The 144,179-nt window shown below is 40.8% G+C and overlaps 3 long non-coding RNA genes and 1 other non-coding gene across 6 annotated transcripts; 3 read left to right on the top strand and 1 right to left on the bottom strand.

Moving 5' to 3' along the window:
• Positions 1 to 24,258: 24,258 nt before the first annotated feature.
• Gm31147 lies at positions 24,259 to 29,619 on the top strand. Of its 2 annotated transcripts, XR_877531.1 has the most exons (4): positions 24,259 to 24,359; positions 24,640 to 24,893; positions 25,755 to 25,799; positions 29,333 to 29,619. It is a non-coding gene; the product is annotated as a predicted gene, 31147 (long non-coding RNA). The 2 variants fall into 2 exon arrangements; XR_386317.2 differs by lacking the exon at positions 29,333 to 29,619 and having other exon boundaries at positions 25,755 to 26,489.
• Positions 29,620 to 36,685: 7,066 nt separating this feature from the next.
• On the top strand, positions 36,686 to 38,065 carry Gm52333. The gene is made up of 2 exons (XR_003952572.1): positions 36,686 to 37,128; positions 37,306 to 38,065. It is a non-coding gene; the product is annotated as a predicted gene, 52333 (long non-coding RNA).
• A 25,285-nt stretch (positions 38,066 to 63,350) lies between these two features.
• On the bottom strand, positions 63,351 to 134,574 carry Gm31088. 2 transcript variants are annotated; one of them, XR_386316.2, is made up of 4 exons: positions 134,180 to 134,574; positions 103,019 to 103,081; positions 88,099 to 88,245; positions 63,351 to 63,534 (listed from the first exon to the last, which is right to left on the bottom strand). It is a non-coding gene; the product is annotated as a predicted gene, 31088 (long non-coding RNA). The 2 variants fall into 2 exon arrangements; XR_877530.2 differs by lacking the exon at positions 134,180 to 134,574 and adding an exon at positions 107,979 to 108,127.
• On the top strand, positions 128,326 to 128,400 carry Mir145b (microRNA 145b). Its single transcript, NR_105780.1, has one exon. It is a non-coding gene; the product is annotated as a microRNA 145b (primary transcript).
• Positions 134,575 to 144,179: the final 9,605 nt, after the last annotated feature.

Genomic DNA, 144,179 nt, shown 5'->3' with positions numbered 1-144,179 from the left:
TTATTTCCTTACCCGATAGAAGATCCTATCTTCATGTAGAGTCACTCTCTGAAGTATTGTGGGCAACAATCAGCCCCGGTGAATCTTAGCGACAGAGTTTATCTTGGAACACTGTGGCTCCACTTATCTTAGATCCTAGAAAACGCACTCTCATGTACAGGGACAGAAATCAGAACCATAGTCAAATGGGATGGCGGGGAAGGGGGTGAGTGGTGGAGCTGTGAGAAAGCCTGGGGATGGGAGTGGATACCCTCATGTTTCCATTTAAGGTGGTGGTTTCATGGGCATTTTCACATGCACAAAGCTTTAAATACACGTGCGCAAGAGTCTGGTGTGTGCTTCTAGGGAGTTATTGACATTCCTTCACATTCTCTCAACGTCTCATGATCCTCCAGCCCCTGGTCCAGCCCCTGGTCCAGCCCCTGGACCAGCCTGTCCCTTTGAGGCGCCCCCACACACAGTACTGCCTCCTTCAGGCATTTAAATATTGTCAAGTTTCTCAAACAGCCTCAGAGCCTTTGCAAATGTCTCTCCCCCACTTTGATGGCCTCTGTCTTTTTCTGCTTCACGAATACAAATTGGACACCTATTTTCAGTCTTTAAGTCCATCTGATTGTCTACCTGACTGCTTCCATGGCGTTGTTAATTATTTTGTGTATTAAATAAATGCAAAGAACAAAATGGGGCCAGCAACATGACTCAGAAGGCACTTGCCCCCTAAAATGAGGATCAGAGTTCGACTCCGAAAGCCCCCTCTAATCTCCTTAAGTCTCCCCCTTACGTAAACAAAGAAAACACAATTGTAAAAAGAATTATTTTGTTTGTATTCAATTAAGTTAAACTTTTATTTGAATTTGATCTTTTGGGGGAGGGTTGAAAATAAACTTTTTATTTTGGAATCATTTTAGATTTACAGAAAAACAGCCAAATTGCAAACATAATACGGAGTGTTGACATTTTGTATTGTTAAAACTAGGAAGTCAGCCCGGGTGTGTTACTACTATCAAAATGTCAGACATCATTCACATTTCAGGAATCTTCCCACTCATGGCCTTTTTCTGCCCCAGGATGGAGCACAGGATACCTTGTCACATTTATTACCATGTCACTGAAGTCATCTGACTTCCCATAGTGTCTCACTTTTTGCTGCTTGGCTTTTGTTAGATAGATTTTGGTTTTGTTTTAATGTTGTTTAATCCCATGATCTATGTAAGATCTGGCCCTAGAAGTTAAGAAAGAAAATCAATGATTTTTGCAACTGTTTATGTACCTGTAAAGGATTCTCTAGAGCAAAAGAAATAGACACAAAGGGTACTTACTGGATTCTTATATGATTAAGATTAGATGCCCCAACAATGGCATCTCCCAACAATGAATGAACGACTGTCTAGGTCTACAAGCTTGGACAGAACTCGATTCACGAAGCTGGCTACCTCAGCCATCCCAACCTGGCGCTGAAGTCCTGTAGGATTCCTGGAGAGACGCTGGTCTCTAGTCTATACTGGAAGCCTGAAGATGCTGGTTCCCACGGTGGGAAGGAATGGTGGGAGTCACAGCAAGAAGAACAACAGAGCAGACCTTCTCACCAGCAAGAAGGAAGTGGGGCAGGAAAAAGTTTTCATTCAGATAAATATCCGAGGCACCCCAGAAAGGCCATGTCCATTCTGGAGGAGGGACTTCCCCTTTATGTTAATCCTTCCAGGAAATAGCCTCATTGGCTTTCCCAGAGGCAGGCTTCATAGTTGATCCCAGATGGAATCAATCCAACAACCAAGATTACCCGACATCGTCCCATACTTACCTTTGTGTGTACTTGTGTGTCCTTTAGACCCTGGACTCATCTGGAGGCAGCTGCTCTTCATTACCACTGGTTTAACAAATGATGGAGCTGCCACTCGGATAGCAGAAGCCTTCGTTTAGCTTGACTCTTAACCACTGGTCTGTGGCAACCAGTGAACACAAGTTACACAAACTGATTTGTTTGTACAAGTCTTTCCGCAGAGTAGGATGTAGAGTGGCTATGGACCTGTAAAGAGGACACATCCCTTTTCTTCTAGACATATTTGCCCACAGTTTGTCATTCTGGAAAGCATGCAGCCTAGGGTGGCAGGAGCTGCATCACTGCCTGCAGCACGATCCATCCTTAGCACAAACAACAACCAGAGTTCCCCAGAGGGACACTGCCCACTCGCCGGGAGAGGGATTATTAGAAGCGACTGTGAATGTACCAACTGATACTTGGGGTGCCCCCAACACAGACATTTGTGATGAGAAGGAAATGGTCTGTAATTTTGGGGCATCAGAGAAGGAGCCCCTCGTTGGTGCACACTGAAAACTGGGTGCGGAGCCCCTGGAGGCATACTCAGCACGCATTTCCGTCAGAGAGCCAGGCAACACAGCTTTGTTCATTTCTCGGCGGATGATCTGTGGAGTCCACAAAATAAAAAGTCCGCTCTTCTGCTGATTGTGTTAGCATGTGAGACATCTGTGGACAATTCTCAGCAGTACTTGAAGACAGTTGTTTCTTTCTTGCACCTTTAACTTACAGACAGTGGAGAGTTGTGAAGAAGTGCTGGAGAATCGAGCTTAGATGGAACTGTTTTGTTCCCATATAATGGGAAGGGGCTGAGGGTTAAAGCTATGACCCCGATGTCATATGAAAGTCGGTTCATGTTTTCCTCGAGCTGTTGCCGGTTGGTCTGTTCTTTTCATACTAACAACATTAATAATAATGATAATAATAATAATAATTAATAATAATAATCCTGCTACCCCCCTCAAATCACTGGTCCCCGTTTAAGCAGACAGCTTGAGGGATCTAGCCAGCCCACTACTTCTGAGCTAAAGCCAAATCAATGGAAGGTGACTGGAAGAGACAACGAAAGCTACAGCAAAGCCACCCTCTGGAGGGATGGGGCAGTGTCTCTGGGTGCTCAGTCAGCTCAAGTAGACCTGTCTGTATCCATCCTTCTCCTATTGCCAATTTTCTGTCATGGAAGATGTGGCATTACCATAGTCCTCTGTGACCCCTGCGCAGCGGGAGCATGACTGCCTGGGGCAGAGGAAAAGGGAAATGGCATATAAAGTCTGTTTTTCTGCATCTTTATAAAGCCAGAGAGCAAGCTGTCACATATAAGCTAGAGCTGACCCACTTTCTACCTCCTCACCTTGATTGACTTTGCTTAACAGGCTGCAGTGTCCCCGGAACACCTTCTCTTAGGTCTGGGCTTGGCAAACTTTTTCTGCCCAGGGTCAGATAGGCAATAACTTGGGCTCTGGCAGCAGCTGTGCCATAGCTGTTGCAAAGCCTGGACTTTGCCATTCAGTTTTCAGTGTAATAACAATAAAATCACGGAAACAGCCACAGACAGTCCATACATGAATGAGCATGACTGCTGTCCAATAAAACTTTATTTACAAAACCCCATGGCTGGCCTGATTAAGCCCCTGGGTCATGGTTTGCAGATGACTGTAAACGGCTCTAAAAACAACCAAGAATTTCTAGGCAGAGAAAAATGATTTTGCTCGTCATGGTGTTTTTATAGCTAGCATGTTCTCAACAAAGCTGATTGCACATCTATACCATATTCGTGGGAAGATGAAAACTTGGGAAAGGAGCAGAATCAGGACAACAAATCATGTTTGTAAAACAAAAGTCAAAGCTGTTGGAACTAGGTATGATGTTTCATTGTAAACGTCACTGAAAGCTGATACAAGATTTCTTCCTTGGACAATTTTCAGAATTATCATTTAAGATCTTGTAGGTATAATATATTTTACTTGGTCAAATTTCTCAATACTTAACCCAGATAATGAGATGGTCTTTCTATTTTGCAGATGAGGATACCATTATTTTGGAATATGATTGCTGATCTTTGAAATAATTCCTCTCATTGTCTTTATGTAGCACCCACTTGTCTCTCTGGCATACATAATTTCCAAAAGAAACAGTTCTTCCAGATAACCAAGTGTAGTCCAAATCTTTCCTGGAAATTAAAATGAAGATTTATGGTACCAAGTCCAAGTACCATTATCTATCAGGTAAACATTGGAAAATACATTTAAAGGAGTTTCCATCTAGTGAGTGCTAACAGAGGGTGGGATTTTAGATCTTTAACCCAAGCCTTTACCCTGAGCTCGTGATGCAGCTGGACACCTGACACTTTCTTACAGAGAGCTCTCAACTAGTAACATTAGTTGCACCACTGTGGAAAAAACTAGTCACTCCACCTCACTGGAAAAATGGAATTGGAACTAATCAAATGTTCAGCTCCATCATTAGAACTTTCACTGATGGATTGATTGACTGACTGTTGATGGAGAGAGTCTATTGTGTAGCCCAGGATGGCCTGAACTCACAATGTACTTGAAGTTCACCTCCAACTCTTGCTCCTCCTGTATCTAGCTTCAGAATTACAGTTCAGGAATTACAGTAGCACAAAGCCACACCCAGTTTGTGCAGTTCTGGGGTTGGAAGCCTGAGGCTCATGCATGTTAGGCAGACATTTGACTAACTGAACCACACACACCATGAACAAAATGATCTTTGTTATTCTCTTCCCTCAACACCAATAGCAAACCCTGCAATATGAAAATTCCTATTGTATTCCAATGCCAATTCTCCAATGTCCTGGGAGAGTGGGTTAGCCCAAGCCCTTCAGCTTCCAGTTTTGTTACTGTATCACTCTGGATCCCTGCTCCTTCCTGCTTGCTTGCTTGCTTTCCCCCCTCGCTCTCCTCCTCTTCTCTCTGTCTCTCTCATTCTCTCTCCCTCCCACCTACCCCATCTGTCTCTGTCTCAGTCTCTGTCTCTGTCTCTCTCTCTCTCTCTCTCTCTCATTCTCTTTCTCTCTCTCTCTCTCTCTCTCTCTCTCTCTCTCTCTCTCTCTCTGTGTGTGTGTGTGTGTGTGTGTGTGTGTGTGTGTGTGTGTGTAGCATATGTGTGAGGAGATCAGAGACAACTTATGGAGTCAGTCATCTCCTGTCTCCTTGTGGGATGTGTGTGTGGAACTCAAGACATCAGGCCTGAATGCAAGTGCCCCTACTACTGAACCATCTCTCAGTTGATTCCCTCCTGCTATCTTGTTGTCCACTCCCTAGAGTGAGTTCTGAGGAGAAGACTGGGTTGTGGCATTCGTCCTCCATCAGCCTTTTGGACTTTCTGACCATCTGCAAATTGACTCAGATTTTTTTATGGAGTTTATGGTAAAATCTGGCTACTTCTACCCAGCCAATATCCACACATAAGGGTACCCAGCCGTCTTTGATGAAACTTCAAGAGAACTCCCAATCTTCTTTCATCTAGTCCAAATGTGAACCTCAGGCAAACCACGACCCATCCCCAAGGTTCTTCCATCCAGATATTTGGGAAGCTGCCTGTTTCTCAGCATGTAGCTCTGGCCATATGTCTTCCTTTTAGTGGCCCTTCCTACCATGATAGCATAGCCATGCGTTTAACCTTTGGGACTCTCTGTCTCATCACCCTATTATCTTCCTTATTAAAAGCTCAGTTCCCAGAATCATCTGCTTATCTGCTTCTGTGTGTATAGTCTGCCTCTGCTGGGACAGACCCTTGTCTATCTTTCCACTGTTGAACGCTCAACACATCCATCAGCCCCGGATTACAGGAGAGGATGGAGAAGCATTGTCTGCAGTGGACATAGACTCCAGGTCTTCGGCTGTCAGACGTCCTGGTAAATGAGCAAGGCAGTTCCTGCCTGATGGAGCCGATACAGCACTCAGGAGGCAGCAGGTATCTGAGCACCCGGTTCTTCTTATGTAACATCCAAAAGGATAATGTGGAATAGCTCATTAGAGTAAGAACTCTGGGGCTGCAGGATTTATGAATGTGGTGTCAAAAGAAAACCAAATATTAGAGGGGGAAGATAAATCACCTCAGAAAGGAAGATAAATGAGGAAGCCAGGCTCTTTAGAAGGTTCTTGGCATACCTTAGTACCCAGGTACATTTTTATTGTTGCATATATATATATATATATGCATACACACACATATATATGTTTAAAAGTTGCAGCTTAAAAATACCTTAATATCTATCATAGGGCTTGGTAGAAATTAAGGACTTTTGGGAGGTTCAACTGTGGCATTCACAGTGGTTATGTTAAGTACCCATGTACTGCAGATGTCAGCTGGCCCTGGGGAGGCCCTGCTGCCCAGTTCCTTGGAACCACAAAGCTCAGGTGGTTCACGCTGCCAGATCTCCACCTTCTTTTGCTGTTAATCATTTCCTGGCAGTCCTCCACTAGTGGCTTTCTTTTAAACATGGGAAATGAGTTGGACTCAGAATCGCAGATGACAGCCCAGAGTGTCGTGGCTTTGCCTAGCTCACACAACATTCTATGAGTCTATGTACTTTGGGTGCAGAGAGCAGCTGTAGTTTATCCCCTCACCTGCTTTCTGAAAATCCGAGTTCATTTTGGTTCGTGGTTAAAGTCTCATTACATTTGATCACACCCATATCCTCTTCCATGAGCCACAGAGAGAACAATGACGTGAAATCCTACACCGGGGCAAATGAGTGTAAGAAATGGCCATTCACAATGCCTTCCTGCTCTGCCTCTGTGGCCATGCACAGAAGGACTTTTAGAAATACAAACCCCCAAAAAGAAAGGAATAAAAGATAGCCTCTGATCCGGACAGTGGTGGCCCACGCCTTTAGCCCCAGCACTTGGAAGGCCGAGGCAGGCAGATTTCTGAGTTCAAGGCCAGCCAGGGCTACACAGAGAAACCCTGTCTTGAACTCCCAGAACACACCAAAATAAATAAAGAAAATAAAATAAGGAAGATAGCCTCTGTCTTTCCCCAAGTGAAGTGGAGCAGAGACATTTTGATGTGATCTGTATGTAGACTCTAGTTCTGCATCTGTTGTCTAGTGCTGTCCAGGTGATAAACGATTTTCTCTCCTGACTTGTTTTATCCTGAGCACACAGCCTGTTTTCGCTATTGGGATGAAGCTCTTTGAAGAGGAATTCCTATGAAACTCACATTGCACGTTACTCAGTTCCTACTTCAATCGAGGTTGCCAGTGCTGCCAAGTGTCCACTATCTCCTTCACGCTCAATGAGGACTATTGTTGCGTTGCAATGCGTATGCCCGAAACTAACCCAAAAACATCATCACATTCTCTCATGCCTCAAACCTCCTTAAAGGTGAGAGCCTTTGGAGAGTGATTAGAAGTCAATGGACAGATTTTCTCCTCTTCCTTCCATCCTCTCTCTTCCTCCTCCTCCTCCTCCTTCTCTTCCTTCACATCTTCTATCTTCCTCCTCTCTATCTCGTCTTCCATTTTCTTCTTCTCCTCCTCCTTCTCCTCATTCCTCTTCTTCTTCTCCTTCTTCTTCCTCCTCCTCTTCCTCTTGATTTTCCCCCATCTTTCTCTTTTCCAATTCCTTATCTTCTTCCTTCTAACTTCTTGCCTGACATTGTCTATTCTGGGTGGAGCTTCAGTAGCTGTTTTGGAACTCTTGAGGCTAAGAGAATGGTGGGGTGTTGGAATGGAGGGGGGTGGGATGCTGGGAAGGGTCATGTTGTCATGTTAAAACAGTTACTAAGCTAACATCAACAATCGTCAACAATGACTTTTAGTTACAGAAGGAAAACAGCCACTTCTTTGTTTAATCCAGTGTATTACAGTTGACAGCCAGGAGCAGAACACAGATCCAAAGGGACAACAACATTATCCCACTGTGTTTCAAAAGGAGTGAAGTGGAGAACTAGTGCCATTATACACATTATTGTGTGTCTAAAGACACTGAAACCATGGGTCTCCCCAGTGGTAGGCATTCCATAAATAATTGTCATGTGAACCAGCATTTCAAACAATTCCAATCTCATCATCAGCATTATCTTCATCCGATGCCTCGATTGTACCATCAGTTTGAACCTGTGAAATTACTTTTCTATTTTATTTCTTTGTTTGGTTTTGCTTTGTTTTCGCTTTGACAGTTGCACAGTACAGACAGCATTCCTTATGGGAAACGCCGGGGGGAGGTGCTTATTTCAAGATGGCCTTCATTTTGTAGCTTCTTCTACTTTTATGTCTTATAACTTTTTATGTTCATTAAGTGGCTGTGCCATGAAACAATCCTTTACAGTTGTTGAGCCTCTTTAGCTCCCCAGAAGCTCATTAACTCCTTTCTTCTCATTTTACCCACACCCCAGCAACGGATGAACAAAATAATTAGGCCTACTTTATGTAGGAGAAGCCTGAGATGCAAACAAGCAAAGTGACTTAATTTCTAAAAATACAGTTGGGATGAGAACCAGGACATGCCGTCTTCCATTGCTGACTAGACACCCTTTAGAATGGATACCAACACTTGCCAGCTCTGATTATTTTGTTTGCCTGTCTGGCGTTAAGTAGGATTATGAAGCCATGTTTGAACTTTGTAGACAGAAAGGCAGCAATCAGTTTAACAATGCCCAGGGTAGAACTGAGGTGAAGAGAGCTGTTGGTGGCAAATGCCTCTACCTTGCGTGGCTAGTCCATATCTGTAACAAAAGGGAATCGTGTGGAAGTGCACACACAAGCGTATGTGTGTGCACGCACAGTTACTGTAAAGATGCCCCATCCTCTAGTAGACCTTGTTCAATGCCTGGTTTTAAAACTCTGTCAATTTTATCTTGATAACATAGATTTATCAGCTCTAATTTATGTACTCATGGGATGTGGTGCTGATGTTGGTGATGCAGTAATGATGAGGATGATAAGATAATGGTGATGATGGTGATAATAGTGACTATGATGGTAATTGGCCTACTTAGCTCTAACTGCCAACCTGACATGTTCTAGAATTACCTAAGATGGGAATCTCAGTTGAGGGTTGGATCATAGCAGCTTGGCTCATGGGCACGTGAGTCCTGTGGGGAGTGGGGTCATCTTGATGTAGGTAGGTTCAACTCACTACAGGAGTGGGCTGAAAGTCTGAGAGGAATGAGAATGCTAGTGGAGTATCAGGCAGCCTACAAGTGAGCCAGGAAGCAGTAAGCTGCATTTCTCCTAGACTTGCTGCTTCAAAGTTCCTGTTTAAATTCCTGCCCTGATTTCCCTCAGGGATGGACTGTAACTTGTAAGTTGAAAGAAGTTTGTTGTTGTTGTTTCCAAATTTGAGTTCAGTCAGAGTGTTTTATCAGAGCAACAGCTATAAAACTAGAATAATGATGATGATGGGGACGGGGATGATTGTGATGGTGGTGATGACGATGATGATGGTGAAGAAGATGATGATGGTGATGACGATGGTGACGAGGACGACAACAATCGTCATCATCTTGATGATAGCAATGATCATATATCAATTTCAGGTCTGTTATGAGCATTAACTGACTTGGTTATGGGTACATCTAAATGACCCTACCTTGGGCTAAGGAGTGGACACTTCTGTTAATATTTGTTCCCGAGAAGGGTTTTCTCCACATCCATCTGCAGCAGATGGGCTGAGCAGAGCATAGAAGTGAAGCAGAGCAAGTGGGGGTCGGGGTGTAGGGAGAGCCAGAGTCCCTTCTCTGGAAGGGTCAGTCTTCTCCTTACCCCAGGCTGCTCTCGGGTGGGACTGAAGTCTTCTTATTTCAGGTATAATTAATTTTGCAGAAAGTGAAAATCCACCAACTGAGTAAAAAAAATTTTTTTTAACTTGAAAAATTGGCAAAGTGTTTAAAATGTATGTGTGTTGGTGTTTTACTTGTATGTATGTCTGTGGGCGTGCATTCCTGGAGCCCTCAGAGGCCAGAATAAGGTGTTGGATCCCCGATTATTAGCATTATAGACAGTTTTAAGCCACCACATGGATGCTGGGAATCAAACACATGTCCTCTATAAGAGCAGCCTGTTGTGGGAAATATTAAAAAAGTCAACCTGCCATCTCTCCGTGTTCCTGACTGGCAGGCCACAACACTCTGCCCCAGGGGGTCCCCGCTCGGTGAGTTCTCACCGCTGAGCTACTCTTTCCCAGGTAGCGAGTTCATCTCTCTTCCATGCAACTCCCCACACACCCCACGAACAGCCATCTCAACACCTGGTTACCCAGTGGAAACAAAACTCTGAAAACTTAATTATCCAATCAGATTTATATAACAATAAGATCACAATTTACAAGATGCCAATACAATAACTTCAGAGCCAATTGATAATGATAAAACTTTAACCCAATTATTTTGACCACGTCCTCCTCCTTTCCTCCTGGGACCTCTCTATCTCTGTCTCTACAACTCCTAGCACCACTCCCTTTTCCTGTCCAATCAAATCACAGGCCTGCCACTGCCCTAATGTGATTGGACAGAGAAAATCCTGCAACAGCAGCCAGTGCTCTAACCACTGAACATCATTCCAGCCCCCTTTAAAAGAATGATAGATAGATAGATAGATAGATAGATAGATAGATAGATAGATAGATAGATAGATAGATAGATAGATACCATGAGAGTGCAAAACAACCCACTTTTACAGACTAGACATCGTGTATGTGCGCCAGGGCTCTCAGGTGAGACACTGGGAAGTAGACAGTCCATTAGGGACACATGAGTGCTCAGGCATCGACTTTGGGCCAAACCTAGTCATTTGTCTATTTAGTTTAGGTCTCATGTAGCCTAGGGAGACCTCAAATTCACAATGGGGTTGAAATGATCTTGAATTCTAGATCCCCACCCCGTCCCCATCTCCCCAAGTGCTACAACCAGGCTGTTTGTTTGTTTGCTTGTTTATTTATTTTATGCTAGCATTCCTAACTCCCAAGACTTGTGCTAATATCATTATGGTGATTAGATCTAAGTGCGCTGTACCAGGGCTTCTCAACCTGTGGGTCGTGACCCCCTTGTAGGTTGACTGACCCTTTCACAGGGGTTGTCTAAGACTTCAGGAGAGTACAGATATTTACATTATGATTCACAACACTAGCAAAATTACAGTTATACAGTAGCAACAAAATAATGGTGGTGGGGGGGTTTGTCAGTACTACATAAGAACTATATTAAAGGGTTTCAGCACTAGGAAGGTTGAGAACCACTGCTGTATACACTCTCTCGAGTTCTGCTTCATGAGCACAGCATCCAACATTAGATGGGATAGGAACGAAGCCCTTGGCCTCTGGAGCTTTGGTTTCATGCAACTGGCAGATTTGCCCTAACACCTGTGAAGGAAATGGAGTTGAGGAACGGAGGCATTTGGGGTAAAGTGGTTCTAGGAACAGAACCATCTCTTGCCAAAGGAGAAGCTTGCTGGGACTTTCAGGAGACATCATGAATTAAAGCAAGGGAGGTTTCCCTGTTTGGAGTAGCCATTGTTGGCCTGAGCTTTGGGTTACTGGCAATAAAAGGGAGCCAAGCTGAGACATTTCTATGTAAATAACTTAGGCACAGCAGGGACTCCCTGGCCCTGGGGATGTGAACTGGATGAAGCAGGTTGAGATCTGTCCTCCTGGAGAGCCTCAGGGCTACTGTGAGCATCATCCATCAAACATTATAACCTTCTAAAGGCAGGAGCAGGACTGGAGCCGGTGGCCTCAGTATTTCCTTGAAAACATTAGATTTCTTAATTTCTTACTTTGGCCTCAAAAGTCATCATGTTTTTCATAAGTTTGTGCTTAGAAATGTCTCTTCTTCCATAGATTAAGCGGCACAGATGAGTTCATGTAAGGAATGCAATTTTTAATTTTAGCACTTTCTATAAATGGGTTCTCTAAACCCTACGCTGAAGTTGTTACCACGACGGGGAACATGGAGATAATTTTTCATTCTTTCATGCTATGCTGAATGTCAGTCGTAGAAACTCCTAAAAATAATCATACCTTGTATTTATACAGCAGCTTCCCCGAGTTCTCAGACTGCTTCGTAGACATCATGTAATTAGCCCCCACAAAGCATTCTGAAGACAGCAGTGTTGATAGCCAGGTAATATTTGTCTCAGAGAGAAGGTTGCATATCCTTTGCCTATAGATCATGTTGTTTTCTGTGAGCTCTAGGGCAGGCACAGTGCCTGCTGTCAGAAACTATTTCTTATGATTGTGTTGCAAGGCGATAGGCAAGGGACATGGGGAACAGGGGCTGTGACTTCCAGGGACGTTGGAGGGGAAGCCACATCTGGACTACTGTAGGCTTGTGGATGCTTGATTTCTTTTCAGGTCTCATGAAGTACTCTTATGGAAGTGTGAGATCAGGACAGAGAAGCAGATTCTAAACCTATTGAAAACAAACCCTGAGACATACTTGAATGAGAAGGTAAATGATGGAGACCAGTACTGGAATGAGGCAGGGTATACTTCAGGGTACTGGCGTCTGTGTCAGATCTCTCCTTTCCCAGTCATTGTCTCCCTACTAGGATGCTCAAAACCTTCCTTGAGGAGTTCTGCCTTCATCTTTTCTATACATTCATAAAAAAATGTATTTTGGGACCAGATCTACAGTCAGCCATAAACTCTTCAGAATGAATTTCAGCCAGGACAATTTCTGCCAAACATCTTACCACTTTACACTTCTTTTCTAATTTTCCCATGAAAGAATGAAATGGCTTAGGACATACAGATTCTATAGTCCAGAGCCAGGCATGTAGCACACATTTATGCAAGTCAATGTTATTATTTAGGGCCATGCCAAACACTATCAAGCAAAAATGATGGTATTCTGAGCTGTACATGGTCATATATCCTCGAGAAGACATCCTTCCGGGTATCTTTCGATTCCGTCTATGCAGAATCTGTTCCTGGCAGGGAACACACTCACAATACTGCCTTCATGTCCCTGGCACTGGCTGGAGAGCTGACAAACACATGGAAGAGTCAGGGAGTCAGATCTAAAGAGATTTGGTGTGAGCCATAGGGGGTGGCAGTCATGATAGACTGTCAAAGAAAGGAAAAAACTTGACCAAACTCTGAGGAAGAGCTCCCAGGTTCCAGCTCAGAGGGGCCAGCATCAGCCGTAGCAGAGCATCCCACTCACATCTGGAAGGGCACAGCGTTTATGTAAACTCCAGCTTATGCCAGGACCAGCAGGCGGCCTCAGGTTCACAGCTGAACATTACTACCAGGGCACTGACTGATCAGCAGTGGCCAGCAGGCAAGGACAGCCAGGGACGTTCTTGCCAGCCCGAGGTTCTGGGGCTGGCCTGGAGGGTTTTGGAGTTGGCAAGAGCTCTATGATGCTTTTCACCAGCCAAGTCAATCTTCTGGGCTTGTGGGCCCCAAATTTAGCAGTTGTACGTTTTCCAGACCTCACCTCATTGGTTCCGATAATCCCTTTCAAACATGCTTAAAAGAGTTAGCACCAAATCCATTCTCAAGTGCAAACGAGACCTGGAGTTGCCTCGGATTCTAGGCCTGAAGCAGATCCTCTGCTTTTAGTTGAGTCTACTTGAGGCACCCAACTTGCACTTGGCTCACCCTGAAAAGAAGATATTCTTGAAGAAGAGCCCAAGGCTATGGAAGCCTGCCCTTGGCCCTGAGGAAGAAGCCTTCAATGAGGTATTGACAAAGGCTGCTGCAGTGTGTGGTAGCCTCTGAAGATTCAAGGCCACGAAAGAATAGAACCAACGAGGTTCTTTTGTATATTAGCTTCAAGGAAAATACTTTTTTTTCTTCCCTTTGAATTTAATCACCTCTGAAAAAAATAGTACCACCTTGAAGATTTCTTTAGTGTTTACTTAACAGACTTTTAAAAGGTATTAAGAATAGCCTATGAAGTAATCGACACCAATGTTGTTATCTGTGACACCAAAGGTAGCGCCTTTCCCCAATAACTGATGTACAGGTAAATGTACATATTTTTTTTTGAAAGAGCATAAATTCTGTCATTTTCTGTTCTAGAAAAGCATACACATGTCACTGTTATTACTTATGAACATGTAGGGCCAGAATTGTGTCGAACCGTTTAAAGTTTAATAACTTGACCTCTGCCTTCACTGGGATGAGAATTTCTTGAAGTTGCTACCAGTGAGGCATTCTCTGTATGCGATGGCAGAATACAGCTGAGTGGGGCAAGCATGGAGTCCACTGTCTCAGGAGAGATGGGGAGGAATGGACACTGGAGAAGCCGCTCTGGGGTGCAGAAGCAGGTGGTGCTTCCTCAGGCTCAGGCCTGATTACTTCTTTGACATCTTTTGGGTTTGTCCCATGTGCCTTCTTGACCACATCTTAGCCAAGATGGCCACCAAGGGTGTCACCTTCCATCCCTCACAGCTTAGAGAAGAGGCCAGGACTAGTTTTCCAGCTTAAGAAGTAGAGAGGAATGGAGACACTGGGAATTCCAGCTCTGAGTGTGGATGGATGGGAGGGGAAATAGGCAGGAAGGGAAGGGGTGGGAGTCGAACTCGAGACTTCCCAGTCCATGTGGATCCCATTACTGCTGTGGTTTAGATAGCACTTCTGCTTTCTGGTCTGCCACTATGCTAACATGTGCAGCCTCGTGCACCTCTTACCAAGGAAGGAGTCATTGTGCCATGTCTTCCTCACCATAACTAAAAGTCAAGCTAGATTTCTCCTTTTAGTTGTTATTATGGATGATTTGATCACAGTGAAGAGAGATAACAGACACGTCCATCACTGCTTCTTTTGTATGCATGTTCCTCTTCTCTCTCTCTCTCTCTCTCTCTCTCTCTCTCTCTCTCTCTCTCTCTCTCTCTCTCTCTCTCTCTTCTTCCTGTGTGTGTGTGTGTGTAATATGTGAGGGCATGCACATGTCATGATATATGTGTAGAAGACAGACTGCACCTGATTCCATCTTTACTTGGGTTTTCGCCTTCCAGCTGTGGTCATCAGACTTGTGTCCTTTTGCTTGCTGGGCCATCATGGTCAGGCTTGTGTGGTGCGTGCGTTCACCTGCCATGACATCTTACTAACCCTCTTTGTCAGTACCCTTGGCATCCCCAGAGCTGGGTTGACAAGCACACACCACTGCTCTTGCCTTTGGGGGACTGAACTCAGGTCCTCAGGCTTGAACGGTAAGCACTCTACTGACAGTGCCATCTGCTAGGCTCTTCTGATGTTTCAACACAAACTATGAGAGCAACACTGTGTGGCTAGCATAGAGCAGGATAAATAGCTTTCTGAGTCTTTCCTGGTGAGAGGCCTCATTCTCCATCCTGCCTTGCCATAATGGCTATATAGTCAATCCTCCTTATCAAGGAAACCTAGTTTATTGTTGTCTCTCTGGTAGGAGTGGAATTCCTGTGGGTACCTTCTATTCCTGAAGTAGGCCCTACACATCGTAAGATAAGAGCTGCACCGTGGGGCTGGAGAGATGGCTCAGTGGTTAAGAGCAGTCAGTGCTCTTCCAGAGGTCATGAGTTTAATTCCCAGCAACCATATGGTGGCTCACAACCATCTGTAATGGGATCCCTCTTCTGCTGTCTCTGAAGACAGTTACAGCATACTTACATATAATAAATAAATTCTTTTTTAAAAAAAGAGCTGCACCCCTCTACTCATTGGATGTTCCATCTCAGTCATTTATAGTAAAAGAAAAAAAAATGTCTCAAGTAACTGCCAAACATACTCTGGGTTGAGGTGGAGATAGGATTAGGCTCCAATAGAGAAGTACTGTGTTGGAGATCAGGAAATTGAGATCCAGTTCCTGTTGGAGAGCTAAATTCTTCTCTCTGTGTTGAACTACCCACTGTTCATTTACAACGCGGGACAGCATTAAAACACACCAGGGGAGAACCTTCTAGAATGACCTTGCTAAGTGGACATGATGTTAAACCAACTTCTAATGGCGTACCATTCTACCCATAGACCAATGCACCGAGACTCACAGTTGCCTGCAATGCAGAGGCTAAGAAACCGCAGAATGCGGCTCCCTAAAGGGAACATGTATACCAGAGCCCTGCCAAGGCTCAGGCCGTTGCAGAAGAGGGGGCAGAGAGAGTATAATTGCTGGTGGAAGACGGTGAGAAAACGGTGTCTTCTCTGGACACAGCAGGGTAGCCGCACATATGAATTCATAGTGGTTATGACAGCACACATGAGACATGTGGAAGTCCAAGCCAGACCACAGCTAACATGGAGGTTGGGAGCTGTTGGCAGTTGCGAGTAGAGAGAGAGAGTTTTCTCTAAGAGTAGAGTCCATAGTAAGTCAACCATACTCCAGCCGAAGAGAACACCTCCGAGATTATTTGGACACTACAAATTACTCCGGTTGAAAACAAACAAACAATAAAAAACCCCAAACAATAACAACAGAGTAAAACAGAACACAAACTTGGGTGGGTGGATTAGGGGAAAATTGTAGGGTGGGTGGGGGTGAATAAGATCGAAACAGCTACTAGTTCTCAAAGAACTACTAATAGTTCAAATGAATAAAACCCACGTGATTGCAGCTACGGATCGCCAGGAAGGTCAGACTTCTGAGGTGCCTTTTGACTTAACCCTGTGTAGAATTCTGTGGACGAAGACTCCCATTTTAAAGTTAAGCTCTTAGAAGTACTGTGCCTTTAACCAACAGGAGCTGTAGCAGGTACCCTTGGACCTGATCCTGATCCCACACAGGTATTCATTTAATATGAGATAAATAATAAGACAAACGTCTAACCAGGCCAAATTAAGTCGAGGAAGAGTGTTGAACAGAAATGTCTGGGGAAATTCGTAGATCTAAAAAAAAAGTCGCCTTTCCTCATTCATTCTCTTCCTGTTTGTTGGACGTTGACTGGGGATAGATTTGAGCAAATCAATCCAGTCTAAGTGTTACCACCAGGATGAGTTACAGAACGGCAAGGTTTAAATGTGTTCACAGGGTCATTTCCAAATGCCTATGGGAAGACTGAATGAGAGAGAGTGGGGGCCAGAGAGAAGCCAGGGGCTCCGAGAGAACACGGAGCTCAAGACAGTGAGAATAGAAAGAAGAAGAAAAGGAGACAGATTAAAAAACCCTGGAGAGTCTGAGTTGGATAGGAGAATAAGGAGGCCAACAGGGCTTGGAGATTTAGAGTACTGAAATAACTGATAACACAGGCAATAGAAAGAGTCAGCTATACTTATTAAACTGGAACCAATGGCTTTCCTAAAAGGTACAACATTTAGTACTAAAGTCATGAAGAGTCTTCAGAATTCTGAGATGAGTTCGTCTCCCCAAGGGGGGAAAAATTAGGTTTTCGGGGTTTTGTTGTTGTTATTGTTGCTTGTTTTTGTTTGCTTTTTGGCTTTCGTTTTTATGGGGGCTAATTAAGATTCTATCAACACTTGTAAAACCTGAGGGTCAGACAAGCATCTCAGAAGCACTGTCGCCCGTCGAGCTCTGAAATTCAGCTCTGTGCCGAAAACAGTAAAGTTGAAGATGAAAGCACCATCTTTGCAGTGGGGAAGAATCGGATCCTCAGAGGTTACAAAAGGCAGGGAGAAAGGTCTCCCCTCTGGGCACATATGATGTGCACAACCCTGAGATCAATATAGTGCTCCCCACAATGAAGTGCCTCCTTTCAGCCTTCAGCTCTGACCTTTCATTTCAGGTCGTACCTTCCCTTTAATCCGTTATATATCTTACAATTAGAAGTTTATGTTAAATTACCGGGTTTTTCCTTATTGGGGTGTAAAAAGAATAGGGGTGTTTTGACAACACTTCATTGTGGGGAGCAGTATATTGATCTCAGGGTTGTGCACATCAAATGTGCCCGGAGGGGAGACCTTTCTCCCTGTCTTTTATTTTGTCTGTTAAATGATGCAAATCCCAAGAAACTTGCTCACCGAGAAAGAAGGTAAGTTGGACGTGCTCCTGACTCCCCAAGTTCTTTCTGAATCTTATTTTAGTCAGATAGTAAGAAGTAATTTTTCAGTGCAGTGCACATGAAATTAAGCATGCAACTGCTATTATTAATGGGGCCTGCATCTCGCCCCCCCCTCTGCAGTAACACACACCCATGTGGGGAGGCTAGAGCCATGCTAGCTTGTTCTACTCAAATTATAAAATCTGTAATCTGTCCCTTGAGATAAACGCATAATTCATTTTCTCAAGGAAGGAAAACGGAGCCTTCATCCTTGACATCTCCCGGGGCTCAGGAGAACCTTGTTCTCGTGCTGACTGTTTGAGACTTAGGTTTTATTTCTCAAAATATGCCCATGACATCAGAACATGCTAGAAATGCCCACAGCACTCCCTCTGTAATTTTGTTGACCAAATTCCGCATGTCACCTCAACACATGAGGAATTAATACCGTCTGTTTATTTATAAATCGCCGTCTTTCCCTGACAAGAAAAGCTTTCCCATGTTGCTTTAGCTATGCGCCTCAGGAATGGAGGTGATACCACCACTCCTAGTATATAACAGTTTGCATCTTTGATGCCCGAAGTTTGCTCAGAATTCTTTTTTTTTTTTTTTTTTTTTTTTTACTTTCCACCTCCTTCATCTGGGACTGGAAACTATTAGTGCCAGGGAAATATTTACAGTGACTGTGTCTCTTCTCACACTATCCCAGTTGGTCCAGTTCTGGACAGTTGATGATTTAAGTAGGGGAGATCTGGATCAGTTATGGTGGACAAAAGACAATGAATTAAAAAGAAAGAAAGAAAGAAAGAAAGAAAGAAAGAAAGAGAGAGAGAGAGGGAGAAAGAGAGAAAGAAAGGAAGAAACTCAAGGAGTTGTACTCTTTAAAGGCGCTAAGAGCAAGAAGCCAATGAAAGTATCTGGCACATTAAAAATAATAATATTAATGATAGCATCAGTGGCCAGGCAAGAAGTTCCCTCCTGCGTTTTAAAGGTGGGGGGGGGATTGCTTACATCCCGTTGGGCACTTCTGCACGCTTTTCTTTGTGAGCTGGTTGTGGCTGGAAGCCTACAGGTGAAAGCCATTACTTCAGCTATGAACTTCAGGAACACTCCCAGCTTCAGCATACTGGAGGTTCGGCTGCCAGATCTTTGCACTTGAAACAGTTCCTGCCCAGAAGGGCAATACTGTTATCTCTGTTGCCTGTGGGGAGATTCCTTCATTTTGTTTTGCTTTGTTTTCAACGTGCTCCAATCTGACAATTACTAGGACAGTCGTAGGCTTAGTAAATAGACAGAAGAAGTCAGACAAAAGCAGGTATTTTTAATTTAAACAGGGTATTTATCTATGATGATTCCTCTGAATGAAAATTTTTTTCCTGTTTTCTCCATTGTCTTGAAAAGAAGGGAAATGCTGGAACGTGCTGGGCCTTGGAGAGAATCCTCCTTCCAGGCTCTTCCATCTTCCGTTCATGGTTTTACACTCTTTCAGTTTGGTCTTTGCCAGTCCCAAACTGTTCCTCTTTGGGTCTGGGTTTTGTATGCCCTCCCATCTTGTACACAAAATGGACATGTGTAACTTTCTACTTTGTATATTTTGCACTTTTAACCGGCATGATGATCCCCATGTCCATCTGCAAGTAGGTTGCTTAGCGAGACGCCCATACTCTGTCTGCCCGTAGCCCTTATCTTAGGTGGCATAAACTACACAGGCACTGCTTCCAGAGAGGAGCAGGCCAGAGCCAAGCTAAGAGCAAGCTCATCCACCTATTACAAGCCTTCTGTAATTCTTCCAGTTTGTTGCTAACACCATCACTCTATGAAAACAGAAAGCCATTAGTTTCTTGTACATCCTGTTTTGATAGAGAGGAAAAACTATCTAAAAAGAAAAATAAATTACCACACATTAGAATATCCTGTGTAGTCCCAGCCTGTACACAGTAGACAGCTGCAGAAAAACACAATATTTAAAATAAGTTAACAAAACAACACTCCCTTGGGGTCTTCCACTCCTCTTTAAGTCTGTGCAACAATATATTTCCTGGGCTCAGTTTTTCCATAACATAAAGTTACTTAGCTCCCAAGGACACCACGTGTGGTTTTCTTTTTTATTTTTGTTTTTTTCCTCCCTTGAGTGCTTTCTTTATTGAAGGTCTGTGCAACGGTTCAGCGGAAATTATGCGACATCTTTCTTCAAAGAGAGCTGTATTAATGTGCCAATGCCCTTTATTTAATGCACTTTAAAATTCTGACGCGCCTTTTAAAAAGTATGAATTGTGTTGGGAAAGTCTAATCTCTGTTCTACATAAGTGGAAATGTGCTATTTCAGTAAGGGTAGCGCTGGAGCGGGCCTTCAGCATACGGGTGTCTCTATAGTACAGATGTCCGAAGACACTGGATGCCCAAATCAACCAGCTAGAAATGTTAATTCTGCCAAAATTAGTCAAGGGAACTTCAATGACTCATTTAAGCAAATTGAGAGTGAAAAAAAAATTCCTAAAACTAAACAAAATAGTTAGAATTCATCCTAACTCAGCTTTCAGAAGGCTTGTTTCCTTGCAGTCTGTTGCTATTACGTACAATTGCTCTGTACATCTCTGATGACTTCATACAGATTTTTTCAAAAGTTGCTTGGAACACTATAGTTCTAGTTCATGGATCAAATCAATTTTCCTTTCTTCCTGACTACGCAGCCACCCGCCTGTCTTTGGAAGCTCCTCTTTGGATCTTTTCCCATTCCAATCAGTGTGTTCTTTTAAAAGTGTTTCATTAAGGCTGAAGTTCCAAGGACATGACTTCCCTCTTTGAATAAAATGTGCCTTCTTATTTGAATGCAGACTGCCTGTGCCCTCACTGTACAATCAAAACAATGGAAATTACACCCACTGCACTCAGGCAAAATTGGTGTGTGAGTCTCCTGGAAATACGTAACAACAGGTGCAGTCAGGCTGGCAAAGAGTGCCCGTTTCCCTACAATTACTAATAAGGAAATAAACGTTAGGTATGCATTATTAAAGTGTTTTATGTCATTTTTCTACTAAAACAACCATAACCCCAGCTAGTAACCATTTCCACAGCATTCAAACGATAATAATTAAAAAAAAAAACCGACTCCATCTTTCCCAATTTTGACACTCCTTTGTCTGGCGTAATGAAATTTGCATATGTATACTTGTTTTATAGGAGAAAAATATACACAATTCTCTCCCAAATCGTTGAAAAATCTGTGCTATCAATCAAGCTAGTAGAAGATTCTTCTCTCTTTGCATCTGATAAATGTAGGACCACATTTATTACATGCATGCAACATCCCCAAGGAATTTCAACTGTAATAAATGGCTAGGCAGACATACGAGCCCCTCTTTTTTAATAAAAGGAACATTTGCCAAATTTTGGAGTTATTTTTTGTTTTGTGTGTGTGTGTGTTTGTGTGTGTGTGTGTGTGTGTGTGTGTGTGTGTGTAGGGTTCTTCAGTCTTAGGAAAGGCTCACATGCCCTTTGCTGAGGAATTCTGTGTGCGGTTGTTAAAGACATTTAATTTTTAATTTGCTTTCACAGAATCGGAAAAATATCCTTAAAAACTTGATTACATAATGCCTTTGATTACTTAACACCTTTTACAAGTTTCTGTCATTTTGTGTAGAACTGGAAAAGAAAATAGGTCTCATTTGTAATTAAAAGATGGCCATATTAAACTTTACAGTATAATAACTTTTCCTTAGGTTTTTGGTTTTCAATATCAATTTAGCTTACTATTTTTGATGCTTCAAAATTTCAAATAGAAGGTTTCTATAAAAGAGAGCATGGGTGCATTATAGAAAGTAAAAAAACAAAAACAAAAAAACAAAATAAAAACGGAATCAACAGATTTTCCTTAGGGAGCCCAGAGCATAACTAAGTGCTTTAAATACAGCAGAAGAGAAAATGCAAGAGAGGAAAGAAGGAAACGGGGAATAAGAACATCTATACCTTTAAGTAAAGATGCTTAAGGGCCTTGCATTCAAATGAATGAATTGAATTAACTTCCTGGAAATGTAAAGATGTGTTTGTTGGAATAGAGTTCTAACTTGCCACCCTCTACAGGATGTCTAGAGATTAAGGTTGAGAAAACTTGAAAGCAGCATGGGCCCAGATACCACTGATGTACCCATGTAACAAAATAACCATATGAGAGATGGTGAATTCTGATCTTACTTTGATGGGAGCGAGCAAACTGCCACACAATTGTCTCATTTCTTTCTGTCCATAAAAGCCCTCATGACTCTCTACTACCAAATGTTGCTATTGGGTCGACGCTGAGTGTTGGGAGACCTCTGGGTGAGCCTGCTACCATAAGCAGAGGCTTGCAGAACAGAGGCCCTTTCGGCCAGTAGTCTGTTAGGCTTAGGGGAAAACAGAAATTAAAAGGCACTTTCCTTTCAACACACTGTAGGTTATGGCAACAAGGACTAATGTTACCGCCAAGTCCACGTGCCTGCATGTGTGAATATGTGTGTGTGTGTGTGTGTGTGTGTGTGTCTTCATATGTGTGTGTGTGCATGCGCGCGCAAGAGGGATTAATGAGACAGAAGACAGGAAGAGAGAAGAGAGGGGGGAAGAGGGTTGTCGGCATGAATGAAGCTGAAGGAAGATTTCTCTACGAAGCGTATATTTCACATATTAAAGAGCATATGTGAAGCTATATAAATGGAAGTTGAGTAGTGCCAGCCATGGAACTAAAAACACACACATATTGTGTATATATGTGTATGTACTTAGATTTTCTTTTTGTTAGTAGTTTTTTTGGAGGGGAAGGAGACAGGAATCAAGTGCCATTTTACCAGCTATTCTGTGGGATTCGCAAGCCGTCCCAGCAATCCCGACTACGCCAATTACCCTTGTTTAGTTCTTCATTACCCATGCTGGTTGACCTGCTTCTGTGCGTAATAAGGTTAATGGTAATGAAATGAAATGTTTGATGTTATTAATTTCTTATACAGTATGGCTCCAGAATTCTTACCAACCCTAGGACATCAGGTAATATGGCTCATCTGCTAAAGTTTGCTCCCTCTGCTCTGGTCTCTGTGGGAATGGCAAAATTACTGGCTCATGCATAAAGAAGAACTGTTAGTATTGTATCTCGGTAAGACAGAAGTGCGCGAGAGCACACACACACACACACACACACACACACACACACACACACACAGGCAACCACTGCCAGTGCATTTCTCTCCAGACCCCCTCTGCCATCGCTAAGGGTAGCCCGATGCCAGCATGCTTCCTATCCAGGAAGCCTTGGCTACTGGAGAAGGAAGGAAGTTATGGTTGGAAGGGTGCAGTGCGAGCGGTACAGCTAAGGTTTAGACACATTGCGCTCACCTCACGAGCCTATTTCCACTCGCTGCTGATATCAGCTGTGCTCCTCAAGGTGAAAAGGTGGGCTTTGGGCTACAAGTATTTTTTTTTAACAAAGCAATTCATTATAAACCATGGTATCACATTTGGTTCCACAGACTTGATAGGCATGCAGTGAGTTCACAGAAGTAGACAAAAAATCAGAATATTCACGTAAAGACAAGAATGAAATACATGCGGTTAAGAAGAAAAGTTAATTTTTCAAATGAAGAAATTTGGGGGGGGAAATAAAAGAGAAGTTCTGGAAATGTAGTTGGAAATTCTACATGAAACTGAATCTAAATGACATTCAGTTTAGTCACAAAACTAGTTCCATAGATAGTGTCCTACGAATATTTTATTATATACTGGGTGAATACGAATATTTTATTATATACACAAACAGATGCTGGGAGAAAGCACACGATTATGGTAGTTGAGCAAACGAATTGATTAGTTAACTGACCTAAAACGTGTCGGTTGTCTTTAAGTTTGGAAAAAAGAAAATAAAAAACAAACAACAACAACAACAACAAAAACCTGTCTTTTTTTTTCCTCTGAGATGTCCAAAATTATTTCTTGCTGTTTGTGGAAAGATGAATGGAGCTAGCTCTTAGCTTGTAATTTGGAGTCATAAAGGAAATAAAGGGAGAAAGGAGAAGAGAAAGCAGAGGCGGGGAAGGTGGTTTTCCCTTCAGTACAAACAGTTGAAGTCCTGTAACAAAGCTTACTAATATTCTTAATCATGTGGCCTCAAACTCGAGTTTCCTCCTCTGTGACTCAGAACAATCAGGCCACAATCAGAAAAGATAAGGGAATTAAATTAAACGAGTCTATAAAAATCTCAATAAATGGGAACTTAAACTTTACTTAATGGCAGTCTACTCGATTTTGATGTTTTTTGTGCCCGCCATAGATGCCTGACATCGGTGTTTAATGACTTCTTTTGGTATCAAAATATATTCTCTTTGCCTTTTCAATTCTGTATTCCTTAGCAGTGCCTTCAGAAACAACAACAACAACAACAGATATCCTGTTTTGGCTAATAGGGCTAAAAAAAGAAAGCAAAGCAAACAAAACAACAACAAAAACCAAAAAAAAAAAAAAAAAAAAAGTAAAATGTGATAGCAATTAGGCTTCTCAGTGAGCATGCTCAGTGGGTCTCTCCTGGTTGCTAGGCAACGAACTGAAGGTGTGTGGCATAGAAGGGCCCAATGAAAAAATACACGCACCTTTGACATGGATCTCACCTGATCCAGAAACCCATGCTCATTTATCGAATTAAATGTGAGATATCCTTTAGTGGGTTTCATGGGTTCCTTACCTGCCTTTGGGGGAGAGGTGGTGGGGAAGGGATGGGGGGCCGGAAGGTAGGGTCTAGTGTCTCAGGTCTAAGAGCCACTGGGCGAGCTTCCAACAACAGCCCTGCGTTCGAATTGAGTTGCAGTTTTACAGTGCGTGCGTGCGGCAATTTATTTTTCATTTTGGTGGTGGTACTTAGGTCTTAACCACCGCACGTGGGTTGCTCAATATGTCATGGCACCATTCTAATTCTACCCTGGATCAGTGTTACAGAGCACATCGGGAACTTAAGCCTTTCAAATGAATCCATTTTCACGTACTCGAGTCATATAACAGAACAAATTCCAGCTAAACCGCATTGTTAAAGGAAAGGCTGGCGCCCGGTACTCAAAAGCTCATTCGCACAGTCCGGGGTCCTGGCGGAGCGGTGCAAAAGTGATACAGAGCAACGCTGTTGTTAGGTGGCAAGGCGGAAGAAAGGAAGCAAGTTCTAGAAACAGCACAAAACCCTTGTCTTTGGTGAGTACAGAGCCATCGCCACCAGCACCTCCAAGTCACAGCCCTACCAAACACCTGGCTGGGTCCGCAGTGACAGCTCACTGTCTCTCCAGTGGTAACAATTTAGAGGCAGGGTGCTAAACAAGATATATACACGATGTCAAATATTGGCTCTGTACATCTAAGCCAATCACTTCTAAATAAATTAACCATGGCACTGCCTAATATGACCCACCTGCTTTCTTCCCCGTGTTGCTCCAGACCCTACCTGAACCCCCCTTTGATTAAATGTCAAAAGCTTGCCTTGTGCCTGCAGATTTCACTGAAGGCGGATACAGAAAGGTCCCTCCTGTGACTCTATAAAACTGAAATAAATTCCACTGGCATCTTGTAAATTTTTATTTTCTACAATGACTGCAGGCTCCATCTGCGGCCCAGCTGTTATTAGAACGGAAAGCGCTGGCCCTCCTGCATTACAAAACAGCATAGAACAGTAATTGCCACTGGAAGAGATTAAGTGTAGACACTAAAAATGTTTACTCGCAATGAATATGCATAACGATGGGTAGGAAACAGCGCTGGAAGATTAAAAAGAGAGAAGGGTTTGTTTACAAGGCTGGGGAAAAAAAAAGAGTGGAATGTCAGTTGGCCCCGAGCCTGAAATAGGAACGAAAAACCTTTGGGCAAGGCATTAGGGAGAAAAACAGATGGTTTGTGAACCTTTTATTAGATAGAAAAATCATTAATCAAGCCCAGGCTGGAAATGGCAGGGTTTTTTTGTAGTTCATATTTTAGTTTATTTTTTCTTAAAGTGACAGTATTCTTATTTTTTTTTTTTTTGTCTTTTTTTGAAATCATTATCTATGAATCATCTGTCTACAGCCAGTGCTTTGCAGAGGATCGACATAAAGCCGGCTTCACTTGAGGGTAATGTCAGCACCCGTTTGTTCGACCCTAGAACATTCCTCCAAAGGGTTTCACATTTCAGCACCTGTTCTGACTCTGCAGCCAAAAGGGGGGAAGAAAACCCACAGCATGTGATATCAATTTCTCCATGCATGAGACACTTCTTTGCTTTGGGAAATTGAGGAAGAAAATGAAGAGGATTTTTTGTTGTTGTTGTTGTTGTTTTGTGTTTGCATGTAAAGAGCTTGTAAAGTCGGATGATTCATATACATTTAAACAAAAATATGTAGCATGAATATGTACACACTGAATTATCTCCAGAGAGGGAATTCAGTTTGTTTCTTTGGGGAAAGCCATTCGGAGGGTAGACAGACCATAACATCCACACATGAATCCATGCCCACTGGACTTGAAGCTTGTGTTTTTACATATTTCGGTTTATCGTGGTTGTGAAGCTCTCAGGAACGGAGAATGCTGTAGAGAAGAACAATATCCCCGAATTAATGATGCAATGCCCGTCATTCGCTATGAGGCAGTTTGCAAGCCCTAGGATATGTCCTGTGCCACGGGCGTTATTGTTTTCAATGAAATGTGTTCCACGTACAAGCACTTTCATATACATATGCTGTGTGGAAAGAGACACATACTTACTTATGCACAGGATCTAAATAGCACCACACATACACACTTTTTTTTTGTTCAACTCTGTGTGCATGTGTGTTTGTGTGTGTGTGTGTGTGTGCGCACATGTTTGTGTGCACACATGCATGTGTGCATGTTTGTGTGTCTTTGAATGTGTATGTTTTTGTGCATGCATGTGTGTGTGTGTGTTTAGTACTCATCAGTTATTACTGGGTTCCAGTGAGCTGCCGTCAGGAATGGAAGTCAGGGTGAGGGAATATAAAAATAAATATAATCTTGATAATTCAGTCCCAAGTTCTTGCTATCATCTGCCATATACTTACTACTGGTAAGTCAAGGGAAATCTTGTGAGCCACCTTTCAGTTTACCTGTAATAGGTGGTTGTCCCTTCTGAGTGCATTTATAACTGTTACGGGGACACTGTGTCTGGTTATTTCTCCTCTGAGCCAAAGTGAAATGGAGGGGCTTGGGGGTGGGGTGTGTGTGGGAGGGTGGCAAGCAATTTCTTGTAAAGAAATTTGAAGGTACTTGGAAAATATGTCATTTGAGCCTTAATTTGTCTCCTAGAAAATGGTTTTAAAACAATTTCACTCTCTGGTATAATAATATTAGCAACCCTGCATATGTAGCAGAAGATGGCCTAGTTGGCCATCATTGGGAAGAGAGGCCCCTAGGTCTTGCAAACTTTATATGCCCCAATGCAGGGGAATGCGAGGGCCAAGGAGTGGGAGTGAGTGGGTAGGGAAGCAGGGCAGGGGGAGGGTATAGGGAACTTTCAGGATAGCATTTGAAATGTAAATAAAGAAAATATCTAATAAAATAAAATAAAAAAATAAATCAGTTCTATTGAAAAATAATAATACTAGCAACCCATTGTAAGTTATTCTTGGAAAAAAGTGTCTCTAAGTTATCCACTCATTTCCTATCTTCACATCCCAGGAGAGAGAGGAAGGTCAGATGACAACAGAAACCCAGTAAGTCATTGCCACCTGACCCTTCTCTGGTGGTTACACGTGGCCTCTGCCTCAAGTTGAAACAGCCACATTAAAACACGATGCACCTAGAGTTAACATCACAGAAAGAGGAATGGTGGCGAAGGCTGGTAGCCCGCTGCACAGATGCCCAAGCCTTAACAATCCCCCAATCATCTTGGTCAGACTTAGTTTTCATTTTAAATTATCACTATTGTAGACAGGGCCTTACTCTATAGCCCAGGCTGGACTGAAACTGTGTAAAGCCAGGGTGGCCATTGACCTCCTAGCAATGCCCCTGCCTCAGCCTCCTAAGTATTGGGATTGGATGTGTGAGTCATGAAGCCAGGCTGCGGTCTCACCTATTGAAGAAACAGAAATCCCAGAATGTGGTTGATAGTCTCCTTTAAAAAAAAAATCACTTACAGCCTGGTTAACGTTTTCTGTTTTCTGACATTCTTTCTCTAAAGAGATGCTTAAAGGGGGTGGGGGTGGGGAAAGAGTTTCCTGCCACAAAAATGACATTAATATTTCGTAAATCAAGAACTAAGATAATGTTTTGGCTGCTACCGAGACGCTTACCTTATGTCGTTTATCTAAACGCTTTTTGATTAAAACATGACACAATTCTTGGACGGGCTTTCACCGGAAAAGATAATTCCAAGAACATCCTTGTTTCGGAGCCTAAAATTCTTTAATATATTCTGCTGCAGAATTCACTGTGGAGTCTGCGGACTTCCCGCTCGTTGAAAAAAAAAAAAAAAAAAAAAAACACTTCCCAAAAGATAAATCTCCAGCGAGCACGTTCATCTATTCAATCGAATCATGTAGCAAAGTCAAGGATCAATCTTCAGATGGAAAAAAACAAAAACAAAAAAACAAAAACAAACAAACAAACAAACAAAAAAACAAAAAACATTTCGATGTGCTTGTGGATGTTCAAATCACTGGAAGGTTAATAAAGTTTCCTAAAGAAAAGAAGATGATATTTCAAAACTAACCTATTTAAAAACTTTATTTAGTCGAAGAAGTTTCTGGGGTTTGTTCGTTTGTTTGTTTGTTTCTGTATTAAAAAGGGAAGAATGGTCCTCTCATCGTTGTTTTTAAAGTAATTAAACCTTCTTGCCTGGGTATCTCCTGGGAGAACAGAAAACCACAGAAGTGGCTATGAACTTTAAAGCTGTTAACTTCCTTGAGCTATGGGAGGACTGGAGCTACGCTGGATTTGGGAAACCTGAGGCTCTGGCCTTTTCCACAAAGCCTTTCCTTTTCCCCCCCACCCCCCTCACAGAATGGTGTATAAGGTGAATACTATAACTCCAAGTGTTTTCTCCTTATGTCTGTTACTCATATTTTTTTTCATTTAAAACCTTAAATTTTTTTTCTCTCCACAAATCTGGAGGAAAGATAAACATTTGTAGAGCAGTTATTTCAAATCATTGGGAGGAATAACAGTTATAAACTAAATAATAGCATCATGGTTCAGTCATGCACCATTCAGTAAACGGAAGAGTGGAATGAAGGCCAAGCTGCCTGTCTGGGGAATAGCGAGGAGCGACTTCTCTTCCGGTGCTGTGTATCTTAGGAAACTGTCTCAAGTGTCGGCACTATTTGGGGATGTACGTCGGCCAGGGGATGAGTCTCCTGAAGCGGTGCAAGGGATGGAGGCTGGCTGGGGCTGGAGGACCAGGGCTGGTTACATAAGGAAGGACAGCTAGGCCTGGTGGCCTTGTCTGTGCTACACACTTCATTAATAATGATGATAAAAAAAAGAGGAAGTCCTAATAGCCCTAAATTAGTATGGAAACTGGTATTTCAAAATGAGTTCAGGGTGAGAACAACAACAACAAAAAGATTTGGCCAAACATGTCTCCGTGGCAAAGTCTTGATCAGTAAGAGAGCATTTTTCTTTCCTTTTTTTTTTCTTCCTTATGTTTATAGGATTGACAGAAGAGAACCTCAGCATAGCTCCTGAACAAAGACAGGGTCTTTAACAAGTCCGTGCCCCCCCCCCCAAGGAATGAGATGCTATCATATAAGAAAAGGGTGCGCTTCTACGGAGAGCTGGACAGAAGGGCGCAGGTGCAGATCTCACCTTTAGTTCAACAACAGCTCAATACTGGTATACTGTACTTGTTGAGGTCTTCTCGTTATGCAAGCAGAAGACTTGCAAGATAATCTAACTTGGATGTAACAACTTTTATTAATAAAAATTGAGGTACAAATTAAAAGCACACATTTTCTATTGTATCTTCAAAAATAATATATTAGTATATTGGCTGCATATATTTATTTATTCATATACATAAGAATATATACACATACATATGTGTGTGTGTGTATGTATATATGTGAACAAATCATAGCTAGGTCATTTCATGCAGGTTAGAAAAGTGCCTCTCCCTTGCCCCTGTTTTTTTTTTTTTGTTTGTTTGTTTGTTTTGTTTTTGTTTTTGTTTTTGTTTTTGTTTTTTTAAATAATTGCCAGAATGTTTTACGAGCAAAAGATACAAAACCTGTGAGAAAGTGAGGAAGGTATTTGTCTCTTCAGACCTTGTGTGGTTGACTGAAGGCTTTCTTAGTTATGTTAAACCTGTGCTTCCTGCTGTCGATCTTCACTGGATTTTTTTTTTTTTTTAATTTTTTAAAAAATTTCTTTCTTTTTGCTGCTAGGGAGCTGGGAAGGGTCTCCTCCTCAAAAGTTTAGCATACAAGACACATGCTTCCCGATTTCTTGTTTCTAATGGTATTGATTGAAGACACATTTCCCCATGAGCCAAGCGTTAACTTGTGAACTTGTGCGACTGTGGTCTGAGGATGGATGTGGCTCGGGATGGCTAGGAATGGTGCCTAGAACAACATCATAAACTCACTTAAAACTCGGGATATAGATCTCAAGTGAGAAGCTCTGGAGAGTGAGCCTTGATGACAGTCTCCGACATGTCACAAATGACCAGCTTGTCCAGCAGCGTAGCAGGGCCTGTCTCTCATGCAAGAGATGGATTAAGAGGATATATTAAACCTGTACTCAAGAAGTAAGATAGGTACTTAGAGGTCTCTTTTGAGTCTTGACATGGACTTGAAATCAATATAAGCTGCTGGGTTGTTTGTTTGTTTGTTTGTTTGTTTAATTTGGATGACCTTGGTTTTATAATTGGAGAGATGAAGCCAGCTTGGGTCATAGCTGGGCCATAGTTCTGTCAATTCTGCAGGTGTCCTTATTCTGTGACTTTGTTCAGGGGCATCTGCCAGTCATTGAAAGAACACTGGGACTGAGATCCACAACATAACAGGGAGACCCTCCCAGGAACATGCCTGAGCTTGGGTCACTGTCACAGCCATGATAACTGCTGATGCGCTATAGTCTTACCTTTCTTAAAGGAAGAGAATCGTTCGGTACAGAAGAATCTTAGAAGCCATCTCTACATGACCTGTCCCCGCTCTCCCCCCCAACATCTGTAACACCCAGAACTACTTAGCTACGGTACGACTAACCGTCCTATATTTTTCCTGGGTATCTAAGTCTAACGCAGCAAGAGTTCATGGGACGAGGAGGTTTTCTGTTGAACACGTCTTCATATTGTCCTCAGTTTTAATCTTGACAACACATTAAAAAATTGTGGATTTGTGTTTTTAGAAAATATGTCAATCTAGGGGTCTCGGATCAACTGGATGAAAATCTAGGAGCAGCACTTGGACACTTGCCTTGTAATAAAGTCCCATCAGGCATTCCAGTGTAACCCAGACTCACAACTGCTACCCGGCATTGTCTCATGGACCAGACACACACACACACACACACACACACACACACACACACACACACACACACACACACACAGCCTTTAAGATACATGCAGTCTGAGTTCAGTGCTGCTGGTTCCCCGTAAAGCTTGGAACACCCGTGAAGTCAACGTGATGCCATTAGTTGGAAAGAATTAATATGCTTCTAGGAGCGCTCGGTTTATACTCTGAGAATAACTTAAAGACCCAATAATTTCAAGCTTTGGAGCAAGGGCATAGTTGTCAGAATATACATGAATATTTAACAGATATTGTGGGAATATCCAAAATGACTTTGCAATATGTCTAAACAGCTTTGCCCCGCTGGTTCCATTTGCTGTTTTCTCATCATTGGTTTGTGGATTTGGCAGGTGCTGTTGGTACTACACCTCCCTCCTCATCAATGGTCATTCTGTCCCCGGGGCCTCACTGGAGTCCTGAGAATGGTTGGGGCTGCAGAGTGAACAGTCTCCTGGCCCTTTAAAAAACACTCTGCGAACCTTCAGCTTGCGACATCTTTCATTCACAATCTGTGCAAGGCTGCAGTTCATTCCAAGAACAACTTTAGATTTTTTTTTTAAGTCTGTTTTCAGAATGGAAAAGAAAAGTGTGGAATGATAAGGTCCTCTGGGGGTGTAGTTCATCGCTGGGAATGACTTGGAATGCGTTTTCCTGATGAGTTATGGGAGCATGGACACATATCCTGTTTCCCTTTTCAATTCAGAGAGATTTTCACATAGACGCCTGTTTATGCCAGTTCGCTCATTCTGTTTGCACTCCCTTTGCTAAAGCCTCTGAAAGGGAATGCTGGCTCGGAGGTCCCATCCCAGGTGTGATGTGGGTCTCTGGAAAGACAGCTCTTGTTGTCTGTGAGAATAGTCTGCATCTCATTTTTCACCCCTGCTTAAGGAGTTCCAGAATGAGCGATCGACTCTCCACATACCAGATGTTGTAAAGCAGAATTTTGGAACATTTGAATCCCCTGAAGTTCAGCTGAGCAAACCAAACATTCGCAGGAAAAAATGTACTTGTGTAATAGCTGATGTGACTTCCTCAATGAAGTGCATCCTGAGCTGTGTGACTCAGTCCCTGGTGAAATGATACACTGTACTGTAATTTTATAACAACCCAACTGCAGGATGCTAGAAAGGAGGCTCAGGTTTTGTTGAGAGGCTCAAGTTCTGGAAACATACTTAATGTTAACTTTTTTTTATTAGACCCTTAAACTTTGTTATTTTATTTAAAAACAAAACCATACAATACAAAACAAACAACAACAAAAACCAATTAGCAATTCTACCAAAGTCCTTACATGTTTAAGTCTCTTCAAAGCTCTCTATAAGGCTCTGATATTCATTTCAGGAATACCAATATTTTGAAGAATACACATCTTAGGGGGTGGAATTAGTCACTATTGTCTTGTCCAAATGTAAGCACACCAGGATGGGAGATGTAAATATCCACCGTTTAAAAGCAGCAGAGAGGCAGGCTAATATATATTTAATGGAAATGCTTCCCAGCCTTGATGTACATCTCCAACAATGGATTTTAATGCATGCAGATCTCAGCTCTCCATCCCTTCTTCTGCCCACCATTCACCTGTGTTTGTATAATGGAAGCCAGTTTCTGCAGCTCTGGTTAACATCTGTCTCATGCATGTGTGATTACAAGCCATTTTAACAACTAGTAAAACTACAGGTGTCTGGGTTTCAATGTAACCATTTAAAGAGAGGGGTTCCTGGGCCTCTGATTATTATATTTTATAGCTGGCAGTGTTCCTGACACAGGCTGCCAGCTCAAGGGTTAAATATATCTGTGTTGTACTCCCATTAATAAAGCCTCCAAAAGTCACTGGAAAGTAGAGTTTGAAACTTTGGCTCCATCCATTTTATCCAGTTATCTTTGCTGAATGCAGAGACAAGTTCTTTCCACAAGTCTGACAGGACACGGAACTGGATTGGGAATGCTGGATGGTAAAGTCATTAAGTGTGTATTGGCTTGCTTATTCTCTGTGTCTTTCCTATAGTATAACAGAACCCGAGTTTACTGTCCCATCACTAATGTTGACACAAGCTTCCTTAGCCACCGTGGGAAGCCCGCTGCTGTCCTCCAATCAGAAACCTGATCCTGTCTAACTAAGGAAAAAGACAAATTTCGTAATCTTTCATCATTGAAGTAAGGGATCCAAGACCTATTCTCAACACTGTTGAAATCCACTATTTACTAACACAATAATCTAAGACATACCCATCTATTCTCTGAAAGGAATTATAGTCATGTGAAAAAAAATACAAGTGGTGGTAATGAAGATTACTGACTCAAAGGGCTTTAAAATTTAAGAACTACTATCATGAGGTACTGAACTCAGCACACACAGTAGGAAGGGCAGGGGGAAAAGATCAATTACAAATGTGACTTGGCTGTGTGGTAATGGGAGCGGTTTGAGCTGCTGTATTTAAGGCTTTGCTGACATTTCTATTACGAATATAAGCATCATTTTTCCCCGGGATTTACTGTTTAGCCATAGCAAATTTCAGATAGGATCATTTATGATTTTCAAAGGGCTTGGCTCCCAAACCAAATATTTTTGTTTAATTCACTCTCTTTAAATTAAAAAAGAGACTTTATGTGTTCTGGATGATTGGAAACAAATTAATAGTGAGTGAGAACTGGGAAAGTTTTCTTTGTGAAATAAAAATGTGGCCACTTCATGGGCGCAATACAGACTTTAATTTCTTGGTGTCATATTCTCATTTGCCTTCTATCCATGATAGCCTGATGATGCGTCTGTGGTAAAGATGGGATTGGTGGCACTCCAAACACATCAACCCCATAAGCTAATTAGTTATTCAAATTAGAGAGAAAATTCCTTTTATTTTATATTAGCTTCAAAACACACACTAAAAAGACAAACCTTCTAAAATGTGTAAAGACATTTGATGACAGTGTTATTTGTAGGTGATATTTTAAGCATGTCAAACTCATGGTCGACACCTCAAAATTAAGGTAGATATTGACCATTCTTGGAAACCCATCCTGTGCCTGCTTTTACAATGTCCCTTGATGTACCATCCTGTTTGGAAGCACATAGACTTTTTTTTTTCCTCAGTCACACTTGACCAACCTACCTTCTTGTCCTTTCATTCAACCCAAAGTATCCACATTCTTTCCATCCAAATATATCAGTACCTCTACAGTGCTTGCCCGATCTCCCTTATGGACGTGGCTTTCCATGAATATTGAAAACATTTTCCTTGCAACTGTCTTCACCTGGTGTATCTTCTTCAGGACTCACATGAATGAGGTACACAGAAAATGTTCATTTAGGCCATGAGTGAATGAATGAACAATAACTATTAGTGAAAAAACCCATTAGGGTCTGTCAATGGACAAATGCCAGTGTGGCAGACAATATATTAAGGGAGATGCTCGGAATCCCTGGGAGATCTTAGTACACCAAAGGGTAAATAACGTTTCAAGGAAACAGAAGAAAAATTGGATTGCCTTTGTAGGTCATCCTGCTCGCATTTATCAAGGCCAGAAACACCAGGCTGGCCTTGTTGACAACCACTTCTAGGGTGATGTGTTGTTCAGGTAATACATATCTTCCCCACACCTTTCTTGCCCTACATTAGTCATGTACCAATCTTTGACAACAAACCACTCCACTAGAAGATATGTAAGTCTGACCAGATCGATCTGTATTAGTCAGGGTTCTCTAGAGGAACAACTGATGAGATGAATGAATATATGTTAAAAGAGGATTTATTAGACGGCCACACAATACAGTCTGGTTAGTACAACAATGTCTGTCTCCCACCGGAGAGCTTGAGACTCTGGTAGCTGCAGGGTCCATGAAGCTGAGGCCTTCTGGAGGCTGGAGGACCCGGGGTAGAAGGCTGAAGAAAGCTGTTTCTGAGGACAAGAGCAAAGAAAATGAAATTGTGAACAGGGGAAATGAACTTCCCAGGGAGATGGGAAGGCACCAGGAGATAAACAAAAGTATTTCCCTTGGACTTACTCATGCCCGGGACACCAACAGGAAAATGTCATCTATAGGATGATCAAAGGGCTGCCAGCGAATCTCCAAATATGCAGGTAAGAGTATGGCAGCCCACCACTTGCAAATCTTTGGTAGCTCACAAAGGAAACATTTGATGATAAAGGTCAAAACCTTGAAGTTGTTTTGCACGTCCCAGGCAGCTTGCCTGCTTCCTTTTCCCTTACGTCTACCACGTCCCTCATGCCTAGACTCATGACTAACTTCAGCTTACCCCAATGAGGCCACTGCACATTCTCTGTGTGGCTTGGAGTCTCTGTACCACCTTTGCTTTCCAAAGAACCCTTAACTGGTCCAGCTTTAGCTCCAGTGATGCATTTTCTGCTAAGTAACATCCTCTGCTAAGCTCAATTCTCTGAACGCATATCTTGCGAGGAACTGCGTTCATTCCTACCTTTGTACATGCCTATGTAGAACTGCACTTTGAACTACGACGAGTGCTCAGGGCTCTCAACTCGATCCGATTACCTTTCTTTGAAAACAGGAACCTGTCCCCATCTCCTTGTGTCTATTTGCATCTGGCTCTCCTTTCTATATTGTAATTGATTGCCTTGTGATGAATTACAGCACACCTTTCAGGTGTATAATATACCTTAATGAGAAGTGCAATCCTAAGGATAAATAAATGAGTGAGTAACTTCAGAAAACACTGATTAACAGTTATCAGCTAATAATGTGCTTTGAGTTGATGAAACATTGAATGGTAGGCAGATTCCAGGGGAGATTCTGACTTTGTTTTCACACCTCAAATACATTGATTAGTGAGGGAAAATGTCTAGTTCTTTTTAAAAGCTATTTTTAACCTTTGTCTGCTTAATTTTAAGACGGTCTGCCATTGAATGGTCTCTATACTACATATAACAATACTCCAGTGTTGCTAGTTTTATTTAAGTTTGGAAATTCAGGTGTAGCAAAATACCTGTTGCATAAATAATTACTTTGTTCTCTCTTATAATAATCTACTTTTCAGAAAAGGTTAGAAACGCTCATTTACTTATTTTTTATTAACCTTTTTTTAAAATGTTTTAAAACAAACTCCCTTTGTAAAAGAACAAAAGCAAGCTTGCGCTTAACTTTGCAGGGGTGTCTGGACTGTAAAAAATAAAGTATAAACTGAGCTACCCAGTGAAAAGAAACAGGGGGTCTCTTTCATTTGGGAGAGAAATTTTCGAACACTGCTCCCCCAGACACACATTCATTTTTATATTTCATGAGTTTTAAGAGCTGCTGTTGCAACTATAACCCCTTAAACAGTAATCCTTAAAGGGTTAGCTTCCCCCCCCCCCCTAAGGCCAGAAATCTGAGTTTTGGGATGAGGAGTCCAGTGTCAAGATACAAGTACTCACATATTTTGATATATAGACTCATATTTTTATAACTCCTTCTGCAGGTGTTCTAGCCTTGTCTAGAAGATCAATATTCTACATAAGCCCAACTGAACCTTGTCTGATAACTTGCCCCTGGATTGGAGGGGTCCAGGGTGACGTCGTTGGCAAGGGGCTCTCATCATAGACTGATCATTCTCAACTTTCTCCGTTCCAGCATTTTTGCAGTGTGGGGAATGTGCTGGTGTAATCTTACAAAGAGAGAGACACAAAACCAAGAACATGCAAAGCACTTCCCCAAACCAAGCCGATCTAGAGCAAGCACCACAATTTTTCTCAATGCTGATGTTTCTGAATCTTCAGAAGTGTCCTACTTCTCCGTGCTGCAAGTCTGAGGGCTGCCTCCTTGGTAAACACCACAATCCATCCCTTTCATCGATTTCTGCTCCCTTCTGAGCTTGGCAGTAAGCTGGAGGTAAGCACAGCTGCAGGGCTGCCGTGTCCGCTTCCAGATGCTGTGGCCCCGCACAGCTGCTCTTTCATCCTGGGACTTCCAGCTGAACCAGGAGGTACCTGTATACATTTCTTTAGCATCACCAGCCAGCCTTGCTGACAGAATCATAGGGCTTCATGTGTCAAAACTCAAGAGAGACCTATTTCACATGGGATACCCAGGGAAGCACAGCGTGTTGGCGTATCCTAAAGCTCTGCAAATGGGCCAACTAGACTTGATTTTTTTTTTTCAGATTTTACAGATTGTCTCTAAGGATGCCTTCAGGAGAATATTTCTGAAGTGATGGATACACTCTGCTTTGGTACAATCCAGTGTGGCATCTGCTGGCAGCACGTGGTGGCTGAGCAAGGGGATGGCAGCTGCTCTGACTGGGGAAGTGAGGTCTTTGTTTGTTTCTTTGTTTGTTTTTTAAAAGATTATTTATTTTAAATATGTGAGTACAATGTCGCTGTCTTCAGACACACCAGAAGAGAACATCTGATCCCATTACAGATGGTTGTGAGGCACCATGTGGTTGCTGGGAATTGAACTCAGGACCTCTGGAAGAATGGTCAGTGCTCTTAACTACTGAACCATCTCTCTAGGCCCAGAAGTGAGTTTTAAATGCCAAGAAATCTAAACTTAGCCATGTGACTAACAAGACCTCATTGAGTGACGCAGCTCCCTAGTAAATGTGCAGTTAAATGTGACAGGACGAAAGATTTGCAAATAACAGTGCAGTGAGTTATTTCTCAGTTTTCACATATTTGACAGCCATCTTTTGTCTCCTTATTGGCTAACACAATGTAACAGAGCCACCAATCACTGGCTCTGTAATCCCACGGCTGGAAGACTTGCTTGTTGAAATAGTCTTGCCACCACGCTACAGCATGGTGACTTGTCAATGCATGTCTTAGAAAAACCAACTGTCTGAGGCAGAAGAATTGGATGCAATTTCTGACTCAATTATTTTTTCAAATGATCTGGGACAATTAAATCCTCTTTGAATTTTATTTGATTTATTTATTGGTTTATATTTTTATGTGTATGGCTGTTTCCCCTGCGTGTATGTATGTATGTGTACTATGAACATGCAATGCCAACCAAGGCTTTTGGATTTCTTGGTATTGTGATCATTGGTGGCTGTGAATGTATGTAAATTGAATATTTATTGTGGTTTTGTCCAAAGAGTCCTCTGGTGGTTTTTAAAAACAGGAAGAAGTCACTCTCTTTTTCACTAAATTCGAATTAAGATGCAACTATTCCCAGCTAGGTTTCCTGCAATACCACGTCAGAGAAAGGTTAAGCTAAGAGAATTATAGAAGAAGCAGGCTGCAGTCCTGCTAAATCCTTGCACAAGCCTAGACTACTTGTGAACTCTGAGCAATGCGATTATTAACTGTTTTAATTATTTCACATGCATTGAGACAGTATTCCATAGTTTCAGATCTCTCTTAGCTGTCCAGGCCATCTCTCTTGCTTTCTCTTTCCTTCTTTTCTTCTTCCATTCATTAATATGATCATCAGAAAGAGGGAGACGCATCAACAGTCACGACCAGGTATTAGCAAAGGCCAAAAACAAGTTTAAGGAGCAAAATTTTTTCAGGCGTTGGGTGCGATTGGGAAGTGAATTTGTTCTTTCCTGGAACGCTATTTCAAACACTTGGCAGCTATGGGTACAATTAGAAAACAAGACAACCCAAAGGACAGAAGTGTGCACAAACCTATCCTTCAGGTTGGATGCACAGATCCGCCAGGCTCCAATTCAGGAAGCAAGTGTCAGCATGTACATTAAAGACATGGCGGCAGTCTTAGCCAAGCTCACTGTTGGAAGTCAGGAACTGAGGCGAGCCCCTGAGCTCCTGAGAAGACTGAGGATGAGTCTTGCTGAGTCATGGCTGCAAGTCTTAGTTTTATGGGGCTCTGTGGGCCCTGGCAGATGAGCTGATAAAAACACTTCCTCCCAAGGAACTGAGCCAAGCCTTCTGATGATTGGATTTGTTTGTGTGCCTCTCAAATCGTGATAGAGCAGGAGAAAGAACGCATCCTAAGATGACCCGACTGTTGTCTGGATGTCACTCTCAGCAGCTAAAGAGTGAGGAGCAGGAACAGACTGTTAAATAAAAACAGAAAGGGAGCAAAGGAGGGAGGGAGGGAGGGAGGGAGGGAGAGAGAGACACACACACAGAGAACAACAAAAAGAAGACATAAGAAATATGATGTTGAACAAAACGATTAAAATCAATAACCAAAATAAGAGTTAGCTTAGTCGTACAGTTTAAGAAAAAACAATAACAACAAACCAAAAATGAGACTGCTTAGACTACCAGATGACATCAACAAAAAGGTTATATTTATTTAAGGGAAAAATAAGGCCTTGGGGAGGATGGCTCAGTGGTTAGTACTGGCTACTCCTGCAGATGACCAGGATTTAGTTCCTGGCTCCCCTAAGACAACTAACAACTGTCTGGGGCTTCCATTCTAGAGAATCTGATGTCCTCTTCTAACCTCTGTGGACAGCAGGCTCACATACATATGTGTACACACACACACACACACACACACACACACACACACACACACACAGAGAGAGAGAGAGAGAGAGAGAGAGAGAGAGAGAGAGAGAGAGAGAGGGAGAGGGAGAGGGAGAGAGAGAGAGAGAGAGAGGATTAGTAAATCTCAAAGAAATAAAACAATGTCACAAAAGCTGAAGCAATGACAGGATGATATGCAAAAACTAAAATGATACTATTGACAATTGTAACAAAGGTTATAATTTCTACAAATGGACAACTAGTGGGAGACATTAGATACAACTAAGTAATAATGTAGGTCCCAGTGTCAAAGCTTTAAAAGACAAATCTATCACATCGTCTTTTCTTTATCTCAGAAGTCATAATGTGACAAAGAACTATATTATTGGCCAAAACTTTTAAAAGGAAAGTTACAAACTTTATTTAACACAACAAATCATTCCTGGCTACCAGGTTTTCCCAGTATCCCTCAGTCCCTACCTGCTGCAGGATGCAATGAAGTCACCAACTATGGATATAAAGATTAATATCTTTGTAAAGTTAGCTTTCCTTATCCAAGGTCAGGATTCATCTTTCTAAGTTTTATCATCATCTAATAACTTTTCAGGCCCTCTACCATGATGGTACTCATCTTTGATCAAATGTCTTGTTCTTACCCCAGCATTCGTGACTGTTTGAAGCATCACATAGTTAGCGGTTGTATTATGTTTATTTCACGTGAAGAGAAGCACTATTGGATTTTTGTGTATTGATGGTTTGGGTTTTGGTTTTCTTGTTTGTCAGACTTTCTGAATTTTCCTATTAGTTCAAATAACTTGTCTATAGAGTATTGGGACTTTTCTTTTTTGTCTTATAGAACAGTTAATATTCTTAAAATAAGAGAGTGTTACCTGTTGTTTTCTAATATACGCCCCACTCCCTCTCCTCTCCCCTCCTTTCCTCTTTTAGCTCCTCCTTCTCCAACACCACCCACTTCCTACTCTTTCCAATATCTTTTTCCTCTAGTTATTTTATGACTAATATTTTGGATACAATTCTGAAGCAAACCTTCATCTTTGTGTTTGTTCTCAGCAACATGGGATGCTCCCAAGGCTTTACAAGTATATAATAATTACTTTATAATATTTATAAGTATAGAATATTTACATGTATAGAATATTTACATGTATAGAATATCTACATGTATAGAATATTTACATGTATAGAATATTTACATGTATAGAATATCTACATGTATAGAATATTTACATGTATAGAATATTTACATGTATATAATATTTACATGTATAGAATATTTACACGTGTATGATATTTACATGTATAGAATATTTACATGTATAGAATATTTACATGTATAGAATATTTACATGTATATAATATTTACATGTATAGAATATTTACGTGTATAGAATATTTACATGTATTGAATATTTACATGTATAGAATATTTACATGTATAGAATATTTACGCATATATAATATTTACATGTATATAATATTTACATGTATATAATATTTGCATGTATAGAATATTTACTTGAGGCTTTCCATGATGTACTTATCAGGCTCAGAAATATTTAATTCTTCTCCTAACTTTCTCTTTTTTGCATTTGATTATCATCTTTAAATAACAAATCATGTAGAAATTTCATTCATTCGTTCTATATCCCTTAAGGCAATCATATATAATATCTTATTCATTGGTTACTATAAATTACATTATTTTATTTCTGGTCTTAAGTCATATTTACATGCCTGATATAAACTATTTGTTTAGGCTTTTAAAAATATGCTAGTGGATAAAACTTCAGTGGTATTTTATTAAAGATGTGTGACTGTATTTTACAATTAAATTGTATTTATTTAACTGGGAGAACCTGGTGGCCAGGAATGATTTGTTGTGTTAAATAGGCACTCCAGTTAGCCCTTTGTCATGGGTTTGAGACCTAACACTTGGGAGTTTGGCTTTATTAAAATGTCTCATTATTAGGAACAAATAAAACAAAAGCTAGATATAAAGACAAGGAAGAATATACAAATGAACGGTGGGAGGGTAACTCCACCTGGCTGGTTTTGTGTCAACTTGACACAAGCTGGAGTTATCACAGAGAAAGGAGCCTCCCTTGAGGAAATGCCTCCATGAGATCCAGCTGTAATTCATTTTCTCAATTAGTGATCAAGGGTGGCAGGGCCCATTGTGGGTGGTGCCATCCGTGGACTGGTAATCTTGGATTCTATAAGAAAGCAAGCTGAGCAAGCCAGGGGAAGCAAGCCAGTAAGCAACATCCCTCCATGGCCTCTGAATCAGCTCCTGCTTCCTGTCCTGACTTCCTCTGGTGATGAGGGGCAATGTAGAAGTGTAAGCTCAATAAACCCTTTCCTCCCCAACTTGCTTCTTGGTCATGATGTTTGTGCAGGAATACAAACCCTGACTAAGACATTAGGATATGAAACAAAGTCCTGAAAAATCATGGAAAAGAGACAACCAATGACAAATGGTTAGCAGTTTGCCAAACAACTGATCAAACCTACCAAGAACATGCCAAATCAAATTCAGAATTCCTGATGTGCAAATTAAATCAGTCGGATGCAACAAACAGTTTGGAGAATAGGTGAGGAAACAGTAATATTTAGGCTTTGCCGGAGACATTTTGAGGAAAAAAAGATAAAGGTTACTAGGTAGTCAAGTTGCAGGGACACTGTACCAGAACCATTCTCAGTAAGTATAGCACAGAAATGCATAGGGATTACACAGAGCAATTGGGTGGATAATACACTTGTCTTCCATAGAGGATTTGGTGCATGTATACAAAAATCCATCATGATTTTGATAGCGAATACTCGAGTGTACTGTACACTCAATAATTACACTTCAAAGACACCTTAAAAAATAAAATAAAATAAAAAGGCCAGTATAATACACACAGGTGCAATCATTCATATAATGTTGGCACCACATGAAAATGTCTGCTGTGCATCATTGCTGAGTACTTCTAGAGACAACGGGTTTGATCAGCTTTTCAGGCTACTCCGGGGTAGTGGTCGCTGCTGGAGAAGGAAATGGGAAAATCAGCTGGAGAATCAGTATGCAGGCAGGCTTCACGTTTGAACGACTGCTACATTTCTTACCCCTGAGAAACTGGTGCAGAAAACTGTTCAGATTTGACAAGCTGGTGGGAGAGCCTCCCATCGATTTTCTGTCTGATATTTCATGCAGAAGAGGAAGAACTGAAAGCAACAGTGAGATTCTCAGGGTGGAGTGGGGACTGTAGATTTGTGAGGGAGCACGGCTGTCGGGAATCTGATGATGCTCCTGACAGGGCTGGCTCCTTGCTAAATGTCCTCTGCCTTCCTCTCACCTCCAGCCACTTCCAATGAAATACACACTTCTGGATTCAGACAAGAGGGGAAGGAGAAAAACCAGGATTTCCAGGCACACTCTGTATAGAGCTGTGTGTGACTGGAATTTACTTGTTGTGATTACAGAAATGAAGGGCATTTTTGGCTTGTGACTGACTGTCTGGGTCGTTGGGAGCCATAGAGCCTGTGGTTAGTAATTGGAGGTCAAAAGATATCTTTATGAGAATAGACAATCTTTCCAATCCTCAATATTACCAATGACCCAAATGGTGGAAATAGGGTTTACCCAGGACAAATGAAGTACCTAAACAAAACAACACAATACTTTATTTAATTATTTTAATGCTGTGTGGTTTTTCTACCACCATTAGCAAGAGCTTCTTGTCATGTTAGACTTTTTAGAAAAAAAATAGTAAAAGCCAATAACTGTATAAAAAATTTTAATCTTGCAACATGGCTGCTCTGATCACATTCGAAGACCCTTCTAGGTCTGTGTGAGCTGGTTAGCATGCAACCACACCCTTAGAACACTTTTATTCCCAAACAATGAAGGTAAGGCGGTTTGTAGAAGGAAGCACCAGTGCTTGAAAGTGACACTAATTGAGTAGCAGACAAAGTGACGAATCAGAGAAAGATTTGACAGAATAGGCTATGCCCAAGTCTCAGGAGAAAAGAGAGGAAAGGGAAGTTACTTGAGGGAGTTGGGCAGAGAGGGAAGGCAGTTTTACTGGGACAATTATAAAGAGACAGGTTGCAGAGAGAGAACAAAATATACACAGGTGAAGACAAAAGGAGCCAGAGAATGAGTCAGAAGATTAGAACAGATTGCCAAAATTAGTATGAGGCCAAGGAAAGGAATTAAGTAAGAGGCTGAGATAGAAGCCAGATTAATTTAGTCAGCTTCAACTAGGCAGTGGTGGCGCACACCTTTAATCCTAGCACTCGGGAGGCAGAGGCAGGTGAATTTCTGAGTTTGAGGCCAGCCTGGTCTACAGATTGAGTTCCAGGCCAGCCAGGGCTACACAGAGAAACCCTGTCTCAAAACAAACAAACAAACAAACAAACTAACTAACTAACTAACTAACTAACTAACTAAGTCAGTTTGAGTCAGAACAGCTGAGTAGAACCAGCCAGCCAGAGTTCAGAAAGAACAAGAGGAAGTGAGTTTATTTAGCAGTAAGTCTTAGATGCTGAAAACATTCTAGGCCTAGATAAGATTGTATTGAGGCTAGAAACTTCCAGGTCTAGGTCTAGGTTAACAGATGGAGGCAAGAAGTCTCAGAGATGACAATTAATTATACAAGCCACTTCCAGCCCCACTCCTGAAATAACCTTATGAAAACTATAGAAAAGGAACCTGAACCAAAAAAATAGCCGCCTATAATTCTGAGAGTGGAGTTGAGAGGCTTCTGATTTTTACACACTTAGTTCCAGTGATTTTAACTGAGTTCAATGTCTATTCTTCCCTTTCCAGAGATGAAGATGAAATTCACACAAAACACGAAGTCAGCCAAAATCCTACTCCCACGATGGTCAAATGCATATTTTTTGCAAGCCCTTTGTTCTCTACACAAATGTAAATTTCTGGACGACATTCTGCAAGATGCTTTGTAAATATTCCCTTTTGCCTTCAAAATATCACGGGCGTTTTGCTGAAGTCCATAATTTCAGAGCATCCTCGATTTGGGTAAAGATGAAGAATTTAGTATTTGAATATCTCAGTTTTTATATACCCAGTTCTCACTGATGAACACGTAGGTTATTTGATATTTTAATATGCACAAAACTGCAACATTATTTAGCGCACATATACAGACCTTTGCCATATCTGCTTGATTGTTTTTCAGAAGAGAACTGTAACATTTGCCTCAGTCATTATAACATACACAGTATGCATATATTTAAGGTGTTTTCATTCAGATAATCCAACTCATTCATTCAATTAACTCTAGAAATGTTTTTCTTTTAACCTTTGTGTTTTCTAATAAGGCTAAGGATTAAATTTCTACTTTGAAAAAAAAATCCCCTGTATATAATTAAATGAAAAGGCAGTTAGCACCCTACATACTGTTGTTTTGTTCATTGTTTCTTAGAATGAATCCCAAGATGCCGTCATTTCTAGGTGTGTTCTTCATTTAGTCTCTGTTATCTTCTTTCTAGAGGAGCTTGACCCTGGCGCTGTTCCTTGAGTGCCATAAAACCTGTGTGACCAAACCCACTCCATACTCAAGAATTTCTATTCTGCTCCTTTTCTGCCTACCATTTTCTCCATCAATATTTTCATGATGTAGTGAAGGTTTATTCTAATATTTAAAGGGAGAGATTTTTTTTCCTGTTTAAAAGCCTGGTTGTCTTGGAACTCACATTGTAGAGCAGGCTGGCCTTGAACTCACAGAGATCCTCTGGTGTTAGGATAATCTTCTTGTACTCTGCATAAAGACTGTGTTTGCATTCTTCAAATGCTGATTTCTATGCCTCCAGAGTTGAGTGCCAAAGGGGGTTTGGTACTGTTATTCAATGGCTACATCATATTTTGTAAACCCTCCCTCTCTCACCTTTTGATTGGTTTTAATGAAGAGCTGATAGTCTATAGAAAAGCAAGAGAGATTAGGTGGGACTTCCGGGGAGAGATAGAATTCTGGGAGAGAATCAGAGGCAGGAGAATTCTCCAGCCAGACATGGAGGAAGAAGCTGGTGCCAGAGTTGAGAAGAGCTAACCAGCCATGTGGAAGAACTTAGAATAGAATAAATGGGTTAATAAGTTATAAGAGCTAGTTGGGAACAGGAGTAAGCAAATGCCTTAAGCATTCATAATAAACATAAGTCTCTGTTATTCAGAACTGGGATGAGCATAAAATACCCTTAGGGTTATATACCTGCCTCTGGCTCCTGAGCTGACATTAAAGGTGTGAGCCGCCATGCCCTGCAAGGGAGAGATGCTTTAATGTGAACAATCTACACTAAACTGTGAGGGTCAGACAAGATAGCTCTTAAAGCATCCTTAAGGTGTATGCTATCTTAAAGAGGTGGTTCTCAACCTGTGGGTCGTGACCCATTTTACATATCAGATGTTCTTCCTATCAGATATTTATATTGTGATTCATAGCGTACATTTACATAAATTACATTTATGAAATAATGAAATAATCTTATGTTTGGAGGTCACCATTACATGAGGAACTGTCTTAAAGGGTCTCAGCATTAGGAAGGTTGAGAGTCACTGCCTTAAGGGTTTGGCTCATTCAGGCAGGTAAGAGCCATTTTAATAAAGAATCTCTGAGGCGAAAGCTTTCTCTTTGTTTGGGTACCAAAGGCTAGCCCCTGTTGTACAACATACTTGCCTTGTTCATATTTTGGAATTTATAACCATATCCTTGATTGTCTTCAAATCCACTACTAAAAAATCCCTTGCAGTTGGTTTCCTGAACACTAAAGATTTTATAGGCTAGGGTAGTCCTAGTCAATAATTGTGTAGATCACTTTAAGCTGTGTCCAGAAAGCAGAGAGGGTCATTGCTGATAATAAACACCCCAACTTCCTGTTTCAAGTGTGACATTATATCTTACCCAATAAAACAAAGGCAATACAACCCACTCCCCGTGAACCTTACTATTCAACAGAGACTGCATGGAAAAGCAATGTGGAAACCTGTACAGTGGAGTGAGGTGCACGCTCCACTGGAGTTGCTGTGCTGAGTGGGGTGCACACTCCACTGGAGTTGCTGTGCTGAGTGAGGTGCACGCTCCACTGGAGTTGCTGTGCTTCAGAAGTTGAACTGCACACCCACTTGCTTTTAGGTGTGAATAAATGCTTTCGAGATGTTGACTCAGTTGCCCCATGCTTTGTACCTGTTACATAAACATTAAGAACAATTTCCTAGAATGTATTTTTATTAGCCCCTAAATGCACGCGAGCGCACGCGCAAACACACACACACACACACACACACACACACACACTATAAAAGAAAGATTCAATATCTTATTTAAAAATAGAATTCAGATCCTATATATTCACATTGGTCATTTATTTGGTTGCATCTACCTCTCCTGAACACTTATCCTGGAAGTCTTTTTGCTGCCTTCTGTTTCTTGTTGGTCATTTGAGCATTTGAGTCATTGTTGAATCATATATAACAGTAACATTTAGTTCAGTTGGCCCTGGGGATTTCAAAATGTATGTTTCGGGAGAGCCTAGACAGTTGGCTCAGCACTTGTAGGATCAGAATTCGGATCCCAGCATTCAGCAAAAGGCTCACAACAATCTAGAACTCCCGTTTTAGGGCTTCCAGCACCTTCTTCTGGCTTCTCCAGGTACTTCATGCACGTGGTGCACCTACTTATATATAGAATGCACATGACACATATGTAGACTAAGCACATATACATAAAACAAATGTAAAGAAAATGTGCTTTTACAACCTTTTCTCATTCTTTCCTTTAAAACATGATGCTCTGAAACAGATCAACTTTCTCTTATAGCATCTGAGAATCTGAAGCAAAACTTTATAGGGGTGTGACAACCTTAACAGGGGAACATGGAGAACCTGTAATTCCTGAGCTTTCAGGGCTCCTGCAACATGGCAGTCACTCCCCTGGGTAATTTCTTTGTAGTTAACAAAACTAGCATGACCTCATTTCAGGTAAATAAGCTCAGGAATGATTGCATCTGTCGCTAGGGCCAGAAGAGCGGATGGGCTGGGACCCCATTACTACGAAGTGTGATTTCACCAGTGTTAACTGCTGCTGGCACTGTGAACATCCCGCCCCATCATGCCATTGCCTTGGATCAAGAGATCAATGACTGCTACGGAGATGGAAGTCCAGAAGGAAGAACAGGAAGAGAGGAAGACAGTAGGAGAAAATGTAAATATAACCATCCCTCAGCGTCTGCTGGGATGGATCCAGGAACCCTTTCAGATGCCAAAATTTGCAGACGCTCAAGTCCCTTGTCTGAAGTGGCATAATTTTTGCATAGGATCTATGCATATTCTCTCATATACTTTAAAGCATCTGAGATTACATCCCATGCCTAATATAATGTACATGGTCTATAAATAATACAACTATATTGCTTAGGGGGCAATGACCAGCAGTTATGGTCTATACATGTGAAATACTGAATTGCTTGTTTGTCCCCCAAATATTTTTCACCCATAGCTGGTTGAGTATTGACTGTGGAGACTGACAATAGGCAGCAATAACAGTTAATGGTTATTCCAATGGTAAATGAATTAAAGATTTCAACTTTGTATGGTTATCTTCTTCCAGCTTCAAGGCTCTATATTGTAGCCATCAGTTCAAAAATGGTTTGGGCGTGAGTGATCTAGTGAGTTCTTGTTTAGTGTAACAGATATTTGCTTGCTAGGCAATATTGTTGTGGTATGTGTCCTGAAGATAAAGCTATGAAGAGACTTTTTGTTGTTGTTTTTGTTCTTAGAACTCAGCTTGCTGGGGAAACCATCAAACAGGTGACATGAGTTTCAGTGGATGTTGGGGAAGAAGGCACATTGCTGGCTGCCTATCTCAGAGCAGAGTACAGGCAAGACCAACCTAGGATAGTGTCAGCAAATATGTCAGGCAGTGTGGGAGAGGTGATGTGAGGAAGGAAAGCAGAGAACAGGGAGAAGAAAGGATGGGTAGAGGTGGGAAGGGTGCTAGTTGGCAGAGTAAGCCTCAACTTGCTCCAGCATCAGTTTATTCTCATTAAAATTGAAATCAAAATGTAAATGAGGAAAATACCTAGTAAAAATATTTAAAAAGAAAAAAGCAAAACAAAAAAAAAAACCAAAAAAATTGAAATCATGTTTTAGTGAGGAAACATCTCTCTCATAACCAGCAACCTTGACAAAGCTGAGATGTTTCGCCTGAAGTTGAAGTGCCCCGCCCATACTCAAATGGATGCTTTATTACAGAGATTCCTCGTTGGCATTGGATACCCACAGCTCGATGTCACTCAATGTATGCACCTCTCTCATGAGATTTCCCGGAAAGCTCCTTGCTGTTGTTGCATCCTTTTTGCTACATTTTTTCCCTCTTTCAAATTCTCAAACTTCCAACATTTTTTTTTTTCAGAATAAAGACAACTTAAGAAAGACCCATTAGAATGTTCAGAAATTTTGGAAAAAAATAGTGGAAAGGGGAAAAAAAGAATAGCAGAAAGAGATGCTTGTATGAAAGAGAATCGTATAAATTTTTCTCTTAGTGTCCTGTGATGGAATTCTAACTTTAGAACAAAAGACAAATGATAGTGTAGAGATCCTGTGAGATGCTCAGGGCATGGATGATTTGGGGTAGCTTTGCCCCTTTGACTCACATCATATTTTACATTAAATAGCAATTCATAATTAATTTCCCTGTAGTTTTTGTACTCAGTAAATCTAACTTTATCCCAAATATATCTGCATCATTTTAACTTTATCTCAAATATGTATGCATTATATACTACAGTGTGTCTTTACACTTCTGTCCACATGTGTTACCAACAGCCTGTTTCCTACTGGGTGTAAATTTATCTCTCAAATGTCAAATGGCCTCTGTTTCTTAAAAGCACCCCACACTTCCTCTCTCTCTCTCTCTCTCTCTCTCTCTCTCTCTCTCTCTCTGTGTGTGTGTGTGTGAGTGTGTGAGTGTGTGTGTGTGTGTGTGTGTGTTGATACATCAGAGAGAGCAAATGAGAAGCTCCCATGCAGAAGGAAGCAATACACAAATTTCAGTGGTTAATTTTTGTAAATACAATAGTCTACAGATTTTTTTAATCTACACATTTTTGATGATCAAAACAAGTCTTTTTTATTTTACATATGAACTATAAAACCAAGAGATGTGTTTTGAAAAAACAAAAAAACAAAAAGGTTGGATTTAGGAACCCAGAGATAAAATTACTGTGGAGGAACGAGGCAAGCTGAACATAGGACCCTGTCATCTGTCTTATTTTATTCCTGTATATCCTCTTTTATTATGGAGTTATTCATTGGACATTGTCTTACCACACTTGAGGTTAGATCAGATTGAGTAAAAGGAAAAAGAGGTTTTTACAGAGAACTAAAATATTAGCAGGCATGTTGCTTTATGCCTGTAGCAATCCACTGTAGCTAATGTAATCAGACGTTTTTGGGCATTCTTGGCCTGACACAAACATGTCTCATTTTTTTGTTTTGTGTCATGTTAGGATGGCAAGTGCTCAGAGCACTTGAGATCTGGTAAGTATGATTTCTTGAGGATACTAAAAGTTAAAAGTGTGTGGCCCAAAGAAGGAAAGAGAGAAGCAGGGGTCCCTGGAGGAGAATGTACGGAGATAGACGTGGAAGCTAAGAGGGGGCTCCAGGCTCGGTATGACAATCTTGAGGAAGGGTGAGCTTTGTACTTCAGGCATGATGGGAGCCTCTGGGGAAGAGGAAGGAGTCCTTTTCTCTGTGATAAAAATATGGACAGGGTCGGGGATTTGGTCAGACATTACTGTTGTAATTCATAAGACCATTTAGTTTCTGTTGAGGCTTTCAAGATAATATACACCACCACCAACAGCACAAGAAAGCGTAGACCGATATAAAACTACTTCTAGGAACCTTCTAGAATGCATGCAAAGTCAAATTTGTTTCACATGTGACTAGTCCCACCTCCACAGTGTGGACCAAACAAGTGTGTATTGTCTTCATCCTTGTCCCTTGACCCTGTCTTAGTCCCTTGAAGAATCTTACTTTTCTGAGGGCTTTTTATAACTCGGTTTTCTTACAATTCCTGTAAAACGGGAAATAAAATCCTGGAAGCTGGAGAGTAGCTGAATCAGTGGTCAGAGGCTGTGCTGATGCATGCCAGGAAACACTTGTTTTTAAAATTAGACGGGATGAGAATTCCAAAAACAGCCCCTCTGTCTGGATATGTGTCTACGCACAGAACGTACTGCACTCGTGAGTATATAAGGTTACCTTGTTACCATGGCTTACCAAGGCCAATGTGAACAAATCCTGCCTGGATATCTATCTGTAACTCATATGGTAAGAGACCAAAAAACCGTGAAAAGTAGACTTGTCTGTTGTAGAGTCAATGTCATTTTTTCACAGCGATTTTATATACACACATATAGGTATGTCTATGAATATATGTGTGTGTATGGTATGTGTTGTGTGTGTGTGTGTGTGTGTGTGTGTGTGTGTGTGTGTCATGACGCGTGTATGTATGTGTACAATTGAGTGAAAGATCAGGGAAGAACCACATATCTCAACTGAAGAAGGAAAATGAAACTCCTGAGCTCAGCTTCTCCCTATGGTCGCTGTAGTCTGTGATAACTCACAGGAACAGCGGTCTTTCTGGTGTCTGCGGTGAAGAACAAACCAGATGCCTGAGAATTAAGACGGTGGGTGGAAAGACTATGTCTCCTCTTGGCAATGGAACTTTAATTTAGGGGAAATATCTCCCGCTAGGTTGATTATCCCACACCGTAAAGAGAACTTAACCCTCCCCCTTGCCTGCTCGCGTTCATGTTTTGTCTGCTTTTCCTGCGAAGTAAAGAAGCACTTCCCTGGCAGAGGTGCACATGCATGTGCGCATGCGCGCACCGCTCTCCACTACACGGGCCACTTCCTTCAGTTTTAAATGATCAGTGTCTTTGCCACTCTTTCTTCCTCCTTCCGTTCCCACCATGTTGGCCTCCCATTGTTCATTAGTAGTTGCAAGAAGACATAAAGAATATATTAATTGATGATGGTGTCAATCGATATACAACTTTACAATGTTGTCACGAAAGACTGTGTGGTATTTTTAGACAAGTAGGCGCAGATGGGTAAAGTAGCAACAGGAGGCAACAGTAAATTTCTCATAGTCCTCAGCATCACAGAGGAGGTGACTGGCTGGCTTCTAGGAGGGGCATTAAGCACCTCAGAGGAGACATAGGAAATAGCAATCATGAAACTTTGAAGTTCTGTTTTAGAAAGATATATGAGAAATAATTTTGACTGGTAAATAACAATATTATAGGTTCCCAGTTATGGGTCTTATGTCTGGCCCCAGTGTGCTGTGTGTTCTTCGTGCATCCAGAGAGCTGGATTATTGCAGGAAAATGACAAAAATAATCTTGTGATGATGCAGGCACTTCTACCGTAGTCCAAGATGCTTGCTTGGATTCTTTTTCTTTATTCTTGAGAATTTATACAAGTATATAATTGGAATATGATGATACCTAGCAACCAGTCCACTCCCCCGGCTAACACATTTATCAGGATTCTTTCTCAAACAACAGTACTGCCCATCCTGTGGTAAGAGTACAGATATGGTCAGCGGGGCTTAGGTACTTCCATATTCTTAAATGCGTGGTTAATGGTGAATTGGTTGATCTGTCTTAAGGTAGTCCCACAGGCTTGACCTCTGACCTTTACACAAATGTTCTGACCTGTGCAGGCACCCCAAGTAAATAAATGTAATACATTTTTTAAAATGGAATATCTCATGGATTCTTTGATCACTGCGTGCTTCAGCCTTCATAGAAGAACAATAATCTACACAAAGCCTACCTCTGGTTAAGGGTATATTAGAAATGCTAGATGTGTAAGGTAAGATACCTGGGAACAGTACACACAACACTATGCCAGCAAAATGGCAAGCACAAGAACATACCAGCCATCAAGAGAAAGACACAGATATGCACTGGTATTCAAAAGAAGGGGACAAGAAAGAGAATGGCAAGGTTCCACTGATGGCCTTTAAAGGAGGAAGAATTTCTGTTAGACTTGCAAAGAATATTAAAAGAAAGAGGAGAAAGCATGGAGTGAGGGAAAAAGGCATGCGATGGTCCAAATGTGGGTCAGTCAGTAAATGGTATTTAGGAGGGAAATATGTGACTCCCTACTCCCGGTAAAGCCATACCGAGCCCTGTTCAATGTACTGTGTTACTTTGAAAGTGCTTACAACTCAACTTGAATGCTTTTCCCTCCCTCTCTTTCCAAGTCAGCAAACAATGTAGATCCATTAGGTTCAAGAACGTGGAAGTTGTTTAGGAGAAAGCAGTGAACGGCTCTCTGTATTTAATCTTAAGAGACCTGCGGAGCATCCTAGAGCACCCGTGAGAGGTGGGGCCAAGACCCACATACTCATCTGTTGCCTCGTTCATAGTCTCGGTATGAATGACAAACCGTAGAAGTTGGACTGGACGGAACTAGAGACAGCGGTGACATCACACGCCACAGTTCAGCTCATTGTTTCCATCCCAGGCTAATGGTCTCATTTTCCCATGAGCCATGAAGGCTTCGACATAGTTTCTAGTACTTTGTATTTCTTGTCCTCACGGCAACTCTGTTAAGTAGGCAAGCATTTTAAGTTATAAAGTTATTTCTGGGATCCCAATTATCTGTGCAGTTAATCCCAGTTACATATGCAATACTCTCATTTGTATTGTCATAAAAATTATAATGAACAGTTTGACCTTTTTTTTTTTTCTTTTTTTTTTCCCTTTTCCAAAATACTTTAAAATTCAAGACAGGTTGTTGAAATCTCTCCTAAAAGAGCGCCTTATTTTAGCATCGCATTTTCCTCAGATTAAGAACCTTGGTTCCGCATCAAAATAAGAGCTTGGGTGCCAGGAAGAATCATTTAGAACAAGGCGTTGCGTCTTTAGCACTCTTAATTACAACTGGGGAAGAGGATGCGCTTGGCAGTCCCCGGAGAGCAGGCAGGTGATCTGCTACATGTGTTTATTTATCTAAAACAATTTAGCAATTTACAACCGTATCAAGCCTGGTTCGCCTGTCGTGGGGCATTTTCCAGAACTCTCTGATTCCATCTACATCCGATTTTCTTTTTGCTTCAACTTATTCTCCACGCGGGGTACTTTTCTTTTATTTATTATTATTATTATTTGTTTATTTGTTTCTGAGCCAAAAGTTGTCCATAACCGGGAGTAAAGGAAAAAGAGTTGGGTAAAACGCTTGCTTAAAATTCCAGTCCTCTACAGACTACCTTCATTGGTATGAAACTCAGACCCTTCTTATTAAACACTGTTAAATATTCTCTTCATTTTCAAGATAAATATGAACAGAAACACAGCTAAACATGTACTGTATTAAAATCATTGATTCACAATATTTAAATTTTCAGCTAGCCTCCAATTAGCAGGCTTTCCAATATTTGAACAGAAGACCATTTTAATGTAATTACAAACACATTTTAGGCATCTAAATTTTTTGCATAATTAGTTCCCTATTAAACTATTTATGTAGCCCCTTTTTTCCATCAGAAACAGAGAAAGCAGAACAATTTTATTCCTTACTGTTACAATAATTAACTATGCAAGTAGAACAGCATATTAATAGAGTATAATTTGTTTACATTTAAAAGAAAATTGTGTTAGATTAGCATAGCAAAAGACTATTTCCATATCCAGGCAGTAATATGCAGGCCTAATAGCAATTTACAGTGTAGTTAAAGAATATTATTAATAAAGTAATACAGCGTAATTCTGTTTGCTCCACCATATTTCACAATGTCCTTAATTACAGCTAATTCCATCGAGACTAATTTGGCTGTTATTAGGCAGTAGACACAGGAATCTTAAATACAACCTTTGCTAATAATGAATTTAGAAGTAACCATAGAACCTGTTCTTATACATCATAGGTACAAGAGAACTATTTGTACTTTTTCCCTTGGGTGAAATCTGGAAGCATCTACATAGGTAATTGATATTGAAACTCAAGCTTTCTGAGATCCAACGTATTGTTGTCCATTTCGTGAAAGCTTTATTGTAAATAAATATAGTTAAGTGAGACCAGGAAGATAATGGTAATTGGTGACAGTTTGGAATGGGTAATCTAGAATTTTCCCAGGGGAAAATCTCCACATATGAGTGGCTTAATGTTTTCAATGGAATGGTACTAGTGGCTAAACTGCATAACAATTCTACCATGGCCCCCGGAGGTAAAACAATAATAGTTTTTCCTTAGCAAATTCTATATTTCCCAAGGTTCCATTATGTCTTCAGTTTAAAAAAAATCAAGCTGTTAATATGCAGAAACTTTCATCTAAGAAAAATTCGAGATTGTCAGTCTACATTGCTAGGTAACTGCAGTCGTAGCTCATCTCACCTTAACGACGACATGTGTTCACAGTTAATGTCTCAGGAGTGGCTAACAGTGTGCGGATCCAGAAAGCTCAGAGGCCTTCTATGCTTTGTCCCTGCGCCATCCCTGGAGTTAACACTTTAACCACTTTCCAGATGAGGAGGAGGCTGAGCCTGAAGACTTTAGTGAATTTCCTTGAGGTTACAAAATTGAGTCTATGAAGATTCTCAGATTAAACATAGCCTTAAAGCTTTGTTTGACTTTGAGGCCATGCTGTGTTTTGGATGCTTTTTGATCTATTCAAAAGTAGCCAAGCAAAGGCACGCCCTAGAACTTGGCACCCGTTTGGTGGCACTCAGGTAATGTCATCTTCCAGTGTTGAATTAAGCATACAAGTAGATATGATACATGCATTGTTATCTAAATAGATAATGGCTAGAGTACTTCCTTTTTCTTTTTTGGTTAGCTTGCAAAGAAAAAAGATTTTTATGATGACATTTTTATACACATGTGCATTATCTTTGTTTTAATATGTCTCTTGCACTGCCCTGAATGATTAAAAATTTTCCTTTAACAACTATGCAAAACATTAGTCCAGAGCCCCTGAAAGATGATCTTCAGATTTCTATATATGATCATTCACATCATTACTATTTCTTTTCTAAAGTTTATTTAATTTGTGTTTGGGTGCATGTGTAAGTGCATGTATGTATAATTGCATGTGTGTATGAGTGTATGTATATGTGAGTTTATGTGTGTGTGTGTTTGTCTGCTTGTCTGTGTGTGTTTGTGTGTGTGTGTATGTTTGTGTGTGCATGTGTGTATGTCAGAGGTCAACTAGGTGAATAAACTTTCTCTCCCTCATTTCTTTCTCTCCTGTGTGGTTCTCAGAGGTTGTCTGTAGGTTTTCAGGCTTTGGAACAGTTACCCACGGAATCATTTTCCCAGCATGCCTTATTAAATATGATGTGTCTCTATCTGCAGCTTCAAGTAATGTGAACTACAATCTCCTTTTGTCTTTTCACTGACTAAGGGCTCTCGTTGATCATCTTAAAGAAGGAGAATCATAACACTGGTGATATTTGTTTAAAATATACAGACAAAATGCTTTATTTTCAGCTGCTAGTGATATTGTTGAGAGTCAGCACTCTGCTGACTCCACTTGTCTGGTCTATCACCAAATAGCCTTCACATTCTGTAAGTTAGGATGGTGCTATTCCACAGTACATCCCTTCAGAAGATGCCTTTCATGAGTGAACATTAATGAAATAAATGGCAAAGGAAGTGATACAGTTACACAGAAGGAGATACACTGGGAACAAGCCGCTATATATGGGCTTCAAAGACCAAGACTGTGACGATGCCATCCATTGGTCATGTTCATGTGGATAATTCTTGACCCCTTGATAGACCTTCTTGCTAAATTTGGCATGCCTCATACCAGTCTGTACCAGACTTGAAATGTAGCCAGAGTGTCTAAGAGACAGAATTTCAAATTCTATTAATTTTAACTAATTGAAACATAAGCAGCCACAGGTGGTTAGCTGATTGCCTTTATGGATAAAGTAATGGCAAATGTACCGGTGTGTAGCTGTGGACCTAAGAGGTAGATTCTGTATGCAATATGATTTGTAAGCCCTAATTACGGCAATAGAGTTTATGATATTATTGTGTGTGTTGACACACACAATCAAGATAGGAACTCCCAACAGCGAGTTTGAACTCTAGAGCTGCCTTGTGTTTTTCTGTTTTCTATGGTTGTATTGGTCTGTGGTTCTGTGATTTCTTGGGGGCAAATGGCAGTCATTGCACGCTTACTTATGTATACCAACAAAGGACAAAGTAGATAAAAAGGCAGGGAGTCTAGAAAGATTCATGCTAACTGTGACACTGCCATTGACTAACTTGGCTAACCCTATGATCCTGGCTTCCCTTAAAGCAACAGGACCCCATTTCCTACAATTTCCCACCAGGGACAGTCTCTTAGTAGTTTATAAGATCACAAAATGCTATCAAGAAGAAGGGCTTTAGGGGTCTTTTTACATCCTAGATGAGGACACTGAGGGCTCTGGATAGTAAGTGACTTGTCCATGATAACTTGGCTAGTTGGTGGCAGAATCATATATTAAACAGGTGACTATCCCCTTGCAACTCCAGGCTTTTGCTATCTGATAAATCAGGAGGTTAGAGAGTCACTGTTTAATGCCCTTGAAGATAGATAATACTTGATGATCACATATCCCCACAGGAATTAATCACAGTTCTATAAAGCCCATAGGTACCCTACCATAATTAACTTAGCACCATGAGGTATATTCCTTCAAGGGGCACACATTACATTGACTAGCTGTGCTGTTCAACTCTCACCTTTTTAAACAAATGGGACTGGAGGAGTGGATCTCCAAGGTCTTGTCCACCTCGGTATGCTTATGGCTGTATCAGCCCAACACTGGCTTTGTAAAAATTGCAATCGATTGTCTCACTTATCTACCTATTGTAGTATCTGCTATAAATAATTGAAGACTAAAGATGCACACATGTGCAAACCACATTATTCTGCCTGAAAATATTGTTGCTTATGTAAATGTTCAGGCCCCTTATGGGTCTATCAGTAGTTGCTAAAGGTCTGGGCTCTTTAGACAGTACAGCCAGGGTAGAGAAGTGTTCACTCTGGGTAGTAAGAAGGGAATCTGGTGATAGTTTATATTTTGTATTGTCTAGCACTCTTCTCTCTTTTTGCTCCATCAGTTTCTATTTTTTATTAACTGCACATTTTAAAATTTATATGACATGCATATACAGTGTTCCAAGTACAAAAGGATGGATGGATGGCGGGAAGATACTGTCCCTAGGTTCCACTCCTAAAAGGAACACCAGGCTATTTTTGCAAGGGCTGTTGATTTTTTTTTTGTGTGGGCATTGAACATTTACTAACAAAATTGGGAAAAGCCTTAGAAAGGCCAGAGCAAGATGGTCACACCACCAGTGTTCCCAGTGAAGCCAAGTCCTTAACAGCTGCCACTGGAATTCATTTCAGTGATCTCTGTGCAATACATTTGAACCTGTTTCTCCATTAGATATCTCAAGCAAATAAAACGTACTATCCCGAAGACGAACACAGAACACAAGACCTGTGAAGTCTATATCCTCTCAGGCTTACAAGAAGAAGACAGGTACTGAATAATAGACTAAGGGATTCAAGAGGGATAGAATTGATGTGGCAAATTCCACTTTGAAACCAGTGAGCTGTGAGGTACGGGGAAGATTGTAGTCACAAGAAAGATGAACTATTGCTTGATGCGATCAGCCTACTAGAGAAAAATTACTTGAGCCATTTAAAACTCATTTGTCAAAAAAGCAAATAAATGGTCTCAATTTGCCTTCTGCTTCTGGTCATGGTGCACTGTGGGATGAACTAAAGCAGCAGAAAGCAGGAAGGCTCAATAGCGCCTCCCTCTTTAATTTCTATAATTTTGTGTTTGGAGATAATGGTGATGCCTTTTATCTCTGAAGGGTGAGAAGCTCATTTCTACATCAAGTAAATTATATACATTCATTAAGATTTTCCACTTAAAATGAGTGATTCTATTTTCTTTTGAATTCTGTTTGTGAATGTTCCTGCTATTGTGAGGCACAATGACTTGCAAACCGTCGCCTCCTTTATTGAAATGACACAACATTGCATCTCCCTTTGTAACGTCTTATTCAAAGCAGCATACATTTATAAAGTAGCTATTACATTTAAGTCACTATTCAGAACATTGTTGGAAACACCCTAAATAAGTAGGCAAGTCCGGGCCCTCAAGAAGCTTAAATTTAAGTGTGAAAAGTATCAGACAGCTGTAGAAACACACACTATTAAATGGGTGCCAGAAGACAGTTCAATACAGAAGGGATAATAGAAATATCTGATGAACGGGGACAATTTGAAAGATGGAAGTAGTATTTGGGGTGAGTCTTAATAAGGAGTGTATATAGTCATAAGCATTGAATGTTAGACTTAAAGGGCTCTCTGTGTGTGCAACTAATGTGTGTACATTAAAAAGACCTTGTGTGGGGTAACTAGTGTTGGTCTGTACCAACTAGTTTACAGGGAGACTCGCACATAAGCCAGAGGGATTTGGGGGCAAATGAAGAAAAGCAGTAATAAATTTAGTCCTTTAATTTCTTAGTTAATTGAGAATAGCTGCAGACTTCAGAGAGGAGACATTCTATGTTCATGCCTGTCTGGTCATGCCATCTTGCTGCTGGCTTCCACCTTAAAATGAGGTAAGAATAGAGAAGAGATGAAAGATATGAAGGAAGATGAGAAATGATGAGAAGTTCAACAAAAAGTATTCAGGGGGCAGTAACTCCATCTCTGATATCTCAGGAAAGTGCTTGCTGCACAAGCCTGGAGACTGGGGCTCCCTGTAAGATGCTGAGCACCCTAGTTCATGTTTTTAATTATAATGCTGGGGGCACGGTGGAGATGAGAGGCTCCTGGAGCCTAGCTGGCCAGCCAACTAGGTAAGCCACCAGTCCTAGGAAGAGAACTTTCTCAAAAAGTAAAGCAGCTGGCTCTCAAAGAAGCACAGCTAAGATGTTGCCACACAAATACACACACACACACACACACACACACACACACACACACACACACACACACACACACACACACCTCCCTGTACTCAGATGTCTCCCTAAACATGCAGTCCTGCACAGTGCATGTATGTGCATGTACAACAGAAAATGATAGGGAAAAGATGCAGTACAGGATGACGGGGCTACATAGGAAAAGGTCGTCAGGGTTATGTGGCTGAGACCTGATCATAAGGAGGATATAGGCAGCAGAAAGCCAAGGAGGTTGCAGGGGAAAAACTACACTTGGACCCTCTCAAAAAATGTATGTCTGCTGCATTATTTGATGTCACTATTTTTCTTTGAGTTTTTTTTTCTATCTAATGTTATTTCTTCTTTAATTAAAATGAAAGGAAAAATACCCAACATCTGGAAAAAGGTGGGGACGATGGTTTGGGGAAAGTATGATGAAAGAACTTTACGTACTTGTGTGAAAGTGTCACAGAAAAAAGCATTACTCTGTCCAATACACACTACCAAGAGTTTATTAAATAAAATTCCCAGTAGTTTCTCAGCCCCTTAAATGTAGGGTTCAGCTACGGTTCCTTCCCCACAACATCCCAACAACATCTATGCATCCAAAGCCAGTGGAGTTAATTGTCACAAGATATGTGACTGTTCTCCCAGATGTTGATAGAGCCAGTCATTTTTTTTAAACCTTTCTTTTAAATTTATTTTCTTAGATTTTTTTTTCACAGCAAAAGACATTTGAAGTAATAAATAAGACTTATTCAAATGTGTATTCGGTACCATGGTATAATCAAAATGATATTATAATGTTTTTAGGGAAGACTATAGGCACTTTATATCTATACATTTAAAATTCATATAATATATAAAAAGTACCAAGTGACCTAAATTTTTCTTTTAACAACTTGACAATTTCATTTTTCCAAAATTTAATAAGTTCATTATTTTATTAGATATTTTCATTATTTACATTTCAAATTTTATCCCCTTTCCTAGTTTCCCCTCTGAAAATCCCCTATCCCCTCCCGCCTCTCCCTGCTTCCCAACCCACCCACTCCCGCTTCCTGGCCCTGACATTCCCCTATACTGGGGCATAGGACCTTCACAGGATCTAGGCCTCTCCTCCCATTGATGACCAACTAGGCCATCCTCTGCTATATATACTGCTAGAACCACAAGTTCCACCATGTGCTTTCTTTGATTGGTGCTTTAGTTCCAAGGAGCTCTGGGGGCACTGGTTAGTTTATATTGATGTTCCTGCTATGGGGCTTCAGACCTCTTCAGCTTCCTGGGTACTTCCTCTAGCTCCTTCATTGGGGACCTTGTACTCTGTCCAGTGGATGGTTGTGAGCATCCACTTCTGTATTTGCCAGGCACTGGCAGAGGCCCTCAGACGACAGCTATATCAGGCTCCTGTCAGCAAGCTCTTGTTGGCATCTGCCATAGTGTCTGGGTTTGGTGGTTGTTTATGGGATGGATCCCCAAGTGGGGCAGTCTCTGGGTGATTGTTCCTTCAGTCTCTGCTCGGAACTTTGTTTCTGTAACTCCTTCCATGATCAGTGAGTGCATATCATGTGTGTTCTTTTGTGATTGGCTTACCTTACTCAAGATGATATCCTCCATATCTATCCATTTGTCTAAGAATTTCATAAATTCATTGTTTTTAATAGCTGAGTAGTATTCCATTGTGTAAATGTTCCACATTTTTTTTTTTTTGGTATCCATTCCTCTGCTGAGGGACATCTGGCTTCTTTCCAGTTTCTGAGCCTGTCAATTTTAATTTAACATTAAGCAAAATGTCAAAGAGCCTTGCCCAGACAGTACAGCAGTCACAGATTCTAGTACCATGAAAGTGGGTATTCTAGTGTCAGTGTTGTGTGGATGCAGAGAATGGCTCTCAGAATGGGCTTTGGGTGGGTGAGCAGCAGGTTTCATGACATGGAGTTATCCCAAGCTGATGGTACTGGGATTACACAAACAACAAACAGACAAACAGACAAACAAACAAACAGACAATCCTTCTAGTTCAAGTGTAATGTGAAGAGTTTCAAGAATCTTAGAATATAGAAACACAAAAGCCTCACTTGGCCAAAGCAGGGACTATTCCCCCACTGCTGTTACTAGGTTGAAATCTTATCAGTTACCACATTGGCAGGAGATCCAACAGCTCCCTACTCAACCTAATCAAATTAGAAGATGTTTGTCATCCTTCCCTAGCTAGCAGGAAATTAAGTTTCACTGAAGCACTAGGTCCAGGCCCTGGGTATCGGAAGACCCTCCCTGGGAGATAGGCTCACGGGACTCAATGCTCTGCTTCTTTCCCTTCTGATTAGTTTTCTCAGGAAGGAGACATCTTTAAGGTGACTTTAATATTTTAAACAGCCGTTCCAATCGCAGCATCCCTAGCCCCCTGAGTCACGTGGTGAGGTCTCACCTCATACTGGTGGAGAATCTGAACAAAAATTGTATGATTTTTTTTTCCTTTGCAGTAATTGACAGTTTTGTGTTGTTCTGACTGGAAAGCTTAGCAGCTATGACAATGTGTAGTCTGATGCTAAGTGGAAGGACAAATCTGACTGGTCTGTCAAGCAATGGTTTTTACAGACTTGCTTTCACCATGCTCTTTGTTTTCCTGTTATCCAGGCATGACCCACCTCTCTGTTGAGACTCCAGGACTCACAGCTCTGGTAGTACACTCCTCCCAGCTGGTTTTAAGAAGGTAAGAAAGGTGTGCTACAATTTCCTCCTGGTATAGATGATTAGATTTCTTTCTTAAGCTTGGCCGTCTCTTTTTTATCACAGATGCGATGTCGGAAATTGAACAGGTCAAATGTACAAACTACTTATTGGTGAGTACATACCAGGCATGTCCTTTTGGGTCTGAGTTATCCAACCAATGGACAGAAGCAGCTGTCCCCTGTTGTTGAATTAGGGAAGGCTGAAAGAAGCTGAGGAGAAGGGTAACCCTGTAGGAGGACCAGCAGTCTCAATTCTGGACCCCTGAGATCTCTTGAACCCTGGACCAACAAACAGGCAGCATACACCAGCTGATATGAGGCCCCCAACACAATACAGTGGAGGACTGCAGAGTCTGTGTTTATCCAGAGATGAATAACCTAACCCTCAAGAGACTGGAGGTCCCGGGGAGCTAGCTTAGAGGTCAGGTGGGGTGGAAGGTGGGGACATCCACATGGAGACAGGGTATGGGGGTGTGGGAAGGAGGTATGGGATGTGGAACAGTTGGAGGGTGGATGAGGCAGGGGGGGGATAAAATATGGAGTGTTTTATATATATATAATTTTTTTAATGTGCAAACCACCATCAAGAGATTCAAGAAACAGTGACACACTTGGCTTCCTCTTTCCCCGTTTTCATTCTCCACTTCCCATATAATTCCTCATGATTTTTAATGTTATTAAATAAACTTTGAATATTCTTTTGGGGCTAGAACAATGGCTCAGAGGCTCTGAATACTGGCAGTTCTTCCAGAGGACGCAGGTTTGATTCCTAGCACCCCCATGGCAGCTCACAACCACCTAAAACAAACGGCATCTTATTGCTCTATTCTGGCTTCTTCAGACACCAGGCATACACATGGACCACAGACACACATGCTGGCAAAACACTCATTCACATAAGAAAATAAAAATAAACAAAGCTTTAAAAAAAAACTTTAAAATTTGATATTCTGCCTAACCCCCTCTAGGGCCCCCAAACTGTCAGAAAGGAAAAATCAGTAGTTCCCTCCGCCATTCAAACAATCGGTAATTTCTCATTTGTTTATTCTGTAAGATGTTCCATGTGCATTAGCTTTCATTTCCGCATCGATGCTGAGTGGAAAATGGAGTCCGGCGCTATATCGACAGACACGTTTTCACTCTGGCCATTGTGATTGATCCCAGAAACATCCCGACTGAGTGTTCCCTTGCTTTCCCAAACAGCCAAGTTCCTGAAACAGAAGCAGTCGCTATTATACAGAGTCCATATCCGAAAAGCTCCTAGCGTGTACCAACCTGAAGGGGACTAGGGAGGAAGTGTGCACTTTTAGCTTTGTATGCTCTATGCTTGCTCTTCAGTACAACGCAAAGTTGCCTAGTCAAATGCAATCGTTGTATTTCCAAATACATTCCGACAGCTTGTCCCTGCGTCACCGTTTTCACCGGGGCCCTTAAGAATCTTGCTTTCTCTTTTGTGGGGAGACACATTTTGCATTCATAAACCATTGCGTGTTGCTCATTTAACTCCACTCCCATACTCCTCTTCAAGTGCATTTCAGAGTGACCCTGCATGTCAGCACCAGGCATTGTACAGTAAATAGACTGTTTTGCTTCATAAATCAAGCATACAAACTTATAGCCAACTTCAGCATAAAAAAAAAGTCCCAGAAATAATATGAGCCAGCTGCAGGAGATAGGCTTTGTATTCATAAAGCTAGCTTTAAATTACTGACATTTAAATCCAGACTTGACAAAGCAGAGGCCATTTTGGAGGATTCTGTGTAATCCTCATGAAATTCCAAGTTTTTCTTTTGTTGTTGTTGTTTTTTTCAAGGAGATTCACTTTTAAAAGGAAGTAGGCTGAGATCTTTGTCTTTGATGGTATCTAAAGGGTGCATGGGGAGCCAGGTCACTTAATTATTCAAGTCACTTTGCAAGTCATTTCTGGTTTCATTGGGAACCTGCTCTCTGGGGCGTAGCTCTCCTATTTTTATTGCCCCAATCAGCACTAAAATGCTAAGGTGATCTGGAAAATTCAGGTTTGGATTTCGTTCCCCCATCGAAATCAAATTGACCACTAACATCTCGCTGAGCATGTCCAAAGATAGAAACTAATTTTACTTCAAGCAGCAATTTGTATGTATCTTTTGAAATATAAAAGAAAGAAACCGGAAGTCTTTGCAGCTCGGTGATTGGTCAGACTTCTGGTGTTCACCGGTCCTTTTATTTCCTTCTTCCTATTAAAGTAGCGATTTTAGCACTCAGAACTTAAAAACACTTACTTCCAGAGGTCCCCTTAAGTCTTACTTTGAAAAATCACCTTTAAAGATCGCCCCCACAACCCCCAAGCCATGGAACAAATGTCTACACAAATCTGCTGAGGCTACAATCTCGCTAGCCAACACAATTTTTCTGAAATAAAATTATATTATCTGTCAATTAATTTTAGTTTACTTCAGTTCTCAAAAGAAAATCTGCTTTTTTTTTTCCTAGTACAAAACTAAGTGTTTTAAAAATGTAATTACAAAAATATAAGAATGTCTATGTGGCAGGAAAAGCTAATGTCTTTATTTCCTCTTCCATCTAGAATTGAAATATATTGCTAATTTACTAGAAGTATTTATCTGAAACCTGTAAAATGAAGTAAACTAGATTAAATGCTTTTATTTATTTATTTATTTATTTATTTATTTATTTATTTATTTTTTAATTTTAGTGTCCTTAGTTACAGGTAATTTCTTTGTTCACTCAGGACAGAGAAGTCTATAAACATAAATTGCTTTCTGGAGTTCGATTACTTTGTTTGGGATGTAACAAGATCTTCGAGTTAACCTCAGGTAACACGAATGAATTTTAAAAAAACCAAAAAGAATGAAAAAAAAAAAAAGAAAGAAAGAAAAAGAAAAAAAATGTTCAAAAATTTATGTAGTTCAAAATTTGTCAGATTTGTTGAAATGAATAATGTGTTTGGATTTTTGGAAGACCTTTACAAATTTTGAGCCTCCTGCAGCTCCATTTGGTGTAAAGACTTACACTATAAACAAGGGCTCCATCTGTACTTTTGAAATAACTATTCAGTTTTCCATTTCAGTGCTCAGACAAAGTGACGCGACAAACTGAAAAGCAGAAGTTACAGTGTTCGAAGAAGTTAAAGAGTAAACATTTAGCCAACTCATCTGCTCAGGGACAGACAGAGCGCGCAGGAGCCCACAAATCAAAGGGAAGTTCTCGATTGATCGCAAGGTTCTCTAGTCAGGGGTGAGGGGACGAAAGGTCAAAGCAGGGTCTTTCTGATCACCTACAAAATCACATCTGAGACTTCAGTCTACTCAGAATTCCAAGTGATCTGCAGTACTTTGATACACTTCCAAGAGAGGTATTTCATTTACTAACTTTAGATTTTTTTCTGCCTATCCTCCACCCTCCCTCCCCCGCGAGCTTCCGGTCACTTACTGGGTTCCATATTTGGAAGAAGGCTAAGAAATCACATTTCCAGAAAAGGGACTAAGGTGATAACAGCTGTTGGAAGCCCCTTTGATGGAGCTCAGCAAGCCACGTTATAGAATGCGGGCTGAGTCATATTATTTTTCAATTCAGCTCAACAGGAAATTACAGATCACCAGTGTGCAAGGTTTTACGATCCGGTGTTCTGTGATCTGCATGAAGCAGGAGCTGTCATTGTAAAGTAAAATGTAGGTATAAACGAATGGGGACGACGGGGAGCTAATAAATTCAGGCTCTCCCACAGCATTTGGTATGTGTCATTCTCCTGGTGCCAAATCGGTTTTCACTAATACTTTCTAGTTGGGACCTGTGGGAGGGCTGTGGTCCGATCCGTGTCCCCGTCATCGTCATGGGGTGGGGGGTGGGGGAGAAACACACCCCAGTTACAGTTGCAGTCTCTCTGAATCTGCATGCTGGCTTGTAATCCTTATGCAGGACACCTTCCCAGGCTGCAGCCTTCGCAGTAATGCAACTTTTTCCTTTCCCACTCTTTCCACACTTTCTCTTCCATCCTAATGCAAAGGTCTTTGTCCTGAAGTATCTGTGCCTGTTAGTGCGTGTGCTCTCCCCGGCTTCCTGTAGCATATGTGAGCTTCTCTATGAACTTAGCATATCCCCTCCCCCAACCCAGCATCCTTGAATAGCCTGCAAGTGTGTATTTTTCACTCCAAAAAGTATATGTGTTCTCATGAATTTTAGTTCCTTTTTTGTCCCCTTCGGTCTGTCTGAGAGCACATAGTAGGCTGTCAAGGATATTTGACTTAGCAGTGAAATATTGAACATAGATCTGTGACAATGGGTGAGTTGACGTGAGACTCCTCATGGCATCAATTTTAGGTAAGATTATTCTGTGACTGACTGATGACAGTCTTATTTTATTTTATTTTAAAGATGAAAACATAGCTGCCATCAAGCCTCTAAGATGTGGATTGTAACAACAACAACAACAACAACCCTTAAATTTAATAGAGTTTATTTGCTACAGATATTTCATTAACATTCTCAGAATGTCTCCCTCATGGGGACCTTGCCGTGTGATCCTGGTTTGTATTTTTCTGGCTATTCTCAGAAACTCCTCAATTTAGAAATCCCTTTAGCAGTTGGATTATCTCCATTCAATATCCTGAGAGAGAGCAAGAGAACCCAGGTTGAGAGCAAAGGAAGGGAAGCCAGGCTCTTTGATGTTTGCCTTTCAGTGACGGCCCTACAGGGTAGACACAGCCTCCCTCACTGTGTGCTTGAGAAGTCAGGAATTTGAAGATGTTACATTAATTGTCCAAGGTCACTCAGAGGTAACCTAAGCCTTGCTGTTTCTTCTTTCCATTTTCCACCATCATAGTAGTAAGAAAGCATCAGCTTTTCCGGTAGCTGGGTCAACATTTTCCAAAGTCCTATTAGTGGTAATAGGACTACCACCAGCCTTTCCTTCCTGGGTGATGCTCCTTCTGAAGACTCGAGGAGACTGCAGTGGCTCTGAGGGTGTTTGTCTGATTAATGAGCACAGAGGGCAGCAGCCCTCCCAGACTTTTCCAGTTATGCTTTGCCCCTTGACTGGATGTGTAGCTCCTGTTGAGGAAGCCGGTGGGTCTCTTGGATCTGTTTCAGGAACGGTTAAGTCTGAAGGCATGGAAGATTCATAAACTGAGGCTGTAGGCTGTTGAGATACATGCCTACAAAATAAGAGCAGCTGAACCAGCGGTACACGGGGTGCTCTGTCTTGTGTTGAGTCATCAGTATTCATCCCTGAGTCCTCTGTAGACAATGGACTCTGGTTTGGTTGGTGGTCACTTATGTTTTCTTGTATTTTGCTGATGTATGTCGTTCATAGGTCCTCATTCTGGTCGAACCCCTCCTTTCCTGTCGTCTCTCCTGTGCTCTGAATTTTTTACGAAGGCGGCTTTGTGTCTTGAGGAGTTTTTCATTTCCCAGCTCTTGCAATGGGCTGTCACATCCCCAGGAGCTCCTGTAGAGGTCTAAGATGCCCACTAAAGATTTTCTGCTTTCTTGTGCCTCTCTGCTCTTAATGAAATGAGGCCTAGTCTCCTGCCCCAGAATACAGGCTGGCCTTTTGATTTTTAACTAATACAATGTGAAAGAAATAATATGGTATTAGTCCTGAGCCTGGAAGCCTGGAGCCCTGAGAGGTCTGGAAGCTTCCAGTTTCTCTATTTGAAGCCATCTCTTTATAAAAAGTCCAGCTCTCTTGAAACCATCCCTTCGTTTGGAAACTCAAGCTGACTACATGAAGAGAATTTGGAGGAAGAAACACTTAGCCAGCCCAGAGCCTCTTCAGCCATCACAGCTGAGATAACAGATGGGTGAATGAAGGAGCCATCTTGGATCTCCCAACAGACAACACCAAAGTTGAACAAATTAACCATTTAGCTTAGCCTCACCCAGCAAAAGATAATTAATTGAAAGTCATTTTTTCTTCTTGCAGTCAAACCATTCTTGCCTTAAACTTATCACGTGGGTTTTGTTACCCAAATAACAGAAAGAGTTCCTTCGAGCTTATATCCCAGTGTGAGCCAGTGTGCTATTAGACAAATGCTATTATTGTTCAGATGCAATCAAAACTTAAAATAGGAAAAGAGTGGCTCATTGTCACCAGCAAATATATGAGGTGCTCTTTACCTAATGTGTGAGACAGACTCCCATCTAAACCAGAAGCATGAGTGTTGGATCTTAGTATTTTCCCCTTTTCTGGGGCCGTATGTTAATTATTTGTCAAAAAAAAAATGTTGGCCTGGCAATGGTGGTGCATGCCTTTAATCCCAGCACCTGGGAGGCAGAGGCAGGTGGATTTCTGAGTTCAAGGTCAGCCTGGTCTATAGAGTGAGTTCCAGGACAGCCAAGGGCTATACAGAGCAATCCTATCTAAAAAAACAAAAAACAAAAACAAAAACAACAAAACAAAACAAAAAGTCAATTCTAGCAAATAGGTCTAGATGTGAAGTTTCCTTCAGAGCAATAGAGAGATCTGTCCTAGAACAAGTAAGATGCCAGGCTGCAGTGGTCACCATTATCGCACAGGCATTGAAGAGCCTTGGAGGTAATTTAAAAAATAAGAGCAATGGGAAAATAGACTCTATGGGGAAGGCTCTCCCATCAACACGAGTTCAGCTAGGCTCTACAGCAGAGGCATCTCTCAACCTTGTCAGTCAGTCATTACACCAAGTTTCATTTCTTTTCAGACATTTTCAGTTTCTTTAATTATGACTTTAACTCCCCTTTAAGGAAATGAAAAAAAGGAGACTCAAAGCCATTCATTTTATGCTAAGGAGTGATTTTAGCCTCAATTGTGGTAATTTACTGTACCTTGACTTAAAAGATTTGACAGTCAACATAACACAAAGCTTACTGCCATTTAAATTATAAGTATTTTGGGGCTGGACAGATGACTCAGTGGTTAAGAACACTGGCTGCTCTTCAAGAGGAACTGAGTTCAATTCCCAGCACCCACATGGCAACTCTCAACTCTCTGTAACTCCAGTTCCAGCAGATCTGACACCCTCATGCAGACATATGTGCAGGAAAAACAACAATGTACATAAAATGAGAATAAATCAATCATTACAAAATAAAATCTGAGCGCTCTGAAGTACATGCTTCCTCCCTATGCCACTGATAATAAAATTTCACACAATTTAATAAGTAGATTCTTGTGGTTTTGACTACTGACAAATAGTTCTTTTGACTCAAAACATTATCAAACCACCCAAACACATTGCAATTCATTTATCCCTCCTGTTAGCAACTTAGTCCTTGCCCCTCAAATTAATAAGAAACCTTTAAGAAGCACTTTATGCTAAAATATGTCTCATATGGTTAGTTTGGAGTTCTTACAAGGAAGGAAAAATAGAAAATATCTAACTTGAAAAATATCACTCATCTTTTGTAACTTGCTCTGATGGTAAAATGCTGGAATCTCTCTCTCTCCATCTTCATTTATATTTATATGTATCTTCAGAATGTATATTTATGTTAAAAAATTATCTCTGCAACAGTTAAGAATAAGTCTTGTTTCCAGAAGTCTCCAAGTGGGTACATCTACCTGTCACACTGGTCTTGGCAAGTGGTCTTATGTGCAGTTACTCTAGATGACTACATGCCTTCCATCATCTAACCTTTCATATAGCACATGAGTGATATACTTGTTATATCTTGCCCTTATATCCTTTTCAAGCTCTGCTGCTTCCCATCTCATTTAATCCTCTTACCAAACAGGTAGGGTGGTAGTCATTGTCACCCACATGGTTCAAAGGTGGGAACTGAAATTTGTTAACAAATTTAAGTTCATTTAGCTAAAAGAAGACTCAGTTGGGACTTGATCCTATCCTGTGTGGCTTAGTTTCTCTCTTAGACATTTTGTCTCCCAGACACACACACACACACACACACACACACACACACACACACACACACACACACACACAGATAGAGAGAGAGAGAGAGAGAGAGAGAGAGGGAAAAAAACAACCAATCAACCAACAAAGAAATACCAACCCAATTCAATTATTTCCTGCCCTTTACTTACAGGTTACAAGGCTAAGCCTTGGTTGTATCAGAAATAAATACAGTATGATCTTTCTGCCAACCTCTTCTGAGATGATCCCTAAGCCTTGGGGGACAAGATGTATAATGTAGGTATCCCATTTAGTCCTAGGTACTCCTTAAGTGTCTTTTTATCTGTATACTGAACAGTATTGGGTCTCTGTAAGTTATCATCTACTGTAAAAGGCATCCTCTGTTGAAGGTTGAAAGATGCACTGATCTATGGGCATAAAGAGAAGAGCACAGGGAACAATTTAATAAAGTTTAAATAAATAAAACAACTTAAATATGTCCATTTGGTAGAATAACAATATTACGTTCTTCCTTAGGGTCTATGACCTAAGTCAGCCACGGAACTTTTGACCTAGTTAACAGTAGCAGGCATGAGTTCCATCGATTCTCTATGCTTCCCAAGACTCTATGTTTCTTTATGGAGAATCTTCATCTTGAGTGATCTGTAAAACCATTTGGTGTTGGGTTGGTTGAATGGAACTAAAGTACGTCAAGATTGCTATTGTCTCGTATTTTACCCCACAATGGCTCTTGGGAGCACATCTCCTTTTCAAATGAAGAAAGAAATTTAGTAAGATAGGCAAGGAAAATTAGTCAATCTAGTGAGGCAGAGTCAGAAGTTAAATCAAAGTGCCAGGAGGGGCAGCACATGGCTAAGAGTTCAGGGAGACCCATGAGGCTGGACAAATGCATGAATGGCTGCTCAGCTCAGAGAGATGGTGCGTGCATCAGGGAGGGAGAAATGTCACCCTAGACATATAGAGACCGGTATGCATACGTTTACTTAAAAGTTATTTTTCAAATTACGTATGTTAAACACTGTGTTAAATCCTCTTTGCTAAGGACTTATTTCTGGCAGGGGAGTAGGTGAGCAGAAAACATCAATATAAATGACAACTTTACAGGAGACAACAAGGGAGCACAGCTGGGTATTTGGGGTAGGTAAGCCAGGAAAACCATCCGTGAGTCCCAAGAGGCGATTCACCTGATTGTGGAAAGGGACACCAGACAGATACTTAGCAGAGAGTCTTGTCAAACCAGATTCCCTATTCTACAATGTGCCCTTTGGGTATGGAGAACCTCAAAGGATAGCTTAGAGTCTTTAGGGGCAGAGCCAATTGTGTAAGGCGATACAGCACTGAGGGGGAATTCTGGGAATTGAACCATTCACCCACAGAACAGGACTAAGTGGAAAAGGGATGCTCTATACAAATGATACGCATTACTTTTTCTAGCATAAAAAAATGTATGGATTTCCTTTTTTTACTTAAGTTTAACGAACATATATGGGACATTCCTAGACACTGGACACTAGGTTCAGCAATTCACGTGAAAGGAATGTGCCCGGAAGCCAAGGAAGATTCAAAGCCATTGGCATGCCTCAAAAATCTCTGTGGGAAAATTAGATTACATAGAAGGCACAACTAAGCAGGGATGAGAGAAATGAGGTTTCTCCTCCATATCTGTAGAATCCACACCGATGGAGACAACCCTTCGTGGGATCTGAACGTTGATCTATACACTTGCACAGAGAGAGCTTTAGCCACTGAGATGTCTCCCCAGCTCCTTTGAAAATTCCTTTCAAAGAATTTTTGGAAAGGCCATCGGTGCTGCGTCTGTTTCTGCTTTACCTCATCCCTATTCGTTACTTCAGCAAGTTTGTTCCGTCACCCCCTTTGCACAGAGTACATGGCGCAGCACATTAGCAGTACTATAGGGATGCTTTAAAGAACACAAGGAGGGGTTGGAGAGGCAGCTTAGCGCTTAGCAGTGATTACAGCTCTCACGGAGGACTTGAGGTCAGCTCCCAGTCAGGTGACCCACAACCACCTGTAACACCAGTCCCTGTGGGTCTGTTGCCCTTGACTCCATGGGTATCTGCCATTCATGCATAGATACATATCCATGTACACTCCCCCCCACATAATTAAATTACAGTTAAAGAATGTTTTAAGTGTACATGAGGCTGTTGCATAGAAAATGCACAACTACATGATATTTCATGTACAGGGCTTGAGCATCCATAGATTTTGGTATCCTCCAGGGTTCTGGAACCAATCCCAAACTGACACCCAAAAGTGACCATCTAGGGTTAATTGATGCAATAGTACCAAGGTGGAGAGAAGTTCTTTTTCCTATCTGTGAGAAGAAGTTTTTGCAACATCAACTAGTGTTACTCATTAACACTGGGCTGCTGGATGGGGCCTGAAGCAACACAGAGATCTATTTAATGAACACACTGAAGACACGGGTGGTAAAGTCTTTACATTTAGTCATCTCTCCTGTCTAAGCAAATAATCACACACTGACGCTGGAGGGTTCAAGCGCGGTGTATGAATCTAGCGACGGAAAGGTCATAAAGAGTTAGCAGTCAGAGCTTGGGCCCTCTATGAACCATTGGAGGCAGCCAGTAAATTGAACAGAGCCCCTTCTGCGCACCCATGGAAACAGGCAAGCCGCTGCAATTTGCACAAAGTGCAGGGAACAGATCAGGTTTACAGAGGACCCTGCACATGCTGCATGCTGCGGCTCTCACCTCGGTCACAGAGCCTCTGCCTCACAGCTGGGCTGGAGGAATTAGCTTGCACACCAGAATATTAATGCCAGCATCTTTTATCACATGGGTTGAGGATTTGCAACTATTTGGGAAAAAAAAAAGACACAAAAAAACCAACCCATAGCACCAACTCTGTCTGTGATTATCTGTGATTTAGAGAAAGAGGGCAATGTGATCTTTGAAAAGGAAGTCTGTTGTCGAATGTGTTGATGACAGTCTTTGTGTCAGGATGTGAGCTCCGATGTTTGTGTGGCTTTCTTATTTCCAAGTCATCAAGGCAATGCAAAATCAAGATAACGATGAATCCGAGAACTCTTAGGAGCTGCTTTAAAATGAGAATGAGAAAGTTGTTAGGGAGGTATCTCAGTGGGTAAAGCACTCTCCGTGCAAACATACGGATCTAAGTTCAGATCCCCTGTGCCTATGTAAAGTCCTTGTGTGGCAGGATGCACCTGTAAAGCCACTGTTGGCATGCTGAAAATGCGAGAATTCTCAGAGCTTGCTGACAAGCCAGTTAGCTGGTGGGTAAGCTCTGGCTTTAGGGAGAGACCTTATCTCAAAACATAAGGTGGCAAATAATAAAGAAAGCTACCTGTAGGGAACATTGACATCTTCTTCTCCCACACATAGACTCACACAGCTCTATAGACATGTACACTAACATATATAACACACACACACACACACACACACATACACATGCATGAACATGTGTGTTTGTGTGTGTGAGTGTGTGGGGAGAGAGAGAGAGAGAGAGAGAGAGAGAGAGAGAGAGAGAGAGAGAGAGAGAGAGAGAGAGAGAATATGAAAGGAATCCTTCCTACTTCAGTGCATCCCTCATATCTACCTTGCTGAGTCATTCCAGGGGCCGAGAAGCACTAGTTAATGGCTCTGCATTGTATGTTGTTAATCTGCAGACACTCACAGAGGGTTGACTATTCTGGGATAGGAGTAAACTGGGCTGAATCAGGACCAGGGTTTACCCTGCAGTGAAGCTTTGTTTAAGCCAAAGTCAGGAATCATAGTGTGAGAACAAATAAGGTACGAGAGAAAGAGGCTGGCCTTGATATTGAAGACAAGGTCTTCAGTCAGAAACATAATGCATGTTAGGCCAGAGACTCCCAGGAACCCAACCCCAGAGCTTCCAGATTCTTACTTGTATGTCACCGGGTCCCAAAGACAATGCAATTCCTCTCCATGTGTGGCAGATTCTATCAAAAGCCAAATCAGAATCATCTACAAGTGTCCTGACTGTCAAAGTAATCGGTTTATAATGACAGTTACTAACCACTCAATGACAGTCAATGTCTATTCTGATAAAACACAATTTCCATGCATTTTTTTCCAAAACGGAAGACCTAAGAGTGAAATTCTGTTATAAGTTGTCTCATATGAGCATTTTCTTTCTCCAGCTCTTACTCTAGTCCAGTTACTCCTTGAACGTTTTTTAAAGTGCAGTGCTTACTGTTCATAGTCTACATCATAATTGCTTCATTCGCCAATGGTTACTAACCGTGCCTTTTGTCTCGTTAGAAAGTCTATATCCTCTTTTGTTACATATTGCCTTTGCCTCGACCCACCAGTAAGTACAGTTGCCTTTTCTGGACTCCTCACGGGCATGTGAAAACACCTGTGTCAGTAAAACTCAACCTTAGCTCCCATCCATGAGAGATTGCCACAAGAGAGAATAATCACCTAGTCTACAATTCTCTCCTGATGTCCTCAGACTAGGGAATGTGATCTTTCAGGGGGTGAAGGTTCTCCAGGCCTACCACAGTGTGGTGACGTTGTAGATGAGACCTTTCTTCCTCACAGTCTTCCACAATGTCACTGAAGATTCATTACCCAGACATTCACTGAAAGTCTACTACTTACTGGGATCTGAAGACATTGAATTGAATATCTTCTAGCGTCTCAATGCAAAGAGTGCTAGGTAAAGCCAAAGCTTGCCTTGGTAGTGATGAGCACAGAGATGTGGATATGCTTAGGACTAGTCTGTCTGTGGTAGAGCTTACCTGGGGAGGATTAGTAGGGTGCTGATAGTCTGACTACTGAAATTTTACCGGTTCTCTTCTCCTATTTTTCATATTTTTATGTCTCCTTCTATAGCCTAATCCAAGTATTTACTGAGCTAAGTGGGTTTCTTCTACATGCTCTAAATACTATTGATCTCTCTGGACAATGGACCCAAAGATTTCTTTTCTAGACTACTCAGGTCACCACTAGGAAGGTCTCATTCATTCTCCTTCTACACCCAAGAATGATTTGAATTTCAGCCATCTTCATTTGCTCCATATATTATTAGAGGCAGGATAAGCTGCCTTCCAAGGGTGACTAATTCCCGATACTGCTGTGTACTGGCTTCTCTTTTAGGTACCTGCCTGGCAACTTAAATGTCTCCATTTAATCCTTATATCCTTATATGTCTCCAGGCCTTCTCTTTACTATCATTTTTTGTTGTTGTTTGAAACACACATTTCTTTCAATCTAAATTTATCCCCTCATGTGTTCAGCCATTTTGGAATGATTTAAAGTTTTCTCTTCATCTTACTATGGCAGGTACACAACTCCTAAGAGACTCCAATGATGTCTCTCAAGATCCAAATATTTCAAAGAAAAGTTGAATTGTTGAATTTCCTAAGGTGTCAGGAGTTACCAAATCACTGGATAACTGTTATATAATAAGTAGTATGATAATTACATAACAGCAGTATAAGAAATGTCATATAAATGTATAACCAGTGTGAGACTCTGAACAGAAATAAATTATCCTAGGAGGATACTTATGGTTTCTCTTTCCCATTTTCCTCATCTGCCCAATAAGGATAGTGACATAAGCAAAGCATGAAGATTCGTAAAAATGACAGACATAAATTACCCTGTAGAGTTGCTGACACAGAACAAGTTACCACTACACAAATGTGACTTCCTGCCACTTGGATCTCAGGAACTCAAAGATGACAAAGACTAAGCAAAGTATCTGTTGTCTAAAGCCTCACCTTTGCTTTGGAAATATTTTTAGAAACAGTGATGGTGGGAAAAAAAAACGACCAGTCTGCATATCGATATATAACTGGGGTATATATTTAAATATAATTCATGTTAGAAATATTTGTTTATTATGTAATGTTATATAGATTGTTATCTATATTCACATATGCAGATATCTGTATGCTCAGTGTACTTAAATATCCTTAGTGTATGTATACACAAATTTGTATCACTTATTTTATAATAATCAAACTACTTTACATTAAATTGTTGAAGTAGATTTTTATAGGAGATTCTCCAGTCTATGGAAGACTTTTGTTCAGACAGATGAATGCTATTGTCTGGTTGAAAATATTGCTTTCCCTTCACACAGCACTGTGGCTTGTCAAACCACCAACTTCAAAACAAGTAACTTTTATGTCCTGTGGTGTCATTCAAGGACAACTCTTGCTGTGTTAGTCTGGATGAAGATGATATGTCTCTCCCTACTTCCAGGGACTATAGCACTATTTCTAAAGGACTGCCTTATGCTGTCAATTGAAGAGTTTCATGACTCTGAGACTACACTCTTGCCATGGAGGTAGAGTCTTATCTTCTTTGTCAATATACAAACATGAGAACAACAGACCCACATGGAGAGGTAGCTTAACAACATCTTCAGAAAGCACCCTGGGCTGTAGAGATGACTCAGCGGGTAAAAGCAATGGCAGCTCTTCTAGATGACCTGACTCAATTCCCAGCACCCACATAGCAGTTTTCATCTACCCAGAACTCTACTTCTAGGGGGCTCAACTTTTGAATTCCAGAGGGATTAACATTAAATGGATTCTCTTATAAATCTGAGAAGTGTCTTGAAACTTAATTGTAATGAAAGCTAGGGCGACTCTCACCCTCTGTATTGATACCTAGAATCATGGAAACCACTCTGAGTTAATTTCTATAAAATCAACTCCTTCATTGCATAAGAACTGTTATTAATATAACTGACCAAATATCACCAGAACTATAAAGACAACAAGCTATTCACTTATATTTGTGAAACTATTTAAACAAGCAAACAAACAAACAAACAAAAAAAAAGAGTTGGGGCTTGGTGTTATCATTTTAACCTAATCCTCAGTACTGCAGGGAAGAGTTTCCAGTTTGGTATGTATTTCACAAATGAATGCTCACAAGCAGGGACGCCAGGGATCACTCCATCTAAGACTGTTGCTCCCAGCAAAGTCTGCAGTGGTCAAAGATGTCAGATGCATAACACTTACAAATTCTGAGATGGACCGCAAAATCTCTTTGTAAAAGATTTGTGACAATCCAAAGTGCCATTAGGAATGTTGAGAGCATCTTTTATTTCTAGTTCCCATCAATGGGCAACTTTTGAAACTATGAATCCGAGAGACCTAGCAACGAAGCACGATATGGCATAAAAACCCAAGAGCTACTTTTATCTGCAATGAGAGAACGGATATTTTTTACTTTGCCTCTCTTTTTTTATTTTATTTTTGAGGGGGGTGGTCTCCTGTAGCTAAGGGCAAACTGTGGCTTGCCGTATTACTAAGGATGGCCTGGGCCTCCTGCCTCCACTTCCCAAATGCTGGGATATGGGTGTGATAAAGGCTAGCTCATTGATCCTTTCTAAAAATTAGTGCTAGGTGTGGTACCTAGTGCCTTGCACATACCAAATGTGTCTTTGACCACTGGGCTTCTTATTCTTTATATTTTTCTTTTCTCTGTAAATTCTCATTGATGGATTAATTATGCATGCCAAGACTTTCAAATTATTTGCTACCAATCCTTAAGCCATCTGAAATATGTGCATCTAATCTTTATATCTTGACACCAGATTTTTTCTGTTGTTACTGTTGGTTTATGATTTTTTTTCTGCTAACTTTTCTCCTACTCTCAGTTTAGCTCGATTCCAAATGTTCCTCTTTGTTGTGAAGACAGCATCGTTTTTTTGTTCGGCTTTTGTTTTACTGATTCATTCTTGTGGAGTAATTTTGGCTTTGGGATTCCTTTTCAGAGACAGCCTACAACAGGAACTCTGTCATTCCCATCCCTAGGCCTGGGGATGCTCAAGTTTAAATGTCCACTTAATTGTATTAGTGAGCACTGACAATCTAGAAGAACCTGTCATCTTGGTTACTAATCCCAAGCATTCATGGAAAGGCCTGGGATTCTCCAGTGAATAAAGCAATTTTGGTGAAAGGCAGGTCTTCTCTTCCACTCCTAGCATATCACGCTGATAGGAGAGATTCGAGTATCAATAGGAAGAACGCAATGAAGGCCGATGTGGTTTTATTTTCTTAGCCATGGACTTTCCATTCCCTAGGTATAACATTCACTCCTGTTAGTTAAGCTGGGGAGAGAAATAAGAGGAAACAGAAGACAGCCTTAAAAGCTTCATGGAGTCGGTTCCCAGAGCAATTGGGAGCTCTTCATCACCATTGTCCTGAGCGCGCATGTGCAAGGCAAATTTGAAGGAGCATAAATGTAGCAAGCAGATGCAAGTCATGTCTGGAGAGACAGAAGTATTACCGTGAGCTTTAGAATAGCCATTGCGGGGCAGAGGAGAAAGAGCACAGCCAGTGGTTTCAAGAGCTCCTTACTGCGTTGACAGGAGAGCCAGCTGTTCCTGTGGCCCTCTCAAGAAATGCCAATTTGGTTCATTCATAGCAGACAAACAAAAGGCAGCGGAGCTGAAGTCTGGGAGCGCGCTTTGGGACTAAACGGTTCTTTAAGATCATCAACTATCAAGCAGAAACAGCAGACATCTACCAGCACAGGTTGTGAATAAGAGAGGAAGGATTTAAACATCTGGCTCAGATTTCAACACATGGTGGTTTCCAGCAAATGGGATCTGGGTTGTTATGGCTGTGTTATTGAAGCACAACCCTTGGGCCATGAGCTTCAGATGTACCAGGAATCATCGTTTAGAGAACAGATCCTGGATTCAAGTCTGTCGGAACTGAGAAGTCATATTGCAGTATTTGAGGAGCAGTGGGAATTGCTGTTTCCGTGTTGGTGTACGTTCGTTACAGAACCATTCTCGCTATGGTCTCCATGCTTTATATTTCTCTAGAATCGTCTATACTGTTTATATCCAAAAGTGGGGAGGGGAGGGCTGGATGTTTGGAGACTAAGAATACACAGCATTGGCATCAATGGTCTCTGCAACCCCTGAAAACCAAGGCCAACAACAACAGCAAACCAAAAACCAAAAACCAAAAACCAAACCAAACCGAACCAAAACAAAACAAAAAACAAAAAGAAAAAAAAAAAACGCAAAAAACAAAAAAAACCAAAACCAAAACCAAAACAACAACAACAAAAAACCCAAAAGTGCGGAGGCATTTAGGTAAGTGCGCTCGAACTTAGACAACTGTGGTCCATTCTTTCCTAGCAATCAGGGTTTTAGTCAGCTGGAGGGCAGACTCACAGAAGTACTCCAATCTGTTATCAAATTGCTCTCTATGTGGCTAATCTTAAAAACAGACAGGATACATGAAGGAAAGAAAGAAAGAAAGAAAGAAAGAAAGAAAGAAAGAAAGAAAGAAAGAAAGAAAGAAAGAAAGAAAGAAAGAAAGAAAGAAAGAAGCAAGGGAGGGAGGGAGGGAGGAAGGAAGAAAACCTCAGATGCAGATCCATTCAGTTTGATATCATAGATTCCACAGCCTGTTAAATCCCTCGTGATCTTGTCTAAAGATCAAGCGTCGACAAGAAATTCCAGCAGACAATGAAAGAAAACAAGTGCGCAATCATAAATTAAAATTAAGGAACTTAACTATGATATAAAATCATTTAATCTTGCTGATTTATACTGGCTTTCAGAGGCAATTCTTTACCAACGCTTACGTTTATTGCTCTTTTGACTTTTTTAATTACAGTAAACCCCAAATTCAATTATGCGTTCTACTATATATTCCAGGCAGTAGTATTGTAAATAAAAGCAAGACCAATTAATAATGTGCTTAGCCTAGCAAATGTGAATCAAGTATACAAAAAAGAAAAAGAAAAAGTTGTGTATGTAGCTTGATCAAGGTTCGAAAGCTCTGGAAACAAATCTACCTGGTTAAGCTGGAAAATCTGGAGGTTGAAAGATGACAATTCTTTTTGTTGTTGTTGTTGTTTTTAAAGGAGCACTTTTAAATAGATTACTCCTAACATATTATGGAAATTGCAGTTTTATAAGTTTAGGGGTAATTTAAAAATATGTCTATGTTGGAAAATGCAACTTTCCTATCAGCTGTCAGCACCGTCAACAAGTGGTTTGTTCTGTCCTTTTGTTTTCTTAGGAAAAAAAAATTTTTTTTTTTTTTGGTGGGCTTATCTCCTTTATCCTCTTCGCCTGGCAGATGCTTTCGGGATGATACAGGCTGATCCAGCTGTGTTTTGGGTTCTTTAAACATCTCACACTATTCCTCAAATGTTTGGGGTTTGACAAAACCCCAAGTGCATTTGGCCATGCGCGTTTTTTTCCCTTGACTTTTAAACACATGTGGGTTTTATGGGAAATTTCATCCATGTGTTTTTGATTCCTTTACACTTAACTCATCAAAATGTTGTTGTGTAAGGTCTCTTTGATGTCCAGGGAACTTCGAGCTCTTCCCCCTCCCTCTTTTTTTATGGGATACTTTAATCCTTTTTTTCTTAGAAACAGGAAGTTGCAGGAATGCCAAGAAGAAATGAAGCCCCGCTTCGGCAGGGTGGTGCTTGATGGAACAGTTAAGGCTTTAAAGCCCAATCCGCTTCAGGATTTGACTGGATAACTCACCTGCCCGTTAATTTCTTGTTAAATTTGTTGTTTCTTGGTGGTTTTTGAAGTAATAAAAGGTTATATATATATTTTTCCCTCGGGAGCAAATAAAAGGGGGTAGAAAATTATAAAGTTTTTTAAAATTAATGTGAAATCATCTGATAAGTGAGTTTGTCATTTTAACCTGTTTACTTGTGCCAAATGGAATACTGGAAATTGGGGATAATTACCTCTTGATCTGTTTGTTCCCTAGGAACCTGGGGAAGAACTGGTATGCAAGGGGAAAAAAACCCATTTGAGAGATAGTCTTGAGCTTGGTTCCTCCAAACAGCGGAAGACTAGTGTATAGATTTCTGCATTTCAATGCTTAAGACAGTGATAAGGAAATGTCGTGCATACACACCCACATACAAGCATTGTGTAACGAGGGGTATGCTTTTAGAGAAGCATGTGGTAGAGTTTAAAGCTTGTGAAATAAGCACAGTAATAGTGCCTACGTCTTTGAAGAGTGCTTAACTCTGTGAAATTTAAATTAGTTAATACAGTGACAGGCCCCAAGACATTGACTGACCCGCTGTAGGTTCTTAGCGGGGTGCAATCAAATGTGGGTTGGGAATCAACTCCAGGGATTACCAAGCCCTTGCCCAAGGGCTCTTCTTTCTTTCCTGCCAGCTCCTTGACCACATAGGTTCATTGTCAGTACTGTAGAACTGTGTGCGTGGACATGTCCTGCGCATGGCTCACCTGCATCCACTCGAGAAATGCACTGTATCCTGTGTCTCAGATGAAGCAGTCACTTGCCCAGTCTCACCACATCATGAAGAACAGTTAAGTAGTTTAAGCCAAACTCTCCCGTCGGCATAGGCTAAACTCTCTACGCTACTTCTCAAGACAAAAGTCGTGAGAGTCGGCAAATGTTAACGACCAAAACCAAAGACTAGGATACAAGGGTACCAGTGGCATGGTGAAGGTCATCAGAGGCCAAGACCTTAGCACAAAAACTGCTACTTCTGTGCAAACCATTCATCTACAGCATGAAAGTCGATCCAGAATTATGAAGTTAGAGCGAGCAATGAAGAGTCACGATTATAAACGACAAGTTTCTGGTGACAACTCTTAAGTCAGTCGGAACCTAGTGTATTTGGTACAACCCTTCAGAGTTTCTCTTCCCGCTCCTTCTCTTCTCCTTCCTCTTCCTCCTTCTGAAAGTATAACAAAAAAAACAGAATTCTAGGCCTTTAGGCCCAGGCTTGAGAATGTGGCCTTTGTAAAGGTATGCTAATCATAAAACACATAGCGACATTCCTCCACCCACCCGCTTCCTGGGTTCAAAGAGTGCTCATTCAAAGAAAGTCACCCAGAACCTACAATGCAAATGTTCTATTGTTAGGGGCTCTTAGAAGCTGTCTTGAGAGTTAACACTTACCAGGTATTCCTTGTGACTCTTGTAACTTTACACTTCCTTGTGACTCTTAACTGGTATCTTTGGTATCTTCCAACAATGCCCTCCCCACTTCCTTGAGTTTCGGTTTCTTCCTTTAAATACTCCCTTACCCAGCTACTCGGGGCGCCACGGTCCTCTACCCCTGCGTGGTGTATGACCATGGGCCCGAGAGCGCTCTTGAATAAAAATCCTCTTGCAATTTGCAGCAAGACCCGTTTCTTGTGGGTGATTTTGGGTGTCGCCTCTCCTGAGTCAGAACGTGGGGGAGCCCTCACATTGTGGGTCTTTCACTTCTCCTTCTTTTTCCTCCTTTTCCTCCCATCTTATCTTCCTTTGTCTTCCCCATTCTTCTATGCAGCTTTTTTTTTTTTTAAGATTAGATATTAGAACGTAAGGTAGGGGCCGGAAGAGTTGGACAGACACTCTCATTGGAGAGATCTGGTTATCTCTCTATTCATATTGAGAAGCTGAAGAACTCCATCTTATAAAATATTTTGCTTCACATATTCCCATCATCAATATCAGCGGACTTAATCCAACAATTTTCACTGACAAGAGGTTTGTCTTTCACAGGAGGCTGTCACAATTGTAAGCGCCTCCACCTTACCCAAAATAGGGACGGGAATGGGAGTGGAGTGGGTGGAAACATATTGTATAAAATCACGTATTCTGTTAGCTACTTGATAGAGTAGTGAAACAGAACAAGAAATATAGAAATTTCCTATTTCGAAAGTCACAGCAGAATTGAGATCAATCAGATATGAAGTTAATCACAGGAGCCACTGCAAATGTCCCTCCTCAGACTACAAAATTATTATTTTTGTTCTGCGCTTGGAGAAACAACTTTTGGGCAAAGGGAGGGGTCGGTATTGTGTTCTATTGAGAAAGAGTATATTCTTATATTGCTCTGGGGGGCTATTCTTTGCACAAATCATTAGACAAAATGATAGTCTTATCTTAATTGTAGATTTCATGAACTACAATGGAGGAGAATAATTTACCATAAATTATTGATGACTAATATAGTAGATGGTAGTTTTTCAACCTAGTTTTCACCCTGGCAGCATTATTTGCTATTTATACACTTATTTAAATGACAATGCTAGATAACATTTTCTGAGCCTTTACATATGTCAGATACTATTCTTGGTGAGTTACAAATATCAGCTATCATTAACCCTATACATGTATGTGTAGCATGACTATTGTGATTTTACAAATAGATGAACACAGAGGTTAGCAATTTGTCCAAGTACTCAGCTGATAAGACAAAGGCAGGAATGCACCTGAAAGGGTCACTCATTTGTATTTCTACAGTAAAAATCCAGCTTTACTCTGCCAGACTGGCCTCCACTGAAAAATGATGTTCTCTAGAAAGCTTTTAGGAGCTAAAGTCTGTGTTTGATTCATCCAGGTATCTCCAAGGGTAAGCAAGTGCTTTGCCTACCACTAGTGTACATTCAATCATACTTTCCTTTATCCCAAGTGTGTCAGTGCATTGAGGATATCAGACCAAAAAGAATGTGGTGCTGGAACGTGATAGTCACAGGTTTTAAGAAGTCTTTAAGAGGGTCAACAGACACCATGAGTGTCAGTGATCTATATGGGAACAGGATGACATGTGGGTAACAGTGCTGTAGAAATGAATGCAAACCCTAGCCTGGAGCCCGAACTCAGGTACTGTAATTGTTAGTGTTTCCCATCACACTACCTGCGGAGAGTTTTACTGCAGAGAAGGAAATTACATATCTGGCAAACACACAAACAAATGACACGAAACAACAAACAGTGAAATGGTGGGGCTGGATAAAATGATTGGGCAGTAAAGAGCCCACACTGGGCTCAAAGAAGACCCAAGTTCAGCTCTCAGCAGGCATTTCCGGCAGCTCATGATTCTTATGGACTCCATAGGTGCCTGCATTCACACACATGCCCACGCATGCCCACACGCATGCACACATGCACCCACAAGCACATGCACACACACACACACACACACACACACATACTTTAGAAAGCAATAAAAATGTAAAAATATGAGGCAATGGAAGCAAAATTAAGGCCATATAAAGCTAATCACTGTGCTTATTGACAAAAATGTTTTAGAGGGTGATTTAGCAGTTGGTTTATTTTAATATAGTGTTTTATTTTGCAGACGTTTTAGAATTGCTGGAAAACTTTAAATGTAATATGAGTAGTTTCTCTGTACACTTCACTTATATTTGGCTCATTTGACAAAAATTAAGACCTTCACATTAGTACAATTGCATGAACTGTATACTATAGACTTCGGACTCTGCCAACCTCCCTACTAATATTACTTTCTGTTCCAGGGTATTATGTGGGAGGACACATTATATATTGTCCCCTTTTCTCTAATACATACTTAATTATTACTGTCCTGTGACAGCTTATCTTTTCTCATCTGTCACTTGTTAACTTCTGTAATAAGAAAGAGAGAGTTCTCTACATGTATCAAATCATTTTGGGTTTCTGTATATACATGGTGAGAAGAAAAAAATATTTCACATATATACACAGAACACCATGGTCAGGGCCAAGTCTCTGGAGGTAATACTGGAAGAGACACCCAAACTTAAATGATGCTTGCAAGGGACAGAAAACTACCAGCAAAAAGACTTTCAGGAAGAAGGAGTAGCCAGAAGCACTGAAGCCCCAAGGCAAGGAGGCCAAAGGAAGCTTGATATGAGCAAGAAGATGTGGAGAGCCAACATGTCTTTAGTAAATTAGGTAAAGGGGGTATGATGGGGAGGGAACTGAAGGAGACCCACAGACAGACTAGGAGCTGCATGTCTTGGTGAATGTTCATAAGTTTAATATTTCCTAAAATATTTCCTCTGTGTTACTTCAGAACTCAAATTCTCCAAAATGTAAGGTCTAGGTGGAACCAAACTATGAATACTCATATATTCAGATACGTTTTTTTTCCTGGTTACTGGTACCAATTCACATTTGCTCTTGAGAGATTCCAGGCTAGGAGTATATGGCTGCTTCCTGAGACAATCCCAAAAATGCCTTTCCATGTGAGATTCCATCTGAGCAATACTTTATTATGTGGTTGCCCCATTACTGATGCTCTTAGGTTTTTGGATTCTTTTCTCCATGGATGTTGCCTCCTTACAGTAATTAGCCTCCTCCATTGCTCCATCAAAGTCAGTCAACATGACAATAAGAATGAATGATGTGACTGTCTTCATGGTCTAAGGAAATTTGTAATGCTGTTGTAAGAAGGTCTCCAGAGCAGATTTCCTCAGTCCATTTTCTCTGCTCTTTCTTAAAGGGGCATGCGCGAGGCTGACTGTCTGCAAGCTGTGTAGCTCTGTATGCACGATCTGAGGTGGCTGGACTGTAGTGTCATGTGTATTAGCTAACAGAAAAGAGTGGGAAGTGAGCTACCCACGTTGCTGCTTCTGTAGTAGCTGTCAACTATATAAAGTCAGAGAACTGCAAAAGCAATAAATAGAACATCGGCCACCTTCTTCTATAGATATTTTCAAGTCTTCCGTCATCCACAAAACTAAAGCATATGAATTGTAATGGATTTTTATAAAGCCTTCATAAAATGTTATCTAAACCTTTGGAAACATCTGTGAGGTAGCCCAAAAATCTTATTTTTATTATTTTTGAATGAGTCCAGCTTGGGAGATCTGTGATGAATTCAATCTGGCAGTGTACAGAGTCAATCCAAGGAATAACACTATAGGCTAAGAAAGGACCATCCTGTGGCGGTTTTCCCATTGAGCCTACCCATCTCCAACCTTCAGTGGTGTGAGCCTGTAGGTTTGACCTTGGCTCTGCATCTTCCATTTATCAACTCTCTGACTTTAGATAAGTTACTGAAACCTTCTTAATCTTCCATTTATAGGTCATATAATGGAGGTGATATTTCTACAATCTAGAATAATTGTGAATATTACAACAGAATTTATGTCAAGGCTTAGCATAATGAGTCTTTCATTTTAAGTGATCAATAAACGTTAATGATTAATGTAATCATTAATGTTAATAAGATGAAATAGTTATTGCTCTTGTTATATGTAATGCAATATTTCAAGCATTATATGAGCTCAGAAAAGCCTTGAAAATAGCTACATTTTGGAGAACTGGGCTCTGTCTATGTGAAACTTAATTATCTGCACAATAAGAGCAAAATGAAAAGAAATTAGAAAGAAGGCAAATGATTGTCAAGGAGCCAAGCAGTCAGAGTGGAAGTTCTAGGAAGTAAAAATATCTAATATTTTTAAAAAGGCTTTGGGAGATCTGGAGAGAGAGCTCTGAAGTTAAGAGGGATTTACTAGGGACCGAGCTCCTGTTCCCAGCATCAACATGGAAAACTCACAACTTCTAGATCTGTAACTTTGAATTGAGACACAACCAGAGCCCCTCTGGCCTCCTTACTGCCTGCACGCACACACACACACACACACACACACACACACACACACACACCACACACACACACACACACACACACACACACACACACAGAGAGAGAGAGAGAGAGAGATGCATACACACATGCACATGCATGCACATGTAAAAAGACACACATGCATACACACAATTAAAATAAATACTTTTTAAAATGCTAGGGTAAGTAGGGAGTATTCTATCCTAGTGCTTCAAGACTACACAGGTGTCAAATATACATCAAAGATGGTATCAATAGATACCAATAAGAAAGCTTAGTTAATTGTTAAAGAATAGTTATGGTTAAGGAGAGTGCAGCTTTAATAAGGAAGTAGTTTGGGTCTGGCCCACAATAGCTAACTAGATTAATTAGTGTCGATTATGCACAGTGGCTTCACTGAAACCTGTCTATAAATCAGATTTTTTTTTCTCCCAGGGAGAAGCCTTGTAGTGGGTGGAAATCTTTTTGCTAGCCTTTGATTGCAGCTTTCAACTCAGCTGTTCAGATCCTGTAGAGCGGTTGTGATAGGATTGCTCATCTGCAATGAGCATGTATCAGGATTGTAACACCTTTAGGCCCAGCACCCCTCTAAAACCCTTGTCACTTTCGTTGAATTGCAAATTCCCCTGAGAACCTCCTCTAATGACCCATTTACATTAAAGCTTTTAAATTAGATTTCAATCTTAATTTCACTTGAAATGTTACCCTGGAGTAATCATTCCATTATAAATCATTTTATTTGATTTTTATGGAATTGCTCAATTACAAGAGAAGTATTGAAATAAAGCGAAGCGATATTGAGAAGCGTGGAGAGACAAAAGCGGATTCTGTTTGACTTTGGGAAAATGTTATCAGTCAGTGCAAATCTTAGTCATTTATAAGCTACACAATGTCTTACAGTACTGAACTGTGGGATATTTTGTACTAGAGATAATTGGACTACTGTGACAGTTTGAATGAATATTGAGGTTTTAAACTTGGGCAGGAAGCAGAACTGAACACCAAGATCATTCTAGACTGAGTTAGGATGCTTATTTCTGCTGGACAAATTGCTGACCCTATGAGGCCATTGTTAACGACAGCAAATGCATGTCAGAAACTACTTTTCCCTGCACACCTTTGCTGCACGTATGCACATGCAGTATGTGACTCCATAGGCTAATCCTCACCCCAATGTACATTTTATTCAGCTGTTCTCCACACACCACAAATTTCCTATACACTCAGTGTAAAAACTTCTTCATAATGTCCTTTTAAACTAATTTTATATGGGACTAATACCTTATTTGATTTTGAATATACCACAAGAAAGCTATGTGCTCAAAACACACTCATATCCTTAATCGAGGATATGAGGCTGAGCTGTGCTTCATGGTGAGTTCCAGACTAGTGGTATACTACATGACTTTCGTGATTGTAAGCAGTAGACAGTTCAAAACCAGAGGCCACAAAGAACAGTCCCAGACCCAGATGTTACAATAGAGGGTATACAACTTAAAGGCCAGTGATTTATTATTCTAGTTATGCACAGAGAAAGTATATTATTTACCTTTTGCTATTGTGGTAAAAATATGATGACCAAGAGTAACTTAGGGAAGATTTGACTTCCCTGTATTGTTTCTGAGGGATAGAGCCCATTTTAAGGAAGGTATAGGATGGGAGCAGGAGCAACAAGTTGGCTGATCACATTCCAAACCTACACAAAAAACACAAAGAAAGAGAAAAACAGTAAGTGGGGGTGATCCAATAAACCCTCAAACCCCACCCCCAGTTCTGAACTGCCCCCAGCAAGGCTGCACCTCCTAAAAGTACCATAGCCTCCCCAAACTGCCACCAACTGGCAACCAAATATTCATACATGAGCCTATGTGGAAAATTTATCTTTCAAACCACCACATTTGATCCCTGGCCCCTATAGACTTATGGCTGTCACATAATGCAAAAAATGCTTTCAGTCCAACTTCAAAAGTTCCCATAGTCTTTAGCAGTCTCTGCACTGTTTAAGAGTCTTCTGTTTAAGTCTCCTTTGAGACGAAAGGCAATCTCTTAACTATGACCCTATGTTAAATAAATACATAAAGAAAACTAAGCAGATTTACTTTCTCTAACATATATGTGATGGCACAGAATAAAAATTCCCACTCCAGAAGGAATACATAAGGAGTGGTGAGGAAACACTAAACCAAAGCAAGATCAGAACTTAGGAGGGAAACAGCAGCTCCTATACATGCAGGTCCCATATCTGTCTCAAAGGGCTTCGGTTTCCAAAGGCTTCGGTGGCCTTGCTCTTCTAGCTTTGCTGAATGCAACATATATTCTTTTTTTTTTCCCTTTTGGGATCGTTCCACTCCCTAAGGCAAGCTCCCCTTGGTAGATATCTTATGACTATGGCATCTTCAGCATCTCCATGACAACCCAGGGTTCATAGTCATAGCTTCGACAGCCTCTCAGGTTCCTTGCAGGAACTGTCCTCAGTAGCTCTCCAAAACTATGGAGAAAGAACCCACAATACCTTCATCCCCCCGTATTCTTCTCATCCCCAAAGCCAGTACCATGTAGATGACACTGCCAAGTGCAGCTGATAGTTTGGGATGGCCCTTCATCCCCTTGGATCAGAGTTGCATCAGCGCTTGTACGCTTTTGCTTTCTAGGAAAGGAAACCATCTGGCTCTTCTTGGCCTTCAAAAAATGGCACTTTAGCTCGATAGAGTTTCGTCCCGAAGGTACTTCCTATCCTTCTAATGCATATCAAGAGGGTTCTCTTTTGGGGAAATACTCTCCTAAAAAATGACTGCCTTATTTTCAGCTCATGGCTTGGCTAGAACATCAGGCTTCATTGTGTTCTGTTCTTCTCTAAACTATTCTATTTTTTTTCCTACCCTATGTTTTGTTCGTTTTCTTTGTAGTCATTCATAAGCACCTTCAATAACAACTATACTTCCATCTCAGTTGTTTCTAACTTCCAGGATCCCCTTCCACGAGCCAGGCCTCCACTGTCTGCAGTACTCTCAGCAACTCTGCTTCCTAGGATCCCTATTGGACTGTCCCATTAAGTTCAACTAACTAGCTTTCTCTAGTTGAAACTTCCAATTTCTCCCACATTTCCTGGTAACAAGACTCTGCATCAGTTACTTCTCTCTTGCTGTGATAAAATACCACAATCAGAAGCAACTTATGGAAGAACTTAAAGCAAGGAGGGAGGAAGTGACCGTAACCTAACTTTCGGTGATGCACTTCTCTATCTCCTAAAAGTAACAACCAAAGGATCGCCACGTGAGGGCTAAGTGTTCAAATACATAAGCCCATGGAGGACATTTCCCATTCAAACCACCACAGTAGAAATGACTAACTAGAAATGTCTATTTCTTCTCTTTCTCTGCACTATCAATATTTCACTTTAAAAAACATAGACTTCTTTTAAAAAATTATCAAGAGGTTGATTCGAATTCTATGTAAAGAAATGAAATAATGATTTAAAAAATCAACTAATATCAGCCTTGTCACAAGATGAAGACATTTTACTTTATAATCATTTGTCTCAAGGCCTGGAACCTGGTCAGTTTTCATACATGTATGCACTTACATGTATATTTTCAGCCAGGTGGTGATGGTGCATGCCTTTAATCCCAGCACTTAGTAGGCATAGTCAGACAGGTTTCTATGAGTTCAAAACCATCTTAGTCTACAGATTCCAGAACAAAGGTTACAAACCCTATCTTGGAGGGGGAAAAATGAATATTTTCTATTTGTAAGGAGTGGCCATCTTTTCTCTCTCTTCTGGAAATTTTTAGTATTTAAATTTTAGTTTTCCTGCACTCTAGATAATAAAGCTATGCCCATAAGAAACAAAACAAAACAAAGCAAAACAAAACAAAATTCCTTCATTTTTGCTACTGTGTCAACCATTATTATTATTAATATGTCCTAGAGTCTAACTCTTCTTCTTACTGGAAACTCCGGCTCAGCCTTGTGTCAGCCACCTAGACCTAACAGCAGTCTCTATCTGGGAAATAGAATGGCCACACTGGGAATCAGCCTAGAGATCTATCAGCAGATGAATGGGTAATGAAGATATGATATATTTACACAATGCACAATTACTCAGCTGTTAAAATCAGTGAAATCACAAAATCCTCAGATAAATTAATGGAAGTAGAAGAAAAAAATCTTATCCTGAGTGAGATAACCTGGACACAGAAAGACAAATATTTTAGTGTCTCACTCAGCTATAACCAGAGAGGCTGCTTTGATAGGAGATGGGAACTAAGAATTCCACAACCAGACAATCAGTAGAACGTGAGAGACCTTGGAACAGTGTGGCATCCATCTTCTTGGGGCTTAGAGAACTATGTGGAAGAGGATGAAGAGAGACTCTAAGAGCTGATGGGGATGGAGGACACCAAGAGAGCAAGTTCTTCCAATCACAACAATTCTAACACATACATGAATGCACAAGGTCTGTGGCTACATGCACAGGGTCTGCACAGATCCAAGTCAGATGGGATCGTAGCTCAGGGAGAGAAACTAGACACAAGCTCCCTTCCCTAACACAAAAACCACTGCCAACTGACCAGTGCTTGAACAACAACAAAAAAAATAGTGCTATCCAATGGAGTATTCAAATTAGAGTTAAGACCCAACAGTGATTAAGATGTTTTGTTTTGTCTCATAATGCGTGTGCATTTTTAAACCTTTATTGTGTTTTGCTTCCCTATTATGGTTTCCAATTATGTGTTCTGTGTGTGTGTGTGTGTGTGTGTGTGTGTGTGGTGTCTGCATTTGTGTTTCTTGTGTCCATTGTTTGTCTGTTTACTTTGTTTTATTCTCATTTGTTTTATTGGCCTATTTGCTTTCTAAATATAAAAAGATAAAATAGGTGGAATTGGATGGATAGGGAAAGGGGGGAGAACTGGGAGAACACAAAGAAAGGAAAGCCATGATCTAAATATACTGTCTGGAAAAATTATATATTAAAAATAAAAGAATGTGTTTATTTGAATGATCTCTTAGGATAATGTTGAAGTAATTGGAAAACAGGAGTCTATTCCATACAAACTTTCAAAATTGATGTTTTTCCTTATCTCTTTTCCACCACAATGAATATTATTCTATTTCTAAAAAACATCAAATTCTGAGAGGAATTTATTAAAATGACCCTTTATGATTATGGTATAATGTTCTTCATACATTTCTGACATTTTGCTTCAATTACTTGGCCTAAGTTTTAAGTGAGGACAAATATAGTTGCTGCAGCTCATGAGTTAACCATACCTTTTATTTTTAGGACTGCCCCGGTCTTGATGACTTGCCATGATTATGTTTGTGTGATATATGTTTCATTATAGAAAGGACATCTGTCTTTTGACTTGTATAAAATATTTTAATAATTTATGATTTTTTTCAAAATTTGTGTTTTTCAAAAAGTAATTATTTTGAACAACAAACTGGAGGTTTTTTTGCATTTTAATTCTGACTTGAATATAGCTATTCACCAACTCATCCTCTCCTCCATAATCTATTTAAATTATAAAACTATGTTTTTTCTAATCCTTATTTTGTTTCTTTAGGTTCAATGCACAAATTTTATCCCCAGATTTCTCTTTACTTCTATTCACTGTTGGGCATTATATTTATATCTAAATGGATTCTCTTGTCCTGGTCTGTGGATTTACATGTGATAGATTGCTTTCTCTCTTTCTTTCTTTCTTCCTTTCTTCCTTCCCTCCTTCCTTTCTCTCTCTCTCTCTCTCTCTCTCTCTCTCTCTCTCTCTCTCTCTCTCTCTCTCTCTCTCTCCCTCTTTCTCTCTCTCCCTTCCTCCCTCCCTCTCTCCCTCCCTCCCTCCCTTCCTTCCTTTCTTTCATTTTTTTTTTAAAGGCAGGGTTTCACTATGTAACTCTGGCTGGTCTGAAACTTTCTATATTTCCATGGAACTCATAGAGATCCACCTTCTTCTGCCTTCCAAGTGCTAGAATTAAGTCATGAGCTACGAAAACTCCTCTTTCTAATAGTTTCTTTAATACACATAGGTTATAAGTATCTGGTCCTTTAGATAGAATAGATTTATTTTGTCTTCCCAGTGAACTAATAGTTTTGTTGGGTATAGAAATATTTTTTCCCATTGGGTTTTGAGTTGCTTCCTTGTCTTCTAAAAGTTGACTGTCTCTTAGTTTCTTGAATTGGTTGGGTTGCTTAGCTGTAAGCAATAGATACTCCTCATGAAACAGAAGTAATTTATTAGTCTATATCAATGGACATAGCATCTCAGAGAACTACTCATAGAGATTATGCTACTAACTGAAATCCAAAATGTTCTTCAAGGGCCATCTTACTGTATCCCACTACTATTATCAATACAATAGAGACTCATGCATACATGCTAGCTATTAAACTGGAACTTCTATCACTTCCATTGTGAACTGAATCAGACATGATATCCTGTAGTACTTAGTTCTTAACAGGCTTCTCAATCACTGTTAAGGGTAAGATGGTATATGTTCTTGTGTAAAGGCAGCCCAGTGAAAAGTATATGCTTTCTATCTTTGAGAAATAAGGACTTTATGCAGTCACAAACAATGCCATCCAAAGAAAAATTATTGATGCAGAAGCATGACAGTCACTGAAATTTAAAGTTCATCTTCATTTTATTGGCTTTATTCAGATAGTGCTTTTGTACTTATTTCAGGCTGGTCACCATTATATACCCTAGGATGGCTTTGAACTCAAATGATTACCCTGTCTAAGTTTCCTAAATATTAAAATATTAGACATTGTCCCATCATACCAGTCTTCCCAATTCCATTTCAAAGATAAACTTTACCTGGCCACTGAAATGAAAGTTTACATGATTTCACCTGCCAATTGGTAGTCTGTGCTGTATGGTCTAGAAGATGGTCTAGCTGCCTCCATACACAAAAGCAAAACAATCCTATTAACTGATAAAAAAAATAGAGACAGGCAACCAGTCCTTCAAAAACAATGACAAATTGGATCCCAGAAGTCCTCAGACCACCATCCTAACCATAAAAGCCATTTCCCATCTTCTCAGTCTACCAACAGTAGCATCTACGCCATGACAAATTGCTGTATATATGCGTTATGTGTATATAATAGAGCCACATTGGAAAAAGTATGAAATAAGAACTGCTTTGCCAGATTCCTAAAAGATGTTCTGTCATGTTTTGACATGAGCAGAAAGCAAATATGGAACTCATAAACTGACACTATATCCAACGTGTCCCCCACGACACATCCCATCCTTTCTCCATTGTGCCTAGACTTTGAAGCAGTTGACTTTTGAGCCACACCCTTGTGGCACAGCAATCCTGAAAGCATTTCTAGAAACTGAGTCTTTTTTAGAGCTCCTCTTTTGAAGTTATTGCCCAACTAATATAAGTCATGTTTCACGCTATAAAATTAGTACCAGAGAATACATGTGTAGCCATTTTGTACTTATTTTCTGTACAGTATGTTACAGAGACATCTTTGAAACTATGATTTTATTATTTTGGCATCAGAAGTTGAACTTTGCCATCTTGTGGGTGAGCTATTTCTGGCACCCTAGGGAGATTTGGCCATTGAAAGATTCTCTTTTTCAAACTTCAGAGGATTTTGTTGTTGTTTTGTTGTGTTATGATTTTGGGTTTCTTTTGTTTGTTTTGTTTTTTGTTTTTTGTTGTATTTTGTTTTACTGATGTCATTTTCATGTTCTGGAAAACAGATTTTGAGAGGAAAGTCTGATGTTAATCATTATGGTGAACTCCTTGGTCTCAAGACAAGAAAGCTATCAGAGCCTTTGACCACCTCTTACAGTAGCTGGCTCTTGAGGATAGGCAGGGCTGAAAGCATTGTGATTCTTCTCTAGGTCTAGGTCTGTGTATTGACCCAAAATTCAAACAGGGAAATGATTTATGTTTAATATTGATCCAAAATTTAAGCAGGTAAATGATTTATGTTTAATTGGGAATTATTACAGCAATCCCAGTCAGCTTTGGCTTTCATGATATTTCTCCTCTTGGTTTTTTTTCCCCCCACTCATTAATACATCCTTAGTTAAGATATTTGAGGTCTGATCATTAAACTTGAAATATTTCTCAATATGAGAGAATAAGACCATCCTGTTGTACTAATCTGTTTCCCCAAGAAAGATAGCTACCATGGCACAGTACAGACCATATATGAATAATTGTAATGATTGTGTGACATTTCCTAGCATATGTGTGATATGATTAACAGTTGGCTAGGCCAACTTTATCAAGGTGTATGAAGATCACATTAGATTCTTTCACTGTCACACCCATAGAGGAAGTTAGCCTTGTGGCACAGTGTCTAGAATATATCACTAGGAAAAGGATTTTCAGCTGGTAACAGATTGCCTCCCTGGGCCCATCTTTTTATTCTTTCAGAGGTAGAATTAGTGGCCTTTTTGCAACTGATATGTTCAGGAGGCTAAAGTCATCAGATACAAGTGCTAAATAAATAAATAAATAAATAAATAAATAATTTCTCTATCACAACTATAAAAAGAGTCATAATGCTCTCTCATCACCAGCTAGAAGGAGTAGTAATTAGCTACCTCTAATCACACAGATGTTGAGATTACTCTCACTGGTCAAGTGGCAAGAAACAAGGAATATAGGTGACTGATGGACCATAGAACACAGCTGCCTTATATGTATTAGCCTGTACATTTAATATCCAAGAAATAGAGTTTATCATTTTTTATAACATAGTTTGATTTTAGTTTGTTGCCAAGAACCTAATGTTTGCATTAAAGACATATGGGTTTATATATTTTTAATTTTTATTGATTCTTCTTTTGATTATGTATTTAATTTTTTTTTTTTTACTTTCCAGTTTTGTCCAATTTAAAAAAAAAATCAGTTCAAGTTCCAAAAGAAAAATGTGATATATGTTCTCAAGGGACATTTTTATGGATTTTTCTGTTGTACTGTTTTCAGTTAGCTTGATGCTGGTCTCAAGGAAGATCCCATGACCTATTTGTAACCTATTGAGGCTATGGTTGCAATTCAGTTGGTATCTTTACCTGGCATGCTTGAAGCCCCGAGTTCATACCTAGGGCAATGGGCCTTACCTTTCCTAAGGCTGTGATCCTCGGATACAGCGCCTCATGTTGTGGTGACCTCCAAGCACAAAGTTATTTTTTGTCACTACTTTATAACTGTAATTTTGCTACTGTTATGAGTTGTAATATAAGTATCTGTGTCTGTCGATGGTCTTAGTAACCCAGTGAAAGGGTCTTTCAAGCTCCAAAGGGGCTGAGACCCACAGGTTGAGGGACACTGCTCTAGAGCCTCTTAAATAGCACCTAATCCCCTGTGGTCACAGTGCACTGAGGTGGACACAAGGGGATCAGAATATTAAGAGCACCTTTAGCTACATAGTGTGTGCCGTGCCAGAACGGGATCCACGAGATACTACAAAACAAACAGAAATTTTCTGAAAAAGACGTCTATAAAATCAATCCATTTCCCTTCCTTGAAAGTTAAACAAATGGTGGTAAGGAAAGTCATCTTGGCCTGGAATTTGAGCTTTGAAGTTTTGGTTTTTTTTTTTCAAATACTAATTCAATTTTCTTAATATCTACAGAACATTGGTGTCATCGTATATTAGTAAACCTTGGTGTTTTGTGAGTATTCAAAGTGGCCTACTAAAACAGAACTCCATAAACAAAGCAGTTTATGAACAGGAGAAAATTATTTCTCACCTTCATGGAACTTGGAAGTCTGAGATCATGGTACCTGCACAGTGAGCTCCAGCGTTGACCTACTTTTGACCAATTACTGTTGTCTGTTTGTCTCCTCACATGGCACAGAACAGAGGGAGCAAGCAGACTCTCATAACCTCAATAATTAATTTATACAGACATAAATTCATCTCATTCATAACAGCTCCAGCCTTACGACCACATCTAATCATGGTTATCTCGCAAAGGTCCCATGTCCTAATACTCTTACGTTGGGATAGGGTAAGACATTTTCACATTTGCATTCACATAGCCTAATAGTTATTTCAAAATGGCACTGTTTAGATAAACTACCTGCTTCAATGAGGTTGTTAGATTTATTGATATCAGGAGCATCATGCTATCCTCTTATTGTCCTCTCCATGCCTGTAGATGCTGGGTTTTGGTTTACAATCATAGTTTACAGTGTGTCCCCATGGATTTTGGACATCCTGTGTGTGGAGCAGGCTGAGTGCGGCTCTCAGGAGGAGATTTTCTTCTGACATAGGACACAAAATCCTGTAGAGTCTGGTCCTCCTGGATGTCTGGGAGCAACTCCCACAAAGTCAGAGTGAGACTGATAGGGAAGTGGTGATGTGTAAGCAAACTCTTTGATCCCTGGAGAGAGCATCCCTTCTCAATGGGGGTAATGGGTGGGAAAGTAAGTACTCATTAAACAGTAGGCAGGCTACTTAGTCTGTAAGAAGAATTAAATGATATTTATACCCTAAAATGAAGCATAGTTGATAGGAGAAGAAAAATGCTAGAACGAGACAGAGGGAAACACATAGATACATATCAACAGAATAGTCTGATATTAAAGTCTTTCAATGACTGCAAATATTACATAAGCAGCTTTCTAGGATTGAAATGATACTTTTTTTCATCACTGTCAAAACTCAGATTTCTATTTATTAGCATGCATAGGCTAGTCCTAAGTTAAAGTTAACTATATATTAAAAAGAAAAACAAACTACAATTAAAAACATTGATGCCTTCCTATGTGCTCAGGTCCAAACCTTCAGGTTGTCCCTAAGAAGGAATCAAGTAGCAAAGATCCTCTCAGGATGCTAAAGAGATGTTTCTTTTCTTTCAGAACAGAGACCAAGAGCCCAGAACCCAGCAGAGAAAACCAAGGGTGTCTATTGAGAGCTGTTCTACTTGCACACATCCTCTCTTATGGGCCTTTCCATTTCCCCAATGATTCAAAGGCTGCTCTCTGAATTAAATTCGTTTCTCTCTAGGGTATAGCACAATTGGTTGGCATACCTGTGGGTTGTGCATCTTCGACGTCTGCTAACTGCATTTTGTACCTGTTGTTACATCTACACTGAGCATGAATATATATTGTTTTTTACTATCCCTGAAAAATATAGTGTGACAACCCACCATGTGGCACTCATTTGTCTCTTTGTCATCGAGGTGGCAGATGACTTGGGGGACACAAAGCTCATCCTAAGCATGGTCCTAGTTGATCTCAAATATCAATGTTCTCATCTAGGGTTCTTTTGGGTGACTCAACAAGCTGGAAGTGTTTGGGGAGTGTGCTCTAAAAGCTACCAATAAACTAAATATATGGCGTGTATTTAAATCCTGGTAAGCGTCATTAGAATCCAAGGAAAACTGTATTTTTGAAATGAGTAATTGCTTCTAAGTTCTTTTCCCTACAACCTTTCCATATCCTCACAGCAGTCTTTATCAGCTATCCTGTAGGCAGCTATGATTCAGACATGGCTAGCTTTCCCCCCAGGATTCACTTGTCAAAGGAGAGGCCTTTACTCTATAGCTTGCATCCTTTATATTGCAAATCCTCTTTGTAGCATTGAAAGAAGACAACACCCCAACCATGGACTTATTTAGAACCTGCTCTGCAGTGTGGAGTTGTTGATCACAGCCCCTTGGCACCTGTGTAAGAGAATCCTAAATCATTCTGTGGTTAGCCAAGGCACTGTCTCAGGCTTACCTTACGCAATGGTGAAATACAGAATTTTATTCTCAGCACACCCAAAGGAGTAGAATAGGATTTGAACAATAAGTGATTATTACTGGAGTGTTTAATACATTGATACATTCATGGGAGGAAACACAATTCCACCTCCTTTTATTGGGTGTAACAAAGCTCAAATTGGCTTTCACAAAGCAAATTTTTCCCTTTTAACTTTTAAACCCATGTGCACTTTAAAGGAAATCCAATCCACATGCCTCTAAGTTATTTGCACTTAATTCATCAAACGTTGTTTGGTAAAAGCTATTTGGTTTCCCAGAAGCCTTAGAACGCTTGTTTATAGGATTTTAAAGCCCCTCTTTCCTTGAAATAGAAAGGCTCATTTTGTTAGGTTTACCCTTCTGCATAAGCCACAGATGACTCAAACTCAAGACCCTGCTTCTTCCTGGGAAGTATATATCTCACCAGTACCACTCCCAGGGTTTCTGTGCTGTCATGCCTGCCATCAACATGGCGCTCTTCATGTCATGGCTGCGGATGCAGGCAAACTCAGTGAATGTCAGGTCTGCTCCATGGTGCAGGTTTACCCATAAATCACATGACCCTTGAAATCTGTCCTCCATTTCTACAGAATTTTCCCCCTATTCTCTCAGCCATATTTTGATTGGTTAATGCTGCGTCAGTTCCTTCTAAAATTCTCATTCTTCCTTTAGATCCTAAAATGAAATAACATAAAAAGGAGGAAATGAAAGCCTAGACCAGAGCATTATTTTCTTTTCTTGTTGCTCTGAAAAAAAAAAATATGAGGTAAAAGCTAATTAAGGAAGGAAGGATGTATTTTGGCTCATTGTTTGAGAGCAAACAGTCCACCATAGTTCTCGTGTCATAGCAGAGAGTGTGTGAGGCAGCTGGTAACATAGCCTCTGTGGTCAGGAAACAGAGAGGTAGATCAAGGTGACAGTGAAGATTAACCACTGTAGCTACAGAGGGAGGATTTTCTCATGACATCCATCAACAACAGCAGCAACAACAGATGCAGCAACAACAGCAACCACAACAACAAACCTTGAAATGACTTAGGAAGAGCAACCATGTGCTACTCCCATCCCGTTCCCAGAATGCAGCACACACCACTGTACATACGTGTACTTGATGAAGAAGCTGGGTGGATGTGTAATCCCCGTGTGTGTGTGTGTGTGTGTGTGTGTGTGTGTGTGTGTGTGTAACAGCCAAAACAGCCTCTGTTCTTTGGCTGCACCCAACTTAGATCAGAGTTCCGTTCACGTGAGTACCAACTTCCTTTGCTATCTCATATAGAGATGGGAAAAAGATGGCCATCAAATGTCACCCAGAAAACTTCTTATTCCTGATTAGGTATTTCTGACCACACACCACAGCTGGATTGATTGAGTTATTTCTCACCTCTCACCATCTTCATTTGTCCTAGTCTCTAACTTTCTTCAACCTTAAAATCGTCCTTAAAATTATAGATTTCAACCAGCTAACAAATTGGCTAAGTAGGTAAGAACTGCTTTTCCTCATCATACTACAACATGGTAGGGGAGAAGCCAAAGGAATGGGAGGGGTCTGAACTGATCATAAATAAAAATCAGTGACCAATATTGTACTAAAAGACAACTTGAGAGCTTGCAGCTCATCTATTCCATCTGTTTTATCTTTTAATTTCTTAGAACAAAACGCCTAGTTCTCCTTCTTGTCTGTCTCCCTGGTATAATCTTTCCTGATTCTCAACCAACACCTTTTTACCTGGCCTATAATCTTCTACTTCAACTCTTAAAATATTTTAACACCTCAAAGAAACAACTTCTAAGCTTTAGTCTCTCTCTCTTTTTCCCTCTCTCCCTCTCCCCATCTCTTCCCCTCCTTCCCCCTCTCTTCTTCCCCACCCCCTTTCTCTGGTCTCATTTAACCGAGACTAGTTTCAAATTCACCATGGAGCTGAGTTTAATCCTGAGGTTTGCACTGCCACATCCACTTTACACGCTATGCAGATTGAACCTAGGGCCCTCTTTATGCTAGATAAGTTCTCTACAGACTGGGTTGTAGCCTGCTCAGCCCCAGGCTGGGTCCCAGCTCCTTTTGTGTGTGCATGAGTATTCATGTATGTGTAAGTGCATGTGTGTAGGAAGAAGGAACAAAGAGAGGGAAGGATGAAAGGAGTGTGGGAGGAGAACATGAAAAAATATGTTTAACTTCCAATACATATAATACTTGATAGAATATTCTTGTATAGCATAGCACTATGTATAATGAATACACACAATGAACATTATAAAAAATAATAAGAAACAGGAAGCAAAAGGGCAGGCTTTTCTAGATTGTGTAGGTTAGAACATTAATCCAGCCTTGGAAAAGATTGTCCCTTTTCTCTCTCTCTCTCTCTCTCTCTCCCTCCCTCTCCCTCCCTCTCTCTCTCTCTCTCTCTCTATAGATATATATATAGATGAAGTGACTGGAGAGATTTTGGTTAATATTTATCTAATTTAAAGAAGAGCCCGAGATAGGCCTGAAATCCCAGGTATATAGGAGGATGAGGCCAGAGAATTACAAGTTCAAGTAGGCTATACTGTAAAGGAATGCAACCAGGAACATTTTGTGAGAGCCTGCTATAGAGAGTAGTGAGAAAATAGCTGGGAATAAAGTTCCATGGCTGTGTGCTCTCCTGATTGGCAAGGCCCCAGGAGTTCAGTCCTTAGTAGTGGAAAAGAAAGAATTCTGGACACCATTTACCTCTTCTCAGGCCTCTATCCCAGCCCAATACAACCATGTGACTAAGCACTGATTAGAAGTACACAGCTCCTCTTACGGTTGACAAGGACTCCCACCACTCCTTGGCCTTGAATGTTGCCTACAAATGAGGCCACCGTAGTCACCTGACATGAAGCATTTGGCAAATGTGTGTTTTTAAGCCAGGAGCATAACTGCATTTTTTTTCTGTATTTGAAAATCTTCAGATCACTTCCTTTGTTGCTGTAGTTAGATGGTTGCTGTAAGGCAGCTCACTGCACAACACCTGAAGTGAGCCCCCGAGAGGGTGTGCGACTCAGCTCCCATTGGCACAACTCCCAAAGCCCGAAAACAACAACAAAATACTGTGCAACTGGAGTTTGAACTATTTTGTTTTTTTATATTAAAAAATGTTTTTCAAACATTATATTATTACATTTTCCACTCCCCCATCCTCCAAGGTCATCCTTACCTCTCTGCTCTCCCAGTTCCAAGTCCTTTCCACATTTCTCTTTAACAAAGACAAACATGCAAGCAAAACCAACACACAGACAGAAAACCGCCACAAAAACACAAAGTAGGAAACCAACCTATACCAATAAAAGACCAATCAAACCAAAGGAGACAAAAAAATTAAATAAATTTGATTTGATTAGTAATGGGCTGCCTGGTCCCCTAACATATGGAGATGCTGGACAATTAATATTGTGATCTACATGATCTAAGTTGTTCATCCATTAAGAATAACAAAAACACTAGTGAGGAATTTCCCCCCATCTCTAACCCTTGCCCTAGTATGCCTTATAACACATAAAAGCTTTTCAGTCTCTCCCTTATTATGTCACAAATGTAGACAGATTCATTCGCGTTCAGGATTTAGCAGCATGCAACCTGATATCACAGGTAAGTTCTATTTGAAATCCCTTTTCAAATGTGCTGCACTTTCTTTTTATCGCCATCATAAAAATCAATAAAAATAATCACCGGGATGGCTTTATCCCAAATGTGTCAGCCATGTGTGCAGTACAAGAGCCTAACATCTCTGGAAAAATCAGGCACAAATATTTTCAGACTGGTCTGTGAAAACCTTGGCACAGTGTCTTCAAAGGATGCATGAACTTGAGAGATAGGAGATTGCTATGTAGAGAAAATCCCGACTTCAAACTATACTGTGGTGTTTTCCCCATTTTATTAAGAGAATCTGGGGCGGAGGGGAGTGGGGGCGAGAAATCTGTAAAAGGCATTCTCCAATCTAGCTTTTCAATTGGCCTCCATTCAACCCCTATGCATGTATTCAGGACAGAAGTGTGTGAATTTACCCTGGGGAAACCCTTGCAATCTCCAGGCTCAAGCGATTGAGATACCTTCTTTAAGAAGGATTCCCAGGACCCTGTAACCCAAAAAACAGACTTTGAATTCCGAAGGCTCCCAAGAGCAGTGAGTCTTTCTTATCTCTTAGCTTTCCTGCCATCATGGAAGGGATGAGACAGTCAATGTACCCTCTTCTCTCACCACAGGATCATGAGTGCTATCCTGAGCCCAGAGGAACATGTAAGTCAAGGACTTACAAGATTGGCAGGATATAAATAGATCATGGGCTCAGCAAATTGTGTATATTATCTGTACTTTTTTCTCCACGAACTAACCTAACTCTGACTCTTTCTCTGAGACTTGCAATCCTGGCTTCTGTTAGATGACCATTACTCCTGTGAATAAGATGATGAACCCTGTAGGACTTTGGACAGAAATAAGAACAGCACCTTCAGTCACACTGTCAGTAGGAACTGGTCTTTGGAAGAACTTACCTAAAACAATTTGATAATAATTTGAAATCTTATCTTCAGGAACCAAAGACTATAAATAGGAACATCTCAAATATCTTTGTGTGCAATAGAAAAGGGAATATCCTAGACAGTAGTATGTATTTGATTGGATATACATTCAGAGGTAACGGTTATGGACATTCCAGAGAACAATTGGTAATTGATGGTGTAGGCATTCTCTTAGTGGGAATGTGGGTACGTGCTACTCACCCAAAAAAGTTGCTTAGCCAGAAGTCAGATAACAGCCAACCTTCTTTTTAAGACCAGGGAAACCTTTAAACAGAAAGAAAGATTTAAAGAATAAAAGCACCAAGAAAATAAAAATGTGTGTCTGCCTCCAATCAAAGCTAGTGACTTTATATACTGAAAATAAGATTTAATATATTATAAAACACTTTTATGTAATTTCTTCCATGCTGAAGTCAGCTCCTTTGAAGGTTAACTCCTATCCAAGAGTGTATTGTTAAACATGCGCGATTGATCCTAACTTTAGAAAGGATTCTACCCGTGCTTTGCCTTAAAGGGACTCTTTTTCTGGAGTCATTCACCTTCTTAGAAGCCCAAGGATGAAAGGCTACCCTCCACAGTGAGCGGCTAGCAGTGAGCATGTCAGGCCGCTGACTTAGAGGGATTAACTGAAGAGGTCCAATAATGGATCACAATTCCTCAAGATTTGCACTGGTGTGCAGGCAGAGCAGGCGCGGCTGCACCACGGTGCCCCGAATCACACATATTTCATATTAGATTGTGTATTTGGATGCCAGCCTCTTCTGCTCAGGTTCCGCAGTCCTTCCCCCACCTTTTTCTCAGACGTGAGAGTTCGGGTTCAAACAGGTGAAGCAGATTCCTTAAGCTAATGCCAAGCTCGGGAAGACCGCCAGGAAAGAGGACTTCCATCTCCACACAGGGCACAAGAAGTTAATGTTGCAGCTCTCGATGGCACTGAATTTCATTAATTAGGTGTTAATATTTCCAGCGTGAATCATTCTAATGAAGTGTTTATTCAATGAGAGGAGGAATGGGGTGGAGCCGCAGCATTTTAGCCATAACTCTGACAGGCTCAGAATTTCTTCTGGTTAATTACTTGAAGGGTGTCCTATGCCGCTGACACGTACAGATGTTCTCTTTACAAGAGGAGCCAGTTCAAGGAAGTAAAACATGTTCCCTTTAGAACTCTTTATTTGCAAAAGGATTTTTAACAGACTTCAAGTTCTGCAGTCTTGAAGCAATGTGTGTGCTTTAACTTTCCTCATCGCTCTGACCTGACAAGCAGAGTGAGCTAAGAGGCATAGAGGAGATAGGAAGTTGGTCCAGGCTATAATCCCAGAGGCCCATTTACCCAGCGTTGCACTTCTTCCAGCTGGTCCCACCTCCTAAAAGGCGCCACAACGTTTTCAAGATAGCATCACCAGCTTGTGGCTACATGTTCAAACATGAAGAACCTTTTATATCTATCTAAGCAGTCACAATGAGTTATATGAATGTTTATGGTGTGATTTGTGTACAAAAATTTGATTTCCACAATTTCCATATTGACTAATTATAGACTGTTATGGTAACACATGTACATAGGTAGACAATATATGTACATATCGATACATACACTTGTTCTAAAGCCTAAACGGAAGCAAAATGAAAGACTAAATAGCAACAGGGAAAACTTTAAGATTTTGAGACTCCATTAGAGTTAGTTCCTTCTCCTTTGTGGGAAAGGGAAGCCCTTCCTAGCCACCAACACGGAGACCAGCTGTCCTGGATGAATCGCATCCTGGGAGAATTCACCTCTCAGATTTTGAAATACACCTACTTGACTGACAAATTTGATACTTCCATCTCCTCTCCCTTCCTTGTTCTGCTGCAGGAAACAATAGAAAGCAGAGCCTGCTCCTTCCCAGGGGGTTCTCACAAGGACACAAAGAAAACAAAGACTAAAAAACACCTATCTGCCTTTTTTTGACTATTTCTCCTAGAAGATGACTTCGGAGCATCTTTCTCCATCACATCTGTCCTTGGGTAGGCATCTCTGGTCTTTCTTGTTTCAGGACAGTATTATTTTAAAGAAGCAGAACTGAAAAGGATGTAATGAGCGTGTTCTGAAGAGCCAGAGTGGGTGATACGTGCGGCTTTTTGTTGCTACAGCCTGTTTTGAGGATTCTTCTCATGTCTTCCACTTTGTGCCTTGTAGTTGGGAACCAACGTCACACGATGCCCAGCCCTCATCTGCCAGAGCTGTTTTCAATGAGCAGCTGTTATGAAACATTTAATTTTAAAGCAATTGTTCTTTTTACATTTGGTATCAATTCAAAGGAAAGCAAGCATCCCAGTGAGTCCGTTTTGTGAATGTTTACACGAACATTACAAGGACGTCATACATGGTTCACATATACGGTTCCTTAACTCACTGAGGGGAACAAGTCTCGGGACATTTGCCCAGGAAAAGACATCCAGTGAAGCAGACACCACTGGACTGTCTCAACACTGTCAACTGAAGTGGAAATTCTGCTAGTGAGAGACTTCTGTTCATGGTGAACTTGACCTGTGCAAAACATGATTTCAAGATGGCTTTTTGGTAGAAACCACTGCTTGTATGTGTTTGCTTATTAGTGGTATTTGAGAACATACTGCCTGCTAGGCAAGATGCAAGCATGTCTAATCATAAAGACTTGAGAATCATTATGCTGTCATTTGTATCAAACAACTTTTTTTGTCACCAAAAAGATGAAAAAAGTCACTAAGAAGACCCAGACTGTGTGTGAATGGGCAGCAAAGGATGTGGTTGGAACCAGCCAGTTGATGCACAGCTGTTGAAACTCATGGAAAGTCCCAGAGAGCTGTTGACCTGTATTGATTACAAGGAGAGATTTCACACTAACTCACTCTCATTCGTCAGCTACCAGAGAGAATTTTAAGGAAAACTGGTTTCTACCATGTCACTTGTCACACTTCATTTATTAATTCTGCCCCTGAACGCCAGTCTGTTTTATAATTCAAAATAGGTTACTAAGTCAGGTCTGAGGATGACATAACGAAGCAGTTCTTATAGTTGGGATAACACCAGCTCCTAAGAAAACCAATCCTTCCTTGTCCCACTTGAGTTAAATAGAAGATATCACTCTTAACACGGGGTACTATACAGCCAGTAGTAAACAGAAACCATCAGTGATTTGCTGCTTTGTATCAAAGAATCTGTTTCCCTTTAACAGTCTTCCTGCTGAGTCATAATAGTGTTTTGGACAGATATTTTCAGCATACCTTAATTCATCCTAGATTATTACATTCTGGTCAACTCTCATCCAAGAGCCTGAAGACCAGTAAAACTTGAGTAATCAGTAAAACACAAAAAAATAATGACAAGTCGGAGTGAAGCATGCATAAAGAGGTCTTCAGTAGTCTCTTTTACAGCGTTTTATGTCTCAATAACAAAGGGTTTTATTATCATGGCGTTTGCTCAAGAAAGCAAACAGAACAGGAAGGCCCTATTCACTTTGATTGAAAGACTGTTTTGTGTCTTAATGGAAGGAAAACACCAAAACCCTGGTCCCTTGCAGAAATTTAGCCACAAACATCAGTCACATAGACACTGTGTGCCTTGCTTAGAAAGAGCTTATCTTTCTTTTGTTCTATTCTTTTTCATAGTTCTTCAAAGAACATTATCTTTGCAATCCTTCCTTCTTTTCTTTCTTCCTGCCTTTGTTCATTTCTTCCTTCCTTCCTTCCTTCCTCCCTTCCTTCCTTCCTTACTTCCTCCCTCCCTCCCTCCCTCCCTCCCTCCCTTCCTTCCTTCCTTCCTTCCCTCCTTCCTTCCTTCCTTCCTTCCTTCCTTCCTTCCTTCCATTTCTTCCTTTCCCAGTTTATATGAGAATTTTCTTCCAGTTGTGAACATCTCGGGAAAGTTAAACTAATTCGGAGATTGAATTTTATGATAATTTTACCTACTAAGGCAAAAACATGTTCTGTCCCTTTTAAGGATGCCTTAATTAGAACTAAGCAAATAAACACACTTGAGGGGGTGTCATCCATTCAGTAGAACTTGGTATACCCCAACATGTATCTCAGTGTATCTTAGCCATTGTTGTCTATATTGAAGAAAGTTATGAACACAGCTTTATTTCTATTTAAATTACCATCATCCTAACAGTCGCTGGCATGTGCTGAAAGCTTACACTATACCAAGCCCATGATATACATCAATTAATAAATCTAACCTCTATAATTCTACAAGGTAGAAACTTATCAAATGTCTATTTTAGTGCTAGGCATACTTAATGTAGTTAAGATTTTTATTCCTGGGTAGTAGAAATCTTTCTGGTCCCGAATTCAAGTCTCTTCATCATTGTACCTTTAGCAGTTCCATGAAGGCATATGTAAAAGACTTTCTCCTATCCCTCTACATAAGTAAGTTTTTGTTCACAAGGTTCTGATTGCTACCTTTAAGAAACAAAGTATATAATGTCATGTGTAAGTTAGCTCAACTACTGTCATTCGAATCTAAATTGAAAAGTGCAAAATATCTTTAACAAACTAGCAGCTAACCATGAACATTTCCTGGGAAATTTGAAGGAAGTTACAACCTATCTTAAATCTCTGATGTGTGGGATGATAATTTCCCAATAAACTCAACCCTGCTACTTCAGAACATTTAAAAAACTTCTAACGATTATTACCAGCGTCTCCGAACAAGACAGGCTGGAGACAGCCAGTCAGAAACCTCAGCTGGGTTACATTGAGTTTTATTTCAAAAAAGGTAACTTAGCAGAAATGGAGAACTATTCATTATTTCCTGTCATTTTTATATCAGAGGGTTTTTTTTTTTTTTGCCATGCATATTGTGCAGTAATTGCAGGAAATTAAATCGGAATTTTGTGACACAGGCATGTTGTGAATATCATAAAAACCACATATGTCCATAAATAGCAAAGAAAGGAAAAGGTGATAAAATTACATTTAGAGAACTTTTACAAGCTTTTAGAAACAATGGGGAAGGGAGTGTTTTAAGGTTCTTTGTTCAGACTAAATTCTGAGCACATCAGTATGTTGGTTGGGTTGGCATTTTTTTTTAAAATAATTTCTCTAGTGTGTTCTTCTCTTAGGGCATTTTAAATGATTTCTTGTGATGAAGAAGACATTTAAAATGCTACATGCAAGGAAGTGACTTGAGAGCAATTCTTACCTGTGCATGGCCAGTGATGGTGACAGAACCAGCTGATGAAGCCATTTCTTGGGACTAACTCAACACAACTTCACCCTGCGGTCTTTATCTTCTGCTTCCTTCTCACTTTCTTGTGATATTTGCTGCTGCTCTCTCTCCTAGCCAGCGATCTTTTAAAAATATTATTATTATACTTATTCCCTTTATATCCCACTCACTGCCACCACCCCCCTTGTCCTCCCTCCCACAATCTCACTCCTCCCCTTCTCCTCTGAGTGAGTGCGAGCCTCCCTGGATATCCCGCTACTCTGGCACATCAAGTCTCTGTGAGCTTAGGCTCATTCTTCCCACTGAGGCCAGACAAGGCAGCCCAGATAGAAGAACATATCCCATGTTCAGGCAACAGCTTTTGGGATAGCCACTGGTCCAGTTGTTCAGGACCCACATGAAGACCAAGCTGCACATTTGCTACATTATGTGCAGTTAAGCCTAGATCCAGCCTTTGTGTGTTTTTTGGTTGGTGGTTCAAACTCCGAGCATCCCAAGGGTCCAGGTTAGTTGACTTTGTTGGTCTTCCTGTAGATTTACTATCTCCTCTGGGGCTGCCATCATTCCTCCTATTCTTTCATAAGAGTCCCCAATCTCCATCCACTGCTTGGTTGAGGGTATCTGTATCTGCCTGAGCCAGCTGCTAGATGGAGCCTCTCAGAAGACAGCCATGCTAGACTCCTGTCTGCAAGCATAACAGAGTATCATTACTAGTGTCAGGGATTGGTGCTTGCCCATGGGATGAGCCTCAAATTTGACCTATTATTGTTTGTCCATTCCCTCAGTCTCTGCTCCATCTCTAGTCCCTGCACTTCTTGTAGATAGGATGAATTTTGAGTTGATAGTTTTGTGGATGGGTTGGTGTCCCTATCTCTCCACTGGGGTCCCTGCTTGTCTATAGGAGGTGGTCTCTTCAGGTTCCATATTCCCAATTCTGTGAGTCACAGTTAAGAGCATCCCCATTGATTCTTGGGCGCCTCTCTTATCCCAGGTCTTTGTCTTTTCCTGGAGATGTTCCCTATCTCCCTATTTCCATCAGTTGTGGATTTCCATTCATTCTCATGGCCATCTGGCCATTCTGGGCTTGAAGTCATTATCCCTATCTCAAACCCAGATCTCACTCTCTGATTTCTCCAGGTCAACAGTGGTTCTCTTCAGATTTAGAAATGCACACACACACACACACACACACACACACACACCCCAAAAACAAACAAACAAAAAACCCCTTCCATAGTCTTATGTGAATGGCAGGAAGTAAATTCACTCTAACATAGCTGACAAAATTATAGACTACTGCCTTTTACCAGATGGAGGCTACCCAGGACTGACACATTTTATAATCTCACAACACTCTGTCAAATATCAAAATTTCGTCCAGACAGCCGGCCACCTTCCTGGTGAGAGCACGGGGGTCTGCCCGGCCTGAGAGGTTTGTGGCACAGGCGCCGGCGGGAGCCTTCTTGGCTCCGGGACTCCGCGGAGGGCAGGCTGCACGGGTGACCGTGTGGAATACAGAGTGCCAGCCGTTTCTAGGACGGGCGAGAGTCGCAGAGCTTCTGGGCGGCGCCATCTTCAGCTCCAGACAGCCGGCCACCTTCCTGGTGAGAGCACGGGGGTCTGCCTGGCCTGAGAGGTTTGTGGCACAGGCGCCGGCGGGAGCCTTCTTGGCTCCGGGACTCCGCGGAGGGCAGACTGCACGGGTGACCGTGTGGAATACAGAGTGCCAGCCGTTTCTGGGACGGGCGAGAGTCGCAGAGCTTCTGGGCGACGCCATCTTCAGCTCCAGACAACCAGCCACCTTCCCGGCAAGAGCCACAGAGCTTCTGAGGCAGCGCCATCCTCAGCTCCAGACGGCCGGCCTCCTTCCGGACAAGAGCCACAGAGCTTCTCAGGCGGCGACATCTTCGACTCCAGACAACTGGCCACCTTCCTGGCCAAAGCAACACAGCTTCTGGGAAAGATCCTGTTTTGGGCCTTCACCTTCAGCCAGGAGGAGGTCCAAACACCAGATAACTGTACACCTTCCCTGAAAGAGGAGAGCTTGCCTACAGAGACTGCTCTGACCACTGAAACTCAGAGAAGAGAGCTTGTCTCCCACGCCTGCTGATAGAGGGTAACAAAATCAACAGAGGAACAATCTCTTAACAAAGACAACTATAACAACTAACTCCAGAGATTGCCAGATGGCGAAAGGTAAACGTAAGAATCCTACTAACAGAAGCCAGGACCACTCACCATCATCAGAACCCAGAACGCCCACTTCGCCCAATCCAGGACACCCTAACACACCTGAAAAGGTAGACCTGGATTTAAAAGCATATCTCATGATGATGGTAGAGGACATAAAGAAGGAATTCAATAACTCACTTAAAGAAATACAGGAGAACACTGCTAAAGAGTTACAAGTCCTTAAAGAAAAACAGGAAAACACAACCAAACAGGTAGAAGTCCTTATAGAAAAACAGGAAAACACATCCAAACAGGTGATGGAAATGAACAAAACCATACTAGACCTAAAAAGGGAAGTAGACACAATAAAGAAAACCCAAAGTGAGGCGACGCTGGAGATAGAAACCCTAGGAAAGAAATCTGGAACCATAGATGCCGAATCCAAGAACACATTAAAGAAATCATCCATCCTGACCAAGTAGGTTTTATTCCAGGGATGCAGGGATGGTTTAAAATACGAAAATCCATCAATGTAATCCATTATATAAACAAACTCAAAGACAAAAACCACATGATCATCTCGTTAGATGCAGAAAAAGCATTTGACAAGATCCAACACCCATTCATGATAAAAGTTTTGGAAAGATCAGGAATTCAAGGCCCATACCTAAACATAATAAAAGCAATCTACAGCAAACCAGTAGCCAACATCAAAGTAAATGGAGAGAAGCTGGAAGCAATCCCACTAAAATCAGGGACTAGACAAGGTTGTCCACTTTCTCCCTACCTTTTCAACATAGTACTTGAAGTATTAGCCAGAGCAATTCGACAACAAAAGGAGATCAAGGGGATACAAATTGGAAAAGAGGAAGTCAAAATATCACTTTTTGCAGATGATATGATAGTATATATAAGTGACCCTAAAAATTCCACCAGAGAACTCCTAAACCTGATAAACAGCTTTGGTGAAGTAGCTGGATATAAAATTAACTCAAACAAGTCAATGGCCTTTCTCTACACAAAGAATAAACAGGCTGAGAAAGAAATTAGGGAAACAACACCCTTCTCAATAGTCACAAATAATATAAAATATCTCGGCGTGACTCTAACTAAGGAAGTAAAAGATCTGTATGATAAAAACTTCAAGTCTCTGAAGAAAGAAATTAAAGAAGATCTCAGAAGATGGAAAGATCTCCCATGCTCATGGATTGGCAGGATCAACATTGTAAAAATGGCTATCTTGCCAAAAGCAATCTACAGATTCAATGCAATCCCCATCAAAATTCCAACTCAATTCTTCAATGAATTAGAAGGAGCAATTTGCAAATTCATCTGGAATAACAAAAAACCTAGGATAGCAAAAACTCTTCTCAAGGATAAAAGAACCTCTGGTGGAATCACCATGCCTGACCTAAAGCTTTACTACAGGGCAATTGTGATAAAAACTGCATGGTACTGGTATAGAGACAGACAAGTAGACCGATGGAATAGAATTGAAGACCCAGAAATGAACCCACACACCTATGGTCACTTGATCTTCGACAAGGGAGCTAAAACCATCCAGTGGAAGAAAGACAGCATTTTCAACAATTGGTGCTGGCACAACTGGTTGTTATCATGTAGAAGAATGCGAATCGATCCATACTTATCTCCTTGTACTAAGGTCAAATCTAAGTGGATCAAGGAACTTCACATAAAACCAGAGACACTGAAACTTATAGAGGAGAAAGTGGGGAAAAGCCTTGAAGATATGGGTACAGGGGAAAAATTCCTGAACAGAACAGCAATGGCTTGCTCTGTAAGATCGAGAATTGACAAATGGGACCTAATGAAACTCCAAAGTTTCTGCAAGGCAAAAGACACCGTCAATAAGACAAAAAGACCACCAACAGATTGGGAAAGGATCTTTACCTATCCTAAATCAGATAGGGGACTAATATCCAACATATATAAAGAACTCAAGAAGGTGGACCTCAGAAAATCAAATAACCCCATTAAAAAATGGGGCTCAGAACTGAACAAAGAATTCTCACCTGAGGAATACCGAATGGCAGAGAAGCACCTGAAAAAATGCTCAACATCCTTAATCATCAGGGAAATGCAAATCAAAACAACCCTGAGATTCCACCTCACACCAGTCAGAATGGCTAAGATCAAAAACTCAGGTGACAGCAGATGCTGGCGTGGATGTGGAGAAAGAGGAACACTCCTCCATTGTTGGTGGGATTGCAGGCTTGTACAACCACTATGGAAATCAGTCTGGCGGTTCCTCAGAAAACTGGATATAGTACTACCGGAGGATCCAGCAATACCTCTCCTGGGCATATATCCAGAAGATGCCCCAACTGGTAAGAAGGACACATGCTCCACTATGTTCATAGCAGCCTTATTTATAATAGCCAGAAGCTGGAAGGAACCCAGATGCCCCTCAACAGAGGAATGGATACAGAAAATGTGGTACATCTACACAATGGAGTACTACTCAGCTATTAAAAAGAATGAATTTATGAAATTCCTAGCCAAATGGATGGACCTGGAGGGCATCATCCTGAGTGAGGTAACACATTCACAAAGGAACTCACACAATATGTACTCACTGATAAGTGGATATTAGCCCAAAACCTAAGATACCCAAGATATAAGATACAATTTCCTAAACACATGAAACTCAAGAAAAATGAAGACTGAAGTGTGAACACTATGCCCCTCCTTAGAAGTGGGAACAAAACACCCTTGGAAGGAGTTACAGAGACAAAGTTTGGAGCTGAGATAAAAGGATGGACCATGTAGACACTAGCATATCCGGGGATCCATCCCATAATCAGCTTCCAAATGCTGACACCATTGCATACACTAGCAAGATTATGCTGAAAGGACCCTGATATAGCTGTCTCTTGTCAGAGTATGCCTGGGCCTAGCAAACATAGAAGTGGATGCTCACAGTCGGCTATTGGATGGATCACATGGCCCCCAATGAAGGAGCTAGAGAAAGTACCAAAGAAGCTAAAGGGATCTGCAACCCTATAGGTGGAACAACATTATGAACTAACCAGTACCCCGGAGCTCTTGACTCTAGCTGCATATGCATCAAAAGATGGCCTAGTCGGCCATCACTGGAAAGAGAGGCCCATTGGACACACAAACTTTATATGCCCCAGTACAGGGGAACGCCAGGGCCATAAAAGGGGAGTGGGTGGGTAGGGGAGAGGGGGTGGGTGGCTATGGGGGACTTTTGGTATAGCATTGCAAATGTAAATGAGCGAAATACCTAATAAAAAATGGAAAAAAAAAAAAAGAGACAAGTCCTAAAAAAAAAAAAAAAATCAAAATTTCTTCATTAACCATCAAGTGACATGATCACTCGTGTTCAAAGAGTTTCTCTTTTTGAAGCACTTAGTGGTCAAGTTATTGATATCAACTTCACTGTTGAAAACTAATTGCTAGAGAGTCTTGTAAATTTTCTCTTTTTTTTGTATATAAAAATTATGTCTCAATCAATGCTCCATACCCTTCAGGATGCTTAGACAGTATTTTTACCTTTATCCCAAGCCAAACTTGCTATATGGGCCTTCCCAAAGCAAGCCCACTCATTTCCCTGACTGTGTTGTCTCTGCTGCTGTAGTCAGGCTCAAAACTATGGAGGTAAGACTTATTTCTCCTATATCATTATCTATAGTTAAATTCTATGTTGCTGTGTTGATAAATTTATTTTATTTTTATATTTGATTGCTTTGCTTATAAAAAGTTTACATTAAAGAAAAACTTATATTTAAAGTTCCATACATAAGAAAAGTAGTTCTGGAAATAGGAGCCAAACTGAGAACCTAGAATCTATACTGAAGCCCTAAAAAGAGTCACAGAATCCCCAAGGATGAGTGCTACTCAAGGACCACAATGACAGCATCAGTCTCCAAGTTCCCAAGAAGCAGTGGGAAAGCGAGAATGAGAAGAGCATCGAGGTGAATCTGTGCATCTGATGTGAGCTTTGATGGTTATCTGTTAAACTCTCAATCTTTCTTGCTTCTATCTCAGGATTATTATAAGGATCAAGCAAGAGTCTACATATAAAAAAAAGCACACAGCGATCTATGAACGTCCATCCAGATTTAGGGAATCATCACCTATTCTCCTGACCTCTAGGCCCCTGTTCCCCAGCCCCATTCATCTACCACATAATCTCATCCCCATTTCCACACTGTGCTCCCCACAGCCCATCTCCTTACATCCCACGATATATTTGCACATGGCCCACAGTCATGTGTCTCTTAAGGTAAGAACAAGAGAGTGATTTCAGTTTCTTCACTCTTTCACAACGAAGCTGAACCCTCTTCAAGAACTATGCCATGCCATCATCTGTTGTGCAAGCCCCTCAAGCTTCTGCAAAGGGTCTCCTCTTCTGTAGAGCATCAGACTCCTTGGCAACTCTGTCCCACCATCTCCTTTGGCACAAAATCTGAATCAAGGCTCATCTTCAAAGCTTCATGACCAATGGGACACTTTCTGACCCATCTCTCTCCTTACTTTCAATAGGAAAAAGGAAAAGACTCCATGATTTCTTTTGATGTGGGACTCAAGTCACAGGCAAGAAGGGATAAGAATTTAGAATCTCCCATTAGAACACAGTGAACTTTTAATAATCTGAAAGGCGTTTGCAAGAGTCATCTTTCTTGCTGTAACTCTTCTAAGACAGGCAGACCTTTATTTATAGTTATTCTTTCTCAGTTTATAATATCTCTTTTTATTTTTGTTGAAAGGCTCAAACTCTAGTCGCAGGAGAATGCTGTGGTAATGGGGCTCGATAGGGCCCTGCTTCCTAAAGCATTTTATCACCTAAACCAAAGAATACTGCTTTTGTGTACCAGAAGGCTTTGACAGATGATGCCTCTGCTCTACACCACAGGCCATAGAGTAATAAGCCCAGTGTCACTTAGGGATTGACTCTTTCTCAGCCTTCGGTCAATGGGATCACATAATGCTGGCCCCTCCTCCAACCTTCCCGGTTACTGCCACTGTTCTTGGCTATTCTTCAGAACCTGTTGGGATTCTGTGGCTGAAGATGCCACATCCTTGGATCATTGGACACAGAGAAATCAAGCTGATACCAAATCTGGAAGCTTCCTCCTTACTGGCTCTCCTTCAAAGGGCTTGATGGCGCTATGTATGCTAGGAGGGGTGAAACAGTTATCAATAGTATTACCTAACAGTGAACCCAGAGAGCTACACTAACACCTAGCCTGGCAAGATGTGTCTGCTGGCAAATTAGTACCAGGAGTGCTATGCGAGTAACCAACTGCACTTTGATTGGATTTAAAGTATGATGCAAAAGACAAAATCCATGCCTGGCATTGTTAATTGGGCTAAAACCTCACGGCTGACTAGGTCACAGGAGCTCATAAAGACCCTACTGGAGAACCTGATATGAGTATTCTGCTAATCAGATATAGTGATAAACTCTTTCCTAAATTCTTATCTTATACCCATAGAATAGTGTGGTTTCATCCCTCAGCAAAGAACTGTCTTTCCTATAGGAGGTGATGGTGAATACAGAGATCTAGAACCAGTCATTGTACAGAGAATAAGAGTGTGGAGTGTTGAGATCTAAATGGGCAGCTAGATCGCACACATCCACAGCTCAAAGAACATGTCAAAAGAGGGAAGGGAGAGACTGTAAAAGCTAGAGAAAATAGACATTTGCAGAGAAACAGCATTTGCCAGACATGACAGCACTGTTGCACATGGACACACAATACTGTTATTGCTTGAATAAGAGCTGTACAAGGTCAAACCAGCACAAATCTCTACATGGACAAGAGTCAGGTTCATGTTGTCCCACCCTTAGCTGAGGAACTATTGGCAACTGGTTGCTGCTGTGGGAGAGAGAGCCAATTTTCTTCAGGGGTGTTGGCTTTCATAGGCTAGGGATGCTTGATAGTTGCTCCTATAGGCAAGAGCGAGTGGACTTGATGCCTTTTGATCATTTGTTTGTTTTCAAGAGCATATGGAGTTGAGAAGAAAAAATGGTAGGGGGGGATAGGGAGACCTTGATGAGGAGGGAGATGGGGCTGGATCTGATAAAAATAAATTATATACACATACAAAGTTCTCAAAAAAAAGTGTACATAAGCTGACTAGGAGAAGACTTTTAACAGAAAACAGAAACTTACTTTCAAGTATAAACGAGAAAAGAGTACCCTCCCTTGTAGCAGAGCTTATCTGTGTTTAATGTGGTGACTAAAAGAATTTGTAGAAAATTCACTAGGAGGCAGAATCACCCAGGTAGGCTTTGAAGATCCCCATTCATTACACGCTTTCCAGAGACATTAAATAACCTGTTTAAATAAGAAGATAATGGTGGTTTTAAATGATCAAAGCTCTTCGGGAATAATTACCTGCTTATGTTAAAAGCAGGTTTTCTTTTAAGTATCTTCAGCCCTTTCTTGCTGACTTCTCTTACATGTTATACACACTATTTTTTAATGAGGGAAGACTCAACTGAGTAAGGATGAATTTACTACACCATCAATGGAGTGATTTCTTGCCATTTAGTGGCTTTTAATCAGCAATGTTATACTTGAGCATGTCTCAAGAGTCTGGTAGTGCAAGGATACTCCCCCTAAAACTATATTTTTGTGTGCATGTGCATGCACATTTCTCTGTGTGTGTGTGTGTGAGAGAGAGAGAGAGAGAGAGAGAGAGAGAGAGAGAGAGAGAGAGAGAAAGAGAGAAGAGAGAGAGAAGAGAGAGGAGAGAGAGAAGAGAGAGAGAGAGAAGAGAGGGAGGAGAGAGAGGAGAGAGAGAGAGAAGAGAGAGGAGGGAGAGAGAAGAGAGAGAAGAGAGAGAGAAGAGAGAGGAGGGAGAGAGAAGAGAGAGAGGAGAGAGAGAGGAGAGAGAGAAGAGAGAGAGAAGAGAGAGGGGAGAGAGAGAGGAGAGAGAGAGGAGAGAGAGAAGAGAGAGAGAGCTCATTTTAGAAAGTGTTACTGCTATTACACATGTAACCTCATTGCAAAGTTAGAATGTATATTCCATTCTCGTGGGGATGGGATAGGCACAAAAAGATCCCGTTCCATCCCAGAAGATTCATTACAGGTGTTTGGAGCAAAAGGTTCTCTCAAACATAATAACCACAATTCTTTTTGGCCAAAATGGAACAATGAGGCTTAGATCTGACTCTGTAATGGGCTGAATGTGAAACAACAGATTCTAAGAGAGGGCACAAGAAACAGGCAATTAAAAACAGTTTAAGACAATCAAATCAACCCACCTCCAAATGTTTCCCTTAGACGGCTGCCCTGGGAGGTTTGCTCAGTTACAGAATGGGTAGGGGAACCTGGGAAAAGTCAGGGAGTGTCTCTGATTGGAAGAGCCAGTGCTGACAGGAAGAGAGCATGATGGTTAGGTTAGAAAAGCTGGAGTCTGTGGAAAGAGGCACACCTAGCAGTGAGCACGGAGAAGGAACTCTGGTGGTTTGCACAGGGTCCCATGGAATAGTCACTGAATGATCATCAGATACAAGTGTCAGGAAAGGCCCCAAGGAGCCACCTGACTGACGGAAGTGCAAATACACACACACACACACACACACACACACACACACACACACACACACACACACGTTATATTCCCAACCATTTATTGTCTATATGATAGATTTCCTGTGAACATAGTCTGCATATGTTAAGAGCATATTTTTCCCTTTAAGTCCTTGAACATCTGAGTGTTAACATTTACAAGGTATTGGTGGGAATTACTCAAGACAAGCTTGTATTACTAGTGCAGAACAATTAACCCCAGAAATAGAACAGCTATGTCCTGCCTAACAAATCCTAACAATAGGACTGGAATGGACGAACTTTTTCCCAAGTAACTTAATTACACTGAAGAACAAAACATGAGAATATTTATAGAAATAATGCCAGCAGTGTACCCAAAAGGATTCAACCACAAAGGAAAGTCAAGAAGAAGAAGCAATCAAACAAGCACACGATTACAACTGCTGGCCAGGACAAAACAGTATTATAACTGTAGGTTTATTAGTGAAATAGATTTTTAAAAAATTACTAATGTGGACATTCAAACATGAGCACTGCAGAGTCTGAGATGAAGAACACATTTTAACCAGACATTTCAGAAATGAAAAGACCAGTAACGTTGACGACACCATAGAAAGCACAGTGGCACATCCACTTTAAAGGGACATGGAGAGAAGAAGTCAATTTATGAAATGAACAGACCGTCACTGTACTGCGGAATGAGCTTAATGGCCTAACACAAGCTTAAATGGGGTCCTGAAAGAGGAGGGGCAATAAGATTGGAAAAATTTCCAAATCTGATGAACAGAATTATTCTATTGATCCAAGAAACTCAATGCAGCTGAAGTTGAAGAATCATAAAAACACCGTACTGGTCATGTGATAACCAGATGATTCAAGACCATTGATAATGAGAAAACCCCAAACACAGCCAGAAGAAGGTACATCCATCCATGCTACATAATAAAAGATAAGAATATAAGTGGATTTAAAAAAAGCAACTAAAGCAATGTAATTTTAAATGAAACAAATTCCAGTCTAGACTTTCCTATCAAATAAGTGTCTTTTGGAATCAAAGGTGGTTTAATATACCCTTTAAACATGAACGCTGAAAGACTGAATCACTGTCAGACTTAAATTGATGAAAGAGCTTCAGGAGGGTGGCCAATGATGGCATCCAGGAGAGAGGGAAGATGGGTCAGGAAAAGGGATGAAATGCATTGGAAATGACATCGTCACTGGTAAAGGCACACAGGTTCTTGTCAGTATTTCAATTGCTTCGCAACGTAACTGACTAGAGAAAAGCAAGAATAGAATCTGAGGGCTGTACCATATTGGAAAATAAAATGTAGTAGCATAGTGACACACACACCCCCTGAGTACTGCATGGCACTGTGCTTTTCTAGTACGCTATGTGAAATGGGATGTGAGGTTGTCTAGTATGACAAGATGAATTACAGCTGGGTGCTCTGAGCCCTACTGCAACCACTAAAATCACAAAGACTGATAAGTAAACAGGCCAAACAAGGTTGCTGCAAATGTACAGAAACAAGAATGATAACAGGAAAAGGATGAGAAACAAAACCCCATGCTAAGACTTAGCAGGAGAAGCTGGGAATCTACTCTCTGACCTGTTGAAAGACAAAGTGGATTTCAGTCCAGACTATATTATAAGGAATATGGTTATCTTACTAGGATGAAAGGGTCAATTACTAGGTGGAATATAACAGTTCAAATACTGTGTGGCATGATTAGTGTTATGTGCAGGCATGATTCAGGAACAGGTGACATAGTTAGTCTTATTTTCTTTATACCATGTATGACAAGTACATTTTAACTGATATACCCAGACCGACATGCTATGCCTATGGGAGGTTTGAAGTTAACTCTCTTCTCTGGTGGGAAACGCATAGCTTGTTTTATTTTAGGGTGGGTTTTCAGGGAATGATAAGTCTCTCTCATTGAGCACAACACTGGGTCTCCCACTGTTCTTCTCTGAACGATAGTCCCAATAAGATAGACATTGCTGGGAGAGCCATGGGTTGTAAGCTTCCTAGAAAAGAGGCTTTGAGGCATCTTCCTTTTCTCTGAGACACCCAAACAAAATGAGTACTTCCATTATGATGAAAATTTAAAGGTGGGGTACCGAAAAATAAAATGTTCAAGTGTTTTGAACCAGGACGAGGGCTATCTAGCTTTGGACTCTAGGCTCCTTCCTTTCATCGTATGCTAGCGCGATGGGAGGCCAAGCACGCACACATTTAATATTCCTTTGTGTTTAATGATGCTATTAGAAGTCAATAGCAGCTGATCGTGCTTGCCAAATAGTGCTTCTCCCTGTATTTTGACACAACCTTCTTTTTATTCCAGTTTCCCTGGAAATTGGCAATGATAATGACATAATATAGAGGTTAGAATTGCCAATAATTATTAGCACAGTCACGATATTTACATAAATGCCAAATTTGATGTAACACCAAAGTTGCATTTGACATCCATGCTATTGCAGCTTGGAACACAAAGGCTCCAGTGCTGTGGAAATGCCAACTGAATGGTTTTCAATCTAACCATCAGAGCTATCTGCACTGTTTTAAACCAAGGACTGTATCTTACGTAAAGGCTAGATACACCACATTTAAAAGAAGCAAATATATGAAAACAATAGAACACTCTGCATACACACACAAACACTGTATGTATGCATTTGTGTGTACATATATCTATATCTATATCTATATATATAGTAATATATATAGATATTTTATGTATATAGAGTAATATATATATAATGAGACAAGAAAGTGGTGGCTGCTGATTCCTTGCCTCGTTATTCCTCTGAGAGCACCTTTTGTTTGTGAGGTGATTAATTATGACTAAAATCTCAAGACACACAAAGGCCACTTATATTAGCATATGCATATACCCATGCACACATGCATCCATATGCGTGTGTGCTTCTCACGGTGGCAAGTTGGTGAGGAAAGTGCTGGAGAAATGAAAGCGTGACACTTGGAGTGCACGGAAGGGATGTAACAAGACCAACACATCAATCAGAGAGTAACTACACTCTGACCTCAAGCATCCCAGGTCACTCCCTATTCCATATCTCAAGTCCATTCAAGGGGTGGGAGGTAACACATCTTTCCAGTCCCTGGGAACCCCCTTCCCTGGTCTTTATAGCTCCTTACGATGGATGTTTTCTTCCTACAAATTGCCTGCTCCCTGATCAATCTCTTGACCTACTTTCAGGCTACCAAGTAGATCTGGTTTTGGATATTTCTCACTTTCTCTCCCATCTTTCCTTCTTTGTTGGTGTTGAAACCTTCCTTTATCTTGAGAGAGACTCAGTACCCTTGCTATCTGTGGGTCCTCCCAAGCAACCATGCACAACTCAGCTGAACTTCATCTTTGCCTTTTGATTTAGATCCTCTTGCTCACCTCATCCTTTCCAGAGGGATGCTCTTGCAGAGGCTCCCCGGTCCTATCTTCTGGTGTACCAGCTGAGGATGGGCGGGGCAGAGCAATGCTGTTACTCAGTTCTACCATGCACAGTGGTTGTCTGTATTATAAAAGCCTTCTCAGCTAGCTTTCATTCCACACAGAATCCCGAGTCCCAGATTAGTTTAACTAAAATGTTTATTGTTAGTCATTTCCAAACAGAGACACACCTCTAAAAGGAATTCTGCTCTCCTACAGCACAGAAGTAGATTATTATATATTTTTTAATATTGTGCAATAGTCCTTCCTATCTGTACTTTTGCTTCCTTGAGTTTCAACTACATGCAGCCAACTGTGGTTCCAAAATATTCACAGCAGGATAACACAAATAATCAGTTTAAGTTTGAATAAGCCAGCTGCTCTGAGGGGTGTGGCAAAGTCATGGATCCTCATGTCCTGTCCTGTTCAGGATGTGACTCCTCCTTATTGATGAGGTGTGTCCATTCATTCACCAGTAGTCACCTTAAAAATAAGTCTGACGCTTCTCTTCTCTCAGTGTGTGTGTTTGATATCTATTTTACTTACTGATGGCCCCGGCACATAAAAGAGTTATGGACAGCAAATTGAATAGGACATATTTCCTTTTAGTGGGAAGGTGAAAGTCATCAATAAGTTAAAAAAAAAGGAAAATTATTGTGTATTGAGGTACTGAGGTTGCCAATCTACACTACAAGGTACTTTAAATAACTTCTATTTGATTTTATATATTCTATTTTACATGTGACATATTGTATACTGTTGTTATTCCATTTTATTATTGTTGCTGTTAATTATTTCTATTTCTAGATTATAAATTAAACTTCTACAGGTATTATGTATAGAAAAAATATGTTGTATGTGTGTCCGTGTGTGTGTGTGTGTGTGTGTGTGTGTGTGTGTGTGTGTTTGGCTCTATTTCTGTCTTCAGAAATCTATTAAGGATCTTGGAAAGTGTCACCATTAATAAGGGGAGCTTACAGTATTGAAGTAGAATCTGTTAGCAATACAGCATGATGCATTCTGTGCTTTTGGAAAGGTAGTTTCTTTTTTTTTTTCTGAGACAGGGTTTCTCTGCGTAGCCCTGGCTGTCCTGGAACTCACTTTGTAGACCAGGCTGGCCCCGAACCCAGAAATCCGCCTGCCCCTCTTTGCCTCCTGAGTGCTGGGATTAAAGGCGTGCACTACCACGCCAGAAAGGTAGTTTCTTTTTTTTTAGTTTACAATTTTTTATTAGATATTTTCTTCATCTACATTTCAAATGCTATCCCGAAAGTCCCCTATACCTTCCCCTTGCCCTGCTCCCCACCCACCTACTCCTACTTCTTGGCCCTGGCATTCCCCTGTACTGGGACATAAAGTTTATAAGACCATTTAATGAGAGTAGACAGGTTCAGAGGTTTAGTCCATTATTGTGATGGCAGGAAGCATGACAACGCACAGGCAGATGTGGTGCTGAAGGATTGCAAGCTTGTACAACCACTCTGGAAATCAGTCTGGTGGTTCCTCAGAAAATTGGACATAGTACTACCGGAGGATCCCTCAATACCTCTCCTGGGCATATATCCAGAAGATGTTCCAACTGGTAAGAAGGACACATGCTCCACTATGTTTATAGCAGCCTTATTTATAATAGCCAGAAGCTGGAAAGAACCCAGATGTCCCTCAATAGAGGAATGGATACAGAAAATGTGGTACATTTACAAAATGGAGTACTATTCAGCTATTAAAAAGAATGAATTTATGAAATTCCTAGGCAAATGTATGGACCTGGAGGGTATCATCCTGAGTGAGGTAACCCAATCACAAAAGAACTCACATGATATGTACTCACTGATAAGTGGTAGTTTCTTTAAACAAAGTAAAGTATGCTGCATCTGAGTGTAAGCTTTCCCATGGCTGTATCAGCACGAATTTAATCTTTTTGAAGGCAAAATGTTAGTTTTGTTTTTATGAATTAAAAAAAAAATTGATGCCTTAAGGAGTCCCAAAAAGTGACTATTAGAAACTGTAATATTAGCCGGCCTTTAATCCCAACACTTGGGTGGCAGAGGCAGGTGGATTTCTGAGTTCGGGGCCAGCCTGGTCTACAGCGTGAGTTCCAAGATAGCCAGGGCTACACAGAGAAACCCTGTCTCGAAAACAAAACAAAACAAAAACAAAAACAAACAAAAAACCCAAAATCAACCAACCAACCAAACAAACAAACAAAAACCCTGAAATATTGACCTTTGCCATAAGGGGAAGGAGTCCTCTGCTTGGGTAAAAATCAGAAATGTAAATATTTGGGGGGAACATTGTCTTGTTATGAATTTGTCTGGAGTGATCATAGCTTCATGGTATGTTCTGGCTCTCTCCCAAAATCCACCACCCAGTATAGTATTTGAAAGGTGGTAGCTGCTTATTAAATGTATACAGAATTATCAAGAGAATATATTAATGAGTTCTATAATCCTATCAGTCCTGACTCAATAGAGTAAGACAAACTAAAAAGCCATTGCTTAGAAGCTCCTTTGCAGATTTCAGGCATATCTGAAAGTAGAGTGCTTTTCATGGTCACTGTCTTAGTGTTCTATTGTTGTGAACAGACACCATGACGACAGCAACTCTTATATAGGGAAACATTTCATTGGGGCTGGCTTACAGGTTCAGAGGTTTATTCCATTATCATCATGTCATGTTGGGAAGCATGGCAGCCTAAAGGCAGACATGGTGATGGAGAGAAAGTAGCTGAGAGTTCTACATCCACACACACACATCCACACACACACACACACACACACACACACACACACAGAGAGAGAGAGAGAGAGAGAGAGAGAGAGAGAGAGAGAGAGAGAGAGAGAGAGAGAGAGAGAGAGAGACTGGGCCTCACTTGAAATCTTAAAGTGACATACTTCATCCATCATGACCATCATGACCACACTACTCTAATAAGGCCATACTTCCTATTCTTTCTCAAGTATTGCTATTCCATGGTGATTAGGAATCAAACCTATGAGTCCATGGGGGCATTGTTATTCAAACAACCACAGTCACCTTCCTAAGAGATTATTTTTCCAACTAGTTTTCAATTTTTACCTAAATAACAATTAGTAAAGGGCCAATGCCCTTCATTTTAAAAATCCAGCTATATTTCCTTTACTGATGAAAATCATAGAGTAAGTATTTGAATTCTCTGGGTACTGTCCTGAGGCATACAGCAAATAAAACAACAACAACAACAACAAAACAATCTTTTAAGCAAACTTCTTCTCGGTGAACGGTTTGTGAGTCAATACATTTATATTAAGTTTGGTCCATTCTCTCTGTGCTCATTAATGAACCACAGAAGAGTTGTCCTGAGCATATGTAGCCAAGGTGATCCAGGCTCCTTTCTCCTATTTCCAAGTCTTGGGTTATTGGTTAATTTAAGGAAGTATAGATTGATGGCATTCTGCATTCCTGCCTCTTCAGTCTCATGGTACAGAAGCCAAGCTGTGTTCCATGAGAGGATGGGTTTTCATTTTAAAACACTCTACAGTGCTACACAGAGATTTATTCTTGCACATTCTCCATACTGTACCAACTGATTAATCCAGAAATAAACCATTATGTTTCTGGTGTATTGATTTTTGACAGGGATGCCAAAATATTGATAGGAAAAAAATTTTTTTTTCTGAAGAAGTACTGAGCAAGTGGCTGGATATGTATATGGGTGAATGAAATTTGTTCCTGAATGCAATATAAAATAATTAATTCATAATAGACTTTCTAGTTCAATGTAAGGGTTCAAATCACAGAACACTTAGAAGGAAACGTAGGCATACACATCTGTGACCCCAGAGGTAGGAGAAATAAAAATATACTTAACATGGATTTTACCATAAGAGAACATTTGAACTTTAAGAAAGCAAGGAAAAAAAAAAAAGACATCCAGAAAATTTTTTGTACAACTTATCTAATGTCATAGAGGGATTAAATATAAAATATATGAGGTATCTGTAACATTAGATAATTAAAATTTTTTTAAAAAAATAATTAAAACATAATTAAAACAATAAAAAATTAAAATGGACAAAGTAAGATATGAATGAATTATTATGAATGATGAATGAATGAATACCAACTAGCATGTTGATAAGTGGTCCAGGACTGGCTTCGCATCCACCTACCTAGTTCCACGTGCTCCTCTTTCTACATGTTGGTGACACATAGTGAATGTCCTACAGTCTGGACTGATTGTGAGAGCCTCTTGTTAAGATCATTTCATAAGAAGGTAGAAATTCCAAATGGTGAGACAGAAAGCAACTTGACTGTGGGGTTGAGGGGGATCAGAATTCTCTTCCATTAATCTAAGTCCTTCAAGCCTGATCCGATGGGACCCTACGGTGGCTTCAACAATATTGGATCCTGAAAGTGGCATTGACCCCAAGAGTAGGAAGTTGCCCAGCTTTGCTTGACCAACGGAATGAAAAAAGTACTTTTCAGAGTGTCTGTAATGAAGGGATTGGAGACCAAAGATAAACTAGAAAATAGTGTTTAGGAAAGGAGAGAAAAGTACAAGACAGTGTTACAACTTTAAACAGGCTTTGCCACGATTCAGTGAAGTGAGATCTTTGTGAAGCAGTACTTAGGTATAATACCACAGAAGGACAGTGTCCTCTATTACAACTGGTTGCTAAAGGCAAAGCCATCCTGGCCTGTTTCTACTCTCTTGTGGTTGTCTATCGCTGAGGCAGAGGGATGTGGGGGAGAGAGGATTCTCAGAACCAACGGAATCCATTTGACCGTCAAAATTAAATAAAAAGATGAATGTATAGAGACAAAGTTAAGTTTTGCCTTTCAAAATTCAGATATTGAAGAAAGGAATTGGTTCCCTGAACTCAAAATCTCTATAAGCAGTATAGTTTAGTAGTACTTTGTCCAGAGAGCTTGCAACATGTTGTGTTCTATCAAGGATACTTTACTGTATATAATGACATGGCCATATAGTTTTTCTCTGTATTTCAGTTGTTGCAGTAAATTGTATTGATTGGTATAATTAATAGCATTTAACATTATTGCTGTGATACACTCAATATAGTTCTAGCATATTATTATAATACACCCTTGTATTTTGTGCTGAATTCACTATTCACTGTTTTTCTTAATTAAAATATCTTTTGTGTGTGTGTGTGTTTTCATGGAAATGTTATATATACTTACTGGCATTAAGAAATGAATTTTAAAAATGTTATGTACTTTTCCATGCCGTATAATTATTGTAAGATTGGTATTGTATCTATGTGAATGTTTCAAAAAATCCACCAGCCCATCTGGTAGGGTTTCCTTTGCATGCAGATTTTAACATGCAAATCATTTTAGAAATTAAAGGTTTCTTCATATTAGTTTTTGTCAGTTGTAATTTCCAAGGAAACTATTATCTAATATCTTCATCTAAATTATTATTTATATTCAGCAATTATTATTCATATCTAATATTTATCTAAAGTATTTTTATCTTTTCTAAAATTTTAAATTATTATTTCTATTTAATTATTATTTATATCTAATATTTATCTAAATCTTTTTTATTAATGACTTTATTTATTAATTAAAATTTTGTATTTTCCTAAAATCTTCAAGTTTTCTTCAGTACCATGTTCTGAGCATTAGTGGGAATCAATCTCTTTTTAAATTTCCCAATTAATTCTGAAGGCTTCTCTTTTCTTTGTCCTAGTCAGTCCCATCAGGGAGTCACTAATTTTCTTTTATTGAATTGACTTTTGGTTTTCTTGATTTGTCTGTGGAACGTTTGCTCTCTATTTTGTTACTATAAACTCTTTTCTTTATTACTTTCTTCATCTACTTAGTATTTAATTTGAAATTATTCTCTCTCTCTCTCTCTCTCTCTCTCTCTCTCTCTCTTAGACAAGGTTTCTCTGTGTAGAGCTGACTGTCCTGGAACTCACTCTGTAGACCAGGCTGGCCTCGAACTCAGAAATCCACCTGCCTCTGCCTCCCAAGTGCTGGGATTAAAGGCGTGCGCCACCACACCCAGGGAGAACTCACTTTCCTAAATTCTTAAGAAGAATCGACCTCACTGGTCTTTGGTGAGTGAACTTTTAAACCATATGCTTCCTTCCTGATCTTTCAATCCACTCTTTATTCTGGTTTCTTCTTTGACACATGCACTTCTGTACCTTTTGTTTACTTTATAAACATTGCCTCGCTAATGCTTTTGTCCTTTTCACATGAATTCTAGAGCAGTTAGGGATCACACAGCAATGTCAGCATCAGTGTCTGGTGAACGTCAGCGTCCGCATGTAACCCTGGCTGCACTTGAATGACCACTGCAATGAACTCGAAAAGAACCCAGACTCTGCTGTCCTTTGATTTGTTGGTCTTATCTCCCCATTAGATTAAACTTGTTAAGGTTTTGTTTCCTACTGTCTAAATATTTATTCATAGCCTGACTGCTTTTATGTTGCAGGAAAAAAAATTGGGCGAAAATCTCCTGCTGTGTTTGTAGATTAGCCTATTTCTAGTTTCAGGTTCATTCTACTTCCAGAGATGTAAAGATGTGAAGATGTACGGCTTAGAATCAAACCAATTTGGAAAAATATTGCTTATCCGAACATACAAAAAGATGCACAGACTTTAGGCTTAATATAGTAATAAGACCATGTATGTATATTCGAGCCAACGGAGGCAACAGGAAGATGTGGGATGTCTAGCATTGAACCTTTTGTGTGGGAAGCAAGGATATACTATGGAAAGCAACCTATAGCTTCTTTAAGTATCTGCTGAGCTAAGAGACAGAGCTAAACCTGTGTGTTCAATGCATGCCTCATCTACAGTACCCTGGAGAAAGAATGTCTACTTGGGGTTTCATAAACACTTTGCAATTGTCTGGGCATGTATCAGTGACCTCAAAATACAGACATAGTTTTGTGTGTGTGTGTGTGTGTGTATATATATATATATATATATATATATATATATATATATATCCATGTATCTGAACAGGGTTTCTATCTTCTCACCAGACTAACCTACAGAAGGAAGCAAGAATCACTACTCTGAAGCCAATTGAATGTTAGGAAGTCCAGGAAAATGCAAACCCAAGGGAAAGAAGACAGGGGCATGCCAGCTAAAAGCAGATTCCCACATATCCAGGCATCCTCCCTGTTGAAGTCAGTCCAGTTTTCCCAGGAGACTCCAGTCTGGCTTGAGAAATTGGTGTTAAAAACAGGGAAAAATTATTCCAACCTCACCTTGTCCTGCATCAAAGTCACTATGAGTAAACTATTTTTACATCTTTGCTGTCTCATTGGCTGTTTACTAAACCTATCTTCCTCTGTGCTCCTAGTTCTTTCATGAGGACGAATTGAATGACATAGGATGCGGGGGTCACCATGCCTCTTAGGACCTATGTCTCTCCTTTTAGATGGGGGTGGGCTAAGAAATATCTTTCTGGGCAGCACAGGATACATTCCACATGCCAGGTGCTCTGTAGCTACAAACAGTACAAAAGTCTGTTATCCAAGAGTGCTGTTTGATCCTGGATACATTTCTGCTATGGCAACAAGCCTAAGACATGACTTAAGTCTGATTCTGGGCTGTGATCTTACCCTGTTTTTCCATGTTTTATTTATAAACACTCTATCATGATGGTTGATGACAGGGTCACACCAGGAGGAAGACCGTTGTGAAAGGAGTCTCAGAAACAGGAAAGATCAATTCAAGTTCAGAGGCCTTTTCCAGGTCTCTGCTCTCTGGCTCACTAGCATGGAAAACTGCATTAGTTGCCTTCTTTGCACAAAGAAATGAAGAAACAAATGTGCCGAAGACTTCACTGCAAGACTCACTGAGAACTCAGAAGAGACAATTTCTCATAGAATCATGAACACACACACACACACACACACACACACACACACACACACACACACACCATATATATCTATATAGCTTGACACAGGCACACCCTTTTTGATAACTCACTAAGTCCAGCTAGTTCCCTGGATTTACACAGAGATGTGTAGGTCCATCCACTGGGGCACAGGAAACCTACCAGTGGGAGGACTCTGAAGAATAATGATGTTTCTTCCTCCACCAGCCACTGTCAATCATCAAATACTCATCAGGAGTTGGAGGTAGAGTGGGCACCCCCATCTGTGCCAGAATTCTGGCTTGATCTGATGCAGGTCTTGAGCAGCTTGGCCACATCTGTTGTGAGTTTGCGAATGAGATAGCCACGTCAAGGTGGCATAATTGTACTGTAATCTTCCTCCCCCTCCCCGAATGTTGGGTAAATGCTGATGATAGGCCATTTAGAGCTGGCTGTCGCCCTATTAGTCTCAACCTTTTGCTCATGTCTTAACCAGGAGCCTACAGTTAGGTTGCTATTCAAGGTTCTACATGCCCAACAAGTAAACTGACCAAGTATTTAAAACTTACAATGAAAAACATTACACACACTATTTTTTTAAAAAAGCCGTAATTACTTATTTACCATTATGATTGCTATTGAGTATTTTCTATCTAATCCCGTAAGAAATTTTTCCTTGCTGTCATAAGATTTTATGATCTTTATCCCAGTTATTTTGCAATATTTCTTCTAGTTGAAGTATTATAAATAAACAATTATATGTTATTGGATATCTTGAGTCTTAAGAGAAACTGGTCCATAAAAACTTATATTTAAAAATATATTATTTTCTAACAATGAGTTTTTGATACTAGAATTAACAGGTCCTAGGGTACACATGTCATGTTGGACATGGATGGTAAGTGTACTTGATGTTGTATTATGTTAAATTTCCCCTTCTCCCTCAGGGTACCTTGCTTTTATTTTTATTCTGTGTGTCTATTGTGTCTATCACCTTCTGTCTGGTCACCCATTTTCAGGGATTGTTGTTCCGCCTTTGAGTCCCCAGCTTGAGCCAGCCGTAGTGATCCCTCCCCCACCCCCGCTAAGTTACTAGCTTAGAAAAAGAATATGATTCTGCTCCTTTCAACACATCTAAGAGTCCACAGGAACGGTTTCTTAGATTTCTAAAGCCAATGAAGAGTTTAATGGTCTTTTTCCCCCCCTTCTTTCATTTTTGGCAATTGTTGGATGGAGGCATAACTCATAGAACAACAGTAGTTAGTATACAGTTAATCTGATTTGATAAAATACCTAAAAAGAACAAGGGGAGGAAGGTTTACTCAGCTTGTGACTTGATGGTTCACCAGGGCAGGCGAGGGAGAGTGGAAAGGAGCTTTTGGCTGCTATGGCAATGGACCAAGGCTCTTGGCTCACAGATGATCAGGAGAATCAGGAGGCAACGACTAGACAGGAAACGAGGTCAGGAGATTTACAACAGGGCTTTCTCCCCAGTGACCCACCTCTTTCAAGTCTGCTAAGGGCTCCTCTTCTTAAAGTTTCCATAAGCTTCTACAACAAATTCAATACACAGCCTCCCAGTTTTCAAAGACATGAGCCTCTGGAGGATATTTTAGATTCAAAACGTCAGAGGTGGATTTCCTGAGATGACGATGGCCAGAACTAACTGACGTTAGCATAGCCCAGAAAAAAACTCACTCCGTAAGATGTGTTGAACAACCCAATGAACCAAGGCTTAAGTATCTCTCCAGGAAATCTCTCAGTGTCAAATTACAAGGTCAATCCAGTTTTGGTTGTTGTTAAGAGATGTGAATTGGGCCTTCTCCTGTGTATAACTATGAATATAAAAAATGATTAATCATGTCAGACAGTAAGCTTTTAAAAGATCGAAACAATTCTTGTCAGCAATGAGTTAATATGTCAGTTTGATTGGGACACATGAAAACGCAAGTATGCTTGCGTGTGTGTGTGTGTGTGTGTGTATGCACACATAGGAATATGGTTGGAACATACATATATTGATTTCTATTAAATTATCTACGTGTGCCAATTGTTGGGGCCGGTTCTGCAGTGGTTTTTCTCAACCACAGGAAGTAGAGTTTTGTTTTGTTCTGTTTTAATATGGATCCTCACACTATAGATAGTCCAAATGATTTGAAAAGATTTGAGTAATGACAGCAGAGGTTGATGACAGGTTGAAATAATAACCCATTTTATTAAAAAATCTTTAGTATTGTGACCTGTAGCCACAGTCCCACCCTCAATCATTTTCCTTGTTATTCTGTGGTGGAGGCTTCCATGTGTTTTCATGGGCTCTTACCGAAAAGAAGAAACTGCAGCCCTCATGCCTTGGAGGACAGTGATTATGTAATGATAGCTTAGGTTTATTTTGTTAGTAGTAACCATATCCTAAAGAATGATTTAGGGTGATAATGCAAAGACGTATTTAAAAACCATTTCCAATTGTTTATATTGAATTTTATTGTCTGAAGTTCAAAATTTAAGACAGTGATAACTAGAGGTAGAAAATAAATGTTATCTAGCATAACAAATAAATATGAGAGAGCTTGAAGTTCTAGTACTCTGGGGAGATGAGAAAATATAAATGAGTGAAGTCTTGACTGGTGTTTTAAGGTTTTTATTTCTTACTGTCCAAAACATTTTCATTGATACTTTCAGATGCAAATAATATTTGAACAAAAGACTTTTCAAGCTATAGACTACAGTAAAGGGTATTTTATACACACTACCAAGGAATAGAGATTTCTGGCCTTCCACGGGGCGGGCCCCTTGCATTAAGAAGATGCAAGTTCTCCTATCTGATCATGGCAGTAGCAGATCTGACCTTCTCTGGGATATTTAGGATTCAGAACTGTGATATTTTCTGCCTTTATCCTGTTACAGTCCAGTTAACCTGGCTTGTGGCTGCATAGTCCAGATGGAGGGGATTAATTACCTCCCAGCCAAGAACACAGAGGGCTGATATGGCACCCAGCAATGCCCATTGGCCTTCTGCTTTTGAATAGGAAAGAGTGAGGTGCCAGGCTGTGGCTAGCCACACCAATCAGCACTGTTGGTCTAGGCTGAAGAGATGTCCCACTTTCTCTCTACATTTACAGATGGGCTGGCTTGGTACCTCAGGAAGGACATCTGCTAGGATGTCCCCTTTTCTTCCTGTCCCACCTCCAGTTTGACTCAAGAAAGACCCAAAATGTCCTAGCCCATAGCATTGGGCCATTAGACAACCTTTGGGCTGAGAATCCCCTTGAATCTGTAATTACTGCTACTATACAGGCCTCCAGTGGCCTTCCTTTTTATTTCCCATGTAAAACAGGATCAGTTCACTTCCTGTTTTAAACGTCGCAGCTTGACTACCTCTGGCACAAAAACACAGAGAGCTATTTACCAGCTCGACACAGAGTTTTTGGATCTCAAAACTTCCAAAAGCCTGTCCAGTTCCCTGCGTATAGGGGTCTGTACAACAGTAAGCTCACGGAGTCAAGGCTGAGCTCTTACTGCCTGTCGGGAGCAGCAGGAAGGACTGGTTTTCCTTCGCCTTCTTTTGGTGCTTGAGTGCATGATCAGAGCGATTTGCAAATATTTGCATAATCATTAGCCATAGGATAGGCAATCAACCCACACATTGGCTCATTCTAAAACAAATGGGGTGAAAAGACGACAGCGGTTTTGGACACATGTTCTCTCTGGTCTTCATATCCTCTTCCGTAGCCCTGTGAAGGCGTTGAGTCACCTATTCCGAGAACATCTGTTGACTTAATGACTCTACTAGTTGTACTTTTTCTTTTTAATTGACTTCAAAGTCAACTATGATATCCATTTGGGCCTGAAGTCCCCCTTTTAAGATGGTGCTGGGCAACACATGAAACTCGCTGCTCACTTCCAACAGTACAGCATGCTCTGTTTATGGCATTTGCTAATCGACCATGGAATCCTGCAGACAAGGCATCCTATGTCTTCAGCCTGTGAAATATAGTTTCCTGCTGCTGAGGCAGCCAAGATACCTGCAATATCCTATAAAGACATGTCCATCTCTAGAGTAGAGCTAAGTAAAGATTGAGTTGATTTTCAGAACTGGGGTCCTGAGCGGCCTATCTACTAAAACCTGCAGTTGGAAGATACTTTAGCCTATAAAATTTATGGCGGTGGCTGGTTGCTTGGCAAATGGCATGTTTTATCTACTTCCAAATGTTACATTCTACTGTGGGCCAGGTGTTCAGAGACTTGCTTGTGTTCAGTGTGTTTGGAGTGTGGAAACACACGTGTGTCTTTAATGATTAAGGTTGTGACTTTCCATGGCATTGCTGTCATCTGGACAGTGTCACCTCAGAGTAAGAAGTGGAGCTTGGTGGGTGTACACTTAGGGGAGAGAGAGAGAGCGAGAGTGAGAGCGAGAGAGAGAGAGAGAGAGAGAGAGAGAGAGAGAGAGAGAGAGAGAGAGTCTTAATGAGAACAGGTGTGTCCTCTCACCTCCACAGGTCATTTCTGGCCAATCCTTTGGAGATTATTTTTGGGGAGACGTTTCTCTTCTTGTCACACTAGATTCTTTGGTAGTTGGTCTGCTCTTGTGTGGTGTTTGCAGGTAAGCTAACAGCAAACCCACAGTGAACAAAAGGGCTGAGGAGATAAAGCTGGGCAAATTCAAGAGCGCCTTTTGCAGAACTTCTTTCAAGCGTGAGGTAAAAGCTTGAAGGATGCTTCCATCCTCCCCTCCCCATTTCCAAGTCTCGACTTGCTTTCCACAGTGTTGGACTTCCGGTAGATCCTTCTGCTGAAAGTTGATGTATTGACCTGAAGAAATGGCTTTGCTCATCAGTTCAGTCCTCTTAACTCAGGACTTGAGGAAGTAGAGAAACCATCTCTCCTGGCTGACAGGAGCTGACTGGGTCACAGCACTGGCAGCTGCCAGGTGAGCGGGAGTCTGTTTGCCAAGGGGATGCTCTGAAGAGAATGTTCATTCACACCTGTCCTGTGGGCTTTTGATTTGAGCACGGGCTCTGCCTAAGCCCCAGAGCAGATAACTCTTACCTCTTTCCTAGGAATATCCAACAAGAAAATGTATTCGAAAATCTCTACCTTCCTCTTATTACCCATAATGCCCAGTGTTGAATGAGCTCTCCACCTACCTGATTCTAAATGCCACCTTCACTTCCAAGGCGAGCCCCACAAGTCCTTACAGCAGCTTCTTGGCCTTGGCAGATGCAGTAGCTTCATTCAGATTCCAGCAAAGAGGAATTGGCAGGGCATGAATAAGGGCAGAAGGTAATTGAGGAGCTGGGGCTAGTTTCAAAGCAGGACAGAGCCCAGCTCTACGAGCCGAGCTGGAAGCAAGTTAGTGTGTGCCAGATGTCATAAAGAGCTGCTGAGCTAGTCGGGCTTTCTGGTGCTCCCGAGTAAATCAATCACCGAATTGCAATTGCTGCTCTGCCACAGACCCGGAGCTAATGCGAGGTCCCCCCACCCCCCGCCAGCGCACCAGTGCCACCACCAAAGCCAGCAGGGAGAGGCGAGGAGTCCGCAGAGTCGATGCCAGGGGCAAAAGACAAAGGGGACTCTTTTTCAACATGGAGAAAAGCTCCAGAGTGAATACAGCCCTCAACAGCTGTGCTCTCTTTCCCATGGCGGCTGGACGTGTTGGGGGTGCTAACTGTGAAACTGGAGAGCTGTTCAGATCCAAGCAGCCATGTGCAGGCAAGCAGGGGTGAAACTTAGAAACAGCAAGTAGGAAAAAAAAAAAAAAGCTTTGTCTCGGGAGAAAAAAAAAAGTGAAACAAAACTGAACAGAAGTAGAGAGCTGATGACAGAAGTGGCGTGGATGACCCCTCTTGAGTTGCTAGCTCAGCAACCTGATCATATATCATACTTGAAACAAACATTACAGTGATATGGCCTTTAAAAGGACACCTCTTCTTTCCAGCTTCTGGCTATTATAAATAAGGCTGCTATGAACATAGTGGAGCATGTGTCCTTCTTACCTGTTGGAACATATTCGGGATATATGCCCAGGAGAGGTATTGCGGGATACTCCAGTAGTATTATGTCCAATTTTCTGAGGAACCACCAGACTGATCAACAGAGGAATGGATACAGAAAATGTGGTACATTTACACAATGGAGTACTACTCAGCTATTAAAAAGACTGAGTTTATGAAATTCCTAGGCAAATGGATGGACCTGGAGGGCATCATCCTGAGTGAGGTAACCCAATCACAAAAGAACTCACATGATATGTACTCACTGATAAGTGGATATTAGCCCAGAAACTTAGATTATCCAAGGTACAAGATACAATTTGCAAAACACATGAAACTCGAGAACAACAAAGACCAAAGTGTGGACACTTTTCTCCTTCTTAGAATTGGGAAAAAACACCCATGGAAGGAGTTACAAAGATAAAGTTTGGAGCTGAGACAAAAGGATTGACCATCTAGACACTGTCATACCTGGGGATCCATCCCATAATCAGCCTCCAAACGCTGACACCATTGCATACACTAGCAAGTTTTGCTGAAAGGACCCAGATATAACTGTCTCTTGTGAGGCTATGCTGGGGACTAGCAAACACAGAAGTGGATGCTCACAGTCAGCTATTGGATGGATCACAGGGCCCCCAATGGAGGAGCTAGAGAAAGTACCCAAGGAGCTAAAGGGGTCTGCAACCCTATAGGTGGAACAACAATATGAACTAACCAGTACCTCCCAGAGCTCGTGTCTCTAGCTGCATATGTAGCAGATGGCCTAGTCGGCCATCATTGGAAAGAGAGGCCCATTGGTCTTGCAAACTTTATATGCCCCAGTACAGGGGAATGCCAGGGTCAAGAAGTAGGAGTGGTGGGTAGGGGATTGGGTGGGAGGTTATGGGAGACTTTTGGGATAGCATTGGAAATGTAAATGAAAAAAAAATACCTAATTAAAAATATTTTTAAAAAGGACACTTTTATTTATGGAACTATTGCTGTGTTCCAGGCACATTATGGAAGGTTGCTGGTTCGTTGCATCCAGACAAGAGGCTCCAGTGATTTTTCCTAAGGGTACATGTAGGCTGCTAGAGAGCTAGCTTAGTTGGTAAAGCACTTGCTGAGTGACCTTAAGGGGCAAAGGACAAGCCCATTATCTGCATGGAAAGCTGTGCTGCTGGTGCTGGGAATCTCATAGCTGGCCAGGTGGAGAGAGGGGGATCCCTTCAGCTCTCCGGGCAGCCAGCATCGCTGAGCTGGTGAGTTCTGGGTAAGGAGAGACCCTGTCTCAACACAAGGCAAACAGTGTCTTCAAGAATGACATCCAAGGTTGACTTCTGGTCTCTACAAGCACACACATATCCCCCACACATATATCCACATACCGGCACAAAACATGCACCTACATGTACTAACAAATAAGAAAAAAATGTAAAAAGATTGTGTGTGTAGCTATGGGGGGAACGAGATGGTTTCCAAAGCTCAGGTCCTTCTTGCTTCCTTCGAAGCCCCAAACTTGTCCACTTGCGCCACTGAACTAATCCGTTCTGTAACAGGTTCTTTAGAAGATGCTATAGATTCATAAATGATGGTGTCTCTGGTCAAGAAAATACAATAAACCAAAGTCAAACAGCTTGGAAGTTAAAATGGGACAATTCCCTGGGAGCCAAAGCAAGGGACATACATTGGACAATATGGTCACAGATTGAAGTTTTCCATTTTCTCTCTGTGTAATAGCCCTGGCAGACAGCTAATAAGAAAACATATTGCAGAAAGGAATCTTCTCCTCTCTCTGAGCATGTGACAACAGAGATTTCTGGTAGCAGCAGAGTTTGGTGACAACAAACAGTGATCTGACAGTGGACAAACTCAGCTCTTCCCCTCTTGGTGGAATGACCAGCCAAGAGTCCTGAGTGAGTCCTTTTGAGGTCGATGAACCGGCTTCATCCCGAGGACTTGTCAGAGATCCTTTCCTTCCAACCAGGCATGGGGTCGTTCAATTTATGAAATAAGTTCGGACGCTTTTCAGAAAGATAGGTGCTCCTGTTTAGTGTCTGTATGAGAACAGAGGGAGCTCTGTTACAGTCGATAGTAAAACTTTCAGCATGGAAATATCTTCCTTCACTAGCCTTGGGATTGGAAATCACTTCTGAATGCAAGTGATGGGAAAACCCCTTTCTGCCAACAGAAAAAAACCTAGGTCCCTTTGGATTCTTTGTTTCCATCTATTTCAATCAGGGTAGAGGACTACAGAGCGTACATAGCTCTGTGGGGTAGTGTGGGATCCATAGTGGCCTTTAGCAAACTGATCGAGAAGAGAAGTCTGCTCAGACATCACAGCATCTTTGGTGTGCGTTGCCTCAGAAGAGCACAGAGCTTGTGTTCAAGCCTGTTGGATCTCCATGCTCTCTCACTGAGAAATTCACAGGCTTTTTTGGGGGGGAGGGGGGTAGCTTTCGAGACAGGGTTTCTCCTTGTAGCCCTGGCTGTCCTGGAACTCACTCTGTAGACCAGGCTGGCCTCGAACACAGAAATCCGCCTGCCTCTGTCTCCCAAGTGCTGGGATTAAAGGTATGCGCCACCACTGCCTGGCACTTCACAGGGTTTGTACCAACAGTTTTTCTTGATGATCCTCTGTTCCCAAGGGCCTCTCGTTTTTTGAACCAGTATATTGCAAACACTTTGTATAGTGTTTAGCAAGTTGTTTGAAAAATAGTTTTTCAAGTATATCAAGGTTTTTTGCATCATCTAGCTGCAAGGAGTGAGTTTTTAAATATCAGAAGTAACCTTTTTCTTTTTCTTTTTTTTAAAAGTCATCCTCTAAAGTACTGTTTCCACTCAGCAAATTAAACTGAGTTATCATATGACAGAGAAATTCTACACCTAGTCATGTATGCTTGTACACAAATACTCATAGCGCCATTCATAACAGTTCCAATAAGACAATAAAGCACACGTCCTAGGGTGGCTGGAAAAACACAATGCCTGGACGCAGTCACATAATGGACTGTTATTCAGGCATAAAAAGGAATGAAGTGTTGACACGATATAAAGGAACGCTGGGGACATTAGGTCAAAAGAATGAAGCCCAACATGAAAGGTCACATTTCCCGTGAGTTCACTCACATGACATACCCAGAAGGGAGTATTTACAGAAAGTAGACTGGTTGCTCTCTGGGCTAGTGGGGGGAAAGGGACTGAGAAGTGAGTGCTAATAGGAGGTAGGGTTTGCTTTCAGAGTAATAAAAATAGTTTGGAGTTAGATAGTGGTGATGGTTATAAAACCGTGTGGGTATATTTTAAAGTGCTGAGTTTGATATTTCAAGGGGGTAGATTGCATATGACTATATCAATATTTTGAAAACAGAGAGAAAAAGAGAGAACTGTCATTCTCATCTTTGAGAGTTGCAGATGTCTTATAGGCACAATGAAGAACAGCTTACAATTATGGGCTTGCAGCAGCCAAACTCATGTTCAATGAGACAGCAAGGCATTGAACTCTTGATATTAAGAGCATTACCCCTGAAGCCAGGTTGCCTGGGTTTCAAGTCTGAATCATCACCTGTAGCTGGATGAGCGGCAAGTCACTTCACACCTATGTGCATCTCCTTTGTCATCAGCAAGATGAGGATTTTCCCAGATGTCTTTCAGAGTTAAGTTAGCTGTACGTCATTACTGTACGTTGTTTTCGCCCACTGTCAAAGTCATCGTACGGAGAGGCACAATGTAAAGAGTGTGCTGGTTTCTTTTCAACATGCTTGTAGCCTAACTTACATAATTGACATTTGTTTCATAATTATATATCATATTTCGTATATATTTAATTGTATCTTTAGACTGATTTTTTTCCATTATGCTTAAGAATTAAGCACAGGAGTCTCTGTCCATCTTTCCGCTTGTCTATTACCCAGGACAGTCTTCCCAAAGGCTCCTTGTGATTAAATTATGGCTTGAAGTTCTTTCCTCTCAAGGTAGGGACTACTGAGAATGTTTCAAGGCTAGACTTCAAATCTACAAAGGGTACCCGCCTATAATTCCCCAAAGATGCATTAGCACACTGGGAATTCTTGGCGGTAGCCAGTGTCTCAGACGTCAGAAGCAGTCCACATGGTGCCCAGGCAGGGAGAAGAATAGAAATTTAGAGGATTGTGTCAACATGGAGATGGTTCCAGGAACTGTTCTCTGATCCAGAATGGAGCCCCCCTGTAAGAGATAACAAAAATTTATCTCATTACGTCCATGTACAGGGGTGTTTTTCAGCTTTGTGGCCCCAATTAGCAGTAACTAATTAATCCTCTAACACTTTAATGGGGTTGTGAGAGAGGAAATAGGTCCATAGAAAAAAGTGGATTTCAACTGCCCTGGGAGGAGTTGAGATGGGATTCTATCCCAAGGTTTTCCTGCTGCCCGTTGGTCTTTAAGAGACAGTGGTCCACTTCCTGTCTGGACACTTTGACATAAATTCTCCTAGGCCACCAAGTCTTGGGAATAAAGTTACACTATGGGCTGGGGAAAGCCTACATTTGCTATATTTCTCTGTTTGCTCTCATGTTAAGTGAGAGACATGGCAGCCCTAGAGCCACCCAGAAAAACATCCTTTTGTGTAGTTTCTGAGAGCAATTCAGTATGCCAGTCTTTTTCATGTTTATTTTCAGGGCAGTGATAATGGAGTGTAATAAACAAACAAACAAACAAACAAACAAACAAACAAACCCCTCCAGGGAACACCAGTGAATTTCAATACTACTTTTATCCATCTGCAAAGGGCAAACTATTTAGAGTTCTCTCTGCCCTGACTCAACTTAGAAACCCCAAACCCAGCAGGAAGCACAACCATTTTGACTTGGCAAAGTGAACCAACCACCATGCACCTGCAAACCGGGCTTCCCCAGTGGGAGTAGCTGAGGACAGAGGGTCAGTCTGTTCTCAGCTTCTCCTCCAGAATCCGAATTCTGCAAATGGAGAAAATGTACACGCATACACACTCTTGCACAGACTCTCTCTCTCTCTCTCTCTCTGCCTCTCTCTCTCTCTCTCTGTCTCTCTCTCTGTGTCTCTCTCTCTGTCTCTCTCTCTGTCTCTCTCTGTCTCTCTCTGTCTCTGTCTCTGTCTCTCTCTCTCTCTCTCTCTGCCTCTCTCTCTCTCTCTGTCTGTCTCTCTCTGTCTCTCTCTCTCTCTGTCTCTCTCTCTGTCTCTGTCTCTGTCTCTGTCTCTGTCTCTCTCTCTCTATCACACACACACACACACACACACACACACACACACACACACACACACACACACACACACACCACTGTTGGATTAAAGGAAATCCTTGCCACGGAGACTAAGCACACAACTTTAATTAACTCATCATTTTCTAATTAGCATCCCCTGAGCCCTGTGCATGGGCAGCTTATGTTGCAGGATGTGCCATCCAGCTTTTCCAAAACAGTTTTGTAAAATAGAGTCTTGTCTTCATACACATTTATTATGGAAAGTTTGAAAATATTTTTTTAAAAAAGAGGGAAGGTGGCTGGCTCATAAATCATCATTTCCCCCAATTAATTTACTATTGGAGTATTTACTTTTTCTTTTTGTGTCTCTCTTACTATGAAGTATCTCTCCGAATTGAGACAATCCAATGTACTAAAGAACCTCCTATATTCTTTCACTATGTAAGCATCTCGCCATTTTGCTATCTAAATGCCTGGTATGTAGCACAGTCAACAGCTGCACATGCAGAGTAAAGGAGCCACGATTTCCTCAAGTGTCACTGCTCTTTATTTTCCAGGCAAACGCTGGAATTGAAGAGCTCACCTGTGTAAAGTTCCCAATGGCATTTTCACTGTGACTTAATTCAAACAAGGATTTTAATCTGTTTTCTTCAAGTTTTTTTTTTTCATGAAAACTTATAACTGGGTCACAGAACTGACAATCTACAGCACGATTTTGTATTACTGCTTTTTAAATACATAGATACACGGACTGAGTTATCATTTTTAAAAAGTGGGATGGAAAGGAAAAAAAACCTTTTCTTATGTCAGTAACTTACTCTCTAGGAGGGCATTTAGGCCAATTAAGTTTTCATGAATGTGATAGAAAGTAAATCTATGAAAATAGTTTGGGGTTTCTTTTATTTCTGTAGGGCAAGCTTGTGAGAGGAAAGGTATTCAGACTTCAAGTTCGATAGTTTCTGCCATGTTGCCCTTGAATATGACTGCCCCCATTCACTGGTTTATTAACAGTGAATGAAAAAAATCTGTTTTCTCACATTGAGTGCTATGGAAACTTAATTTTGTGAAGAACACAATTTCAATGCAACTTTAATTTCTAGTTTCCTAATTACCAGCGAAGCAGAGTATGTTCTTTCATATATTTGCATTTGGAATTTACTTTTCATAGATATTTGTTAATCATATTGGGTTTCTTTCACTTCATCTTTTTATACGTTGTGTAGGGTTAGGTTGGTCTCCGTCTTCTGCTTCCTCTATGCATTGCGTTCTTTCAGATACATCTTTCTCTCTTAAAATTGTCTTATTAATTTTTTTCATAGATATCTTTCATAACTTCCATGTTCTTCATTTGCCTTGATTTTCTACAATATTATAGAGTATAAGTACTTAAAATACTTAAACTTCCAACCTGTGTAGAAATTAAAGTTTACATTCACCATGAAGAACAACGTCCACGTTTGTTTGCCTGATGAGTATCAAGATGATGAAATTCTAGTCCATTGAGTCTGAAAGGTTTACATGCTGTGATAAAAGTCCCCAAGTAATGGTGGCTCCTAAGGGAGGAAGCATTCGGAATGAACCTCTGGCTTCCTTCTTCAGATCCAGAGGCTCAGTACCATTGTGTATTGTTTCTTTTTTGAAAATATGCACCTTCTCTCTCATAGCCTGTTTCCATTCCAGATTCCACAAGCGTGTCTGCTTTTCAGTACCAAAGAGGAGTACACTGAGTTTCTTATGGGTGGTAAGCAAATCTTGGTGCCCACGATTTTCCTCATCACCCACACTCATATCTCACTGGAGGAAAAAAAAAACAAAACAAATGGAAATCAACACAGCAATTGCCAGGGGGACAAAGGAATGTGACTTTCTTGAAAGTGGTAGGTGTGGTCTGAGACTCAGGCCAGGCTCTCCCACTACTGAAGAGTGCTGGATAGTGGGAGACTCAATAGCCGTTACTGTACTACATTAAAGAATTTTCTTCCTGTTTTTGCATGGTGAAGTGTTCTTGCCTGGAATGGGGTTTCAACTTCACTATATATGTTTTTTAACCATCTGCAGTGATTGTTGTTAAGTTTTGCTCATGAAGATATGCAGGTAGAAAACTGTTAGGCAAGCAGTCCTTTTATTTGGGGGTAGGAGTTATGAGAAGGTGTTTTCTTGACAATGACATTGTTATGTTAAAAGTGTGAAAATTGAGGGTTTTTTTTTTTCTTAGTTAAAATCCAAGTCATTTTTCCAATTCAAACCCTGGTTATTTAGAAGTTAATATCCAATTATTTGGTTATTTGATGATTTTTTTAAAAAACAAAACAAGCTGAGACACAAAGCAGCTGAGGGGACCCCCTTATCAAAGAGAAGACCGTTACCTTTTTCATTGTTCAATGGAGTCCTTAACATTCAACATCATTGTAGTCAACTAAGTAATTGACACCTTATTTTTCCTTATAGATTAATATGTCAGCATTTTCATAATTATATGAGTTAAAAAGGCTATTTAGAAAGAAATCATTCTTTACACTAAATAGTCACCAGTACAAATGGTTGGTAGGTGTGTAAGCACTTACATTTGACCCTTCAACCTGGTTAGAATGTGAGATCCAGGCAAACTGTTTTCTGATAATCCTCTGTAATAAGATCTGTGTTTTTTTGTTGATTTAATTTCTAAATTGTATATCTGTGTTCATATATCCACATATATACTTAGAGTAAGTGAAGTTTTTTTTTTCATTCATTACACTCAATTTGTTTGTGTATTTGGGAGCAACTCTTTCGCTAAACCAGCTTATTTTCCAGAGTTTTGTTTCTTCTTGAGAGTTCCAAGTAGGCAGCAGTATTTTTTTTTTGACATTAGATATTTTCGTTCTTCTATTTCCTTGACTATGCCAGACTTCCTCGGTTTCCAGATTCTTCTCTTCTGGATCAGAAAACTGTCACTCATGGCATCAAAGTCAGGAGAAAGGGCCAAGATGGTGGCGAGGTACGAGGAGTGTCTGAAGATGCTAAATGTAAGGAGTGTCAAAAGCTCCACAGTTGAGATAAATCATGGTTTGATGGAACAGTTTAAAGAGAAAAATAGCAAGTCCCAAAAGGAATGAATGTAAACTGAATGCAGCAACCCATATGGGGGCTGGAGAGACAGGGGCTCAGTGGTGAAGTGAATTTACTTTTTCCCCAGAGGGCCCAAATTTGGTTCCCAGCTGCTGCAGTGTGGCTCACAAACCCCTGTAAGCCCAATTTCAGAGGATCTTATGCCCTCTTGGCTTCCATGGGTATCCATATACATGAACAAAACACAAAATATTTAAACAGAAGCAAGATCAGTGAATGGATGTTAGAGAGAGGGCACAATGCGAGCCTCGCATATGCTGCACACGGGCTGAGTCATCTTCCGGAGAGTGATTAGCACTGTGTTTGGTCTTGTAGGATTAACACAACAGGGAAATTCAATTTCCAAAAGGCCATGTTGCCCAAACAGTTGTCTACTGTACCAGAGATGCGGCATTCTCCTATTCTTACCCCCACCTCCAAATCAAGCTGCAGTCCTTTATCAGGTCTGCACCTTTAAGGCCACACCCATGTACCAGGTTCCTCACTTCCTGTTATACCATCCACTCAAAGCTATCTCTTCTACACAGAAGGGACATGAACACCTATAAGCCTAATTCCCGAGGATTTGATGTCCTCTTGGTTTCCATGGGCATCCACATACATGTGGTTCTCTCTCTCTCTCTCTCTCTCTCTCTCTCTCTCTCTCTCTCTCTCTCACACACACACACACACACACACATACACACACACATTAAAGAATAATAAAAATGAATGTAAAAAACTCTGATGAACAAAATACCTATAACATGAAAGATATTGATAAAAAAAATTAATGTGTTCACAAAGCCTGTCAGAGTTGAGGTATAGGTCAATAGAGAGTGCTATTTGATTGCCTAGCATTCTTG

The sequence above is a fragment of the Mus musculus genome, chromosome 18 (assembly GCF_000001635.26).
Source record: "Mus musculus strain C57BL/6J chromosome 18, GRCm38.p6 C57BL/6J".
Taxonomy (NCBI): Eukaryota; Metazoa; Chordata; class Mammalia; order Rodentia; family Muridae; genus Mus; species Mus musculus.
Note: the sequence above shows the minus strand (reverse complement) of the source record. Positions and strands in the feature narration are given on the sequence as shown.